Source organism: Lynx rufus, unplaced genomic scaffold (genome assembly GCF_022079265.1).
Source record: "Lynx rufus isolate CCGP_SWC_20201006 ecotype Redwood Valley unplaced genomic scaffold, mLynRuf1.p SCAF_17, whole genome shotgun sequence".
In the NCBI taxonomy this organism is placed as follows: domain Eukaryota; kingdom Metazoa; phylum Chordata; class Mammalia; order Carnivora; family Felidae; genus Lynx; species Lynx rufus.
Window position 1 is genome coordinate 47,928,980 of NW_025814831.1, and position 128,280 is coordinate 48,057,259.

Genomic DNA, 128,280 nt, shown 5'->3' on the forward strand with positions numbered 1-128,280 from the left:
TGCCTAGTAGTGCAATTGCTGGGTTGTAGGGCAGTTCTATTTTTAGTTTTTTGAGGAACCTCCATACTGTTTTCTAGAGTGGCTGCACCAGCTCACATTCCCACCTATCAAACATTTAAAGAAGAGTTAGCACCTACTCTCCTGAAGCTGTTCCAAAAAATAGAAATGGAAGGAAAACTTCCAAACTCTTTCTATGAAGCCAGCGATTCTAAAACCAGACAAAGACCACTGAAAAGGAGAACTATAGACCAATTTCCCTGATGAACGTGGATGCAAAAATCCGCAGCAAGATACTAGCCAACCAGGTCTAACAATACATTAAAAAAATTATTCACCCTGATCAAGTGAGATTTACACCTGGGATGCAGGGCTGGTTCAATATCCACAAAATAATCAATGTGATACATCACACCAATAAAAGAAAGGAAAAGAACCGCATGATCCTCTCAATAGATGCAGAGAAAGCATTGACAAAATATAGCACCCTTTCTTGATAAAAACCCTCAAGAAAGTAGGGATAAAGGGATCATACCACAAGATCATAAGAGCCATATATGAAAGATCCACCACTAATATCATCCTCAATGGAGAAAAACTGAGAGCTTTCCCCCTAAGGTCAGGAACAAGACAGGCATGTCCACCCTCGCCACTGTTATTCAACATAGTATTGGAAGACTTAGCCTCAGCAATCAGAAAACACAAAGAAATAAAAGGCATCCAAATCAGCCAGGAGGAGGTCAAAGTTTCACTCTTCACAGATGACATGATATTCTATATGCAAAACCCAAAAGACTCCACCAAAAAACTGCTAGAACTGATCCATGAATTCAGCAAAGTCACAGGATATGAATAAAATCAATGCACAGAAATCAGTTGCATTCCTATACACCAACAATAAAGAAAGAGAAAGAGAAATCAAGGAATGAATCCCATTTACAATTGCACCAAAAACCATAAAATACCTAGGAATAAATCTAACCAACAAGGCGAAAAATCTATACACTGGAAACTATAGAAAGCTTATGAAGGAAACTGAAGAAGTAACAAAAAATGGGAAAACATTCCATGCTCCTAGATAGGAAGAACAAATATTGTTAAAATGTCAATACTACCCAAAGTAATCTACATATTCAGTGAAATATCTATCAAAATAACACCAGCATTCTTCACAGAACTCAAACAAACAATCCTAACATTTGTATGGAACCAGAAAAGACCCCGAATAGCCAAAGCGATCTTGAAAAAGAAAACCAAAGCTGGAGGTATCACAATCCCGGACTTCAAGCTGTACTGCAAAGCTGTAATCATCATGACAGTATGGTACTGGCACAAAAACAGACACTCAGATCAATGGAACAGAATAGAGAACCCAGAAATGGACCCACAAACGTATGGCCAACTAATCTTTGACAAAGCAGGAAAGAATATCCAGTGGAATAAAGACCGTCTCTTCAGCAAATGGCGCTGGGAAAACTGGAGAGTGACATGCAGAAAAATGAACTTGGCCCACTTTCTTATGCCATACACAAAAATGAACTCAAAATGGATGAAAGACCCAATGTAAGACAGGAAGTCATCAAAATCCTCAAAGAGAAAGCAGGCAAAAACCTCTTTGAACTTGTCCGCAGCAACTTCTTACTCAACACGTCTCCAGAGGCAAGGAAACAAAAGCAAAAATGAACTACTGGGACCTCATCAAAATAAAAAGCTTCTGCACAGCGAAGGAAACAATCAGCAAAACTAAAAGGCAACCGACAGAATGGGAGAAGATATTTGCAAATGACATATCAGATGAAGGGTTAGTATCCAGAATCTATAAAGAACTTATCAAACTCAACACCCAAAAAACAAATAATCCAGTGAAGAAATGGGCAAAAGACATGAATAGACACTTCTCCCAGGAAGACATCCAGATGGCCAACCGACACATAAAAAATGCTCAACATCACTCATCATCAGGGAAATACAAATCAAGACCACAATGAGATACCACCTCACCCCTGTCAGAATGGCTGACATTAACAACTCAGGCAACAACAGATGTTGGCAAGGATGCTGAGAAAGAGGATCTCTTTTGCACTGCTGGTGGGAATGCAAGCTGGTGCAGCCACTCTGGAAAACAGTATGGATGTTCCTCAAAAAATTAAAAATAGAACTACCCTATGACCCAGCAATTGCACTACTAGGCATTTATCCACGGGATCCTGGGGCATATGTACCCTAATGTTTATAGCAGCACTATCAACAACAGCCAAAGTATGAAAAGAGCCCAAACGTCCACCGATGGATGAATGGATAAAGAAGATGTGGTATATATACACAATGGAGTATTACTCGGCAATCAAAAACAATGAAATCTTGCCATTTGCAACTACATGGATGGAACTGAAGGGTATTATGCTAAGCGAAATTAGAGAAAGACATACCATATGACCATTCTCATATGAGGACTTCAAGATACCAAACAGATGAACATTAAGGGAGGGAAGCAAAAATAATATAAAAACAGGGACAGGGACAAAACATAAGAGATTCTTAAATATAGAGAACAAACAGAGGGTTACTGGAGGGGTTGTGGGAGGGGAATGGGCTAAATGGGTAAGGGGAATTAAGGAATCCACTCCTGAAATGCACCATATGCTAACTAACTTGGATGTAAATTAAAAAATAAATACATTATTAATAAAAAAAGAAGTTTTATCATTTGCCCCTCTCATTCCAATCATCGATCTATTTGGAATTTATTCTAGTGCATGATAAGAGGTAGGGGTTTAATGTCATGCTTTTAAACTGTATTAACACTTTTTTTAAGTCCATTTTTTCTTTCACTGATCCACAAAAAAAAATCTGTCACAAATCAAGTTTCCATATAGGTGTGGTTCTGTTTGGGTACCCTGTTCTATTCTATTGGTCACTTTTTCTATCCTTAAACCAGTAACACTATCTTAAAATTACTATACGTTTTTTTTCTTTTTTTTTTTTTTTTGGTGTTTATTCATCTTAGAGAAGAGAGACAGAGCACAGGTCAGGGAGCAGCAGAGAGAGAGGGAGACACAGAATATTAAGCAGGCTCCAGGCTCTGAGCTGTCAGCACAGAGCCGGATGTGGGGCTCAAACCCACGAGCCTTGAGATCATGACCTGAGCCGAACAAAGTTGGATGCTTAGCCAACTGACCCACCCAGGCGTCCCTTTTTTTTTAAAACATTTTTTATTTGTCACCATTAAATATCTAAATTTTAAACAGGTTTTATAGAACTTTAGTACCAGTCTCATCCCCAGTAACTTTTCCAGAACCACTACCTTCACCATGAAGCTCCATGTGCTTTCCCAAATCAAACACAGGCTTCTTCAGCATTTTTACATTTTTAACAAAGACAGCATAGAGTGGATAATGAGATTGACAAGACTTTTCTATGTCTTTTCCAAAGCTGTCTGGAATCAATTTATTGACCACCTCTTTCAAGTCATTTATCTGCATCTCCCACATCATGATCTCCATCATCTTTTTCTGAATTTTGGTGGACCTGTTGGTGCTGAGCATAAGAGGTCTTCTAAATCTGATTGTTACATTTTTTAGTAAAACCAATACAGAATAGATGAAGCAAATAAACATCAGTAGTCTTGATATCAACATGGGCTTCAATCAGGGTCTGCCATTTTTGACCAAGGAGCACATTTTGTCACAGATAAGATCCATGCCATGGAACTTAGGCAGTTTTTGCCCTGAACATCCTCAAAAATTATCTTGAATTTCTGAATACAACTTTCTGCAGATCAACAAGGCTCACTTCAAAAACACGACCCTTGAGGCCATCAGATGTGATTTTGGTTCCTTGAGTTCTCGTGGACTAGTGTTTTTCCAATATTTCTTATACTGAACATAGCTGGTGCTTTCACATCATACCAATCCTTCTTAGAAAATGGATCAACCACTTTCTTCTTGGCTTCCTTTCTGCCACCTTTTGTAAGGTGCTTGTTCTTGCCAACGGCCATGACAAGGTTCAAGGAGCCAAAAGGCTCAGTTACTATAGCTTTTTAATAAGGTAACCTCTATGGCAAATCTCCCCATCTTATTCTTCTTCATATTTATGGCTCTTACATATAAATTATAGATATAGTTTAACAAGTTACACACACACACACACACACACACACACACACACACGTTTCATTTGGATTTTGATTGATATTGCATTGAATTTATAGATCATTTTGGGAAGACATTATTTTAAGAAAACAACATTGAGTTTTATAATCAATAAACATAATTCATTTACTTATATTGAGCCAGTGTTGCAGAGTTCCAGGGGTATCTTTCTCACCACAAGATCCACTTAGATCTTTTCTCCTTTATGCTACTTGTTCCTAAGCTTAAGGAGAATGCTTTCAATATATCAAATTAAGGGGGCGCCTGGGTGGCTCAGTCGGTTAAGCGGCTGACTTCGGCTCAGGTCATGATTTCACAGTCCTTGAGTTCGAGCCCCGCGTCGGGCTCTGTGCTGACAGCTCAGAGCCTGGAGCCTGTTTCAGATTCTGTGTCTCCCTCTCTCTGACCCTCCCCCGTTCATGCTCTGTCTCTCTCTGTCTCAAAAATAAATAAACGTTAAAAAAAAATTAAAAAAAAAAAAAGAATAACGTTAGCTCTTGTATTTGGAAGGTAACCTTTATCTGGTTAGAATGGTCTCTTTTATTCCTTTATTAAGAAGTTTTTTCAAAAAATCATAACTGCGTTGAATTTTATCAAGCATGTTTTGTTTTTAATAGTAAACTAATCCTGGATTTGTGAGATATAACCATCCTGGTAATGATGTATTATTTCCTTTACATACTGTCATATTCCATTTTCTTTTTTTTTTCTTTGTTTTTAAAGTTTGTATTTATTTATTGGAGAGAGACCTACACCACACATCAGAAAGTGCCCTCATTCAGAAAGGGAAGGCAAACATTAAGGTCACCTTACATGTTTCCCTTATTTTAAGGATCATTTCCCTGTGCTATCATCTACTGTCTGAAAACAGTTGCTTCACATATTTTGCTACTTTTAAAGTTATTGGTGACACAAGGTGAAGTCCAATACCAGTTACTCCATCATGTCTAGAAGCAGCAATCTCCATCATTTTTTAATATGCAATATTTTTATCTTTCAGTTTAAAGATCTTCAAATTTCTATTATTTTATCATTGATTCATTAATACATTTTAGTATCTAAACATAAGAACTTTAATATTTAAAAAAATTTTTTTAATGTTTATTTATTTTTGACAGAGAGAGAGACAGAGCATGAGCATGGGAGGGGCAGAGAGAGAGGGAAACACAGAATCTGAAGCAGGCTCCAGGCTCTGAGCTGTCAGCACAGAGCCTGACGCGGGGCTCAAACTCACGGACCGTAAGATCATGACCTGAGCCGAAGTCGGATGCTCAACCGACTGAGCCACCCTGGTGCCCCAGAACTTTAATATTTTTTTAATGTTTATTTTTGAGAGAGAGAGAGAGAGTGCGGGGGATGGGTAGAGAGAGGGGAGAATAGAGGATCCAAAGTGGGCTCCACGCTGACAGCAGAGAGCCAGATGCAGGGCTTGAATTCACCAACTGCGAGATCATGACCTGAGCCAAAGTTGGACACTTAACTGACTGAGCTACCCAGGCGCCCCAAAATATACGAACTTTTATAATTATTTTTTCAGTACAGATTTTTCATTTTATCCCACTGTGATCAAAGAATGCAATATGTATGACACCAGTCCTTTGAAATTTGTTCAGACTTCCTTTATAGCCCAATATATGGTTACAAATATTATCAAAAGTATTCCACTTGAAAGAACATGTATTCTGCAGTTTTTCTGTGGAGCATTCTGTATATGTCCATTGAATCAAGCATATTAATTTGTTTCGTTCAAGTTTTCAACAATCTTGCTAACTTTGCTTTTTTGTGTGCTTGATGTAACACTGAGAAATAGCTGTTGAAATCTCTCATTATAATTATGGAATTTGTCTCTAACTCCCTGTTGTTCCTGGTGATTTGATCCTTTTATCATCTCTAGTGATCCTCTTTAATTGCTTTTTGCTTTAAAATCTCACATTTTCTGATATTAATAGATTTATACTAGCTTTATTTCACTCAGTATTTACCTAATATATATTTTCTACTACTTTATTTTCAATTTTTCTATATTCTTATTTTTTAGCTGTATCTTTTGTGAAGACTGAAAAACATCTGTAGACATTCATCAAAACATCTGTTTCATTACTATGAAACAGGTGTTCCTCAGCAATATTTGGCAATAATGGCTTGTGATTAAAAATGCTTCTTCCTTCATGATAGTTTTGTTGTTGTTGTTGTTAAGTTTTGGAAATGGTACAACACAGGGAAGATTAGTAGCTGGAGGGAAGGAAGTTATTGAGTTATTATAACCCAATGGAGAAAAAAAAATATGTAAGAAATAAAGAAAATTCAAGCTGCGGGAATGATCTTCAGACGACATCAGATCCTACGTGAGAGATGTTAGGATAAAAGAAAAGAAGAAGTTATGGTTTTATAATCTATAAGAAAGAGGAGAAAAAGAAAAAGAAAAAAAAGAAAGAAAGAGGAGGCTTTAAATCATGCAATTTAAAGCTGGAACCAGTATAACACCCAAGACCTGGCCTAAAAGGATCTGAAATGCCCAAGAAAAGGACTGAAAAGGACCACTGAAAGGATATAAATATCATCCATAATTTAAAAAGACTTAAGGATCAAGTTATGAGTATGATTTTGATGAGAACCTGTATTTGCATATCTATGTATAATCTCTATCCTGAGATTTTTGTATTCTAAAGGGCTTATTGTGTATGCTATGTACTGGTCAACTATGATTCATGATTCTCCTTCCCAAACCTTCTCTTCCTCCAGTATTCCTTATTTAAATAATGACATCCACCCATTTCCTTAAGCCAGAAATCTGGAAGTCATCCTTGATTCATCTTTCCCTCACAATCAAATCCTATTGATTTTGTCTTTTAAATATCTTTTGAATCAGTCCACTTTTTCCTCTTCCTCTTTGCCAACTCCCTAATTCATTTCCTCCAATTGTCTTCTGTTTACCCACATGTATTATTTGTGGGCCATCCTTTCCTCCATTCTTCACATAGTGCCTAGAATGATCTTTTAAAAATGCAAGTGATTATGTTACTTCCCTGTTTAAACATATAAAACAGAAAACAAAAATCCTCAATGGCTTCCCATTACTCTCAGAATAAAGACCAAACAATAAAGACTCCAAGATCTGGATTTTGTCTCTCTACATTGTAGCATATTGGCTTTCCTTTCAGTACCTCAAAATCAGTGCTATTCCTTCTGCCTAAATCACTTTCCCCTATACTCTTTACTTAGCCAACTCCTCCTCAGTTTTCTTGTTTTAGCTTTGATGTCTCTAAAACCCAATCTGATCTAAAATAGGTTACCTAATCCCCTGCTGAAAACTCCCATAGCACCCCGTACTATTTTTGCATAAACTCAGTGCATTTGTAACTACTTATAGTGATGGTCTCCCTTCCTCTATTATCAGTTCCATGAGAATTGGAACTGTTTTATCCTTCTTTGTATCTCCAGTCCCTAGCTGACACACGGTAAGATCTTAATATTTGGTAAATGACGAACTCACTAAAAGAATGAATGAATAAATGATGATTGAGCACAGAATGCGTGCTAGGTAGGACAGAGCAGTGTAAAGTACCTCTAGTAATTAGGTAGAAATATAAGGAAATTCTCCTTTCAGAGGAGGATTAGCAATTAACATGGGCACATTGTTTCAAGGGCACCATGAATGGTTGTATTATTATTCTTTATTTTTCCCTTTGCTCAAGTTTCTGCTGAGAAGAACGAGGCTCATGAAATGGTATACTCAAAACATACCAATAAAATGGTGAAGGAGGGTAACCTGTGTCTCTATTTTTTCAGATGAGGGAATTGAGGTTCAGACATCAAAATTATTGGTTTATGGTCTAAAAGTAGTTTGGTAACCTGTGAATTATGATGACGCCATGGTTTCTGTGTTTGACAATGAGAAATGGCCACTTTTCGGAAACTGTTTTAATGATTAGATAAGGCCTATGATTAGACAGTCTGATACCGAAAAAAATAATCATTCTGAATCTTAAAAATATTTCTAATTTAATGTCAGCATAAGGTAGTAATCCTTCCTTCCTAAGGTAATGATATTCTCAAAACAGAGATTCTGCCTCATATAAAATAGATAACTAGAGTGAACTAAATTATGAAAACAAAACTTTTTATGCATATTTCCAAGTTATCTCTGTCATGGAAGTACAATTTGTAATCTCTTTTCTCTGGCCACAGCTTTTCCAACATAGCTTCCCAACAGTGTCATGCATTTTCTTCTAAACATTATGTTCTAACTGTGTGACTAACACTGACAAATTTGTCTGTAACAAACGTCTTCCTCGACCAGCCTGTCACCACTTCCCCTAAATACAGGGTGGTTCTAAATGAGTGATCCTTCAGATACACTCCTCATTGGTATCTGGGCGTTACCTCACAATCTGGCCAAATAACTTTTATAAAGTTCAGTAAACTCTTTGGGCTGAACAAGACTGATTTCATTTTTTGCTTCAACCATAATCATCTAATTGTTCAGACTCTCGGTCATCTTAAGGAAAAAGTGATAGAAGTTACTCAAAATGTTTGTGCAATGTAGCCTAGTTGTATGGCAACAGAAAGTAAATCACTGAAAAAACAAATTTTTTAATGAAAGAATCATGCTAAGTATGTGACTAAGAAATGTCTCTATTCAAACTGTATTTCACATCCAGCCAATTACTTGAAAAAAATACTTAAAGTATTTTATTTTTTAATGTCTATTTATTTTTGAGAGAGAGAGACAGAGCATGAGCAGGGAAGGGGCAGAGAGAGAGAGACACACACACACAGAATCTGAAGCAGGCTCCAGGCTCTGAGCTGTCCGCACAGAGCCTGATGCGGGCTCAAACCCATCAACTGCGAGATCATGACCTGAGCTAAAGTTGGAAGCTTAACCAGCTGAGCCACCCAGGTGCCCCAATACTCAAAGTATTTTTAAACCGGTTCTCTAATACTCCAAACTTTTAAATTGCTTGTGGATATATTTTGTGTGGCTTATTTATTAACTTTTCTCATTCTCGACACAGCAAAATGCTTTGAGAGTTATTAACAATTGAGATATTTTTAAAAAGTCATCACTAAGTTTTACTTCTCAATCTGTAACTTTTATAGGGAATTTACTATACGTCTAATCACTTTAAAGGGAATGATAGGAGGGATAAAAAGTAAGATACAGTTAAAAGTTTAACAAGTAATTGGAAACATAAGACTAACACACAACACAATTATGCAGTGAGAAACAGCAATAATCAAGTGCTGGATTGTATGGCAGTTAGTGAGGCTACATAGAAACAAGTTAAAGCTTTGTTTCTAAGGAGGTAAACTGGTAAACCTTTATTTTTTTTTAAGAAATTGACAATATTTATTATATTTTTTATCTGATTTTTCTTTTCCAAAATGTGGCTATAAAATCTGATTATCAGCTTTATAACGAGCTTTACTTTTCATTTTTAATTATTTTCATAATTTTAAACATATACAAAATTTTAAACATATACAAAAATAGGAAAATGCATCTTCATGTTCACATCACCAAGCCACATGTATAGTTTTATTTTCTTAGGATGTTCTCTCCATAAAGATATTCACAAGATATTTCTCACACCTTTCAGAATTTAACTCAAATCACCTCACAAAGACCTTCAGTGACCACTCTAATTAAAACTGTACCACCCAAACTCCCTCTGCCTCTTCCCTTTCTTTTTTCTTGCCGTAACATTTATCACCTTCTAACATATTATACTTAAAAAATATTTTATTTCTTATCTGTTTGCAATCCAATAAATTTCATGAAGATAGGGTTTATTAAATGTCTTCTTCATTCCCATTACCCAGAACAAGGCCTACTACAAAGAAGTGCTCAATAAATAGTCAACAAATTAATACATATTGACATGGGGAGATGTTCATGATATATATTAAAAAAAAAAAAAAAAAAAAAAGAACTGGGGAATCTACACCTTCCCAGCCAGTGGTAGCAACTGCAGAACTGCAGTAGACCATCTGTCTAGACAAGACAGTTGAGGAGAAGGGAGCAAGTGGAAGGGGGGCGGGGGGGGCTAGCTTGGCCTGCACTCCAGACCTCAGGAACGTTATTGTGCGTTGAACGGCTGATTTTGGAAGACTATTGCCCAGAAGAAAAGTTGTTTGGTTTTCACAAGCCAAAGATGTACCAAAGTATACACGGCTGCTGTATTTGCAGAGCTAAGTCCTCCAGTTCTCGATTCACTGACAGTAAACGCTATGAAAAGGACTTCCAGAGCTGTTTTGGGTTGCACGAGACTTGTTCAGGAGACATCTGTAATGCCTGTGTCCTGCTTGTGAAAAGACGGAAGAAATTGCCAGCAGGATTAAAAAAAAAAAAAAAAACTGGAATCATGTGGTAGATGCAAGGGCAGGACCCAGTCTGAAGACAACATTGAAACCAAAGAAAGTGAAAACTCTATCTGGAAACAGGATAAAAAGCAACCAGATCAGTAAACTACAGAAGGAATTTAAATGTCACAATTCTGATGCTCACAGTACCACCTCAAGTGCCTTTCCAGCTCAGTCTCCTTGTTACAGTAACAAGTCAGATGGTGGCTCAGATACAGAGATGGCTTCTGGCTCTAACAGAACGCCAGTTTTTTTCCTTTTTAGGTCTCACATACTGGAAAAGACAGAAAATACGTTGCAGGATTATCTATAAAGGCCGTTTTGGAGAAGTTCTCATTGACACACATCTATTCAAGCCTTGCTGCAGCAATAAGAAAGCAGCTGCTGAGAAGCCGGAGGAGCAGGGGCCAGAGCCTCTGCCCATCTCCACTCAGGAGTGGTGACTGAGATTTAGGTAGAAGGGGAACAAAAAAACAATTTAAATTTTGGAAAGAAAACAAAGCAACAAAACCCTCCTATTTTTAACTTGGATACCTGCTATTCTCCAAAAGACACTTTCTAGAATAGTTTTGAATGGGTTGTTATTTCTCCTCCAGTTCCACAAACTCTGAAGCCAGTGTCTAGCTTACTAAAAGAAAAAAAGTATACATAATATTTAAGATGTTGAGTATTTCATAGGAAAGCTGAATGATGCTGTAAAGTGCTCTTTAAGTCTTTTTTTTTTTTTAATCCCCTTTTAATGAATGAAACTAGGGGAATTTCAGAGGACAGAGACGGGATTTATTGTATGATAAACATATGTAGTTTTAGTCTTTCTATATTAGAAGCAGTGGTTGGGGCATTTTTAAGATGACTGGCTGTGCTTGTTTTCCTTCATGATAATAAATTTGTCATAACTCAGTAACACGGACTTGCCCCAAGAGGTAGTTGTTAATAATTTAAGGTCTTGCCAAGGTTCTGATGATTCAAACCTGTACTACTGAATATTAAGCAGGACAAAGCTCTCTGGTGCAAATACCTTGAAGGAGTAATTTCTAAACATACAGAGAGGTAACTTGAGTGTATATGTTGCATCCTCTGTCACCTCCCTCCGTATTGATTTTTGATAAAGATTTTAATCTATATTGAAACTTCTTTTTTTTTTTATTTAAAAAAAAATTTTTTTTTCAACGTTTATTTATTTTTGGGACAGAGAGAGACAGAGCATGAACGGGGGAGGGGCAGAGAGAGAGGGAGACACAGAACCGGAAACAGGCTCCAGGCTCCGAGCCATCAGCCCAGAGCCCGACGCGGGGCTGGAACTCACGGACCGCGAGATAGTGACCTGGCTGAAGTCGGACGCCTAACCGACTGCGCCACCCAGGCGGCCCTCTATATTGAAACTTCTAAAGCAGAATCAAAGCTCCTCTGGGGAAATGTCAAGTTTTAGGATGAGGAATCCTAAATAAAGAGTACCAAAGCATTACCGCACGGTAGAGATCACATTCTATTAAAAATGTTAAAGGGGCGCCTGGGTGGCGCAGTTGGTTAAGCGTCCGACTTCAGCCAGGTCACGATCTCGCGGTCCGTGAGTTCCAGCCCCGCGTCGGGCTCTGGGCTGATGGCTCGGAGCCTGGAGCCTGTTTCCGGTTCTGTGTCTCCCTCTCTCTCTGCCCCTCCCCCGTTCATGCTCTGTCTCTCTCTGTCCCAAAAATAAATAAACGTTGAAAAAAAAATGTTAAGTTATCTAAAAAAAAATGTGCAAATCGTCAGGATGGCACACACAAAAAACAAAGGTTAATGCTTCTTGGGGCACATTTCTTAGAGGGCTTGCCTAGTGTGTAAATAATTGCCTTTGTGTTACACGACTGGCGACTTCATTGAAAATCTGCACAATTCAGTTTTAGCTCTGGATTACTTCAGTTGACCTCTGTGAAGGTTTTGTCTGTGTAGAGTGGTTGTTTGATTTTAACCTGTTAGGGTTTGGGTTTTTTGTTTTGTTTTTTTTTTTCCACTCTATATTAAAGTAAAATTCTAAAAGAAAAGAGGTGTGTGTTAATGCTGAGTGGGCTGGTTTAGGTTTGACTTCTTTCAGTCAGGCTTTGTGAACATTGAGATGTCAGATGATGCATCCTGAAGATGGAGCTCTTCAATTCAAAAATCTTCATTTGAAGGCTTTTTACTTGAACCCAAACCAAAGTACTCTCAGTGCCTCTTTTCTAAACGTTCAGGAATAACCTATCACCGGTTCAGACTTTTCATAATCAGGGAGGATCATTTGCCTACCCTATAACAACATGACTCAGTGCTTATTTTTTTCTACACTTAATATATTTTTTATTTTTTTTAATTTTATTTTTTATTTTTTAAAATTTATATCCAAAGCAGTTAGCATATAGTGCAACAATGATTTCAGGGGTAGATTCCTTAGTGCCCTTTACCCATTTAGCCCACCCCCCCTCCCACAACCCCTCCAGAAACCCTCAGTTTGTTCTCTATATTTATGAGTCTCTTCTGTTTTGTCCCCCTCCCTGTTTTTATATTTGTTTCCCTTCCCATATGTTCATCTCTTTTGTCTCTTAAAGTCCTCAGATGAGTGAAGTCATATGATTTTTGTCTTTCTCTAATTTCACTTAGCATAATACCCTCTAGTTCCATCCACGTAGTTGCAAATGGCAAGATTTCATTCTCTTTGATTGCCAAGTAATACTCCGTTATATATATATACATATATATATACGTATATATATATATATACATATATATATATATACGTATATATATATGTGTATGTATATATATATATATATATATATATATATATATATATACACACACCACATCTTCTTTATCCATTCATCCATCGATGGAAATTTGGGCTCTTGCCATACTTTGGCTGTTGTTGATAGTGTTGCTATAAACATGGGGGTGCATGTGTCCCTTCGAAACAGCACACCTGTATCCCGTGGATAACTGCCTAGTAGGGCAATTGCTGGGTCATAGGGTAGTTCTATTTTTAATTTTTTGAGAAACCTCCATACTGTTTTCCAGATTGGCTGCACCAGCTTGCATTCCCACCAGAACTGAAAAAGAGATCCTCTTTCTCAGCATCCTTGCCAACATCCGTTGTTGCCTGAGTTGTTAATGTTAGCCGTTCTGACAGGGGTGAGGTGGTATCTCATTGTGGTCTTGATTTGTATTTCCCTGATGATGAGTGATGTTGAGCACTTTTTCATGTGTCGGTTGGCCATCTGGATATCTTCCTTGGAGAAGTGTCTTTTAATGTCTTTTGCCCATTTCTTCACTGGATTATTTGTTTTTTGGGTGTTGAGTTTGATAAGTTCTTTATAGATTGAGTTCTTTACGTATTGAGTAAGAAGTTGCTGTGGCCAAGATCAAAGAAGTTTTTGCCTGCTTTCTCCTTGAGGATTTTGATGGCTTCCTGTCTTACATTTAGGTCTTTCATCCATTTTGAGTTTACTTTTGTGTATGGTGTAAGAAAGTGGCCCAGGTTCATTCTTCTGCATGTCGCTGTCCAGTTTTCCCAGCACCACTTGAAGAGACGGTCTTTATTCCATTGGATATTCTTTCCTGCTTTGTCAAAGATTAGTTGGCCATACGTTTGTGGGTCCATTTCTGGGTTCTCTATTCTGTTCCATTGATCTGAGTGTCCGTTCTTGTGCCAGCAGTGCTTATTTTTAAAACTGGATTTTAAAAATTAGTATAAATAACAGTAAGGAGTGAGCCACTTTTTATGGGCACCCTATAGTTTTATAGTCCTTAATCCAAACTTAAAATTTTATATTTCTTCCTTATGGCAAAAACTACAAGCCACCATATGCACAGATTACACCGTGAGTTGGGTTGGCTCTCCCACAGCCTCTGAGGTAAATTATAAGAGTCCCAGCCATTATCATCTTCCTCCTCTTGTTTCAAAAAAATTTTTTTGTACATTTTGGCTACAGTATTGGTGTTAGAATATACCATAATATGGATCATCTCTACCTCTGTATTTATTTATCTATTACTAGACCTCAACCAAGGCCTTCTTTTTCCCCTTCCACCTCTTTGCCTGTAGGATGTACTGTATGTAGTCATGCACTTTGTATTAATATATTAGAAATCTACCAATCTGTTTTGTACTTTTTATACTGTTGGATAACTATAATCAAAACTTTTACTAGGGTATTGAATAAATTTAGTCTTACTATGAAATAAAAAAAAAACCTGCAACACAGTTTGGATAATATTATGCCATACTGGGGAGTAGGGGGAGGAATGTCCTTGCCACAGGTTGTAGCACTCACCAAAATATTCTGCACTCCCCTTTCACATGTCACACCTGACTTGCAGCAGGGCAGAGCCATGGTTACTAGTTATGACTAATAAATTGTAAATGGAAGTAGAGTATGTCAATTATGGGCTGAGGCAGTAAAAAATCCATGTGTGATTTTATAGTCTCTTTATGGTGAATTAAAGCACAATGTATTACAGAGTGTGGCCACAACATGGTCGAACCTCCATTAGCTGGGGCCCCTGACTGACTACATGGAGAAAACACCCTGCTAATCTGTGTAAGAAATGCAGCATTAGCAAGAAATTTTTGTTGTGTTAAGCCACTGAGATTTGGATGGATTGTTTGTTATTGCAATATAATCTAGCTTATCTTGACCAATACACATACACAAACTAGCATTTATCAAGCACTTACTATATGCTAGTAATTATGCTGAACACTTTTCATCTTATCTATTAAACCCTCACAAAACCTTGTAGGACAGTACTATTATGCTGAAATGAGGAAACTGAGGCAGTGTGAGGACAAATAACTTGTCCAAGGTGGCCAGCTAAATGGAAAAGCTGGAAATGGAACCCAGGCAGTCTGAATGAAGATCTACCAAACTATTAACATAATATTATTAACAGGAATATTAACATAATCCTTGAGAGCAGGATTATGGGGAATGGTCACTCTTTGTTCTGTGTTTCTGTAATGTTACAGATTTTAAAACAACCATTCATTACCTTTGCAGTAAGCAATAAACAAATAAATGGGTACACAAACTATATGTTAGATACTTAAAAGACTGAATTCAGAGATGGAAGTCAAGTGACACCGGAGAATGGTATAATCAAGGAATGCCTAAAAATGACTCTCTGCCACCCATAGCCATACCTAGTTTTATAGGTGAATTCCAGCAAGTAAGGTGAATCATAATATATTTCACAATAAAATTGGCTTAGTTTCTGCGCAGGGGCAGGAGGAGATACCCATATATATTTTAACTTTCAGCAAGGAAGGAGTTAATAAAATAGGCTGTGCCAACAGCAGGATGAATGTTGTGGTTCTAGGAATGTCTTCCAGTATTTAAGAGCACTCTTCAAAAGAAAAGTAATTATAATAAAACAATTCTTTATACCTAAAAGTGGCCTCATTAAATGCACATTTTAAATGTTCCACTCAATCATATTTAAACAAAATATATATGGCAAAATATATTATAATAAAGTGTACATGTGCTTATTCTGGCTGCCCTGGATCTGCTTTTGAAAATTCAACAATGTCTGACTCTGGACAGGAGGAAACTGAAAGACCAAAATACAGTTTCCCCAGACTCTGGGCAGCTGGCTGTTCTTGGCTGCCTAGCCTCACTTGGCCTCTATTGTTTTTTGAGCCTGGTTGGTTCTCCAGCCTTCCCATTGATTCTATAAACTAACAATCCTTCCACAGTTGGTTTCTATTGCTTGGAAGCAGGAAGCTGACTACCAAGCAGTAGATATAGGCAACTGTATAATGTGAAGACACAGCACCTACGAAAAAATGAGCCACTTTTGAAGGTCTGAACAAGACATATGTTGTTATCTATAACATGTTAATAAATACACTTCACAGTTCGATTAGATTTGAGATGTTTTACATACAACCACATTTCTCCTAGGTTTGATCCTTTGCTTCCCTTCCAGGAATTGCTGTCATATCCGAGTGTCCCTAACTCCACACATAAATAGCCCTGTGCTTTATCACCAGTCATGTTTCTTTTATAACATCACACTTTCAAAAAAGTGTCATTATGTAACATGATCTACTCAACAGTAAAAATGCTATAAAGTTTTGGTTTAACATTATAAAAAATAAATTACTGAACTATCTTATTAGGTTAAGTTTAAAAGTCTATAAAATATAACACAGCCTCACCTATAACAAAATGAAAACCACCTGAGTTTCATTTGTCTTATGGAAATAATAATGCCTGTCTTATCTCCCAGTATTAACATAAGGATCAAATAATTTATGAACATTAATATGTTTAAGGTATGTACCATATTTCATCAAATCTTAAGATACATCTACTGTAAGACCTATCATTAGTTTATATACCACAAAAAAAGAAACAATACGGCCAATTAAAAACTATAACACATACTTTCTTAACACTTAGAAATTCTATTTCAAAACCTAGCAAAAGAGACATTTATGTAAGTAGACATAGATTGTTATATATAATTCTTGTGCAAATATTACAAGAAAAATATGAATGAAATAAATGGGTTAAGGTATTCTTAACAGTTTTCATTGAACCCAACACTCCCAAATCATTTCTCAACTCAATCACTGATAGCATGTTTTTCCACATAATATCATGATCTTTGCCAGCAGAAACATTGATGATATAGCATTTCTTATAAGAATCCACAAACTGTTTTTCTGGTTCAAGACAATGACAAAAGAGAACCTTAAAGTCACCTCCTTTCACAGAAACACTGAATCTTCAGCTACATACAGAACAATCCCCTCTGAAAGAAATCTAGGAACTAGCTGAGTGACTCTTACACATCAGGCAAGTGAGAAAAAAACTCCCACTGAAATGAGTAGGAAAGCCTCAGACACAATCTTATCCCTGGAGCAGCAACACACAACTAGGAGGGAGCTCACAACTCCCAGCTTCTCTCTGAGGAGAGAAGGGCTTGGACACCAGAGCTGGCACCACAACTTTTAAGACTTCTACCTGAGAAATGGACTCACAAAACATCTAGCTCTGAAAGCCAACAGGGACTTACATCCACGAGATCCACAGTCTATAGTGAACTAATAGTTCTTACAGGATTTGTGTGGACTCACCATGGCTTGGCCCTCAGAGCCCAGCGCAGAGGGAGCAGACTGAATCATGCCCAGTTTCCCCACGAAAGAAGCTATTGCTTACCTTTAAAGCTTTGGCTTGAGGGGCAGGTTTCTAATTTAAAACACTTCTGGAGGCCAACTGCAATATTCTCCAGAAACCACAGAGACTGGTAGGGACATCTTCCTGTTCTCCCTCTGCCTCACTCCAGGTAGGTCATCAGTATATCCCAAAAAGGAGCTCGTCCACATGTCTGGTGCCCCAGTTTTTGCAGCTGCTCCCAGAGGAAGCCCTCTAATGGGGCTTATGTTTGCAGGTACCACAAGACTGTAAGAGAGAAACCATTCTTAAGGAGGTATCCATCCCTCACTGCACACTGCAGAGGCAGCAGATTGACACGCAACCTTTTTGTGAAAGAGGCCTATTAGTTTATCTCTCAATAGCTGTGACCTGTGGGGCAGGCTTCTATCATAACACACATCTAGAGGCCCATTGCCATCGTCTCCAGAAACCAGGAACGCCAGCAGGCACCATCTTTGTGCTCTCCCTTTGTCCCACTCCACGTTACCAACGCCTTTGAGAAAGGAGCTTATGCGTAACGGGTGCCACCCTGGCTTTTGTGGCTGCCCCCCAGAGGACACATCTCTTGATAACCTGGCACTGGTAGCCAGTGGGACTCGTGTTCATGGATTCAGTGGGTTGGTAGCAAACAAAGAAACAATTCTTAACTGTCTATCCCCCTCAGGGCTTGATGTGCAGAGGGAGCAGACAGAAACACACATCTCCCAGTCTGCCCCTGAAGGAGGTATATTTACATACTTAATTTAATTAATTTTTTTTTTTTGAGAGTGAGAGAGCATGAGCAGGGGAGGGGCAAAGAGAGAGGGAGAGAGAGAATCTTTTTTTTTTTAATGTTTATTTATTTATTTTCAGAGATGGGGGGAAGAGCAGAGAGAGGGAGAACAAGAATCTTGAGCAGGCCCTGCACTGTCAGTGTGGAGCCCAATGCAGGGTCGACCCACAGACCATGAGATCATGACCTGAGCCGAAATCAACAGTCTGACGCTTAAATGAATGAGCCACCCAGGTGCTCCAAGAGGTATATTTACATACTTTAAAAAGAAGTGGCTCAATGATGAAAATACCCAAATCTGAGTATCAGAGGCCTTCCAATCTACCTGATGCATGATCTTTGTAGTTCTGAGAAGCAAAAGTAATTTAAAACAATAAGGGCTTATGTCTAGAGTTAGGAATGCATGCGTGTGTGGATGTGTGTTCATAAAAGTGACAGTAAAATAGTGAGAACTTGTTGATGGATGAGTAAGATATCTGTGGGGGTCATTATGTATCTGTATGAAAGACTAATCAGCTCTAATCAATGATGAAAAGGTTTTAATACAGACCTTTATAACTACAAGGGTTTCTACACTTTCTCTGAGCTCAAAATGAAAAATTTTTGAAAGAAAGTTAAAAAGATGCTCCCTGAGTGTCTGCTTCTAATCTGTCTGCATTTAGTGCTGACTGAGATCTTCCCCTTTGGGACAATGAGAAATATTGGCACACCCTCAACTACTGGAAGCCACTAAGAACATAGAAGGCCATTTGGACAACCACAAAATTTTGAGAGAAAACCACAAGGAAGTCAGGATTGAATAATAAGGTTCATTGCCTAAATGAGACCACCTCTTCAAGACCGAGAAACGTGGTTGTTTTATCTAATGCACAGAAAATCAACAGAAAGAGTCAAGAAAAATGAATAGAGGAATATGTTCCAAACAAAACAACAAACTAAAACCTCAGAAAAATTCCTTAATGAAAGAGAGATAAGTGATGTACCTGACAAGAAGTTCAAAACAATGGTCATAAAGACCACTTGCTGAGGTCAGGAAAACAATGCATGAACAAAGTGAGAATTTCAACAGGAGATGAAAAATATAAGAAAGTACCAAACAGAAATCACATAGCTGAAGAATTTAATAATTGAACTGAAAAATTCAATAGAAGGTTTTTTTTTACATTTATTTATTTTTGAGAGACACAGAGAGACAGAGCACAAGTGGGGGAGGGACAGAGATAGAAGGAGACACAGAATCTGAGATGTCAGCTCTGAAATGTCAGTACAGAGCCCGATGCAGGGCTCGAACTCACAAACTGTGAGATCGTGACCTGAGCAAAAGTCCAATGCTTGACCGACTAAGCCACCCAGGTGCCCCTCAATAGAAAGTTTTAATAGCAGATGAAGTGAAAGAAAGAAAAAATCAGCACACTCTAAGATAGGGCAGTAGAATTCATCCAAAAAGAGGAGCAAAAAGAAAAATAAAATAGGTTAAGGGACTAATAGGACAACATCAAGAGGCCCAACATTATAGGGGTCCCAGAAGGAGAAGAGAAAGGGGCAGAAAAAAGTCTTTAAAGAAGTAATGGCTGAAAACTTCCCTAACCTGAGAAAGGAAACAGACATCCAGATCCAGGAAGTTCGAAAGAAGATGAATTCAAAGAGACCCACACCAAGACACAGTATAATTAAATTATCAAAAGTTAAAGACAAGGACAAAATATTAAAAACAGCAAGAGAAAGACAACTTGTTATGTATAAGGAAACACCCATAAGACTATCAACAAATGTTTTCAACAAATTCTTGCAAGTCAGAAAGGAGTGGCATGATATATTCGCTGAGCTGAAAGAAAAAATCTGCCAACCAAAAATACTCTACCTGGCAAAAAAAAAATCCTTCAAAATTGAAGGAAAGAAAAAGAGTTTTCCAGACAAGCAAAAGCTGGAGGAGTTCAGCACCATTACACCGAATCCACAAGAAATGTTAAAGGAATTTCTTTAAGCTGAAATGAAAGGGGGCTAATTAGTAACAGGAAAACATATGAGAGTATAAATTTCATTGGTAAAGGTAAATATATGGTTAAGTTCACAATAATTTAATGTAATGGTGGTAGGTTAATCATTTATAAAACTAGTATGAAGGTTAAAAGACAAAAGTAGTGAAAAATAACTATAATTACAATAATTTGTTAATGGATACACAGACAAAAAATATAAATTGTTAAATCAAAAACATAAAAGGGGGGCAGTAAAAATGTAGAGCTTTATAATTAAGTTGGACTTAAGAGTTGTTGTCAACTTGAGGCTCTTGGGTAGCTCACTCAATTAGGCATCCAACTTCAGGTCAGGTCATGATTTCACTGTTGGTTTGTGGGTTCAAGCCCTGCATTGGGCTCTGTGCTGACAGCTCAGAGCCTGGAGCCTGCTTTGAATTCTGGGTCTCTCTCTCTCTCTCTCTCTCTCTACTCTTCCCCGGCTTGTGTTCTCTTTCTGTCTCTCAAAAATAAATAAATATTTTTTAAAAAAATTTTAAGTTATTATCAACTTAAAATAGACAGTTATAAATATGTTTTATGTAAGCCATGCTGTAACCACAAAGCAAAACCTATACTAGATTCATAAAAGATAAAGGAAAAGGAATCTAAGCATACCAATACAGAAAATCATCCAATCACAAACGAAGAGAACACAAGAAAAAGGAACAAAGGAATTAGAAAACGATGAACACAATGGTAAGTCCATACCTATCAATAATTACTTTAAACGTAAATGGACTAAATTCTCCTATTAAAAGGCACAGAGTGGCTGAAGAGATTTTAAATATATAAATATCCCAACTATATGCTGCCTATAAGAGACTCATTTCAACTTTAAGAACACACACAGGGAAGGGAAGGTATGGGAAAAGACAGTGTATACAAATGGAAATCAAATGACAGCTAAAGTAGCTATACTTGTATGAGGAAAAAACAGACTTTAAGACAAACCTGTAATAAGAGACAAAGAAGTTAATTATATAGGGGCACCTGGGTGGCTCAATTGGTTAAGCATCTGACTTCAGCTCAGGTCATGATCTTGTGGTTCATGAGTTCGAGGCCTGCTTTGGGCTCTGTGCTGACAGCTCAGAGCCTGGAGCCTGCTTTGGATTCTGTGTCTCCCTCTCTCTCTCTGGCCCTCCCCTTCTATCTCTCTCGCAAAAATAAATAGACATTAAAAAAATTTTTTATGATTTTTATGATTAAAAATTTTCTAATGATAAAGGGGTCAATCCAGTAAGATGACGGAACATTTGTAAATTTACATACACCCAACATAGAGGCACCTAAATATATAAAGCAAATATTAACAGACCTAAAAGGAGAAATAAACAGCAATCCAATAATAGTAGGAGACTGCAATACCTCACTGTCATCATTGGATAGATCATCCAGACAGAAAATCAATAAAGAAACATAGGACTTAAACAACATGTTAGACCAGGTGGTCTTAACAGACATTTATAGAACATTCCATCCAAAAGCAGCAGAATAAACATTTTTCCCAAGCACACATGGGACATTCTCCAGGGTAGATCACAAAATAAATCTTAATAAATTTAAAAGACTGAAATAATATCAAGCATTTTTTCCCAAACACAATGGTATGAAACTAGAAAACAATTACAAGAAGAAAACTGGAAAACTGACAAGTTATGTGGAGATTAAACAACATGCTACCAAACAACCAATAGGTCAAAAAAGAAATAAAAATAGAAATCAAATTTTGAGACAAATGAAAATGAGAATATAACATACCAAAATTTATAGGATGCAGCAAAAGTAGTTTTAAGAGGGAAGTTCACAGTGATAAATACCTATATTAAGAAATAAGAAAGATCTCAAATAAACCACCCAACTTTATACCTTATGAAACTAAAAAAAGAATTAAGCCCTAAGTTAATAGAGGGAAGGAACTAACAAATATCAGAGCAGAAATAAATGAAGCAGAGACTAAAAAAATCAGTAGAAAAGATCAATGAAACCAAGAGCTGGTTTTTGAAAAGATAAACATTTAGCTAGACTCACCAAGGAAAAAACAGAGAGAAAACTCAAAATAAAATCAGATATTAAAGAGATGTCACAATTGACACAATGGAAATACAAATAAGAGAGTATTATGAACAACTTCATACCAACAAACTAGACAATGTAGAAGAAATGAATACATTCCTACAAACATACAACCTACAAAGACTGAATCATGAAAAAAGAGAAAATCTGAACAGACTAATTACTAGTAAGGAGATTGAATCAGTAATCAGAAACCGCCAACAAACAAAAGTCCAGATGGCTTCCCTGGTGAATTCTATCAAATGTTTAAAGAATTAATACAAATCCTTCTCAAACTCTTCCAAAAAATTGAAGAGGAGGGAACACTTCCAAACTTATTTTATGAGGCCAGCATTAAATATCAAAACCAGATAAAGGCACTAAAACAAAAGGAAAATACAGACTAATATCCCTGATGAACACAGATGTAAAAATCCTCAACAAAATATTAGCAAACTGAATTCAATAATACATTAAAAGGATGCAGCAAAAGCATTTGACAAAACACAACATCCATTCATGATAAAAACTCTCAACAGAGTACAGAGAGAAAATACCTAAACATACTAAAGACAATATACAATGAGCCCACAGCTAACAGCATACTCAATTGTGAAAAACTGAAAGCTTTTCTTATAAGATCAGGAACAAGACAAGGATGTCTACCCTCACCACTTTTATTTAAAATAGTACTGGGAGTCCTAGCTAGAGCAATGATGCAAGATAAAGTAATAAGCATCCAAATCAGAAAGTATACTGTCTCTACATGCAGATGACATGATACTATATATAGAAAACCCTAAAAACTTCACCAAAAAAAAACCTCATTAGAATAATAAGTTGTAGGATACAAAATCAATATACAAAAATGAGTTGAGTCTCTATACACTAATAACAAACTATCTAAAAGAGAAATTAAGAATACAGTTCCATTTACAATTGTTTCAAAAGAATAAAATGCCTACTCTAAGACATTGATGAAATAAATTGAAGTCACAAATGGAAAGATATTCCATGCTCATGGACTAGAAGAATTAATATTGTTAAAATGTCCATTCTACCCAAAGTAATCTACAGATTCAATGCAATCCTTATCAAAATTCCAATGGCATTTTTTCACAGAAATGGAAAAAACAATTCTAAAATTTGTAACAGAACCACAAAAGATCCCAAATAGCCAAAGCAACTCTGAGAAAGAGGAACAATTCTGCGGGCATCACACCTCCTGATTTCAAACTATATTACAAAGCTATAATAATGAAAACGGTATGGTATTGGCATAAACACAGCCACATAAATCAGTGAAATAGAACAGAGCCCAGAAATAAACCCATGCATATATGGTCAATTTATGACAAAGGAGCCAAGAATATACAATAAGTAAGGAATAACATAGCAGAGGAAAGGGCTCAATAAATGACATGTGAAACATGCTTGACAGTACTAACAGCAGGATGAAAGAGGCAAGAAGAACAAAATAGTGACCTAGAAAACAGAGTAATGGAAGCTAATCAAGCTGAACAAAAGAAAGAGAAAAGAATAATGCAAAATGAGAATAGACTTAGGGAACTCAGTGATTCCATCAAATTTAATAACATTCACATTAGAGGAGTACCAGAAGAAGAAGAGAGAGAAAAGGGGGGCAGAAAATTTATTTGAAGAAATAATAGCTGAAAACTGTCCTAACCTGGGAAAGGAAATACATATATAGATCCAGGAGGCACAAAGATATACCAGGAGGCACAGAGGACCCTCAACGAAATTAACAAAAGCAGATCCACACCAAATCATATTATAATTAAAGTGGCAAAATATACTGATAAAGAAAAAATTATTAAAGCAGAAAGACAAAAGGAGATAGTTACATACAAGGGAAACCCCATAGGCTATCAGAGGACTTTTCAGCAGACACCTTCCAAGCCACAAAAGAGTGGCATGTTTTATTCAACATGCTGGGGGAAAAAATCATCTGCAAGGCTATCATTCAGAAGAGAGACAGAGAGAGAAAGAGAGAGAGAGAGAGAGAGAGAGAGATTCCCAGACAAACAAAAATTAAAGGAGTTCGTGATGAGTAAAGCAGCCCGGCAAGAACTATTAAAGACACTCTTCAAGTAGAGACCAAAAGTGACAGTACAAAGGTAAGAAACACAAACACAGTAAAAATGAATATTTTTATAAAATATCAGCCAAGGTACTCACAAAATAAAAAGATGTAATATATGACACCATATACTTAAAACGTAGGGAGAAGAGGAGTAAGAATGGGTTCAAACTTAAATGACCATCAACTTAATGTAGACTGCTATATACAAAAGAGGTTATATACAAACCTAATGGTAATCATATGTCAAAAGCCACTAAAATATGCAAAGAATAAAGAGAAAGAAATCCAAATGTATCACAAACAAACAGTAAACCAGGAAAAAGAGAAAGACCAGAAAGGATCAGAGAAAATCTTCAGAAACAGCCATAAAACAAGAAATAAAATGGCAATAAATACATATCTATCAATAATTACTTCAAATGTAAATGGACTAAATGCTCCACTCAAAAGACATACAGTGACAGATGGATAAAAAAACAAAACCCATCCATATACTGCCTACAAGAGACTCATTTTAGTCCTAAAGACACCTGCAAATTCAAAGTGAGGGGATGGAGAAACATCTAACATGCAAACAGATGTCAAAAGAAAGCCAGTGTAGCAATACTTATATCAGACAAACTAGACTTTAAAACAAACACAATAACAAGAGACAAAGAAGGACACTATATAATAATAAAGGGGACAATCCTACAGGAAGATATGACAATTGTAAATATTTATGCACCCAACACAGAGGCACCCACATACATAAAACTGTTAATAACAAACATAAAGGAACTAATCTGATAATAACACAATAATGGTAGGGAACATTAACACGCTACTTACATCAATGGACAGATCATCTAAACAGAAAATCAATAAGGAAACAATGGCTTTGAATGACACACTGGAACAGAACATTCCATCCTAAAACTCCAGAATACACATTCTTTTCAAGTGCACATAGAACATTCTCCAGAACAGATCACACAATAGCCCACAAAACAAGCTTCAACGATTTCAAAAAGATTAAAATCATACCATGCATCTTTTCTGACCATAATGAATAGAAGTCAACCACAAGAAAATATCTGGAAGACCACAAATACATGGAGGTTAAATAACATGCTACTAAACAACGAATGCATCAACCAGAAATAAAAGCAGAAATTAAAAAGTACATGGATACTGGGGCCCCTGGGTGGCTCAGTCGGTTGAGCATCCAACTTTGGCTCAGGTCATGATTTCACGGCTCATGAGTTCAAGCCTCACATCAGGCTCTGTGCTGATAGCTCAGAGACTGGAGTCTGCTTTGGATTCTGTGTCCCTCTTTCACTGTGCCCCTCCCTTGCCCATGCTCCTTCTCTCTCTCTCTCTCTCTCTCTCTCTCTCTCTCTCTCTCTCTCTTTCTGTCTCTCTCTCAAGAATAAATAAAACATTAAAAAAAATTTAAAACAAGGTACATGGATACAAAAATGAATACACAATGGGTCATAATCCTTGGGATGCAGCAAAAGCAATTCTAAGAGGGAAGTTTACATGTCAACAAACTAGACATCTAGAAGAAATAAATAAATTCCTCAAAACCTCCCAATATGTAATGAGGAAGAAATAGAAAATTTGAACAGACCAGTTTCCATCAATGAAGTTAAATCAGTAATCAAAAAACTCCCAACAAAAAAAAGTTCAGGACCAGATGGCTTCAAATCCTACCAAATATTTATTTATTTATTTATTATCATATTTATTTTTTCCAACTGTCCCTGCAAGAGGTTTTATGTATTCTATTTTACAGAAGAGGAACCCGAGACTCAGAGAGGCAAGATAACTTTTCCAGGGTTGCTCAGGTTACAGTTAGAATTATAAGTCAGATCTAGATAACTAGGCAAAGCATCAGCTTTTTTTCTTTTATTATTATTTTTTTAAATATGAAATTTACTGTCAAATTCGTTTCCATACAACACCCAGTGCTCATCCCAACAGGTGCCTTTCTCAATACCCATCACCCACCCTCCCCCCCCTCCACCATCAACCCTGTTTGTTCTGTTTTGTTTTTTAATTTTTTTTAACGTTTATTTATTTTTGAGACAGAGAGAGACAGAGCATGAATGGAGGAGGGTCAGAGAGAGGGAGACACAGAATCGGAAACATGCTCCAGGCTCTGAGCTGTCAGCACAGAGCCGGACGCGGGGCTCGAACTCACGGACCGCGAGATCATGACCTGAGCCGAAGTCGGCCGCTTAACCGACTGAGCCACCCAGGCGCCCCTGTTCTCAGTTTTTAAGGGTCTCTTATGTTTTGGCTCCCTTCCTCTCTAACCTTTTCTTTTTTCCTTCCCCTCCCTCATGGTCTTCTGTTAAGTTTCTCAGGGTCCACATAAGAGTAAAAACATACGGTATCTTTCTCTGTATGACTTATTTCACTTAGCATAACACTCCAGCTCCATCCGCGTTGCTACAAAAGGCCACATTTCATTCTTTCTCATTGCCATGTAGTATTCCATTGTGTGTATAAACCACAATTTATTTATCCATTCATCAGTTGATGGACATTTAGGCTCTTTCCATAATTTGGCTATTGTTGAGAGTGCTGCTATAAACATTGGGGCACAAGTGCCCCTATGCATCAGTACTCCTGTATCCCTTGGGTAAATTCCTAGCAGTGCTACTGCTGGGTCATAGGGTAGGTCTATTTTTAATTTTCTGAGGAACCTCCACACTGTTTTCCAGAGCGGCTGCACCGTTTGCTTCCCACCAACAGTGCAAGAGGGTTCCCATTTCTCCACAACCTCACCAGCATCTGATTTGTTCATTTTAGCCACTCTGACTGGCGTGAGGTAGTATCTCAGTGTGGTTTTGATTTGTATTTCCCTGATGAGGAGCAACGTTGAGCACTTTTCATGTGCCTGTTGGCCATCTGGATGTCTTCTTTAGAGAAGTGTCTATTCATTTTTCTATTCATATTCAGTTTACTGCCCATTTCTTCATTGGATTATTTGTTTTTCAGGTGTGGAGTTTGGTGAGTTCTTTATAGATTTTGGATACTAGCCCTTTGTCCGATATGTCATTTGCAAATATCTTTTCTCATTCTGTTGGTTGCCTTTTAGTTTTGTTAATTGTTTCCTTTGCAGTGCAGAAGCCTTTTATCTTCATGAGGTCCCAATAGTTCATTTTTGCTTTTAATTCCCTTGCCTTTGGGGATGTGTCAAGTAAGAAATTGCTACGGCTGAGGTCAGAGAGGTTTTTTTCCTGCTTTCTCCTCTAGGGTTTTGATGATTTCCTGTCTCACATTCAGGTCCTTTATCCATTTTGAGTTTATTTTTGTGAATGGTGTAAGAAAGTGGTCTAGTTTCATGCTTCTGCATGTTGCTGTCCAGTTCTCCCAGCACCATTTGTTAAAGAGACTGTCTTTTTTCCATTGGATATTCTTCCTGCTTTGTCACAGATTAGTTGGCCATACTTTTGTGGGTCTAATTTTGGGTTTCTATTCTATTCCATTGGTCTATGTGTCTGTTTTCATGCCAATACCATGCTGTCTTGATGATTACAGCTTTGTAGTAGAGGCTAAAGTCTGGGATTGTGAAGCTTCCCGCTTTGGTCTTCTTCTTCAATATTTCTTTGGCTATTCGGGGCCTTTTATGGTTCCATACCAATTTTAGGATTGCTTGTTCTAGCTTCAAGAAGGCTGCTGGTGCCATTTTGACTGGGATTGCATTGAATGTGTAGATAGCTTTGGGTAGTATTGACATTTTAACAATATTTATTCTTCCAACTCATGAGCACAGAATGTTTTTCCATTTCTTTATATCTTCTTCAATTTCCTTCATAAGCTTTCTATAGTTTTCAGCATACAGATCTTTTACATCTTTGGTTAGGCTTATTCCTAGGTATTTTATGCTTCTTGGTGCAATTGTGAATGGGATCAGTTTCTTTATTTGTCTTTCTGTTGCTTCATTATTAGTGTATAAGAATGCAACTGATTTCTGTACATTGATTTTGTATCCTGAGATTTTGCTGAATTCATGTATCAGTTCCAGCAGACTTTTGGTGGAGTCTATAGGGTTTTCCATGTATGATATGTCATCTGCAAAAAGGGAAAGCTTGACTTCCTCTTTGCCAATTTTGATGCCTTTGATTTCCTTTTGTTGTCTGACTGCAGATGCTAGAACTTCCAACACTATATTAAACAACAGCGTTGGGAGTGGACATCCCTGTCGTGTTTCTGATCTCAGGGGGAAAGCTCTCAGTTTCTCCTCATTGAGGATGATGTTAGCTGTGGGCTTTTCATAAATGGCTTTTATGATGTTTAAGTATGTTCCTTCTATCCCAACTTTCTCGAGGGTTTTTATTAAGAAAGGATGCTGAGGGGCGCCTAGGTGGCGCAGTCAGTTAAGCGTCCGACTTCAGCCAGGTCAGGATCTCGCAGTCCGTGGGTTCGAGCCCCGCGTCGGGCTCTGGGCTGATGGCTCAGAGCCTGGAGCCTGTTTCCGATTCTGTGTCTCCCTCTCTCTCTGCCCCTCCCCCGTTCATGCTCTGTCTCGCTCTGTCCCAAAAATAAATAAAAAACGTTGAAAAAAATTTAAAAAAAAAAAAAAAAAGAAAGGATGCTGAATTTTGTCAAATGCTTTTTCTGCATCAATTGACAGGGTCATATGGTTCTTTTCTTTTATTAATGTGTTGTATCACATTGATTTGCAAATGTTGAACCAGCCCTGCAGCCCAGGAATGAATCCCACTTGATCATGGTGAATAATTCTTTTTATATGCTGTTGAATTCGATTTGCTAGTATCTTATTGAGAATTTTGGCATCCATATTCATCAGGGATATTTGTCTGTATTTCTCTTTTTTTACTGGGTCTGTGTCTGGTTTAGAAATCAAAGTAATACTGGCTTCATAGAATGAGTCTGGAAGTTTTCCTTCCCTTTCTATTTTTTGGAATAGCTTGAGAAGGATAGGTATTATCTCTGCTTTAAACGTCTGGTAGAACCCCGCTGGGAAGCCATCTGGTCTGGACTCTTATTTGTTGGGAGATTTTTGATAACCGATTCAATTTCCTCACTGGTTATGGGTCTGTTCAAGCTTTCTATTTCCTCCTGATTGAGTTTTGGAAGTGTGTGGGTATTTAGGAATTTGTCCATTTCTTCCAGGTTGTCCAGTTTGTTGGCATATAATTTTTCATAGTATTCCCTGATAATTGCTGTATTTCTGAGGGATTGGTTGTAATAATTCCATTTTAATTCATGATTTTATCTATTTGGGTCATCTCCCTTTTCTTTTTGAGAAGCCTGGCTAGAGGTTTATCAATTTTGTTTATTTTTTCAAAATCCCAACTCTTGGTTTCATTGATCTGCTCTACAGTTTTTTTTAGATTCTATATTGTTTATTTCTGCTCTGATCTTTATTATTTCTCTTCTTCTGCTGGGTTTGGGGTGTCTTTGCTTTTCTGCTTTTATTTCCTTTAGGTGTGCTGTTAGATTTTGTATTTGGGATTTTTCTTGTTTCTTGAGATAGGCCTGGATTGCAATGTATTTTCCTCTCAGGACTGCCTTTGCTGCACCCCAAAGCATTTGGATTGTTGTATTTTCATTTTCATTTGTTTCCATATATTGTTTAATTTCTTCTCTAATTGCCTGGTGGACCCATTCATTCTTTAGTAGGGTGTTCTTTAACCTCCATGCTTTTGGAGGTTTTCCAGACTTTTTCCTGTGGTTGATTTCAAGCTCCATGGCATTGTGGTCTGAAAGTATGCATGGTATGATCTCAATTCTTGTATACTTATGAAGGGCTGTTTTGTGACCCAGTATGTGATCTATCTTGGAGAATGTTCCATGTGCACTCGAGAAGAAAGTGGGATGCAGAGTTCTAAATACATCTGTCAAGTCCATCTGATACAATGTATTATTCAGGGCCCTTGTTTCTTTATTAACCCTGTGTCTAGATGATCTAGCCATTATTGTAAGTGGGGTATTAAAGTTCCCTGAAGTTACCATATTTTTATCAATAAGATTGCTTATGTTTGTGATTATTTTCTATATTTGGGTGCCTCCGAATTTGGTGGCTAGACATTTATAATTGTTAGCTTTTCCTGATGGATAGATTCTGTAATTATTATATAATGCCCTTCTTCATCTCTTGTTACAGCCTTTAATTTAAAGTCTAGTTTGTCTGATATAGTAAGGCTACTCCAGCTTTCTTTTGACTTCCAGTAGCATGATAGATAGTTCTCCATCCCCTCACTTTCAATCTGAAGGTGTCCTCAGGTCTAAAGTGAGTGTCTTGTAGACCGCAAATAGATGGGTGTTGTTTTTTTTATCCATTCTGATACCCTATGTCTTTTGGTTGGAGCATTTAGCCCATTTACATTTAGTGTTATTATTGAAAGATATGGGTTTAAAGTCATTGTGATGTCTGTAAGTTTCATGCTTGTAGTGATGTCTCTGGTACTCTGTGGTCCTTGCAACATTTCACTCACAGAATCTCCCTTAGGATCTCTTGTAGGGCTGGTTTAGTGGTGATGAATTCCTTCAGTTTTTGTTTGTTTGGGAACACCTTTATATCTCCTTCTCTTCTGAATGACAGACTTGCTGGATAAAGGATTCTCAGCTGCATATTTTTTCTGTTCATCACATTGAAGATTTCCTGCCATTCCTTTCTGGCCTGCCAAGTTTCAGTAGATAGGTCTGTCACTAGTCTTATCGGTCTCCCTTTATATAGAGTTAGAGTATGTTTATCCCTAGCTGCTTTCAGAATTTTCTCTTTATGCTTGTATTTTGCCAGTTTCACTATGATATGTCATGCAGAAGATCAATTCAAGTTACGTGTGAAGGGAGCTCTCTGTGCGTCTTGGATTTCAATGCCGTTTTCCTTCCCCAGATCAGGGAAGTTCTCAGCTATGATTTGTACAAGTACACCTTCAGCCCCTTTCTCTCTCTCTTCCTCTTCTGGAATTCCTATTACATGGATATTGTTGTGTTTGATTGCATCACTTAGTTCTCTAATTCTCCCCTCATACTCTTGGATTTTTTTTATCTCTCTTTTTCTCAGCTTCCTCTTTTTCCATAATTTTATCTTCTAATTCACCTATTCTCTCCTCTGCCTTTTCAATGCGAGCTGTGGTCACCTCCATTTTATTTTGCACCTCATTTATACCATTTTTTAGCTCCTCCTGTTTCTTTTCTTTCTTTTTATTTATTTATTTTTTTTTAGCTTACACAAAGGCAGTTTATTACCAGAAAACAATAATTTGAGGAATCCTGTTCACAGACGGCGACCACAGCGACCCCGCTTCCTGTGGGTGTTATCGGAGGGGATGGGGGTGACATCCTCAATCCACCCAATCTTCATTCCTGAGCGGGCAAGGGCTCTGAGGGCCGACTAGGCCCCAGGTCTGGGGGTCTTGGTTCTATTTCCTCCTGTGGCCCGGAGTTTGATGTGGACAGTGGTGATGCCCAGCTCCTTGCACCTGTGGGCTACATCCTGGGCGGCCAACATGGCAGCGTAGGGAGAGGACTCATCTCACTCAGCCTTCATCTTTATCCCACCAGTCACACGGCAGATGGTTTCTTTGCCAGAAAGATCGGTGACATGGACAAAAGTGTCACTGAAGGATGCAAAGATGTGGCACACGCCAAACACATTTTCTCCTTCAGCTACCTGAGGCCCAAGGCTCATGACCTGTTCTTCTTTCTTTTCTCTCCTCTTTCGAGGTGCCATTTCTGCACATCTTCCCTAGACTCCGCAACCAGAAAGCCTCCTGTTTCTTAGTCCCTTGATCTGTGTAGCAATAGATTCTTTGCTGTCCTCTATACTTTTTTCAAGTCCAGTGATTAATTTTATGACTATTATTTTAAATTCATGTTTTGTTATGTTGCTTAAATCGTTTTTGATCAATTCGTTAGCTGTCGCTACTTCCTGGAGTTTCTTTTGAGGAGAATTCTATCATTTTATCATTTCGGATAGTCCCTGGAGTGGCGCAGAACTGCAGGGCACTTCCCCTGGGCTGTCCGGAGTAACTTGGGTTGGTGGGCGGGGCCGCAGTCAGACCCCATGTCTGTTCCCAGCCCACGGCTGGGGCCACAGTCAGACTGGTGTGAACCTTATCTTCCCCTCTCCCAGGGGCAGGACTCACTGTGGAGTGGTGTGGCCCGTCTGGGCTACTTGCACACTGCCAGGCTTGTGGTGCTGCTTTGATGGGATCTGGCGTACTAACCAGGGTGGATCCGCAAGGTGCATGGGGGTGGGAGGGGCAGGCTTGGCTCGCTTTGCCATTGGTGGTCCCCTGTGGGAGGGGCCCTGTGGCACCAGGAGGGAGGCAGACCCATCGGAGGGATGGATCCACAGAAGCACAGCATTGGGTGTTTGCATGGTGCAAGCAAGTTCGGTGAGGTGAACTGGTTCCCTTTGGGGTTTCGGCTGGGGGATGGGAGAGGGAGATGGCGCTGGCCAGCGCCTTTGTTCCCCTGCTGAGCTGAGCTCTGTCGACCGGAGCTCAACACCTCTCCCTCCCAGTGTCCTCTTGCCCTCCTGCTCTCTGACTAGAGCTGTTGACTTATAACATTCCAGATGTTAAGTCCCGCTGGCTGTCAGAATTCACTCCTTCCGGCCCCTCTGCTTTTGCAAGCCAGACTCGGGGGCTCTGCCTTGCCTGGCGGGCTGCTCCTCCACTGCCCCAGCTCTCTCCCACCAGTCCAGGTAGCACACACCACCTCTCCGCCCTTCCTACCCTCTTCCGTGGGCCTCTCGTCTATACTTGGCTCCAGAGAGTCCGTTTTGTTAGTCTTCTGGTGGTTTTCTGGGTTGTTTAGGCAGATGTGGGTGGAATCTAAGTGATCAGCAGGACAAGGTGAGCAAGCGTCCTCCTATGCCACCATCTCAAGCTTCCTCTCCTATTTTTTAATTAATTAATTAATTTTGAGAGGAAGGGAGGGGCAGAGAGAGAGGGAGAAAGAGAATCCTAAGCAGGCTCCATGCCCAGTGTGAAGCCCAACACGAGGCTCAATCTCACAACCATGAGATCATGACCTGAGCTGGACACTTAACTGACTGAGCCACCCAGGCACCCCTCTATCAAACACTTAAAGAGGAGTTAATATCTCTTCTTCTCAGACTATTGCAAAAAATAGAAAAGGAAGGAAAATTTCCAAATTCGTTCTATGAGGCCAGTGTTACCCTGATACCAAAACCAGATAAAGACACCCCCCCCAAAAAAAGAACTATAGGCCAATATCTCTGATGAACATAGATGCAAAAATGTTCAACAAAATAACAGCAAACTGAATCCAAGAATACATTTAAAAAAATCTTTCACCACAATCAAGTGAGATTTATTCTTGGGAAAGAGTGGCTCAATATTTGCACATCAATCAATGTGATACATCACATAGGAGAAAGGACAAGAACCATATAATCATTTGAATAGATGCAGAAAAAGCATTTGACAAGTGCCACATCCATTCATGATAAAAACCCTCAACAAAGTAGATTTAGAGGGAACATATCTCAACATAATAAAGGCAATATATGAAAAACCCATAGATAACATTATACCCAAGGGTGAAAAACTGAGAGCTTTTCCCATAAGGTCAGGAAGAAGACAAGGATGTCCACTTTCACCACTTCTATTTAACACATTACTGGAAGTCCTAGCCATAGCAATCAGACAAGACAAAGGAATAAAAAGCATCCAAATTGGAAAGGAAGAAGTGAAACTTCCACTACTTGCAAATGACATGATACTACTATATATAGAAAACCCAAAAGACTCCACCAAAAACCTCCTAGAACTGATAAATAAATTCAGTAAAGTTACACGATGCAAAATCAACATACAGAAATTGGTTGCATTTCTATATACCAATAATGAGCCAGCAGAAAGTGATATTAAGAAAACAACCCATTTAGGGGTGCCTGGCTGGCTCTGGCAGCAAAGCATGTGACTCTTAACCTCAGAGTCATGAATTCAGGCCCCACATTGGGCATGGAGTCTACTTAATTAAAAAAAAAATTTTTTTAAGAGAAAACAGTCCCATTTACAATTGTACCAAAACTAATGAGATATCTAGGAATAAAACTAACCAAAGAGGTGAAAGACCTGTACTCTGAAAACTACAAAACACTGATGAAAGAAATGGAAGACAACACAAAGAAATGGAAAGACATTTCAAGCTTATGGATTAGAAGAACAAATACGGTTAAAATGTCCATACTACCCAAAGCAATCTACATATTTAATGCAATCCCTAGCAAAATCCTAACAGCATTTTTCACAGAACTAGAATAATCCTAAAATTTGTGTGGAACCACAAAAGACCCAGCCAGCCAAAGCAATCTTGAAAAGGAAAAGTAAAGCTGGAGACATCACAATTCTGGACTTCAAGTTATATTACAAAGATGGAGTACTCAAAACAGTATGGTACTGAGGCAAAAAGAGACACAAAGATCAGTGGAACAGAATAGAAAATCCAGAAGTAAACCCACAATCATATGGTCAATTAATCTTTGACAAAGCAGGGAAGAATATCCAATAGGAAAAAAGACAGTCTCTTCAACAAGTGGTGTTGGGAAAACTGGACAGCAACATGCCAAAGAAAGAATGTGCACCACTTTCTAATACTATATGCAAAAATCAATTCAAAATGGATTGACGGCCTAAATGTGAGATCTGAAACCATAAAAATCCTAGAATACAGGCAGTAGCCTCTTTGACATCATCTGTAGCAACTTTTTCCTAAACAGATCCCCTGAGGCAAGGGAAACAAAAGCAAAAATAAACTATTGGGACTACATCAAAATAAAAAGGTTCTGCACAGTGAAAGAAACAATCAATAAAACTAAAAGGCAACTTACTGAATGGGAGAAGATATTTACAAATGACATATCCAATAAAGGGCTAGTATTCAAATATATAAAGAACTTATACAACTCAACACCAAAAAACAAATAATCCATGTAAAACATGGGCAGAAGACATGAACAGACAGTTCTCCAAAGAAGACATCCAGATGGCTAATAGACACATGAAAAGATGCTCAACACCACTTACCATCAGGAAAATGCAAATCAAAACTACAAGAGATATCACCTCACATGTCAGAATGGTTAAAATCAACAACAGAAGAAACAACAGGTACAGGTAAGGATGTGGAGAAAAAGGAACTCTCTTGCACCATTGGTGGGAATGTAAACTGGTGCAGCCACTATGTAAAACAGTATGAAAGTTCCTCAAAAAGTTAAAAATAGAACTACTCCATAATACAGCCATTGCAGTCCTGGATATTTACCCAAAGAATACAAAAATACTAATTCAAAAAGATATAGCACCTCATGTTCATTGCAGCATTATTTACAAGAGCCAAGATATGATAGCAGTCCAAGCGTCCATCGATTAATAAATGGATAAAGAAGATGTGATGTATGTATACAACGGAATATTATTCAGCCATAAAAAGAATGAAATTTTGCCATTTACAACAATATGGATGGAGCTAGAGAGTATAACGTTAAGCAAAATAAGTCAGTCAAAGAAAGAAATACCATTTGATTTCCCTCATGTGTGGAATTTAAGAAACAAAACAAAGGAGCATGGGGGTGGAGGAAGAGAGAGAAAGAAACAAACCAAGAAACAGACTCTTAACTATAAAGCACTGATGGTTATCAGTTCCACTGCAACTATGTAACCACCATTGGTTAAACAGATTATGGGGATTAAGGATCGCACTTGCTGTGATGAGGACCAGGTGGTGAATGGAATTGTGGAATCACTATATTGTACACCTGAAACCAATATAACAATGTATGTTAACTAGAATGAAAAAACTTAAAAAAAAAACTGTTCTAAACAACACAAAACAAAAACAAAAACATGTTCCTCAAAAATATTTAAATAGAAATTACCATATGGCCCAGCAATTTCACTTCTGGATATTTATCCAAAGAAAATTAAACCACCAGCTAGAAAAGATATATACACCCACATGTTCATAGCAGCATTACTAACAATAGCCAAGACATGGGAAAAATTTAAGTGTCCATTGTTAGATGAATGTATAAAGAAGTTTGTTTATATATACATATATAGAAATACAAATAGTGGAATATTATTCCACAATAAAAAAGGGAATCCTGTCATTTACAACAACTCAGATGGAGCTTTAATACATTACGGTAAGTGAAACAAGTCAGAAAGAGAAAGACAAATACTCTATGATCTCACTTATATGTTCTATCTAACAAAACGAACAAATAAATTCACGGATATAGAGAAAAAATTAGTAGTTGCCAGAGGTAGGGTGTGGGGAGCAAAATGACTGAAAGGGTCAAAAGGCACAAACTTCCAGTTATAAGTTAAATTACACCTGGAGATACAACGTAGGCATGATGACTATAGCCAACAATATTGTATATTTGAAAGTTGCTAAGAGGGTAAATGTTAAAAGTTCTCATCATACACCAAAAAACAAACCCAAATTTGTAACTATGTATGGTGAGGAATGTTAATTGAACTTACTGAAGTAATCATTTTGCAATACACACATATATAAAATCCTTGTTATGTTATACATGAGTTATATCTCAATTGAAAAAACAAAATAGGGGCACCTGTGTGGCTTAGTCAGTTGAGCGTCCAATTCTTGATTTTTGTTCAGGTCATGATCCCAGGATCCTGGGATCAAGCCCCGCGTTGGACTCCATGCAGAGCAAGAAACCTGCTTGAGACTCACTCTCTCTCTCTCTCTCTCTCTCTCTCTCTCTCTCTCTCTCTCTCCCGCTGCCCCTGTCCCTCACTTGCTTGCTTGCTCACTCGCTCTCTCTCAAATACAATTTAAAAATAAAAAACAAATAAAAATCACTAGAGAACACACCAATGATTCCATTAAACTAGAAGTTGAGATTGTCACCTGGCTACCTCATTGCAAGTAAACCAACAGGCAAAGGAGGAGGCTAGAGTGTGCTGGCTAGAGTGACTATTAAGGAGAAATCGTATTCCTGTGGCACAAAAGGGATAAGGAGGAATATGTGTGAATGCGGGAGATCTTTTGGGGTACCTCTCAGAACTGTGTTCTGTGATAAATTGTGTAACTGATTGCTATACTTTTTGCTAAAGTGTAAAATTTACAGTATTTTGTTGCTCAGAAGAAATTCATCGAAAACATAGGGCCAAAAGTGTGATAAAGAAACAAGGATCTATGTTTAAGATTTGTGGTGTTTCTTTTTACGTCTTATACATTTTTCCTATGCAAAACGGTAAAAAGAAGGATGGATACAGAAATGTGGATGCCAACAGCCACACAGACGTTTGAAGGTGTGAGAATACATGAACCAGTAAAAGTGTTAACTTAAACTTAAATCTCACAAATAAGCAGAAAATATCATTTCTAGCAGACTATATACAGTGTTCTTCAAACAGTATTAAGAATAAAATACTTTGCAATTCCAGTAAGTTGAAATTTATGGTATAAGGCAAGGAAGGGGTGCAAGTAGCTATATGACTTTGGTAAATTACTTCTCTGAACCTCAGTTCCCTAACCCGTAAAATGAGGACATCTGTTTTGGAAATGGGAACTCAAAAGTCCTTTTTTTCTTTTCTAATCCAGGGTTTCTCCACCTCAGCATCTCCACTAACTCTCCAATGTTGTCGTGGGTCCCTGCTGTGTATTTTACGTTTAACAGCCTAGGTGGTCTCTACCCTCTGGCAGATAACAGTGACATCTCTCCCACAGACAGGCTGAAAAACTCCAGACATCGCCAACTGTCTCCTGGCAGGCGAAACCGCCACAGCTGAGAACCGGTGTCTTAACCCTGTGGTTCATCCAAAAAGGATCTGAAAGGACTGCAGTGGCCCCACTTCACGGAGGTGACTCAGAAAACGGGATGAGGAGCTTCCAGCTGCCACCCAGTCGCCCAAGTCCTAATTAAATGCACTATTAAGAGAAGGGGCAACAAGGGGCAACGGCAGAGGGCAAGAGGCCGAGCCTCCGGGTTCCGAGAATGCAAAAGGCCCACACTATCACCACTTACGGTGCTTCGCTGACTCCTAAGCAGAGTTATTTCCCGAGAAGCCGAGAGCTGGAGGCCGCGGGCATGACCGCACGGAGCGAGCCCGGGTGGGGCCCCCGCGCCGCCGGGAGGCGGAGTCCCCGCGGGGGCGGTCCTCGCCGCGCCCCACGTGCGAAAGCCCGCCGCACGCCCCGCCCCGGCCCGCCCCTCGCCCTCGGAGCACCTCCGCCCGCCTGCGCGAGGCCCTGCGTAAGCGGCCCGGGGTGGGGCGGAGGCGTTGGCGGCGTTGCCACGTCCCGGTGGCGGCTCGCGCAGGGGCGGCCGCGACGGCAACCGTGGCGCGGGAGGTGGAGGAGGAGGTGGGGCTGGCGCTGAAGCCGGATCCGGATCCGGTGCTGTGTGCCCGGGTGGGTGAGAGTCCAACGGGCCTGGAGAGGAGCGCCGACCGCGAGGCCTCCACGGGTGAGGGAGGCTGGGGGCCGGGGAGCGAGAGCCGGGCCGCGCCTGGTGTCCAGGGGGCCGTCGTGGGCCTGCCTTCACATTTATCAAACAGGTGTGACCGCTGTCCCCGGGCGAGGAGAGCTAGGCCCGGGTGGGAGGTGTTTGTTCCGGGAGCCGCGCATTTAGCCTCGCCAGGTGGGTGCACATGTGGTGGTGGAGTGCGGTTCGGAGCAAGTTGAGCGCGCCTGGGTCAGAGAGAGGTTAGGGATGAGGGCTAGTGGTCCAGCCATACAGTGGTGGACACAGGGTCTGGGGTCGAAACTAACTCTTCGCTCACCAGATTTTTAACGTGGGGGATCGAGACAGCTGCTCACAGCCCTTGCTGCCATCAATTTTGAAGGGGCACGAATGCCCCGACCCCCCTTTTCCCTGTTCCTTTCCGAGGTGCACCCCGCGGCGGTCGGGAGCCACTTGAGGACCTGATTCTGCCCGGAAGATCACCTCCTGCACTGACTAAACTGGGGCTTCAGCTGCGGAAGGGAAGGACATCCTTTGTGTCTTTTCCCGGGGCTTGTACCCCTAGACACACTGAGCACTATGATTTTCCTTATAGGAGGAACTGATGTTTATGTAAACCGAACTCAAAATTTCGTGCAAAATTGAAACGGGAGATTATGGAATTAGTTTTGTTAGGTTATGCACTCATGAATAAATCTTAGAATGGGTCTCAAGAAATCATTTAGATCAGCCTTTTAGGTAGAATTCGCTGATGTTTTTTAGAATTAAAGCTACCTGTCTGGTACGATGATGTGAAGATTGAAGTCTATGGAATATGGTGTTTTAGAGCTCAAGATGGGAAAACAAGATAGGATTCTAAGTTCCAGTTCACACATTTGCAGTGTTACCTTGAGGCTCCACATGCTCCAGTTTCCTAATCGGTAGCCTGGGAATAGTACCAGATTATAGGGATCAAATAAACGATCAGAAAATACTTTTTAAAATTCTCTGCTGAAGTATAATTTCATGGCTTAATAAATATGGCAAGGTCTGTTAAAAATCAGCGAATAAAGTGTTCTTTAGATTAAAAAATTAGTCAAATTAGTAATCGAAATTGTTACGAAGTGCATGTAGACAAACCCTAAAGTCTCAAAGAGCAAAACTTCCCCCTTCCCCCATTCACCATGTCATGAAGTAATGTAGCGATGACCCAGGAACTCTTGAGATATGTAAAGCAGTTTAGGTTTAGCCTTGGATTATGCTTTTTAAATTTTTGTATCAACTTTAAAAATCTTCATTCCCAGTGTCTACTACTTGTTGCTCTCAATTGCTTGCTTCTAGCAGCATCTCCTCCCTGTTTGTATTTTAGTCTGCTGTACAAGTTGGGAAACTAAATTGTTGAAATTGCCCAAAGAATAGTCAATTGAACGAGAACTTGATGATGCTAGTAAAAACGAATTTGGTGTATCGTTTTTGTGATATCATTTGTGGCAATTTGGGAAACTTTCTTCTTTTGGATTTTCTGAGTTGTGACCGAGTAAGTCTTATACCATTTGTTATTCATTCACTAGGCATTTATTGGGCTGTTAGGCTTATATGGGCCTTGTAAATGCATGCTAACTTCACAGTTAAATTGGAAAGGTTCTGGAGAAATATTTAGGGAGGGTTAAGGTTTAGTTTTTAAAATCAGTCACCCTAGTGTTGATGATGAGATTCAGCTTCAGACATCTGCAATTCTATTTACTGAAATTTCCTAGTTTTGCAATACTTCAGCGCACCTTAAGATCCTAAAATAATTTTTTGTAAACCAAATCTATTTCATTCCTTTCTAAAAATCTTTTGAAATTTGATAATCAAATCACATACTATTTTAACTTTCCCAACATATTAATTGGGCACCAGCAGAACTTTACTAAACGGGGATGGAGTGAGATAAAGGAAAGTAACTTTAAGTATGGCTTTATTTTGTAAAATAACTCATCAAGACATTTTGATGTTAATTTCTGATTGCCCAGTTAATGGATTCTTATTTCTATCCAGAATGCTTTGTTCAGTGTATTTTGTTGACATGTCGAATACTCTTATTTTCCAAATATAGTTTACAGGTGTTGCTTTTGACTAAATTTTTAACTTGTACAATGAAGTAGGGAATTCATCTTCACTAGTGCATCTTCATCACTAAGGGTACAGGATCTGGAGTCATGCAGGAATGGCTGCATAGTCTGTGGTAACCTGTGCAAAATGCAAATAGAGGGTTCTTTGTTTAAAAATTGTTAAGAGTTTCAACTCTGTGGCAGCAGAGAGTAGAACCAAGTGTGAGGCCCAGGGCAACTGCAATGGGGCCCAGTGCCTATGAAGCCGGCTGTTGCCTGGTTTTGAATCCTTACTCTGTTCCTTACTGGCCCTGTTATCTTGAGCAAGTTACTGTGCCTATTTCTTGGTCTGTAAAATGGGGATAATAATGAAAGATCTCTCATTGTATTTTTATGAGTTAACAGGTACAAAGCACTTCATAAATTTTAGCCAATACTATTTTTTTATGATCATTCAGGGAATAGGACCATCTGGTTAAATAAAAGCACAGGAAAATATTAGTATTTACTGTTTAAAATTCATTAGTTAAAGGCTTTGTAATCCTAATTCTCCTGTGTACCTCCTCTCCCCCTTCTCTCTTGGAAATTATTAACTGTATTTTGTGTGTTTTCTAGACTACATTTTATTGTAAACTCAGGCAACTTCATAGGAAAAAGTAATCTACTTTAAATTGTTCTAATGTTCATCGAAATTCCCTTTTGAGCTTTCTTTAAAGTTCATGATTACAACTCTATGTTAAATAAAATGAACATCAAACTGTTTAAATAGTGTCTTGCCCTGAGGAACTAAATTTTTAACACTTTCGGGCTTCTGTATTTAATGTATACATTTTACTCTATTGATAAATATTTAGCCTGTTTATCTGCCTACCTGAAAAAACGTTGTTACCCATGTTTGCGATGAGAGAATACCCAAAAGCCTCAGGGATCCAATTCCCAGGGACAAACACTAAAATGCATGCGTTAAAGTTAACCGATACAAAATCTGTTTCAAGTGGACTGTAAGCTTGTTAAATTTGATATGAATGTGTGGTTTTTTTTTTAAAAAATTTTTTTTTTTTTCAACGTTTATTTATTTTTGGGACAGAGAGAGACAGAGCATGAACGGGGGAGGGGCAGAGAGAGAGGGAGACACAGAATCGAAACAGGCTCCAGGCTCTGAGCCATCAGCCCAGAGCCCGACGCGGGGCTCGAACTCACGGACCGCGAGATCGTGACCTGGCTGAAGTCGGACGCCTAACCGACTGCGCCACCCAGGCGCCCCAGAATGTGTGGTTTTTTAAAACGTTTGTTTATTTCTGAGAGAGACAGAGCATGACTGGGGGAGGGGCAGAGAGAGAGAGGGAGAGAGAGAGGGAGGGAGGGAGGCTGGCTCAGAATCCGAAGCAGGCTCCAGGCTCTGAATCTGAGCTGTCAGCACAGAGCCCCACGTGGGGCTTGAACCCACAACCATGAGATCATTACTTGAACTGAAGTCTGACGCTCCAGGCGCCCCAGATTGTGTGTGCGTGTGTGTGTGTTTAATGTTTATTATTTTGAGAGAGAGAGAACATGTGGGGGAAGAGCAGAGAGAGAGAGGAGGGGGAGAGAATCCCTCTGTGCTGACAGCACAGAGCCTGATGTGGGGCTTATCCCACAAACTATGAGATCATGGCCTGAGCTGAGGTCAAGAGTCAGACACTTAACTGAGCCACCCAGGTGCCCCAATATGAATGACTGTTTTAATATTTTAATCATCACAATTTATTTCCTTTCCTTACTAGTCTTAGAACCAGATATAGTTGTTTTGTTTTTTACAGCTTAACATATTTAAGTCCTTTTTGAGGGGGAAAAAACCCCTTGGTGTTCTACATAATAAACTATGATTTTTTTTTCTATCCAAGAATGTTTCAGTTTAATATAAACATATAACCTGTCATCTTTTTTGTAGCCCCTGTCTGTACCCAGCACAGTGCCTGACTCATGAATTAATTTAAAGATGAAAAAAATAACAAAGATTTATAAACATGAATTTTAATTAGCTGCTAAATGAAGTATATCTTGTTGAGCACTTACAGTATGCCAGGCACTGTTAAGTGCTGTATATAGTAATTCATGTCCTTCTAATAATTTCATCTCCATTTTACAAATGAGTAAACGGATTGTTAGAGTTGAATACATTAGCTATAATCACATTTGACATTTGGACACCAGCTTGACTCCAAAGCTCATGCTCTTTTCCATCTTAAGTTTAAATCCTGACTCCACTAACTTTGTGATCTTGGGCAGGTTACTTCGTTTCCTAGTCTGTTTAAATGGAGATAATAATCATCCCTATCCTGTAGGATTGTTGAAGTAAATGAATTAGTAATGTGTGAGGTTCTTTGAATAATGTCTGACCTATTGTAAATGCTGAACAAATGTTAACTGCTGTTATTATACCACACTACCTTCCCAAAGCCTCTACTGTAAGTGCAGCATTACCTGTATGGTTGTCAGTTACACATGCAGAGGTTTAATCCACCTTTAAGGAAAAGTTCAGACTAATTTCCCTTAAGCATATCATGACTTAGGAAATAGGGAACATAATTGGAGTGAGGTTATTGGGAAAATTGTCATCAAATAGACTTTATTTTTTCCTGTTTGTTTCCTTTTGTTATGTTAATATTATGGATATATATCTTTAAAATCTTTGTTTCAAAGGAAAGCTAGAAGCAAGTATCAAATAGAATAGTTTTTTTAACTGGGTAAAGGAATAGAAATGAAAGTTAGGGGTTGCTTTACAGTCTCCTAATAATTGTTAACGAAGATTCTGTTCTTGCAACTCTGGGTTCCACAGACATGCCACTGCCCTCATTTTTATGTTTTATATAATTTTTTCATTCTGTCCTTGTATCTGTTGTTTAGGCTGTTTTATTAGACCACACCTAGTAAGAATCTACCAGTTTCTGAATGTTCAAAAAAGAGGATAATACTATAACTGATTATTTTTTAATAGTATGAAAAACACTGGCTCTTCTCACGCTTCCTAATTGCAGCTGAGAAAATTACCTTATAGGTTCTTAGAAAATCTGGTCTGAAAACAAAATCCAACAGATACCCTTTAATATGAATCTTTACTAGCTGAGACCAAATACTACAGTGAATGTGGAGTAAATAAGCCAGTTTATCAATTATCTTCTGTTTATGATTCATATAAAAACCTAGTAGTATGGCCAATAAGTCTTTCTTAGTGGTAAGACCAACAATCTCTTAGCCCAATAATAAAAAAAAGTAAAGCCCATGAAAAGTCAGCTAATCACAGTGCTATGCTAGCACCAGCCGATAGGAAAAATATTTTAGAAGAGTTGCTAGAAAACACGGTTTTAAAGTTTAAAACTTACAAATTTAGTCATTTGTTTACTATCTGATGTTAACCATAAGTCTTCTGTTCATCTGTGATGGTGGCATTTATGCTAGATTCGGGATAGAACATATATTGCATATATGTTAAAAGAATTTTCTAATTGCATTAACTTTTATTAAGAAATAGACTTTCTTACCAGCCATAATTCCCTATTAAATAAATGCCTTACCGTTTAAAATTTTATTTTAGACCTTACTACAAAGATGAAACCTGATGAAACTCCTATGTTTGACCCAAGTCTACTCAAAGAAGTGGACTGGAGCCAGAATACAGCAACATTTTCTCCAGCCATTTCCCCAACACATCCTGGAGAAGGTTTGGTTTTGAGGCCCCTTTGTACTGCTGACTTAAATAGAGGTAGGGACTTGGTTTACAAATCTTGGTTAGCATTATACAGTTGGCCCCTGAACAACATGGGGGGTTAGAGGCACTGACCCCTGTGCATTTGAAAATCTGTGTCTAAATTTTGGTTCACCAAACGTTTAACTTACTAGTAGCCTACTGTTGACCAGAAGCCTTGCCAATAACAGAAATAGTTGATTAATACATATTTTATGTTATGTGTTACATACTATATTCTCACAATAAAGTAAGATAGAGAAAAATGTTATTAAGAAAAATGTATTTATGGTACTGTAATGTACTTATTGAAAAAAATCTATGTACAAGTGGACCTGCACAGTTCAAACCTGTGTTGTTCAAGAGTCAACTGTAATTAGCATTCTGTTTTCTCCACAACATATGATGATGCTGAGAATATTAAAAAATAATATTTGATTTTTGGATTTTTTTTGTACTTAATTTCTAAAGTGACTGAGACACTCAATTCCAATATGTATATATAATGGCTAAGACCAGGTATCACTGTGAAATATTTCAAATGTCTTAAGTACAACACTACTCCTCCCTAATTAATCCTTTAAAAAGACTTTTCATAAAGGTAAAATTATCATCTATAATGACAATAAGGAAGAGTCTTCTCTAAGAAGCTGGATGGGAAATGAGGGTGGAGATAATTTACTTGGAAAGGTTGCAGAGGTTTTGTTTACATATATTTCTTTTTTTTTAATATAAATTCTCCAAAATGAGTTCCTTAAATTTTGGTAATAAGAAATAAACTTTTTAGTTTTCTTTTTAGTAGGAAATCTGAAGAAACTAATTTTGGTCAGACTAATTATTGAGTATGTAGAAGTTAAGATTCTCAAAGTTCTCAAATGTTCACATTAATTTAACATTAATGAAATTAATTAGTATTCCTTAAAACTTAGTCTCAACAATATTTATATTTTAATTCAAAAATAATATCCTATTTGACCATGACGATCTTGCACGTTTAAGTAAATAAAGCCAAAGCATGTATTTGGGAAAATTTGGCATTCCTTGCAGCAAATTTAATGCAAATTACATCGAAAAATATACCTGCTTGTTTTATAAATATTGAATTATTAAGGTCTGCATGACTCCAAAATCTTAAAAAATCCTTTTCCAGGCAAAATCCTTGGTAAAACCTATTATTCTTTGTTTCATGTAGTGATTATAGAAAGAGTAATGGGTTTCAGTTTAATATTTTTAAATAATAAAATGATTAATTTCAAAATGATTACAGAAAGTTCTGAAAACACAAGTGCCCATAATCCCACCACCTTCACACATTGCTTTTGATCTTTCATTTGGTCCTCTCATGACTTGAAATCTGTTTTTCAAAACTAGGTTTTTTTAAAGTACTAGGTCAGCTGACTGAAACCGGAGTTGTCAACCCTGAACAATTTATGAGTAAGTACTACAGCATCTTTTTCCTGAATGAAAATAAAGGGAAACAAGATTTTTCATTTAGAGCTATGTTCAGTGTCTACTTGTGTTTGTGTTCAAATAGCTGGAAATTATTCATAGGATAATTAGCTATTTTCTTATTTTTTAAAGTTTATTTATTTTGAGAGAGAGAGAGAGAGAGAGGCAGGGGGAGGGGACAAAGAGAGAATCCCAAGCAGGCTCTGTGCTATCATGCTATCACCTGGGGCTTGAACTCATGTACCATGAGATCATGACCTGAGCCGAAATCAAGAGTCAGATGCTTAACCAACTGAGCCAGATGCCCATTTTCTTATTTAAATGTTTAATGTGGTTACCTGTTCTAGAATCCAAATGTAGCAATTCTCGTGTTTTACAAAATACCTGACTTTTAGACAATTATCGTAGTATTAAATCTAGGTGACATCTTTAGAGATTGTTTTATATTGTATTTTTTTTTTTAATGTTTATTTTTGAGAGAGAGGCCAAGCATGAGCAGGGGAGAGGCAGAGAAAGAGGGAGACATAGAATCCTAAGCAGGCTTTAGGCTCTGAGCTGTCAGCACAGAATGTGACATGGAGCCCAAACTCACAGACCACAAGATCATGACCTGAACCAAAGTTGGCTGCCTAACTGACTGAGCCACCCAGGCGCCCCTTATAGTATTTTTCATGTGGTTAGGTTATTCATGGAAATCTCATCACCAAATAAAAAAGAGTGATTGAGACATTATGTTCTCAATTTATTTAGTTTGTTTATATTGAATTTTAAGGTCAACCAGTGTCATAAGCATTTATAATACATATGAGAGATGGGGGTGCCTGGGTGACTCAGTCAGTTGAGCGTCTGACTTCTGCTCAGGTCATGATCTCATTCTAGCCCTGCGTCGGGCTCTGTGCTGATGGCTCAGAGCCTGGAGCCTGCTTCGGATTCTGTGTCTCCCTCTCTCTTTGCCCCTCCCCTGCTCACAGCCTGTCTCTCTCTTAAAATAAATACACATTAAAAAAAAATTATAATGCATATGAGAGAATGGAAATCCAGAGAGGTCAAATGACATAAGATCACAGATAGTTACTGATAAAGAAAGGATTAGAACCTTCCTGATCCCATCCAGTGCTCTAACACTGTCGTTTCCTGTTTTCTACAATTTCTTCATTTCTGTCACCAGGTAATTTTGTTTTGTACTGTAGCTGATCCTCCCAAGATGAAGATCACTCTTTTCTGATTCTCACTGTTTTCCTTGAATTTATTTCTTCTTCCCACTCCAGAACCCTATCTAGAACAAGACTAGAAATAAACAGTATGTGAGAATATTAGGCTCAGTTTTTATTTCTGAATTCCTCTTTGCCTGTATGTCTGATTAGATGAGAAACCCAAGATAAGTACTAAAAATCAATTTGAGAGAAAAGTATTCCATCTTTGCTCCTATTTGCCATGTGACTTTGGGATGATTAGATATGGAAACATTTTTTAGTTACTTCACAAGGTGCTTTCAAAGCAAACAAAAACAATGATTCGGTTTTTTTAAATTTTTTAAATATTTATTTTTGAGACACACACACACACACACACACACAGTGAGCGGGGAATGGGCAGAGAGAGAGAGGGAGAGAGAGAATGTCAGGCAGGCTCCACACTGTAAGCATGGAGACGGATGTGGGACTCGAGAAACCAGGAGATGGGACCTGAGCCAAAACCAAGAGTTGTATGCTTAACCAACTGAGCCACCCAGGTGCACCAGATTCTTTTTCTAAAAAAGCAAGTCAGAGTCCTGAAACACCAGATCACTGTCAAAATATTTTGAAGCCAGAAGACTAAAAATTACAGAATGGAGCCATGTAAACATTTTAATTAAAATTTGCTCATGTAAATTGAGCACCTGTGTGGCTCAGTTGGTGGAGTGTCCGGCTTTGGCTCAGGTCATGATATCACAGTTTAGGGTTCAAACCCCATGTTGGGCTTTGGGATTCCCTGTCTTCCTCTTTGTACCTCCTCTGCTCATGCTCTCTCAAAAATAAATAAAACGTTAAAAATTTTTAAAAACAAATAAGAGATTTGCAGTTTTGTTTTCTTTTTAATATTGAGTGTAAAGGTTAAAGAAACTTATTTAAAGTAATAAAGATATTAGAGTTTTCATTCATTAGTCACAGAAGTGAAAGCATCTGTAATTTACTTGCATTGTGTTATTCACCTAAAATAGCTGTTAATAGTTGTACTTTACTAGCAGATTTTTTTTTAATGTATGGACTGTATTCTAATTGATAGTAATTGCTGATGTTTCAACCTCTTGGTCATTTTTAATATTTTCTTTGAAAACTTTTTTTTAAGTTTATTTATTTTAAGAGAGAGAGAGAGAGAGAGCAAGCATGGGAGGATCAGAGAGAGGGAGAGAGACAATCCCAAGCAGGCTCTGCACTGCCAGCACAGAGCCCAGCGCAGGGCACGAACCCTGAGATCATGACCTGAGCCGAAATCAAGTCAGATGCTTAACTGACTGAGCCACCCAGGCACCCCATAATAATTAATTTTTTCTTTAGAAAACAAAGTAAATTGCCATGGTGAAATCACTTTAAATATTCAATAATGAGTCAGCTAATCCTAATATTTTTATGGCACCTAATAAAGTTTAAAGTCTGCCACATAACACTTGTCCGATTTCCACAGAATCTTTTGAGCACATGAAGAAATCTGGGGACTATTATGTTACAGTTGTGGAAGATGTGACTTTAGGACAAATTGTGGCTACAGCAACTCTGATAATAGAACATAAATTCATCCATTCCTGTGCTAAGGTATGTGTTCACATTAATGCTTATGAATAACATGAACAAATGTTTTCTAGCAAAATCAACTTTGAGTTTCCATTAGACAGATCTATTTTCTGACTGCTTTTCAATGTAAAATGAGAGCTGTATTGCCCTGGAAAAAGTTTTACTTCTTAGACATCACTTAGTAACATTTTCGTCTTGTGTTCTCAGAGTTAGGAAGAAGATGTATTAACTATCTGAATTGTTTGCTAAACATTGTTTTGTAAGGTGTCAGATTTGGTATAGTCATAGGGAAACCAAGTCAGCATCATGAAATTTGGCAGTGATGTTTAGAATCCCTAATGCTATTTAAAAAAAAAACAACAAAATACTTTGTATATACAGTAACACAAATTCCCACATCCATTTCCAAGCACTAAAAGATTCAGAATATTATATAGTTGACCCTTGAACAAGATTGGAGTTAGGGATGCTGACACTCTGCAGTCAAAAATCTGCATGTAACTTTTGACTCCCAAAACTAATGTTGACTGGTTACCCTACAACATAAGCAGTTGATTATGTTATGTATATTATATATAGTATTTTTATTTATAAAGCAAGCTAGAGAAAAAAATGTTACTTTTTTTTTTTTAAGTTTATTTGAAAGCGAGAGAGAAAGAACGTGAGCAGAGGAGGGGCAGAAAGAGAGGGAGGGAGAAAATCCCAAGCAGGCTCCTCACTGTCAGCCCAGAGCCTGACACAGAGCTTGATTATGACCTGAGCTGAGATTGAGTCTGATGATTAACTGACTGAGCCACCCAGGCACCCCAGAGAAAAGAAAATGTTATTAAATCATGACAATACATTTACAGTATTGCATTTATTAGAAAAAATCTGCATAAGTGCACCTGTACAGTTCAAACAAACCACATTGTTCAACTGTATTCTGCTCTGTGACATTTCTAACTCCTGATTGCTCCTCATGACTCATGAGAACCTAGCTAATCCAGTGAAAATTAGAAACACTTCAAATGTATTCTGAGGTGCAAATTTTGGTGGGCTTTCTTTACTAGAAATTAGTAAATTATATTTGGATGTTTGAAAGAATTGCTCTTAAGCAAGGAGTAAGATGATGGAACATGACAAGATTACATTTTGGTTCTGTGGATTCTGAAATCTGCTTTAAAACAATGGAGTGGTAAGATTTTGGATATAGACAAAACAAGATTAGGCTACAAATTGGTTCATTATATTATTTCCTCTATAATAAGTAAAAAAGGGTTGCATTTTGGTTTCTGTGAACTTCCAAGTTTACAAAATATTGTTATCATTGAATTCTGTCACTTGTTGATGTAGCTAAAAACAAAACTACATGCTTAGTCCCTTAAACGCTGTAAATATTTTCAGAGAGGAAGAGTAGAAGATGTTGTTGTTAGCGATGAATGCCGAGGAAAGCAGCTTGGCAAACTGTAAGTAGGCAGAAACAAGGTAACCCTCATTAAATTAGATACTTTTTCTGTTTTAGTTAATAGTATCTTACCCAGATATTTGTTAAAAAATGTTTTCCTGTTTGAAGTTCTTTTTAGGTGTCCTTAATTAAGCTCACCCTGTAGTTTAAATTTAATGGAAGAAACAGTATTTTTATGTTTTATCATGAAGTTAGGAAATTGGGAGTGTACTGTCTTATAGACTAACATTTTTATTGACTTTTAATATTTTCATACTAATAGGAAACAAACTTTTGGCCGAGTCAAGTGATTCACCTATTTCCCAGTCTTATTTAAAAACAAAGGAAATGTCCTCAGCCTCTTAAGTTTTAGAAACATATACTAAAATAGCCTTTCCTGTATAATTCTCTATGCATTTATCTAAATCTTTTGTTTCTTTATTTAGAGAGACAAGAGACAGCGTGAGTGGGGGGGAGGGGCAGAGAAGAGAGAATCCCAAGCAGGCTCCACACTTCAGCGCAGAGCCTGATGTGGGGCTTGAACTCAGAGTGAGATCATGATCTGAGCTGAAATCAAGAGTCAGGCGCTTAACCGACTGAGAGCCACCCAGGCGTCCCTATCTAAATCTTTTAACTTGCTTAATACCATCTCTTCTGAATTTTAAGGAAGTTGCTCAATAAGTTAGGACCTGCTATGTGCCAGATATTATTTGAGATATTTGGGATACATCAGTGAACAAAACAGACCAATTTCTAATATTCTAATCCACTTAAATGTCATACCTTTTATAGTTTCCTAACTTCAGTCAAGATATTCTGTCTTCAAAATGATACAACTTTTCAGTCTGTGCGAACATGAGAAAACCCTTTGGGTAAATTTTTGTAGATCTAGTTTTTTTCCCCTAAGGCCATTAGAATCACATTCTTTTACTGGGGTTTGGATTCTTTAAGGATTTGAAAAATGTATACTTTTTTTGTTTTGTTTCTATTTCATATTATTTAGAGCAATCCAGAAGTAATCTGATATATACTTTCACAAATATTAGCTTTAAAAATGATACAGAACAAAGCTTTTACTCATTTTATGTGGAAATGTTGTCTGTTCCTAAGTAGTTTGAATAGATTTAGGAAAAAGATTCAAAATTTTGGCCATATTTTTTAAAAAAGTTGACAGTCTTTAGTGTTAACATGAATCCTTTTTTTAATTTTAATGTTTGTTTATTTTTGAGAGAGAGAGCAAGCAGGGGAGGGGCAGAAAAAGAGAGAGAGACACACAGAATCCGAAGCAGGTTCCAGGTGCAAGAGCTGTCAGCACAGAGCCCAATGCCGGTCTTGAACTCACGAGCCACGAGATCATGACCTGAGCTGAAGTTGGAGGCCTAACTGACTGAGCCACCCAGGTGCCCCAGTGTTAACATTAATTTTAGGTTGAATTTTAGTATTGTTCTATTAATGTGCTAGAGACAACTTAGATAAGTTATATTTGAAACAGTCAAATGCTTTGGGTGATTTAAAGCTTGTCCAGTTACAATTTGAATATTTAAATGAATATAGTGAGAAAGGTCATGACCTAAACCCATTTCTAATATAAATTCGAAATTTTATTTATATAATATTTATTCATTTATATTAAGTTACTCAAATGCATTTTCATTAACAAATGCTCTATGCTTTCCCCCTGCTTTTTGAATTGCAGGTTGTTATCAACCCTTACTTTGCTAAGCAAGAAACTGAACTGTTATAAGATTACCCTTGAATGTCTACCACAAAATGTTGGTTTCTATAAAAAGTTTGGATATACAGTATCTGAAGAAAACTACATGTGTCGGAGGTTTCTAAAGTAAAAATCTTTTAAGAAAGACATTTGTCAAAGGAGCTAATGCAACAAGGCAATACTCTTCTTAGAGTTAAAATATTTTGTTGCTGCAACCCAGTGACCTCCATAAATACTGGATTGAAAATAACATGGTAATTCAACAAGTATAATGACACTTAGAAGATTACTTTGGCCTGTGGGACATGCTGTGAGTTTAGATTACAAATGAGTCTTATAAAGGGGATGATTTTTAACCAAAGGAATATATTTTTAACTTGAATCTTTTCTTGCATTGTATTTTTCTAAAGTTTGGCTTCATTTCTTTGTAGTTAAGAGTATAGGTAGTATAGTTATGTGTCTGCAATCTGTACTGCTCATTAAAAAAATATACATATACCATAAATAAGGCTATATCACATTCACAAAATTAATACTTTTGTTTCAATCAGAGAAACACCAAAAATCACTTAGGAGTGTTATCATTTTTCCATATATTACGTGAAATTGGGTAAGATAACTAAATGTAGTGCAGACCAACATTTGTTGGTCCTAATACTGAATTGGCAAACAACCTGGTTAGCCTTTTCAGTAAGTAGAAATGAAAATTATAAAATGTGACAGGATTCAAAATAAAACAATTTAAGTGTACATCTGAAAGTTTATATAATTCTTATGCAGTTAAGGTACCACCTGTCTTATATGTGAAATATAATTAATCATTTGTTTAAAATACCTAAGAGCAAATATAAGGTACTTTTTAACAGTGAATGAGCAAATCTTGGCATATTGTGTATTTCTAACCTGATTTCTCATCTTTTCATTGATGTCTTCTAAGTAACATTTTTATGAAAGATTACAAAATTGAGTGGAATATTTTAAATAAGTATCATACTGCATTTGTTAAATCCTTGAAATGTTGATGGAAGCTTTTCTATTTACTGTGATTGTCATGGTACTATTATTCTGGTCACTATCTTGTTTTGATTTTATTTATTTTAATTATTTTTTTTAAGTTGGAAAATTGGATATTTTATTAATGGTTCTAATCTTTTGCATTCCATGTTACATTAAACCTGTTCATATGATGAAAAGTCTTTCATTAGAATCCTAATGTCTGTGTTTTTCTTGCATCTTTTGTTGAACTATTAGGTTATGTCCTGGTTCAGAAGATTTCAGTTTTGTGTACTCTTTGTAAAATTAATTGGGAAAGTAAAGACCCACCACTTGTCATCCCTCTCACTCACACGTACCTCAACTGGATTTAGGATTTCTGTCCTAGTAAGCTCAAGTTGGCTTTCTAAAACCATAGAAACCCTTCACCAATAGAGGGTGCACTACTTACCTGCTAATGACCTATGCTTATGAATTGATCTGTTTCTAGTAAAAGCAACAAACCTGCTTTTGCCCTTTCAGCTAGTTTTGCCTTTTCAGGAGTCCTACAACCTTGGCACGATGGTAGCTTTATTAAGTACATTATGGTACTTAAAACCCATGTTAAAAAAAATAAACCTAAAAGAAGGCAAAATTATATGCTTTACCATTCTTGTAAATAATTTGAAATAAAACTGTCTACAAGGTTGGTATTTCAGTAAATCCCTTTAAATAGTATTCTTAAGGTCTTTTAAACCCTCCCTATAAGAGTTATAAAGAATATAAAAATTGTCATTGATGAAAATGGTGATTTGTATTTAGCTTTATTTTTAAAGTTTTAACCTCAGTGTGCAAGCGGGGATGAGGGGCAGAGGAAGAGAATCTTAAGCAGCCTCCACACTCAGCCAGTGTGGAGCCCTACATGGGGTTCAAACCCATGACCCTGGGATCATGACCTGAGCCAAAAGAGTTAGATGCTCAACTGACTGAGCCACCCAGGCACCCCTGTATTTAGCTTTATTTTAAAAGCTGGTCAATTTGTAGCAATGTGGATGGAACTGGAGAGTGTTATGCTAAGTGAAATAAGTCAGGCAGAGAAAGACAGATACCATACGTTTTCACTCATATGTGGATCCTGAGAAACTTAACAGACCAGGGGGGATGGGAGGGGGGGGAAAAGTTACAGAGAGGGAAGGAGGCAAACCATAAGAGACTCTTAAATACTGAGAACAAACTGAGGTGGTGGGGGGGTTAGGAAAATGGGTGATGGGCATTGAAGAGGGCACCTGTTGGGATAAGCACTGGGTGTTGTATGGAAACCAATTTGACAATAAGTTATATAAGAAGAAAATAAATAAATAAATAAATAAATAAATAAATAAATAAATAAATAAATAAAAGCTGGCCATTGGGGTGCCTCGGTGGCTCAGTTGGTTAAGCCTATGACTTTGGCTCAGGTCATGATCTCACGGTTCATGGGTTCAAGCCCCAGGTTGGGCTCTGTACTGATAGCTCAGAGCCTGGAGCCTGCTTCAGATCTGTGTGTGTCTCCCTCTGCCCCTCCCCCGCTTGCACTCGGTCTCTCAAAAATAAAAAAATAAAAATTTTTTTTTAAAAGTTAGCCAGAGTATGTTTAAAATTTTCTAACTCATATTGTGAGTAAATTTGAGAAAATTGCATAAAATGTTTCATAATATATAAACTATATATTCACATTTTAAAGCATTATTTGCTTTGAAAAGATAGGGTGAAGTGACAGTTGTGATTTTTATCATGCCTCATATATTTTGTATTTTTATATTTCCTTGACTCTAAGATGCACATTTTTTATGCTAACATTTTGGAAATCAGGATGCGTTTTCTGATCAATGGCTTGCCACAGTTTATTCAACAATATTTTGCCTTTTAGTGGTATCTAAAAGAACAGTGTAGTGATAGCATCTTAGATTTGATGAAGAGTAAGTAGTATGTAGGCTGATGGGGAATATGGTACTGTGAACACAAGTAGTGTTGTTTTTAACAGGCTAGAAGCTGCTCTGTGGATGATTTATACTCTTTCCTTCAGACATGAATTTACTTCCAACTCCAAGTTTGTTCAACTAATACTTAAGAAATATTCTTGAGCTAAAATTCAGGCCTTGCCTAGATTTGTGTGTGTGTGACCATACAATGTTTTTGGAAGATACTCTTAAATGTTTAACATCCAATGTTTGTTCATCCTTATTAATCTGAGGTAGTAAAAGCAGGTTACTTTTACCTAGAAGACAACAATCTAAAGAAGTTCTGAGGCATAAGCAGTATAAATGAACGTTTCAATCTTTTTGAGGTATAATGGCACAACAGTTTTAATACAACCACCAATCTTCACAAAATAATTTTAATACTTTGTGCCTGGGCTAGCAGCATCTTGCACTGTGACATTCCTATACATACATAAGCATTTTATCCAAGTACAAATGTTAAAAGCAGAGTAACTTAAGCAATTCCCTATACAAAGGTAAATAGACACTGTAGGTTATTTTTCTTCTTGAATCATTTTTGCTGCATAGTAAATTGCAATTACATGTCAGTATAATGTTACTGATCTATAGAATACACTTTGAACTGTGAGGTATGGCAACTCCCTATGAGAGAGCTAACATGTAAACCTGAATATTTTGATTTTTTTTTTTTTTAGCTGCCATGGATGGGTAAGACAAAAAAATCCAGCATTCAAAGATCCTAGAAACTTATCTTTCTAAAAATAAAATAAAATCTTTTAGTAATCTTAGTTATTTCCTATCATTTCCATATTGGAGCATGTTTGGATGGACAAAGAAAGTAAATACTGAAGTGAAGCTAAGTTTGTTATGGAATTATGGATTAAACCAGTTATAAAAAAAAAAAATCCGCCAGGTAACTGCTCATTTACTTTACATCAAGTTGAGATCCTGATATATGTGTGTGTGTGTGTGTGTGTGTGTGTGTGTGTGTGTGTGTGTGTGTATGCATCCCAACTTTATAATTCAAGATTGCAGTTAAATACTTCTAATTCACTTGAATTACCATGGTAATTAGACAATTAGAAACCTTATATTTTCTTAAAAAGGACATGCTTAACATTTTCTGACATTACTTCTAAACTCATATGAAGCACAAAATCCCCCTCCCCCCAAAACAAATATTCTTCTGTAAAAGTTAAGTGGTTGAGAGTTGGTATCAGAAGCCAGAAGCTATCATGGTTTAACATTTCCACCATAGAGTAGATACAAATAAAGGTAACTGCTCTTTAAACACATAATAGATAAGAAATTAACATGAACTAATTAAAATTAGAAGGTAAGAATACTGCCATTCCAGTTTGAATATTTTCAATACTTGTTTCATACTTTTAACGTGGACAGTAAAGCAGTTTTCCTGCAATTTCAGTTTAAATCCTTGCCCAGATAACATATTTAATGTCTAAAATTAGGTGCTACATCACTCATACATGATTCAAATAGTCTAGAAAAAAAGTCATGATTGGTTAAATGTATTATAGGTAACTATCACAAAACATCTGTAGAAATAAAAGAATTAACAGAAATGGAACCAAACAGAAGAAAGACTAGAAGAGCTACCAGAACTAGTTGAATTTAGGTAAAACAAACGTGGGGTGTTCTTACATGAAAGAAAAATAAACTTCATGTTTTGTCCCCATTAGTACTGTACTCAAGAAGATGATAGTCCCTTTTCCTAGTGTTCAAGAGACAGTCTTTTAATATACAGTGCTGGGCAGGCACTTCAGTGACAACATAAAAATTACAGTGGTTAGAAAAAGTGGAAAATTACCAGCTTTAAATTAATAAATGACCAAATCTGTATTTTTGGCCAGACTAGAGAGGATATGTGTATTTAAGAAACTAATTTCAAAAATCTTAACTCCCTCATTTTAAAACCTAAATGTAGTATTACGAAGATTCTTTTAAGCAGAGTTTCTGCTGAATGAAGAAGCATCACAGATTATTAGGTTGCAAGAGAGGTTTTTGCTAACCTATATAGTGATCTATATACAGGAAAGCTGTGTTATCTGGCATTTTGCCAAGTGGAATTTCTGAACACAATGCAAATCTTGACTCTACTGGACTACCACACCATGACCTAATCACACAACAGAATACAAGACCACAGTGGGATTAATCATAGGCTCTTCTCAGGGTGGTAAAATAGGGGAAGAGAAAGGAATCAGAAGAATACCACCTCAGTCAATAGGAATTAACTCTTAGTTAATAAAACAATTTTAATTCATTTCCACTCTCCTGCTATGCTGGATAAAAAAAAGCTTTTTTACTGTATTATATTACATTGTAGGGAGGAAAGCAAAACAAGTAACTTGGTGTAATGGGTTACCTTGCATAGTACCTGATGGTACCAAGGGAATGTATGGAAATCATTCCCATCAGTAAAGCACCTCAAGAGAGGACTGAAAAATGAGATATAAAGGAGTTTTGTTTGTGCTACCCTAAATCAACTATAAAAAGTTAAAAACACTCCTCTCCTCCCTCATGGCGTACTTAAAATAGCAAAAATGTTTTTCTTAGAACAATCTTTATATGTATAAATAAAAATATGGAGAATTAAGGATCCATAAAGTGACTTTGTTAATGCAAATTATGGGGGAAATTTGGATTAACTCAATGTAAAGAATTAAAACACTAATTTTAAATACAATGAGGTTTCCCACAAACCACTTTCCCCAATAAATGCATCTTCAAGAAAAGCTGCTATCTGAGCCAGAACAACCTCACAGACTCATTAAGACAACATAAAATGAAGGAGTAAATATTTCACATTAATAACTTACTGAGGTTTCTTTAAGCCGCAGACTCTGTTTTAACTAATTTGTGATTAAAAAGAAAAATAAATTACAAAAGAACGTTAAAAACTTTTCACCGTTATACATACTAATTTAGAGGTCGTGAAGATTTATTTTTTTATTTTTAATTTTTTAATAATGCAAGGCACTTTTCTCTTTTGGGCTTCATTTAGAAAAAAAATAGTGCTACATTGGTTATTATATTCTATTTTGAACTATTTTGGACAGAGAAAAAATGGGGTAGGCAACTCTAAAAAGAACAAACACAACATTTGGCTGTTAAGGAAAAAAGGAAAGTCACTCAAAGTCTAAAACTCCTTGTTTTTTAGCATCTGGTATCACAAAGCAAAACATCTTCCTCTGTTCATTATACTTTTTTTCTTTAGAATAAACAAATTACGAAGATAATAGGAATAGAAGCAATACTTGGATCATGTTAAAGTAAGAAGAGTTGGCTAATGTCATGATTCAAAGATTATTAATAAGGGATAAAGAAGTTTAAAAAAATAAAAGGGTAATGAAGCTACTGAATTATACTAAAACAGGTATGTGGCAGATTTCTGCATTTGCTAATGTTTCCATAAGAGGTTCCATCATAAAAGTGAACTGTAAAATTATTTTTAAAATGTAATATATAGAACACAAAATGAATTTTTAGCAAACTTTAGGAAATTCTCGTTATAAATTACCCAGATTTTATAAACAAATCCCCCCTAACTTGCATTTTGTTTAAAGTAATAACTTTATATCATACAAATAAATTTCAAGTATGAAAAGTGCATTATTGCAATAATACCTCTTTGCAAGTCCAAAATTCTTGGTTTATAATAAAACTGTAAAGTGTAAAAAAAAAAAAAAAAAAGAAAGAAAGGAAAAAGAAAAGAAAAAAGGAGTAAAACCATCAGTGCCATCTATTGCAGAAGTCCAACATCTTCTTAAAATGTTGCTCAACAAGTTGCAGAGAAACACGTCTGGAAGCAACATATAATTGAAAAAAAAAAAAAAAACTACTTGTATTTTTACCATTTTACATTATTATTGTCTCTAGTATTTTCTCCTTCCCAAATAGAAATTCACATCCTCTGTAATCTTGCTCTCGAGTCAGCCATTTTGTGCAGTTGCCACTTGCATGTTTCCAAAATCATCTTCTTCTTCATGTGTTCTCTTCAAACTGCCTAAAAATTATTGCATGAATATAACATATAATGGGAACTTAAATAAGTCCAACTGCTACAATGTTAGATCCAGTAAAAATTTCATTTTCATAAATGTAGGGATATTCACTAGAATTCCATAACTGAATTTTTAGTGAATGTTAGTAAATTCTTCTGTTACCCAAACAATTTTATATCTTCATGACAGGATATATTTCCCCTCTTGAGAATTAACTATGTCTTAGATATTACAAATAACAATCATTAATACTTATTTATTTACTTACTTATTTTGGGGGGGGGGTGGCGGACAGAAGATCCGCACTGAGAGCAGAGAGCCCGATGTGGGGCTCGAACTCACAATCTCTTGTGTGAGATCATGACCTGAGTGGAAGGCAAAAGCTTAACCGACCGAGGCACCTAGGTGCCCCACAATCATTAATTTTTAAAATATCTTGAAAACAGAATTTTTAAAGAGATAATGGTACCTAAATGTTTGGTTGCCAAGTTTGTTTTTTAGGCACCATAAACCTGTGACTTCGAACATAAAATTTAAGAGATTAATTTTGTATTTTTGAGATATGATTATCTTTTTGCTTTCATAGACACTGCTGAAAATATTTTTCCAGTGAAGCTGTGGTTTGATTACCAAGAAGTCTAAAACTAAGAGAAAGGATGGGATGTCACAGAGCAGATTTTATTTTACCTACTCTTTACATCAAAGTCTGCTAGTACAGAAATTTTCCACATAGAATCAAAGTTCCCCCTATATGGCCAATAGTTATAGTCAAGAAATTTGAGTCTCCATGGAGGAAAACTTAGGGGAACAATTAAAATGGTAAAGGGTCTACTGTGTTATCTGCCTAACAATGGCACAAGCTTAAAGTTATGCCCAAAAGGTTGGGCTAAATCATGGTAATAATGTTGTATCAGAGGTTGGATTCTAACATGAAACTAATGTCTCACTATAAGATCAATAAAATAATGATAGAATATCAAGGCAATGGGATAAAGAAAATATGCTAGCCATAAAGCTAAATACAGCTGGTCTAGCTGAGTTTCAGATGAAGTGCTGAACTTGGATCTAAAAGAGGTAAGAAACATCAACAACTAATGCAAGCAGAAAGTGAGGAGGTACAAATAAAGCTCTAGAGTATAGGAATTCCAAATAACTAGGGATTGGAGGAAGATTAAGTTAATCATCCTTTCTCTTGAGTAACGTGTGAACTAAGTTTTTAAGGGTAGAGAGACAATGTGATGCACTCTAGGTGGAGAAAAGAAGACACAAATGAAACCATGAGTTCAGTTTTCTGGAATGCATATATAAAGAGGAACTCTGAGAGACACCAAGATCAGAAGTGCCTTTACTTACTATGACACTCTATGTTTTCTTCTGTAGGAATAAAACCAATGAAGGCTTTTGTACAGGAAAAATACATTAGAACTATCTTTTATGAACTATCTTCTATGAAAATAAATCTGGCAAGAATGTACAGAATAAACCAAGTTAGAGTTTGGATAGGAGGCCAATATGAATCTGAAATAGACTGAGATTGAGTAAAAAGGAAAGGATACAAACAAGGGTAACAAAGGTCTTGGAGAAGAAAGATAAAGTTAAAAGATTTTGACAGCATGCTTGGATCATTAACTTTGAAAATAATGGAGAGAATACTCTGAAAAAGGGAAGAAAGGGAGAAGGGACTGAAATATTGATGACAAGAGAAAAACTGGGGTGGCTCACATTAGTCATCCTATTTAACTTGAAACATGCTTTCACTTATTTAACCATCTTTTATTTTTAGTAAGATCATGGAGTGTACTTAAAGCCCCTTCTCCAGATCCCTCTTACTTTAATCTTCGCAGCAGGTACACCACTTAAAGACTTAAACTAAAACGAAGTAGAAATGTGATCTTCTAACTAGCCTATTCTATTAACCAAGTACAGTGGTGTTTACACAGTAGAAGCTCAAAATAATACACATGTATTCAGTATAAAATTAAAATTTACAATTATCTTGTTTTAATTCAATAGTCTACCCCAAGTTTTCTAAACAATTTAAATTGTTCAGTATAACCAATAAAGAGCAAAAGATGCTTTCTACCTTTCATACCATCATCTCTCTCCCCAACCTTCTCCAAAATGAAAAAACATCCTTACCTGTGGGTCCAGAATGAACGGATAATGACCTTTCTATCTGGAGTGGTGACATCATCTGTATGGTTAATTTTGCTAGGTAGATGGCTTCATATTCCTAAAAAAGATTTAATTAACTTGAATATACATTTAAATTCTTGGGTACCCAAAACAGTGGTTACCATGTTCATTACTGGTATTCTTATTGATACTGAAAAATCTGGTGCCATAATTGTTGTAAGAGAAATACAGGTTTAAAATTCTGACCTCATAATTTTGCATTTACTGATGAAACTATAAATCAAGTCAAGCTAATTGCTTGCACTAGGGTATCATACGTTGAACTGCTGGTGTATGTTCTCTGCCACTGGGGCATTAGCTATATGATCTCTGACTTCCTCTGTTAAAACACAAGCCTTTGCGGTGTTAATTACATGATGACTAAGCTCCTCTGTTAAAACACACACACACACACACACACACACACCACAAACCCAAACAAGCAATCTCATAAAATGACTAAGAATAAAATGAAATAAAGTTCAATAAAGATAAAATGTTTTTGTAGAATATTTTATTATTTTTTTAATGTAACTTATTACTCCTTTCTCCCCATTTCACCTTAATACTGTATTTTGGAGAAGTTATTTGTTTAATATTTATTTTTGAGAGAGTGTGTGCACATGCAGGAGGGGAAGAGGCAGAGAGAGAGAGAGAGGCAGAGGATCCCAAGTAGGCTCCACACTGATAGCAGAGAGCCCAACATGGGCTCTAACTCATGAACTGCGAGATTATGATGACTTCAGCTGAAGTCAGATGCTCAACTGACTTAGTCACCCAGGCACCCCTTTAAAAATGAGACTAATATAAGGCATTTAATGGATTCAAATATGTATTTGATTTTCTGATCCCTTAAAATGAATAGTCCTCTACCTCCAAACATGGAAGAATAAAGGCATTTCTATCCCTCTCCTCTGATAATAGAGAACACCTCATTTGATGAAACTAGGAAACAACCATAACCGTAAATATGAGAAGAATGAAAACTAAAGAAATAATTACCAAATAGGTCAGAATAGTGGTTACCTTTATAAAAGGAGAAAGAGTGTCTGTGATTGGGAAGGGGCATCACAGGGCTTTTGAGATCCTAGCATAGGTTCAGTTTCTTGACCTAATGGTGGTTACATGAATGTGTATTTACATTTTATGCATTTTCTATATGTGTATTATATTCCACAGTAAATTAAAAAAAAAAAAAATGGAACCAGACAAGCTAGAACACAAGATGCCTGACTGCAAAAATCAGGCAGAATGGGTACACTTCAGAGTTCTCCAAAGAAATATGGTGTGCCTAAGATAAAACTAATAAGCCTTTAAATAGTATGCTGATCAGGAAATGTGAGTGGGCTGTGGGATGAGGTAGGGCATATCAGGGAAAATGTGAATGCCCACACATGATATTTTTGCAAGAAACAGGCTATATGATAGTAAGGTGAAGTATGAAACCAAGTATCTGATCTTAGTTAAAAATAAAACCTTAACCAGTAATTCTCCAAGTCTGGCTATACCTAAAGATCACTGGAGAGGTTTCAAATACATATATAGGGGCATCTGGGTGCCTCAGTTGGGTAAGCATTCAACTTCAGCTCAGGTCATTATCTCAGGATTCATGAGTTCAAGTCCCGCATCAGGCTCTGTGTTGACACCTCGGAGCCAGGAGCCTGTTTCAGATTCAGTGTCTCCTTCTCTCTCTGCTCCTCCCCTGCTTGTGCTCTGTCTCTCTGTCTGTCTCTCTCTCAAAAATAAAAAAAAAACTTAAATATTAAGTCTCACCCCCAGTGATTCTCACTTAATTGGTTTAGCTTAGCTTCCTCTGGGTGATTCTAACATGCATGAGGTGTTCGTCAATCTAAATGAGAAAAACCTGTGACATGGGGTGGGGGGGCTCTGCTTCCTACTCCATTGAGTAGTCATACCACCAGAGAAAAATGTTCCCGCAACTTCACTGTTGGGCAAATAGCTGATCTAAGAAGAATACTTCTAATTCAAAGATGACCTATAATCAAAAAGGAACCATTGTAGGTTTTTTAACATAAAGATGTCACAAGGGGAAAAAAAGCAACATTATAAACCAAAAGTCATATGAAGAACACAGCATGAAAATCACTCCATGGGGGCACCTAGGTGGCTCAATCAGTTAAGTGTCTGGCTTTGGCTCAGGTCATGATCTCACTGTTTGTGGGTTTGAGTCCCATGTCGGGCTCTGTGCTAACAGCTCAGGGCCTGGAGATGGCTTCAGATTCTGTGTCTTCCTCTCTCTCTGCCCCTTCCCCACTCACACTCTGTCTCTCTCAAAAATAAATAAAACATTAAAAAAAAAACAAAACGAAAATCACTCCATGAAGCAAATGAACATGATTAATTCTCCATGAACTCAATGAGAATATGACATTTCTGAAATGAATACAAAGAAGAGATAAAAGGACTCAAGGAAGAAATGTAGTAATGAAAGAGATGACATATCAACTCTCAAGGTCAATGGGTTAATAATAAATATAATAAATTCAACAAAGAGAATAGACCATACTATCCATTTCTGGCATAATATCAATTTCCTCTGTTCTCCTGGAATTGCCCAGACAGCAAATATGCTAGACTTTAGAAAACAAACAAAATCCCCCCTAATAACCCTAATTTCCCCTCCAGCTGTCATTTCTGTTTTCCCCTTCAAAGCATAATTCCTGCAACTATCTATTCTTGCTGTTCACATTCCTCTCTTCCCATTTTTCCCTGAATGCTGAGCAATTAGGCTTATCCTTTGACTTCTGTTTGTCAAGGACACCAATAACCTCATGTTCCTAACCTAATGTTAATTCTCAGCCCTTATCTTATTTGACCTATTATCAGCCTTTGTAGGATCATTCCCTACTTCTTCAAACACTTTCTTCACTTGACTTCTCAAACAAGCCACCCTGATTTTTTTTCCTATCCCATTGGCCATTCTTTTCTATCTTTTCTGCTAATTCCTCATCTCCCCACCCTCTACATGTTGGAGTGCATCAGGGTTGTTTTGGAACTTCTTCTCTATCTACATTCCCGTAGTGATCTCACCCAGTCTCAGGGCTTTCATTGGCATCTATATAATACTAATTAGATATATGGTTCTTTCCCCTGAAGTCTGGACTTTGATGTGTATAACTGCCTACCGCCTAACAGCCCTCTCAACCTTAATGTAACCAAAACCGAACTTGATTTTATTCCCCTTAAATCTTCTCATGCAGTTTCTTTCATATCTTCCATAAAGGCTTAGATTCATCTTAATCTTCTCTCTTCACATCCAATCCATCAGCAAATCCTGTCAGCTATACTGTCAAATCCACAATGTGATCTCTTCTCACCTCTTCCCTTGCTACCACTTTTGTCCAAACTAATATTTCTTTTGAATGTAGGGATTTAGGAGGTAAGGGCAGAAGCAAGTATTCCTAATACCCATTAGAATGCTATTGCAATAATGCAGTCAAAGGAAAATTAAGGGAACAAGCCATGCAGATGTTTGGGGGAAAGCATTCTAGGTGGGGGGAATAAGGGCGAGTGCCTTGAGATGAGAACATGCATAGTATTTTCAAGGAATTGTGAGAAGGTCAATGTGACTGGAACATACATAGTAAGCAAATGAGATAGTAGGAGATTAGAACTGAAAGGTAAAGGACTGCAAGTGTAAGGCTATAAAAGTCATTGTAAATAAGGCCTGTGGCTTTTAAGTGGAGGGATAACCTGTAATAAGATTCTGGCTATTCTGCTGAGTAAACTGTGTTGAATATAGGATACTGTAAATTTCATAAGAAATACATATATTCTACAAAAAGAAAGATTAAAAAAATTTTTTTTTAAATGTTTATTTTTGAGAGACAGAGACTGAGTGGGAGCAGAGGAGGAGCAGAGAGAGAGGGAAACACAGAATCCAAAGCAGGCTCCAGGCTCGAAGCTGTCAGCACAGAGGCCGATGCAGGGCTCAAACTCACAAACAGCGAGATCATGACATGAGCTGAAGTCGGATGCTTAACCGACTGAACCACCCAGGTGCCCCCAAAAAGAAAACTTTGAAACACTGGAGGACATAAAAATTGATTTGAATAAATGGAATATATTCTTAGAGACAAAGACTAAAAATGTAAGGTATCAATTCTTTCTGAACTGTAAACATAGTTATAAAATAAAAAATATAGAGCTCTTTTCAGTAAAGTTCACACACACAATGTTAAAACCTTGCCAGGAAAATTCTAGAAAGAACATTAATGAGGGAATCTTGAGCTATACCATTAACTGACTTATATAATATCATAGTATTTAAAATTGTTTGATACAATTGCAGCAGTAAGCAGAGCAATGTAATAGAACACAAAGTCCAGAAATAGGCCCAAATATAGATAAGAGTTCAGTATATAATAAAAATAGCATTTCAACTCAGTTGGCTAAAAATAGGTTCCTTAATATATAAAGAGCTCTTATAAACCAATGAGAAAAATATCAATAATCTGATAGAAAGATGGGCAAACCACTGGAGTTGCCACTTTTACCACCATGATGACAATGATCAGAAAAATCTGATAAAATACTTTTGGCTATTGGTACTGAATGTGATATTGGAAAAAAGGTACTTCTAGTTTCCTGGTGGCTTACATTATTTAAGCCTTTTAAAAGACTACGTGATAACATCAAATTTCAAATGCCTCTGACCCAACAATTCCTCTCTCTACATATGTATATATCTTACAGGCATATTCACACATGTAAACAAAGATGTACCTACCAGGATACTTTTCCCAATATTGTTCATAATCATGAAAGACTAGAAACAATCTAAAGGTTTATGTATAAGGAATTAATAATATAAAGTTATGATGCATATATACATATATGTATATATACATATAAAAATGCTGGTACAGTTGTATATATATTGTTGAATTTTAACCATAAGTATATATAATACCATATATATATGTTGAATTTTAACCATAAGTATATATAAGTATATATTACTTTTTTAAATAAAAACATCAATTTAAAAAGACAACGTTTTTACACAACAGGGTTAAAAGGCAAAGAAACTTATTTACTCCTGCATAACTGGATGGAATGAGTAAGAAGACATCCTTTAATCCATAATTTTCCTTTTTGGAAAAAATTAAATAAACTAGTTTAATCAGATACCTCATAGGTTTATCTTACTGTCTTTTTAGTTCATCTTCTAGGCACCAACAAAATTTGAAACATGGAAAAAATAAGGCCTATAAAATAGAAAATAAAATATAAAAGCTTCTATACATAGTATACTTAGAATCAAAACTCTTGTCTGTGTACAATCAAAATAGAGGGAAAAAAATGAAATTTCTAACAATTATTTTATCTTACATTTAACAATGTGCCTTTAACCCTTTTTTCACAGTAATAGCAGCTTTTAAGAAAATACTTTTGAGTGGCGCCTGGGTGGCTCAGTTGGTTAAGCATCCGATTTGGCTCAGGTCATGGTCTCATGGTTTGTGAGTTTGAGCCCAGTATTGGGCTCTGCACTGACACTGTGGACTCTGCTTGGGATTTTCTCTTTCCCTCGCTCTCTCTTAAAATAAATGAATTAAAAAAAAAAAAAGAAAAGAAAAGAAAAAGAAAAAACTTTTAACTGGAAATGTAAACTTGAATAAAAAATCAAATTAGGGGGTGCCTGGTTGGGTCAGTTAGAGGAGCATGCAACTCTTGATCTCGGGGTCCTGAATTCAAGCCCCATGCTAGGTGTAGAGATTATATTTAAAATAAATTTAAAAAGTTAAAAAATAATAATAAAATTAAATAAATAATTAGATTATGGCAATTTTTAGGTATTTAAAGTAAATTCTACATTTAATCTACATGGACGTAAGAAAATGAATTATCCTATTTTCTGATACCTTAAAGAGGAAGAAGAGACAAGTTACCTGAAGTTGATGGACAAATCCAGCATTAGGATTAATACAAAATCTTCTTTCTTGAACATAAGCAAATGCATCTCTGAAAACAAAAAAAGAAAACTAAGGTGATGTTATTATTTCATGAATAATCTCACTTTTTTCATAATTTACCTAAAATAAGAACTTATCCCAAAACTTTACCCAAAATAGGAAATCATATACAGCTTTTACTACAGAGAGGTGGAGATGTAGAGGAAAAATCGACAGCATGGTCAGATGAAATATCACAATTCCGCTTATTTACCAGCTTGTGTTCTAAGGGAAGCTGCTCAACTTTCTAAACTTTATTTTTCTCATCTGTAAATTAGGGATTATAATAATTCCTATCTTGATAGGCTACTGTGAAGATGGAAGATATAAGTGTAAAGCACCTTTGTAGAGCATCTATCACACAGTACATGCTCAAAATATTACCATTGTTTAAACAAGGAGAACTATATCTACTCCCTTGTGTTGTTGTAAGGCTTAAATGAGATAAAAGAGCCTAGAATAGTACCTGCCACAGACCCAATGTATGGAAGCTATTTTCACCATTATTATTATTACTGACAAGACACCAAATAATAAAGAGAATATATAAAACATAACGTCTAGCCAGCATTTATCTTTTTCAATTAAATAAATGAAGGATTTGTGTTCAAATAATATTAAGAATTGACACTTTAGAGAGACAGAGTGAGAGTGTGCGAGCAGGTGGGGGGAGAGGCAGAGGAAGAGGAAAAGAGAGAATCTTAAGTAGGCTCCACGCCCAGTGCAGAGCCCAATGTGGGCTTCGAACTCACAACCCTGAGATCATGACTGAGCCAAAATCAAGAGTGGAACACTCGACCAACTGAGCCACCCAGGTATCCCTAGGAACTGACACTTTTAAGAAATTTAAACACAAAGGATACCAAACAAATTAAACAAGCATTTGAATGTCTAGTATGTATTAGTCATGTGGATCCAAGGCTGAATACAGCTCAAATGAAGAGACTAACAGAGAACATGATACAATGATGGATAAGTTGATACAGGCATATCACACAAAGTTTCACTGGCCATGTTAAAAATTATTAAGGATCAGAAACCTTTGAGAGCTTTTTGGGGGTACGGTGATTTTATGACCAGATTTATCTTTTGAAAAGTTCACTCCTACTGTAGTGCAGAAAAAAACGGACTGGAGAAACAAAAGGATACATAAAACCACTAAGAAGGCTACCATTGGAAGAGTCCAGGAAAGACATGATTGGAGCTTGAAGATTAAATGATGATGAAGAGAAAGATAAAGTGACAGATTCAAGGTATATTTTAGGACATAAAACAGGTTGGTAAAGGGTCAGTTTAGGAGGTAAGGAGTGAATGACAAGGAGGTGTCAATGATTACAAGATTTCTAACATGTACAAGACACACTAAGAACAGGAAACACTACACTGACCAGTTTTTTCTTTTGTTCCGGGGCACTCTCTCTCTTTTATCTAGGTAGTATGCTTGGAAAAGTTGATTCTGGATAAGAAAGACTACACTGAATTATGAACAGAAGATGAAACAGTGCCTAGGTAATTTTTCACCCAACTATTGTTAAAGGAAAACGTAATAAATTAGCCTTTTATAATTTCTTTTTTTTTTTTTTTTTTTTTTTTTTTTAATTTTTTTTTTTCAACGTTTTTTATTTATTTTTGGGACAGAGAGAGACAGAGCATGAACGGGGGAGGGGCAGAGAGAGAGGGAGACACAGCATCGGAAACAGGCTCTAGGCTCCGAACCATCAGCCCAGAGCCCGACGTGGGGCTCGAACTCACGGAGCGCGAGATCGTGACCTGGCTGAAGTCGGACGCCTAACCGACTGCGCCACCCAGGCGCCCCAGCCTTTTATAATTTTTTTAACGTTTATTTATTTTTGAGAGAGAGAGAGAGAGAGAAAGAGAAACAGAGTATGAGTGGGGGAGAGGCAGAGAGAGAGGGACACACAGAATCTAAAGCAGGCTACAGGCTCTGAGCTGTCAGCATAGAGCCCGACTCAGGGCTCAAACTCATGGACTGTGAGATCATGACCTGAGACGAAGTCGGACGCTTAACCAACTGAGCCACCCAGATGCCCCTAGATTAGCCTTTTAAACAAGGGAAGCAATAAACATCTGTGTGTACGAGTTTGTGTGTGTGTGTGTGTCTAAGTTTTTAAACTCAGACTGAACAATTCTCTAGTAGTAAATAATTACTTTTCCAAGGGTTATTTCCAACTGTAACTATCATGGCTTCTTAAAATAACATTTAGCACTAGTTCCCTAAAACCACAAAATATTAGCCTAAAGTATATCTACACAAGGTACAAAGGTTAAACGACTAAGCATGGAATATAAGAACCTGCCTAATCAAACATGACTAGATGACAAAATGAAGAGAATATCAACTTCAAACTCCCAAACTGTTTCCATTAAGCTTCATTTTAATGAGAATTTAAATTGGCTAGGTTTCAGAGTGCTTTCTTACCTGTACTTCATTCCAAATGTTTCCATAATGTATGCAATAACAAAGGCAGCACTGAAGAGGGGGAAAAAATTTTAGAAAAAAATAGAAAACACAACTCATTAATTAAATGCTAGAAAAAAAAAGATAATCTCTAACTTCATACCTCCTGGAGATCCCTGCATTTCCATGGACAAGAACTTTTCCTGAAAAACAAGAAATAATTACTCTGACAAAATCTATTGATCTATCTATCTAATTCAGCAACTAAAATATATTGAAACCATGTACTATACCATAGTAAGATAAATCCTTTCTTAAACGTTTTATGTTTTATACATACCATTTAGATACTTATTAACTTTCAAGTTTTACAATTTATATTACCTTGTAGACTTTGAAATTAAAGACATTTAAAGCTGACCCAGAATTCAAAAATGGTTGTATAGGGTTACTTAAGAAAGCCTATCCAAATGAAACAAGGAGTTGGGAAAAAACAAATTTGGGAATAGTCTATTACATACAATTCCAACTTCCATACCCTTCATTTAAGACAAATGGTAACTAAAAAATTAACTATAATACATAATCTCCTGAAAATAAACACTGGCTACATAAAGAAATTACTATTTACCTCCAGTCTGTAAGCTTCCATCAATAAATTCTTTAGTCTGAAGGCAAAAGACATGTGTTTTAATAAAACATCTGGAGTAATATAAGCATAAAATACACAGAATAAAAAATTATTGAAAAAAAATTCCAGCTAATTTATATGAATACAAATCACCTTAATTCAAGAATTTCCAAAATGCTACAAATGTGACTATTACAATTTTTTAAAATTATACAGGAGCTAAAATTTAATTTGAATTTAATAAATTCAAGGTGTGATTTCTCAGATATTTAGCGATCATAAAATGGTTTTAATAATAAATTTTCTTTAAATATAATCCCACAATTTTCAGTCATAACAAAGTAAAAGTAGCATGGGAAAGAATTAGTTTCATTATTATTAAGTTTTAGAACCATAATTAAGAGGTCAAATCACAAATTCTAAATATTAAAATATTTTATACCTACCATGGGAAAATAACGTATTATATTTTCAACTGGATTATCTGCAATATCCAAGACTAAATATCTGAAAATAGAATATTTTGTGATAAGCACACATTCAGATAAAATTCTATGTATAAAAAAATTTACAAAATTTCTTGGCAACCAAGAAAATAATGCAAAACAACTTTCAAAGTGTCATATGCCCAAGAACTGGGTCATAGATTTTATATTGCTTAAATACATACATAGTATTTTTAAATGCTTCAGCCTTAAATAACAAGTTAATATTTCTCTGATATTTTATAGTATAAAAAATCTATCTGGTTAAAACTGTAAAATCCCAAGAAGGAAGAAACTTTCCTCTATATCAGAGTGGACCTAGAATATAAAGACAAAAAGTGTCTATTCCTTATTGTTATTCTTCTATTTCTACTAACTTCCCCATGGACTAGAAGATTCTTCTCTGAGTGGCCCTGTGACCACTCCTCACAACCCTATATAGGACGATTCAGAGTAAGCCCAAAGTCTCAAAGAGAGGAAGGTAATCAAAATAGAAGTCTGATGGAGCCAGAATGATGGGAGTCAAATATCCATTGCTTGAACTAACCCTCAGTAGAGCAAAAAAAAAAAAAAAAAAATCAACCAGGAGACCACCTGTCCTACAATTTTACACTTTGGAAAACACTGAAAATAAGATATTACTCATATGCTAGGCTTATTTTATTTTGTGAAAAACTTCCATTTCTAACCTACCCAAGACTACTTGCTTATTAATACATCATAGTAATTAAGATACAAAATTAATTTTTAAAGTCAATATTGCCTTAAAAATTACAGTTCTTTAGCAATCATTTAGGTGGTTAACAACTTCAGTAAATTCAGGGTTTATCACAGAGAACCCAAAACTCAGTATCCAAGGATAATCCAATGTAAAAACCAAAAGAATTCTGACAATGGCTGTCTCCTCAAGTGATTTTGTAGACTGAACTGTTACATAAAACACAGCTTCATAGAAAAAAAAGTTAATTCAGCATCAATCTAACATGTTTTATTACACACCATTTTGAGTGTCAAAAACTATTAGCAGAACTATCAATCTATAAGCCAATATTCTAAATCTAAGGAGAAAGAATTCTTCCATTAGGATAAAATAGCTGCACACAGGACATTTTGGTACTAAAAACAAAAACACAAATTAGAAATGTATAGGATGGCATTTTAAAATATCACACTGTAATTTTCTTTAATATATGTAAGTCTATATGTGTGTATGAATAATACACATATGTATGATAGAGTAAGATTTACAAGGAACATGCCAAAATGTTAACTAAAGTGTTTTCTCTGGGTTGTGGAATTGTGGATGGTTTTATATTTTTCTTAGTGTCATTCTGTATTTTCCATAGTATCTATAAAGAAGAAGGATTTCTTTCACAATTAGAAAAAAAAAATTCAATCTATTTTATTTTAGAATAGAACATCTCTTTGTTAAAATAAGTTTTTAGGGGCACCTGAGTGGCTCAGTCAGCTAAGCATCTGACTGCGGCTTAGGTCATGATCTTGCTGCTCATGAGTTCAAGCCCGGCTTCGGGCTCTGTGCTGACAGCTTGGAGCCTGGAGCCTGCTTCAGAATCTGTGTCTCCCTCTCTTGCCCCTCCCCAACTCATGCTGTCTCTCTCTCTCTCTCTCTCTCTCTCACACACACACACACACACACACACACAAATGAACATTAAAATTTTTATAAATTTAAAAAATTTATAAAATTTTAAAAAGTTTTTATTAACTGAAAAATATGTACACATGGTAAAAAATTCTAACAATATAAAAATATTTGCAATAAAAAAGTAGGCCCTTCTACCAGACTCTAAATTTCTCTTCTCTGAAGCAACCACTGTCAAATTTCTGGTGTGTTAGTCTAGAAATTTTCCATGCATATACAAGAACCTATGTCTAATGTATGTATTTTTAAACACATTGAGAGTATATATACACTTGGTTGTACACCTTGCTTTTTTAATAAATCTTAATGATTATTCCGTATCAACACAGAAATATTTCATTCTTTTTCATGGTTATAGGATTCTATTGTACATTCACACTATATATATATATTTTTTTAATTTTTTAATTTTTTTTGAGAGAGCGTACACACAAGTGGGGGAGGGGCAGAGAGTGAGAGGGACCTAGAATATGAAGAAGGCTTCAGGCTCTGAGCTGTCAGCACAGAGCTGGATGTGGGGCTCAAACTCACAGAGTGCAAGATCATGACCTGAGCCAAAGCTGGACGCTCAACTGACTGAGCCACCCAGGCACCCCTACACAATATATTTCAGAATGTCCTGTACTGATGGAAAATCAGGTTGCTTTCATTTTTACAATCAATCAATCAGAGAATTACAACAATATGTTTTTATATAGATACACAGTATCTCTAGAATATTTGAGTTAATAGTAGCTGCCTCCCAAGAGAGAAGCTGGAGCTTGGGTTTAGAGGAGAAAAGAGACATACTTTATTTACACACCTTTTTTGCACCCTTTTTTATATCACTGTAATATATAGATTTATTTTTAAAATAAAGTTAAAATAAAACTAAAAACCATTAGATGCTCAACCACACTCATTAGAAGATAAACGAGAAAGGCAAATTAGAACTACGTGAGACATCATTTTTACTCTAGAAAATTGGGAAAAATTACAACTGTTTTACAATTTGTCTTAGAGATACCAAGGAAATAGTCTCTTCTCATTCACTTCATAGTGGGAATGTAAACTGATACAACTCATTGGGGGGCAATTTGCAACATCAATTAAAATTTTAAATGCTCATATTCTTTGATGCAATAATTCCACTTCTACACTTTATCCAACTGATATATTCACACATGAATTAAATGAAATGCATGGGAATACCTGCTATATTAGCAGACTGGAAACAATCTAAATACCCAACAACAGGAGACAGACTGAATAAATTTTAGTATAGCTATTCAATGGATTACTATGAAACTTTAAAAAATCAGTGCAGCTCTCTAAGTAATAATATGAAGCAATCTCTAAAAGTAAATTAAAAAAAAAATCTTTAAGCCAGTGTAAAAAATAAAAGTTTATCTGTAGGACTGTTTGTATATACAACATAATCCTGGAAGGATAATCAAAGAGTAACAGTGAATGCTTCTAGAGGGGAACTGGCTATCTAAGGCATAAGGATAGGGAAACTTTTCAGTATACTGTACATGCTTTTGAATCTTTAAAATTCTGCATTATATGATTTAGTTACTTATTTAAGAATTTAAAGAAGTTTATTTTTTAAATGATATACCTATATGAGCATCCTTATAAAACAGATATGTACAGAAGTCTGCTATAATAAAATTAACTTGAAATAAAAATACATGTTTGCTACCCATAACATTTTAATACATCATAACCATAATTCTTACCTAAATAATTGTTGAAAGTTTGGTTTAACAAAGTTTGCTTCAATATTTTGTCTTATGCATATTATATGGGTTATTCCATATTTCTGTAGAATAGGTAGCTATAAAAAGAGAGGGACAAGGGAGAGAAATAGTTTAAAATACAAAACATCACCTTGCTGTAACATAGGTGTTTGAAATACACAGGACTGAACATTAAAATTACATAGCCACATCTGAGCTTTAGGCACAGGGTATTAAAGCTAATTTTACAATAATTTACCTGAAGTGATAGGTAAAATATTTCAATGATTTAAGATTAATATATACTACATATGCTCAAAAGGCTAATAAGATTATTTTACATCCATAATTTTAGGGCTTGTTGAGACCTTAAAGATCACTTATTTGGTAAACAATACTATATAGTGGTTAAAGGCTTTGTAGTCATGAGAATCCCAACCTCTATCTTCCAGCTCTACTAATGACCTGAGCTCTGTGGTTCGGTACTAACCTTTCCACTGAGTGGTTAGATGAATTACATAAGATAATATATGTAAGGAATTTGGCACAGTGCCTGGGGCACATGGCAAGCGTTCAGTAAATGGTAATTACATATACTGACTACAAACTTTATTCTTTAGAAGGGACTGCTAAGACATAAACAATTATTGAACATCACTGACATAGTTAATTGGAATACCAGGGCCCAAATCTCCCTGCCTCTCTCAGTACACTTTTTCTGATACAAGCCAGAATTAACTTATACAGTTCACAGACTAAAGTTTCAGTTTAAAAATTTTTCTCAAGTTAACTGGCAACTCCAAATGATATTATATTCTGTGGTGTCTTTTGGCTATACATTTAAAGCAATTTAATGTGACATTTAAAGCAATTTAATATATTAAATATATTAACATTTAATATAAGATGTTATATACATATACTATATGTGACGTAATACATATATGTGTTATTTTAATAGAATGTAAATTCCAAGAGAACTATGATTTTGTTCACAGATTCATATTAAGTATGTATAACAGTGCCTTGAAAATATTAACTGTTCAACAACTATATGTTTGTTAAATATATTTAACAAATCATGCTGGCATGAGGAATCAGAATTCATAATTTTGAGTTTTCTATGAAACTTTTCAGCTTACGCTCATATATTTAATTCCCACTTTCTGCATTAAATAGTCCGGAACAATAATACTAATAATCCATCAGAGAAGTCAAAGAATAATTTATATTTGTTATGGACTGAATGTTTGTATCTCCCTAAAATCTGTATGTTGAAGTCCTAACTTCCAAGTTGGTATTAGGAGATAGGGCCTTTGGAAGGTAATCAGAGATTTAGATGAGGTCATGTGGGTAAAGCCCACATGATGGAATTAGTGCCCTGAAAAAAGGAACAGCCATCAGGACTTTGTCTCTCTGCCATGTAAAGATACAGCAAGAATGCAGCCATCTGCAAGCTAGGAAGAGGGCCCTTACCAAAACCTAACCATGTTGGCACCCTGATTTCAGATTTCCCAGCCACTTCAACCACAAGAAATAAATGTCTGATGTTTAAGCCATTGGTCTATAGTATTTTATTACAGCAGCCTGAGCTAAGAAAATATGGCTTTCAAAAGTTTAAAATGTTAATTTTTGCAGCAAATGTTCTGATGTCTGGCATATATTAGATAGAGTTTAATTATCTTTGTATTTCCTGAGTGTACCCTGAGTTAAAAGAAGGGAGGTAAACACTTGGTAGGATTAATATTTAATCAATGTTCCATATTCACATTTACTAAACTGTCAAAATGTATTCAATATCCATTCTTTATACTTGATCTGTGATATATAAAGATACTTTATTAATGTGAGAAATCACAGGAAGATATATATAACTATGGATAAAAATCTACTTTAACACAAATCTTGAAGGCACATTAAACTAAGTAAAAAAAAAAAAAAAAAAAAAAACTTAACAAAATAGGACCCAAATGTAATAGCATACAGAATACTTTTACTTTCCAATGGATTTTCATTTATATAAAGCAAATTATGACTTACTCATACCTACAAACTACAGAAAAAATTGTATAAAAAGAAACAGTTCACTACTGACAAAGAGCCTAAATTTGTCCCTTTTCAAAAAAAATTTTTTAACATTTATTTATTTTTGAAAGACAGAGACAGAGTATGAGCAGGAGAGGGGCAGAGAGAGAGGGAGACACAGAATTTGAAGCAGGCGCTAGGCTCCGAGCTGTCAGCACAGAACCTGATGCTCAGGGGCTCAAACTCACAAACCGTGAGATCATGACCTGAGCCGAAGTCAGACTTAACTGACTGAGCCACCCAGGAGCCCCAATTTGTCCCTTTTATTAAAACTGTATTTGAATGTAATAAAAGATAAGCTTAACTAAACGAGTATTAGAAAGGGAGTTTATTCCCTAAGATTTATCTCTGTTATTATTTGTTGTTGTTACATATTTTCATGGTATGAAAAGGAAGACAAGCTGTTCTATGGTGATTCAGAATGAGAAATAATCAAATTTCGCCATAGAAACTTTTCCTCAGTCTAATAATTAGACCATGGTGAAGGTGATGGTAAAGAAGTTTTGAGGAAATCTATAAACAAATAATTTAATGTGACAAATACTATAATAGATATATTTATAAAATGCTGTGGGAATACAAAAAGGAATCTAACAATTTTTGTGAATACTATTTTGTGAATACTACATTATTTGGCTTTTGTTTGTCTTAAGTAAATCAGTTAAGTCTATAGTTAACTACTCTATCCTTTCCTTAGTACTTTTTTTTTTTTAAGCAACACTGTGCCTTTCAAACCCAGCTGTAGACCATTAAAACTAGGTTTACTCTTATATATGCCTCAATAGTCAAAAAGCCTGCCAGTTTCAAAGAAATGACTCTAACTCTAAAAAAACTCCCAATCAAAGGGCAACTGGGTGGCTCAGTTGGTTAAGCGTCCAACTTCAGCTCAGGTCATGATCTCATGGTTTGTGGGTTCGACATCCTGCATTGTACTCTGTGCTGACAGCTGGAGCCTGGAGCCTGCTTCTGATTCTGTGTCTCCCTTTCTCTCTGCCCCTACCCTGCTCATCCTTTATCTCTATCAAAAATAAACTAACATTAAAAAACAAAACAAAAAAAACCTCCCAGCCACCCAAAATTCATAAATACATTAAATTAAATCATTAGATTTAAAAATTCTACAGTTTTGCGGGCGCCTGGGTGGCTAAGTCGGTTGAGCATCCTACTTTTGATTTCAGCTCAGGTCATGATCCTAAGGTCATGGGATTGAGCCCTGCATCGGGCTGTGCACTGAGCGTGGAGCCTGCTTGAGATTCTCTCTCTCTCCCCAACTCTCACACTCTCTCTCCAAAACGAAACAAAAAGAAAAAAGAAAAAAAAATTCTACAAATTTTTTTTTTACAAAACTTACCATAGGTAGAGTAGGTATCATATACAAGAATAGTGACTTCAAAATAAGGTATCAGGGAAAACATTTGTGATACACTGTTTCACATTATACCTCAAAGCAAATTAGTAGCACTGTCATAATTCCTAAGACTGAATCCCCTAGTAAGTGGCAAATTGCTACATATATTAAAATGAATCTAAAAAAATCAATAAATAAAAATTAAAAAAAAAAAGAAAGAATCTACCATGTTAAATGTGTAACTTAAGAAATCCATTTCAGTTTGACTACATAGGAGACAAGAGACATCTATGTGGTATAATACTTTACAACCTGGAGCATCCAGGTCTCTAAAGTTTGGAAAAACAGAAATAAGATTTTACCAATTAAAACACGTGCATACACATGCACATATACACACATTTACCCTTGATAAGGAAAGATTAACTAAAATGTTAAATACACTTATTTTGGGCTTTAATTCTATCTCACTGTTCAGAGATATGATTAGCAATGATAGATACCTAATCTTTTAAAGGGTAAATAAAGGTCAATTATCAATTGGTAAATCTTTCAAACACATGGATTCATGAAAAAACTGATTTATAAAAGCTCATTTGTGATTTATGATGAAACATTTGAGAATCACTGGTACAGTACAATTTGGAAACAGGCAGGTACTCCAGAGTGACATGCAATATTTGTGGACCTTCTCTCTTACAACTAAAAAAATTTATTCCAAAAAAGCTGGTTAATAAAGTCTCTTGACGAACTTAATCTAAAATTCATACCTTGCTTTTCATGGCAGAAGAATATGGGCCTAAAAACAATCCAGGTAAAATTTCCTAGAAAAAAAAAATTGAGATATTTACCATCAACAATTTAAATATACACAAACTATGTACCACATAAGTGGACTTGTGGAGTTTTCATAGTTGTTATAATAATTTATTAAAAAGCCTGCTATCTAGGGGCGCCTGGGTGGCTCAGTCGTTGAGCGTCCGACTTCGGCTCAGGTCATGATCTCACGGTCCGTGAGTTCGAGCCCTGCGTCGGGCTCTGTGCTGACAGCTCAGAGCCTGAAAACTGCTTGAGATTCTGTGTCTCCCTCTCTGTCTCCTCCTCCCCCCTCACACTCTGTCTCTGAAAAATGAATAAACCATAAAAAAAAAAAAATTAAAAAAAAAAAAAAAAAAAAGCTTGCTATCTAGGGAATATTCCCTAGCCACACTGAGCAAAGACCGGGAAGAGAAATGCAGATTTGCTTTATATATCAAACGAAACATTTAAAGTTTAAATACAGTTCTGAAAAGTCAGATATTTGAACTTCCACAGTGCTTTTTATAAGCAGTTTGGATAAAATTAGCATATTGTATGACTGGCTTTTAGATTAATTAAAACATCTCTTATTTTACTTATATTCTCTGCTCTAGTCTAGAAATAAAGTAGACATAAAGAAAAATTACCCCTTTGGAATTACACAAAACCTTATTCAGCCAAATCAAAAGTAGCACAAGATACAAGAAGATTAGAACTGTTTCCTTCAGTTAATAAAAGTATTCTTGCAAAGTTTAAAAAAGACCAGTATCAACTGCTTGCCTATTGACAGTTTCAGCAATTTAAATACTTTCCAAATGCTAGATTAAAATTTTTCTATGTGAATTCAATATAGAAAGGTTTTAGTTGACCTATACCATAGCCTAGATAATAATACAGTATAATTCTGTAGTTCTGTTCTATGAAACATCATAATTATTTTTGTATAGGTCTGATTTCTCCTATCAGCTTCTTGTGGGCACAAATTACATTTTACTCACCTTTGCATTTCCCATAGCACCAAGTAAATGCCTCATAGGTACTAAGATATTTTTTATTTTTTTTTTAATTTTTTTTTTTTCAATGTTTATTTATTTTTGGGACAGAGAGAGACAGAGCATGAACGGGGGAGGGGCAGAGAGAGAGGGAGACACAGAATCGGAAACAGGCTCCAGGCTCCGAGCCATCAGCCCAGAGCCTGACGCGGGGCTCGAACTCACGGACCGCGAGATCGTGACCTGGCTGAAGTCGGACGCTTAACCGACTGCGCCACCCAGGCGCCCCACTAAGATATTTTTTAAAAGAGAATTTTCACTAATAGAGAAAGGAAACATATTTTTAAAAGTCAAGGTATTTCTAGGAACAGGAGACACTGCTTGATTCTGGGGCTAGCAGAGTGACTGTAAGTAAGAAATGCAAAAGAAAAACAAACTGCTATGAAGGTTAGCTATCACTTTATTATTCCACATTTGGAGTATTCAAATCAGTCTTCTGGAGGACTTCATTATGGAAGTTGTGTCTGGAAATCAGACACAAAGAGGAACAATTACTCAAGAGTGATTTGCTTTATGGTCAAATCTTATAGACTTGTCTAAACTAGCCAAACACAGAAAGCAAACTGTTTTCAACAGAAATATAAATATTGTATCCAATTTTTCAGATTAGGAAAAACAGTGACTCAGCACATATATATACATATATGTATGTATGTATGTATATAGTAGAATCATGGTAATATATATATACACATATAATTATATATATATATATATATATATATATATATATAAAACACCATGATTCTACTATAAGGAAGAAAGGCAACAATTCATTTCCCATTTTTTAATGTTAACCTTTAAATATGTTGATTTTTTAAATACTCAATGAGGAACCTACAGATCATGAGCCAACAGGTCTTAAATCCTTTGTGAAATCAGTTATTTGATGATAATAATAATATGGACTGGCCTGAATAAACAAAAAGGTTATCTTACCTGCATCTCTCGTCTCATAGGGTAGGTCCATTCCTTAAAATAGAAAGAAAACCCAAGAATAAAAATAAATAACATTATGAAAAATGTTACCCAATTAAAAGTTTAAGATGTGACATACAAGTGTATGGATTAAAAAAAAAAATACATTATACTTAAAGCATATTCTATGAATAGATTCAATTGGCTTCACAAACACCTAAAAATTTAAGTGCAAGAAACAATGATTAAGGTATTCTTTAGGTAACTGGGCTTCCAAAATTATGATTATGTTACTTCATACAACGGATAGAATAGCTCATTACCTAAAAGAACGGATATTCCAGAAATTTCTCCCAAAAACTGATCCACCAAGTCAGAAATGTCAAATAGCTTTTTGTCATTCAGTTAACTCTAATCAACTGACAGTAGATAGCTAAAACACTGTGAGCAAAGACTCTGGAAGAAGAGTACTCTGATCAATGAGCAGTATCTGTAATGGACTCAAAGAGTGTTAAGTAATAGGTATTTGCCATCCCTGATCTAAACCTCTAGATGCTTATCAAACAGGCTTTCTCATACATTACTTCATCTTAAGATTCTTTCAGTTCAATTCCTTTTAAATATACATTTCATGGAAGTAAAGAATTCATCCTGTTTTTTGGAATGCAGATCAATATAAACAAGTTGGAAAATAATGCAAAATGCCAATGGCAAAAGACAGAAAACATTTTAAAAGTTGGGACAAGAAAAAAGCAATTCCAGTGAACTGATATGATAAAGAATCAAATCCTCATTTGTAAATGGACTGCATTCCAAGTTTCTAACCTGACTGCTTAAAACTCAAAATTATAAATAGAAATGAGCTTCCTAAAGTTAAAACTGGAAAAGCTTTAACAAAAAAACAAACAAACAAACAAACAAAAAACACAACTTTTATTTTCAGATGAAAGGGATCAAAAGGTATAAGCTTCCAGTTATAAAATAAGTTATGGAGTTGAAAAGTACAGCATAGGGAAGATAGTCAATAATTTGGAATAACTTTGTATGGTGACAGAATTTAACTACATGTATCAATGTAAGCACTGCATAATGTACAGAACTGTCCAGGGGTCCCTTGCTGGCTCAGTTGGTAGCGTATGAGACTCTTGATCAGGGGGCTGTAAATTTAAGCCCCACACTGAGTGTAGAGGTTACTTAAAAATATAGAAATGTCCAATCACAATGTAATACACCTGAAACTAATATAATGCTATGTCAAATATACTTCATTTAAACATTCATTTAAACAGATAAAACCTTTTTCATTTTTAAATAATTTTAGGACTACAGAAATGTTAAAAATAGTGCAAGGAATTCCCCTTACCCTTCGCCTAGATCTTCTAAATTAGAAAAGTATTTTTAACACATAAGGTAGAAATATTATATACCTGTAATGGAATTCCATCTTAGCTAGGATGCAATGGGGAATTACCCCTATCAGAGGGCTGGCAAGCTATCAGCAGATGGGAGGAGGGGGAAGAGGGAAAAGCAAGGAAAGCAGGAAAGAATGTGGTGTTTTGCAGAACAAGCAGCTATGGCTAGGTGTTCCACCAGAGTTACCTCCTTGCATGAGCCAGTTTGACCCAGTTTGGAGCTTTTGACCTATGTAGAAGTGCCCTGAGTTGCCCTTAGAGTTACCTTTAGCTCATTATAAGACTAAGATCTCCTATGGGCAAGGTTCTCCAACCATTTTTTGAACATACAATGTATGCACTAGTATGTTGACATACTTAAGCATGCAAAGTTGAACCCAAGAGCCTAGGTAACAAAATATATGTAAGTTCCTTAATGTATCAAGCGTCCTGGCTCTGTTTTCTAGCACACTGAACAAAAGCTTCATGCATGAACCCCAAGGGGAGACAGTGCTTTGAGAGCCATTTCCCTGTCTCCTCACCTGCGACAAGTAATAAAAACTCTTTGCTTTCAACACTTCCTTGGGTTGTGTTCAATTTAATGTACCCCAAGCAGCAAACTTCTTGAGTCTGGCTACAGAAAAGACAGAATAGTACTCCTGCAATGACAACCAGCATTTTTTTTTTTTTAATAAAGAAGAGAAACTAAGTATTTTTTGTTTTACATGTTGAAAATGGATCTTGGCAATGTAGCAGAAATAGACTATAAACCTGAGAAGCCATATCCTGAGAGGATCTACTGATCTTTCATGGCCTTATTATCTCCGTTCTTTTAAAATGGGAGTATAAAAGAACACAGAATGAAGTGTTAAAATGCCCAAATACGAACGTAGAGCTCAATGAATTTTTACAAGCAATATATCCATGTAATCACCATCCAGATCAAGATTTCTGTCATCCCAGGAAGTTCCCTCCTTTCTCTTCTCAGTCAAAACCCTCTCTTTCAGAGGTGACCACTGACTTCTATCAATATAGATTAGTTTTAGCTATTCTTGAACCAAATATAAATGGAATCACAACAGTACTATTTTATGTCTGGCTTCTTTCACTCAGCCTAATGCCTGTGAGATTTATCCATGTTGCATGTTAGTAGTTTGGTCCTTTTTATTGCTGTGCAGTATACTATTGTATGAATATTCCACAATTTACTCATTATCCTGTTGGTGGAGATTTAAGTAGCTTCAGGGTTTGGGCAAATAAGAATAAAGGTGCTATGAAAATTATTTTATGTTCCCATTGATACACACATGCATTTCTTTCTCTTGGATATAAAAGTAACAATGGAGGAGCACCTGGCTGGCTCAGTCAGAAGAGCATGTGACTCTTGATCTTGGGGTTGTGAGTTCAAGCTCCACATTGGGTGTATAGATTACTTTAAAAAATAAAATCTTAAAAAAAAAAAAAAAGTAGCAATGGAATTACTAGGTCACAGAGTAGGCCTACTTTTGGCTTTACTAGACACTATCAAAAGTTTTCCAAAACCAATTTACACTCTCACCAGCAACATATGGGAGTTCTATCTGTTGCACATCCTCACCATGGCCTTAATTTAAATGACACTGTACATGTGAGACATAAGACAAAGCCTAGGACCTGATCAAGAGGGAAATCAGATCAACACCAAAAAGCAACACTCTCAGTGGATAAACACTCTCAGTAAATGAGAAACACTCAAAAGGCAACACTCTCAGTGAATGATAAACTGGGGAGGTTGGCAGGGAGGGTGGGGGATGACTCACCTCATCCCCAGAAAATGAGTACCTTTGCCTTTCTGAGCTTTGGCTCTGAGTAGAATGTGGTAGTAGTGGTGGCCACAACCTGGCCTTTGCTCAACTTTGGCATTAGAATTCAATTATTTTTGTTAGGTCAAGTGAAAATTGAATGTCAAGTGGTCCTGGGTAGATCATGTCCATGGGTTCTTGGAAAAAACAAATGCATTTTCTCTCTGGAGAAGCATACCCTAAACCTAGATCAGAAATAATTCACAGAGATGAATTCCAATGAGCTCACAATTAAGAATCAAATTTTAAGAGGAGGAAAATACTGGTTTAAGCAGCAGACTTCGGCTCAGGTCATAGCTCAGGGTTTATGGATTTGAGCCCCACGTGGGGCTCTGTGCTAACAGCTCAGAGCCTGGAGCCTACTTTGGATTCTGTCTCCTCTCTGCCACTCCCCCACTCGTGCTCTGTCCCTCTCTCCCTCAAAAATAAAAATAAAACATTAAATAAATAAATAAATAAATAAAATCAGTGGATAGACTAAACAGTAGACAAAGAGAGAACTTGTGTACTGGAAAATAGAATTGAAAAAATGATCTAAATTCAGTGTTGGAAAATATGATCAGTTAATAGACTTATTAAGATTGAATTAAGAAGTCTAACTTCCATAAAATCTAAGTTCCAGAAGGGAGAGAAAATAAAGGAGAGATAATATTACACAAGATATTAATAAGAATTTTCCAAAACTGGTTAAAGACACCACACCCCAGAAATAAGTAGCTCAACAATTCCCAAGCAAGATAAAGGAAAGAAATACAAAGTTAAATAGAGCACACCACACATAAAGAGAAGAAATTCTTTTTCCACACTAAAAGCAAAGAGAGAAATGGAAAAGAACAGAGTCCAAAAGACCTTCATATATGCACTCAATTTTCCTGAAAGATAACAAGGCATTTCAATGTAGAAAAAAAAAATCTTTCAACAAATGGTGTTGGAACAATTAGACAAATATCTAGAAAATAAAATAAATCTTGATCTTGACCCCTCATCACCCCCCACTCTAAACCCTCCTCACATACAAACATCTTGTCTTCACTGTTGTATGTATTCCCAACATTTGATGACAGTGCCTGGCACACAGTAGGCACTCAATACATATTTGTTGAATAAATGGGGGAAAAAAAGGCATATGTGTATAAATATATATAAATGCAAAAATGATAAAACTTCTAGGAGAAAACAATATCTTTGCAACCTTGGGAAAAGCAAAGATGTCTTAAAGAGGGCACAAAAGGTACTAAGCATAAAGGAAAAAAATTTTGATAAATTCGCTTTCATGAAAATTAAAAACTTCTGCTCAATGAAATACACTGCTAACAGAACAAAAAAGCAAGCCACAAACTGAAAGAAAATATTTGTAATTTATATACCCAACAAAAGACGTATATCCAAAATACATAAATATGCATCAACAATAAAGTGACAACCCAATTTTTTAAACGGGAAAAGAACAGACATCCCACCATGGAAGGTATATAAATGGCCAACAGCACATGCAAAGGTGCTCAACATCACTGGTCATTAGGGAAATTCAAATTAAAAACACAAGATACCACTACATAACCACTAATGGCTAAAGTTAAAAACACAACACCAAATGTTAGTGATGATGTAGAGCAACTAGGAGTCTCAACATTGCTAACTGGAGTGTAAAATGAAATGATAAACATACAGCTACCCTATATAATCTAGCAATTCCACTCCTAGGATTTAACAGAGAAATAAAAACGTATGTCCACAAAAAGACTTACACAAGACTATTTAAAGCACCTTTATTCATCAACTCCAAAAAACCCAAATGTCTACTGTATATTCATACAATGAAATAATATTCAGCAATAAAAAATCTACTACTACCCATAAGTACAACATAGGTGAATTTCACACATATTATGTTAAATTAAAAAAGCCATAAACAAAAGAGTCCACTTTACATGATTCTATTTAAAGTTCAAGAACAGATAAAACTAAACTATGGTTACAGAAATCATATTATTCAATGCCTATTGTGGAGCAGGGTAGGGATTGCCTGGAAATGAACATGAAATAACTTTCTACACTAATAGAACTGGTATATATCTTGATAAGAGTAGGATTACACTGGTGTATATATTTAATAAAAATTACTGAATTGTGGACTTAATATTTGTGCATTACACTCAGTATAAATTTTTACTCCTACTTAAGAAAAGAGAGCATGCAACAAAACCAAGATATTAAATACAAAAGAAAGACAATTAGACTGTCCTTGACTTCTCAACTGCAAGAATAAGACTGAAGAATAATGCATTCAAAGTAGTGAAATAAATAATGGCGAACCTAGAATATATGCTCAGAAAATCATCTTTCAAGAACAAGAGTGAGATATAAGATTGATTCCATTCAAACAAAAACAGAAAGTTTACTACCAGTAGACTCCTATTAAAGGAACTTCCAAAACATATTTTTGAAATGGTATTGTTTTCTCTATCTTTCATTTCTACTTTAGGTACAGAGCCTAAGTAACTGAGTTAAAGCAGTCTGACTCCAGAAAAACTGACACCCAACAGCCTCTCAATGTAAGAAGGAACTACATAGCAAACAGTAATCAAATATTGACTACATAAAATGATTATATTATTAAAATGGGGATTAACAGAAATAAAGTATATAATTTCCAAGCCAAGAGAGGGGGAAATGTAATCAATTTGTACACTGAACACATGAATGTTCATGTGCTTCTTTAACTTACCAATACGTTATAACCTTTTATATTTAAAAGTTTTTAAAGAACTTAGGCCAAAGACTGTCATTTTCATCATGGTACCCCTAACACTGAGCATAGTGCCTGCCACAGAATAAGTACATGACAGGCATTTTGGAGATATATGGCACTAGATTCTATGGATCTTTCTTTTTTCCCCTTTCTTAAAAAAAAGAAAAAAGATTCTTGATTAGTCTGACAGCCTTATCTTCCTGAAGAAACCTGTCAGAGCTGCCAGAAAGAAAAGTGATTAAAGAAATGTGTACTTTTGAGTTTACCTCAAATGAAATCTCTAAAAATTATGCATGAAAAAAGAAAAACAGGAGAACATATTCCAGGGAATATCTGGCAATAAATATGTCAGAAGGCACTCAAAGACACAGGATAAATGTGCTTCCTTCTAGAATATATCAATTTTACCAAGAAATTTTTTTTTTTTTTGGAGAAAAAGTGTCTTCACTGGCCATTACTTTAAAATATTTTTATACTAAAACAAACATGACCATATGGGACAGAGTGCAAAATTTACCTGAAGTTTTAAGTGAATCAAGAGGCTTCAAAGAAATTTTGAACTTCCAAAAGGTTGTATACAATGGAACATGTATGCTATATTTATATAAGGAAGACATTACAGGAGTAAAAAACAAGTTGTATAGCAGGAGAGAATGAAAAATTATTCCTATACGCCTAACAAATAAGCACATAGCCTACTTTTGTGACCATCAGACTTGCTGTAATAGGTATGGATCCTTTGAAACCTAAAAGGCTTTCTCTCACAGAAAATGTCATTAACTATTCCTACTGTTAGCATTAGATTTTGATCTCAAGCGCCTATCGTCTTTGTTTACCTAGTCCTGATTATTACTCTGCAAAACAAATCTTAATCCTGCCTTGTCTACCAATTCTGCCTATGCCTCTAGCATACTAGACCAAGATTTTAAGTCATTCATGCTGTCTTGTTCTACCAGACATCCATCTGTCTGAACATGTTTCTAACAACCATATCTTATATTACAACCAAACCTATATTACACTCAATCTTAATCTCAGCCTGCCCACACTGCTGCTAAAATCCATCTTTTAGATATGGCAGTAGTAATAGGGCAAATTCCCAATGATCTATTATGAATTACTACTATAGTTAATTAGTAGAATTGGTTTCCCAAACACAGATGATTAGTCAAGCAGTCCAACTATATTTTTCAAACCAAAGCAACCCAGCTAAACCAAAATACCCCTAATTGTGATATATATCATGCTTCTGGTGAAAATTAATTCACAAGCGAAAATCCTTCAATCATCAATATGACCTAGAAGGTACGGCATATTAAAACATCTTTCAGGTTCTCTCCTTCCTTCTCATACAAATGCAGTTACATGAGCTATACAATTGCATTGATGGGACAGAAATTCAACTTTGGGAATAGGAAATGTTATAAAAATGTTCAAAGATAAATAAGTAAGTAAATAAACTCAGCAAAGGATACAGACTGTAACCATTAGATAAAATAAAAACTTAATTCTTATCAGCACATGTATCAGGCTGGCTAAAACCTAGAACATTTAGAAATACCAAACAAGGGCACCTGGGTGGCTCAGTCGGTTAAGCGTCCAACTTTGGCTCAGGTCACGATCTCACGGTTTGTGGGTTCGAGCCCTGCGTTGGGCTCTGTACTAACAACTCAGAGCCTGGAATCTGCTTTGGATTCTGTGTCTCCCTCTCTCTCTGCCCCTCCCCCACTCATGTTCTGTCTCTCTTTCTCTCTAAAATAAACATTTTAAAAAATCTTTAAAAATACCAAAATAGATTGGGGCGCCTGAGCGGCTCAGTCGGTTAAGCGTCGCAACTTCAGCTCAGGTCACGATCTCACAGTCTGTGAGTTTGAGCCCCGCCGTCAGGCTCTGTGCTGACAGCTCAGAGCCTGGAGCCTGCTTCAGATTCTGTGTCTCCTTCTCTCTCTGCCCCTCCCCTGCTCATGCTCGGTCTCTCTCTGTCTCAAAAATAAATAACATTAAAAAAAAATACCAAAATAGATTATAAATGCAGGTGCACTCATAAAGAAACAAACAAATAAATAAATATTGAAGGGATATAGAGAGGTAGAAGGGCATTCAAGTAAGATGATTTTAAGTAAACCTAGCTGCCATTAGAATTATCTGGTTCCATCTCAGATCAGTTAAATCAGAGAAGGTGATGATAGGGCCCAGGAATGGTTATTTTTTAAAAGCCCCTTGAGTAATTCTACTCTATAGTCAGGTTTAAACAGCAACATTCTAAATTTAAAGGATCTTCAGTCAGAAATATTAAGCAATTCCTATTTTTTATTCTGTACTATGGGAGTCAAAAGAGAAAACAGAAAGAGTAACATTTAAGTTGCCAAATTGCAACTGAAATAAATAACACTTTCTATCTGAAAAGAAAACAATTATTGAATTATAAAACCAACAGCCCTAACTATGCAACTAATTTATTTAAAAATTGGTAGTGTGGGGTGCCTGGGTGGCTCAGTCGGTTGAGCGTCCAACTTTGGCTCAGGTCACGATCTCATGGTTTGTGGGTTCGAGCCCCACGTCGGGCTCTGTGCTGACAGCTCAGAGCCTGGAGCCTGCTTCCAATTCTGTGTCTCCTTCTCTCTCTGCCCCTCCTCCACTTGTGCTCTATCTCTCAAAAATAAATAAATGTAAAAAAAAATTTTTTTTTAATTTAAAAATTGGTAGTGTAAGCTGCTCTCTTCTTCACATCTAAAAAAAAAACAAACTACTGTAATCTTGTCACAAGATTCTACTATCAAAACCAACCAAGATTCTTATATTAATTCAACATTTGTTAAGCTTATGGTATATACCAGACACTGTGATAAGTGCAAGAAACAGTGGGGACTAAGGCAAGAACATTTTGGTGAATAAACTCCCTTAGGAAACTTTCAGTCTATATGGAGAACAGACATTAAGGAAAACCATCAGTATGATATCTGTCACAAGGAAGGTATAAAAATACCAAGTGCTACAGAGAATTGTGTACCTGCAGGATTAAACTACTGGGGGGGGGGGCTGTGAACAGGAGGAGTTGGCAAAATCAGGGAACGTCTTTCTGAAAAAATGTTACCTAAATTGAGATCTAATCGAAGAGCAAATAGTTAATTAGGTGAGGGCAAGTATAGTGTTGGCAGCCAGAGCAGGGGATAATAGCAAATGTAAAGGTCCTGGAGTGGGGGTGGGGCCTAAAACATCCCAAGAACTGAGAGAAGATGAAGATGGCTAGGGCAAACAGAGAAGGGAACAAGAGAAGAGTAGCTCATTATAAGGTTAGAAAGGTAGGCAGGGGGCACTTGGATGGCTCAGCAGGTTAAGCTCTCAGCTCAGGTTGTGTTCTCACAGTTCTTGAGATTGAGCCCCACATAGGGCTCTGCACTGATAGCACAGAGCCTGCTTGAATTCTTTTTCTCCCTCGCTCTCTGGAGCCTGCTTGGGATTCTTTCTCTCTCCCTCGCTGCTCTCTGCCCTTCCCTCACTCTCAAAATAAATAAACAAACTCAAAAAAAAAAAGAAAAAAAAAGGGCAGATGCCAGATCATACACAACCTTGCAGATGTTCATTAAGGGTTGGGCACCTGGGTGGCTCAGTCAGTTAAGCCTCCGACTTCAGCTCAGGTCATGATCTCACAGTTCCTGAGTTCAAGCCCCACATTGGGCTCTCTACTGTCAGCGTGGAGCCCACTTTGGATCTTCTGCCCCCCCTCTTTCTCTGCCCCTTCCCTTCTGGTGCTCTCTCTAAAATAAATAAACATTAAAAAAAATTTTTTTTTAAGTTAAGGGTTTGAACTTCATCCTCAAAACAATGGGAAATCACAGCCAAGTTGTAAACAAAGGAGTGACAATCTGTTTCCAAATCAATCTGAACACAGCTAAATTTTTGCTAGAATTGTCCTAAAAGAATGCCCTAACCAGTGTTTCAAGAAACAAGGAAGTAATATTCTTACAGAGATGATAGGATCATCAAGCTGTCATGGCTTGATCACATCAATCATTAAGTGCATGCAAAAAAATCTCTCTACTTGAATTCCATGTTTACTAAAGCAACATTTGGTCTGTAATTCAGGTTTCAATGAAATGCTTCCTAGGTGGAGGAACACTCTTATTGGCTGGTCATCATAACTACATAAGACCATTTGATACTTTACATATTTCATGGCAAATTACAAAATTAACACTGCTTTATTAGTTTATCATGAGTAACTATATGCCCTATTTAATGGTTATTTCTAGTTCTGTCTGCCCAGAAAGCACCTTCCATCTCCTGTGGAAATGCCCCTATAATTTTGGTGGGAGGGCTACCAATGACAAACTTCACTCCCCTGGCCACAAGTGGGTATATTCTAGGTCATACACTGGGCTCCTCATTGTATTTTCTCCATTCTGGCTATAGGGACTAATCCAAAGGATGGGCACATGACCTAGGTTAGGCCAATCCTCTAGACTTCAAATACTGAAGCTTAGACATATTGTTGTTCTTCAATGTGTAAGCTCGGTAAGGGTATGACCTTGAACAGCTGACAGTCAAAGTCCGTATCTGCGGAGAAGCCAGAGTAAAGGCAGAAATGCTGAAAGTACAGACAAGCACTGATAAGGGGCCGAGGCAGTTCTGATGCATCATAATACTGTCTAGGAAGTCCCTGAGACCAGCTGCATCCCCACCTTTCTGGATTTAACTACGTTCCTTTTTGCTTCAGCTAGTCTGAGCTGGTTTTTGTCACTTGCAACCAAAAGGAAACAAACATCCAATGCTATGTAAAAAGGAATGAACTGGCTTTCAGTAAATAACATTTGCATCATTATCTACTGGGCTTTAAGCATTACTTCTGTCCTTACACAGGAAAGAAAGCTATATTCCCAGTAAGACTTTATCATTTTTACAGGGATAAGGCATATTATATACACAATAAAAGATTAAGTTCAAGTCTGCAAACATTTTAAATTAGAATTTTTAAGATTAGAGCAGGGAAAAATTGAGGTGTATTAAAAACAATGAATTAGGAACCAAGAGACCAAGGTTCTCAACTGTGTCTTATGCTACTGTTACCTTGGCATATCACTTATTCTCAGTAAACTACACTCTCTTCACCTGAAAAGAGAGAATGTTCTACATTATTTCTAAGGTTGCTTTCAGGATGAAATCACTGAATCATTTTTAAGGACAAAAAGCATATTCCTCATTCACATTATTCCATATTAAACAAATAAAAAAGTGTAAATTCATTTTTGACTAACTTAAATTCAACTTTTTTTTCCTATTTAAGAGTCTACTCTTAAAATATGAATTTCTGAAAGACTACTACCACAAGCAAAGGATCCCTCCAAATGTGAACTCCAAATGAAGATACTCAAAAAAAATGAATATTTGGTATAAACTGAATGGTTTCTTTTTTTTTTTTTTTTTTTTTTTTGGGACAGAGACAGAGCATGAACGGGGGAGGGGCAGAGAGAGAGGGAGACACAGAATCGGAAACAGGCTCCAGGCTCTGAGCCATCAGCCCAGAGCCTGACGCGGGGCTCGAACTCACGGACCGCGAGATCGTGACCTGGCTGAAGTCCGACGCTTAACCGACTGCGCCACCCAGGCGCCCCACTGAATGATTTCTTAAAAAGTTTTACTTTCCAATTATTTTTAAGATATTTAGACCTAGAAATTTTAATTTCTATCTTGATCCTTCTAGGGCATAACTGAGTATCCTTGTCTTTTTTGCTAATTTAGTCTTCAGAAAATTCTAATTTAGTAGTCTGCAACATCACAAAGTATTTTAAACTAGCAATAGATGGGGAAAAAACTCAATACAAACGTTGGTCAAAGAAGATATAAGATGGAGTAAAAAGAAGCCCAAATCAGAAATCAGGAGGACAGTTTAAAAACAATTTCATTCTCAGTAACAATTCCCCTCCAAAGGGCAAGTTTCATGATTGAAGTTTTTAGATTGAAATGAGCTAGCTTTGTGACATTTTATTCTGCGGGTCACGGCTTTCCCTCAAAAATACCAAAAAACAAAACAAAACAACTACTTTGGAAAACTTTTTGAAGACGCACTCCGAAAGCTCAGGCCCCAGATCTATCTCACATGTGGGACCATGTGTCCCACATGCGAATGACACCAAATATATCCCTCAAACTGAAATTTAAAACATTACCCTCGTACTGCCTTGGCAATAAAAAGGGGAACCTTACTCAAAGTCAGTCCTCAACGCCGAGCCTGGGGGAGAAAGGACTAATTTTGCCCTTCCCATTTAATTAAGCAGAATAGACCCAGCAGCCCATCCGCCGGGGTCTTAGGAGGGTCAAAGGAATTCAGTGAGTGACGCTTCTCCCCAAGGTCCCAGGACGTTCTCAGGAGGCAACAGGGCTCCGGTGGAGCTTGGGGACTTCGACGGTTGGGGCCTGGGGTCGCCCCGCGGCCGAAGAGCCGCACGGGAAGGCCTGTGCGTGGCAGTCACTGGACAAACTCACCTCGGCGTCTTCTTTGCACTGCGGGAGCGAGGGGAACTCCAGCTTCACGTCCTCCATGGTCCGGGCCCCGAGGCTTGTGGGCGGGGTGGGAGAGGGAGTTTTATCCGGCCCGCCCGACCCTCGGGCTGCCAGTGACAGAGATAGGGAGGAGGGCGGGTGGGCCAGAGGGCTGACGGGCGGGCAGCGGGCTTACAACTAACACACGCAGACTAAAGGGTCCCAGCGACTCCGGCGGCGACGGCGGCGACAGCGGGGAAGAGGAGGGTTGGGCGGCTCATACCCCGCCGCCATGCTGCTGCCGTCTCCCTCCCCCTGAGTCTCCGCGCCCCTCAGGCCGCACAGGCTCGGGCACTAGCAAGAGCCCTACAACCGTCTCCCCTCCTTTCCCCCCTCCCCACCCCTCGCTATCCCAGCCAATCCCAGCCCACGCTTGCCTTCGGCCCGCCCCCCGCGGCCGCCAGGTGTCAGCGCGCCGCTGCCCCGCCCCTTCGCCAGAGCGCAGACGCGGGGGGCGGGGCCTCGGAGGAGCAACGGCCGAAGCTCACCGCCCGAAGCTCACCGGGTGTGGAGGAGGTGGGGCTGCGGCAGGAGTGGGCCACGATTGAAGGTCCTGGGAAAGGCAGTGGGACCAACCGCACCAGCTCTAACCTTTCCCAGAGAGGACGCAAATCTGTAGTTTAAGAACCGGCAAACATCCTAGCCACCAGAGACTGGCATCCGAAAGGAAAACTGTATTTTCTCCCCTCAGAATCCTGCGCAATCTGTGGTGAGGTTATAACCGAAAGAGTAATAAATGAAGAGTTCATCTTAAAACTGTGTTATGCTACACAAAAAATGAAACACCCTTGGTATTTAAGCAAATTGAAATGGTGGACTTTCAAGAATACTTGGGAATATGACAAAATCTCAAGAAACAAAGGCATATAGAAAATCCTAAGGAATAGAAACAACCGATAGCTCACTCAGTAAATTACACATCATACTGAAGGTCTCTCCCTTTAATGCTAAGTTTATGTTGAAATATTATAATTATATATAATATAAATATATTAATAAAATACATGGCTTTCATCTTAAAAAGGAGTTTGAGTCTGTTAATACTATATTGTTAATAGAAGTGAGGTATATACTTTCTCTGGGCCTAGGGAGATACCGTTCTCCATTTAATTTAAACACGAGGAATATCAAACTTAGAAGCAGAAGAATCCATACTTAAACTTTCAAGATTTGTAAACCAAACTGATTCTTATAACCAAAAAATAAACCAAAGTAAAAAGGCGAGAAAGTCATTAAATTGCAAATTACAACGAGTAAGGTTAAAAGAATCACATATTTGACCTACACGCCCTTGACATACTATTATTTTTATATTGTCATATTTATGAAACACACTACCAACATATATAGAAATAGAACCATTCAATAACTTGAGTATTAGATGGCTAGTTTGAGTGCTCCATTTTCTCTATCACTATGTAAACTATTCTCTACCTTTTAAAGTTATAAAAAGACACACAATACTCTGCAAGTAACTTTTTAATTTGAAAAATGATTGTATAATTATCCAAGTCATATATCGCACATTCTTTAGTGTTTATGAAAAGTGAAGTCAAGTTGTTTTTGTTTAAACAGCACCTTTAATAAGATAATCTCAGGTGATGCCAACAATTTCCTATTTTAACCTGTTAAAGCTTTAAGTCCACATGATAGAAGAATTGTGTGTAGGTAACAGAACTTCAGCTTTGAACATTTCTGACATCAACATCCCCTACATCAAACACTCTTAGCTTAGTATCCATAGATACCTACGGAGCCAATGGGTGAGTTTGGGAAATAATAAATCTCCTTAAATTTTAGTGTATGCAAAATTGTGTGTATGTACATCTGATTTTTTCTGGGAAGAGGGTCCACACCTTAATATTCTGAAAAGGGAACTATCATCTCACATAAATCAAGAAAACCAAGTCACATTTGTTAGCAAATATTACTTTTAATCAATCTAAAAAGTGGTTATGGACATGCATGTACTATTTCAATTGCTATCATACAGTCTAATCATAGGTGAAGAGTGAATAAAGACCTTCCATTATCAATATAGATATACACATCTACGATTTATATAACAAGACGCTGTTAGGAACACTGAGTGTGTGTACGGTTTTAAAATTCAAAAGCCTGTAATCTAAATAGAATTCATTTTGATTATTAAATAATTTACTAAAAGGACCATCATAAATGTAATCTTTAAAAAGACAAAAATATATGTAGGAGAACTAAAACAGATTTTATTCAACTTTTTAGGATGAGGAAAACAAATGATATAAAATAAGTCATAAGAAATGCTCTCATACTACAATTTCAAACTACTTTCAATGTTTTACAAAATGGTCACACAGCAAATACGAAAAGCTTCAACATACTCATAACTTTTGCTGCAATAAATGCAATATTAACAAACATACAAATTTCTTCTGTACCAATCTTAAAAGTAGAATTACTCAATTACTAATTTTTACAGTGTTATCCATACATATTTTTATTCATATGCTTTTAATGAGATCATTGCCAATACATACATTATTTTCCTTAACTTTATTTTTACATTAAGCCAGGATCTGTCATGCAATCATCAAAAACCTTCCAGTAAATTACACAGGTTTGTAGTCCAATTTAGACTCTAGCTTCTTAGAATCAGCCACTTTTCTGACTGCTTTCATGAAGTCTTCCTGTACTACAAAATCATGATCAGCACGAATTGCAAACATACCTGTGGAGAACAGAACAACATGACTGCTATATATAACATGTAAATAATTTATTGTAAGAAAACTAAGAGGGAGTGGGCGAAATCGGTGAAGGTAGTCAAAAGGCACAAACTTCTAAGGATAAAATAAATCCTGAGGATGCAATATACAGCATGGTGACTATACTTAATAATACTGTAGTCTATATTTGAAATTGCTGAGAGTAGATCTTAAAAGTTCTCATCAAAGAAAAAAATACCTTGTTTACTATATGTGGTGATAGATATTAACTAGATTTATTGTAGTGATCATTTACAATGTATCAAATAATTATGTTGTACATCTGAAACTAATATTATTTGACAATTGTTATCTCAATAAAAAACAATAAAAAAATTTTTTTTAGGAAAATTAAGTAATTTAATTCTGTGGAGTAAATGTGAAGGAGCCTAGATTTATTTTGGAAGTAAACACTACCTCATTATGGGGTTGAACTCATGACCCCAAGATCGAGTCACACACTCCATTGACTGAGCCAGCCAGTTGCCCGTAGATTTACTACTTCTGAGCCAATAGTTCTAATTTATTAAAAACAACCATCATTGTTCAATTAATTTGCTTAGCTATATTGAGTATTATTTTCCAAACCAAAAGCGAGACAACAATGAGAAAACTATCTGGATATTTAAAATCTAACTCACACAGTCCCTGTATCTAATGACGTTCCGAAAAAGCAAAATAAAGCCCTACTATCAATAAAACATACACATCTTAAGCAGTGGTTTCTTAACTCTACAGACAACAATTGCCTGGAAGGAGGGAACACGTGTATAATGTGGGAAAACACAAAACACCTTCAGTAATTTTGATAGCCTTTCCTTCTTAATAATCAAAAGCTTAAAGAATAGGAATTAAACAAAGTCAACACTGGGCTTTATCAAAAATCAGTGACAATAATCACATAATTAAAATTTACCTTTTTTATGTACAAATTGATATTTTATATGAATTTCACACTCAAGTATCACAATTCAACTTTTTCAAGTTAATGATAAGTTACTTATCAAATACTACTTGACATGGATATGGGTCCAAGATTTTGAGACAATCCCAATTTCATGATAAGCTAAAGCTGGTTAAGTTATCACTATGTACTAATATTTTCATTGAAGATCTGCTTACATTTTCATTTATGTAAAATGAGTGCAATAGAAGATTTCAAGGGTTATTTTCTATCTTCCAAGATTTCTACCTACCTAGTCGTGGAAATAGCCATTCTATGTTGTACTCAGAAATCAGGTGAATGGAAATTTCTAGTTTTTAATATTGAAGTTTTTTAAAACCTGTTTTGGAGGTGCCTGGGTGGCTCAGTTGGCTAAGTGTCCGACTCTTGATTTTGGCTCAGGTTATGATCTCACGGTTCATGGGATTGACCCCTGCATTGGGCTTGGGCTCTGTGCTGACAGTGCGAAGGCTGTTTGGGATTCTCTCTCTCCCTCCCTTCCCCTCTCTCTGCCCTCCCCAGCTCTCTCTGTGTCTCTCAAAATAAATAAATAAACTTTAAAATGAAATAAAATAAAAATAAAATAAAATAAAAATAAACAAAACAAAATAAAATAAAATAAAATAATAAAATAAAACCTGTTTTGAAGTCTACTTATTTTTCCAAACTTTGTGCATATGACTGTTTCCAAACCATTATTTAGTGAATGGCTGAGCCTGAGTTACATTCCAATCCAAAAAGGCTAATCTCAGGATGTGAATGGAAAAGACAACTATAACTGAATCAAGTTTATTTTACATTGCAGAAAGATTATAACAAAAAAGGCTTAAAGTCTGATAATAAGAAAACCAAAGAATTTTAGTGTCTCCAAATATGAACACCCCAGGCCATTTAAAAAGCTAAGATTGTAATCTATACCAAAATTATAGCTCTTTACTGGAAATAGCTAAAATCATTTTTTTTGTTTTGTTTTAAGTAAGCTCTACGCCCAACATGGGGCTTGAACTTACTACCCTGAAGTCAACAATCACATGTTCTACCAACTCGGTCAGCCAGGCACCCCAGCCTAAAATGTTTTTACAATATGTGAAGTATACAAATTTCTAGTTGTAAGATAAGTAAGTACTAAGGATGTAATGTACAACATAAGGACTATAGCTAACATTGCTATATGATATATAAGAAAGTTAAGAGAGTAAATCCTAAGAGTTCTTATCACAGGAGAAAATATTTTTCCTTTTTTCTAACTGAATCTATATGAGAAGATAAATGTTAGCTGAACTTATTGTGGAAAGCATTGCATAATACATGTAAACCAAACCATCATGCTGTACAACCTAAACTTATGCAGTGATATATGTCAATTATTTGTTGATAAAACTGAAAAAAAAAAAAGCAAAAAACAAATATAATTTGATGGTGTGAACCTTTAGGATTATGACATTGCTTTTGTTTAGATTCCAATTTCATCAAAGCAATATTCTAATAATTTGGTCCAGTGTAGATTTTGGAAAGACACTGTCATAAATTATTCTAAGTAGTTCAAGCTACATCCAAGTTTACCACTTAATGTGTTTTGTTTATTAGGAGGTCTTTGTGAGCATGATTTACTCTGATCTGTACTGAGTTTCTAAACCTGCAGATTTCTGATCCAGGTACTGAGTCACCATATACCCATTAAGATACTGCTATGGAGAAGCCATATCTGAGCAGCCTCTTTAAACTGTTAAATTTATAAGAAATGCTAAAGGTGATATGAAAACAAGAGGAAATCACATATTGTAATCCTTAAAAAAAAAACAAAAAACAAAAAACTGTTCACCCGCAACCTAGGAAAGTCAGTAACTATAAAAACTAGGGTAAAAATTAATTTTTTTTAATTTTAAGATTCTGTGTGGAGGACAAAGACTAAATGGCTCTATGTATGGTTTTAATGCCACCTGGTACCAGAAATAAAATTTTTAAAAACAGGATCACACAATCCATAGAGAAATCTGTATTAAAAAAACTATTACATTTTACACAAGTTGCATGATCACAAAATTCATAAATCAATCTTACAACGTTTATTGCTAAGACTAGTATCGGAAAACAAGTTATCCACTTTGCAGCAAATACTTCTGGTGCTAGCACAGTCTAATTTCAGCCACAGTTGTGGCAGACACTTCTGTACAGTCTCAGACTTACTTCAGGGGGCCAGTATGCTATCACATGCAAGTCTTTCCACATTCTGGTCTAAGGCATCTAGAAGTATAAAGGAGTTAACATCCCCAAGGGTAAGTTATCATCCAGTGGGGGATGACAGCTGGTAAATAAATGCTTCAGTCTCCCATAGATCAGCCATTCTGTATGTTTGTCTGAGATGTCATCAAATCAAATCCCACCTGTCTATAGCAGCTACGTCAATGATGCACCCTTACAATAGCTTTCCCTCTTTCCATTGCACTTTCCTGTTCTCTCCTGCTTCCTGGAATCAGTTCCCCCTCCCTCACCCCCCGCAAAAAAACAAGTACCTAAATCCTCGCAAAGCCCAGGCTCTTCTTTTGGACAAATCCAAACACATTTTTAGCAAATTAAATAAATCAACATCAATAATAAAAACTGTACTTTAAACACATACCTGCTTCAGTACAAACATTTCTCAGGTCTGCTCCATTAAAGCCATCTGAAAGCTTCACAATTGCTTCATAATCTGTTTAGGAAAAAATGCTGGAAATTAGTTTTAAAAAAATTTAGCCTTTTTCTTGATTTATGCCTATATAGAAAATTTAACTGCAGACCTTGCTTTGAATTTGACCAGCTAGGCATCATCTCTGTTGACATTCCTCCAAAATATTTAGCAAGTCCTCCACAATATTAACTACCAAAACTTATACTTCTATGAAGTAAACCAGCACCAAGCAGAAATAAACATGCTTTTGACATTTTAAAACCAAGAAATAGCATCAAGATCTGAAAGCATCTTAACCTGTTTCTATGCAATGAAACAATTATGCACATGTGAACTTATAAGATATCTGTCAAGCCAGGAATCTTATAAAAACTGCAACCAGGGCACCTGGGTGGCTCAGTCAGTTCAGTCTCTGACTCTGACCCAGATCATGATCTCATGGTTCGTGAGTCAGAGCCCCACACTGGGCTCTGTGCTGACAGCTCAGAACTTGGAGCTTGCTTTGGATTCTGTGTCTCCCTCTCTCTCTGCCCCTCCCCTGCTTGCTCTATCTCTCTCTCTTTCTCAAAAAATAAATAATAAAAATTAACATAAAATTTAAAAAAAACTATAACCAAATCTTTAATTTGAATAAACCTAAGATATCAAAATCAACTGTAACCACAATGGAATTTAGTCACATTAATATAAAATATACCAAAAACAAATATCAGAAATAATTTTCACATTTTTATCATATTTAAAAAACATTTTTTAATGTTTATTTTTGAGAGAGAGAGAGAGAGAGCGAGCGAGCACAAGTAGGGGAGGGGCAGAGAGAGAAGGAGACACAGAATCCGAAGCAGGCTCCAGGCTCTCAGCTGTCAGCACAGAGCCTGACGTGGGGCTTGAACCCATAAACCACGAGATCACGACCTGAGCTGAAATCAGATGCCTAACCAAGTGAGCCACCCAGGCGCCCCTCATATATTTTTATATAACCATTTTAAATGGCTAGCTTTTCTGGTGTCTGTGCAAGCTCCAAGTGGTGAGGTATCAGATCTATGGTAATAGTAATGGTTAAGTGATCTTCTTAACCACACGACAGACTTGAAATGAAGAGCTGTTGGTTTGGAACAGCAGTTGTGGACTTGATATAGAATAAGGACAGAAATAAGAGACAGCATGAGCTACTACAATGTAATTCTGATGAGACACCCTTTGCCAGGCAATCTAGAGTAGGTCAGTCTCTTTTTGAGATTAGATAGATACTCATTAATTAATTTTCCCTCAGGTTCAAGTTCATATAACCTTCCTGAGAGCGGGGATTCCCAAGGTTAGCATAGTATCTGGCACCTAGCAAGAGCTCAGTATTGAAGAAACCTATAAATTGGCATCCCTAGTTAAGCTCAGTCTTTCTAGCTCAAAACTGTATTTACTTAAGCAATGAGAAAGTTGGTGAGAGGCAATAATCAACTATTTGTAACTATTTCTGGACCATTAACTTCTAAGGGCTATAAAGCTGCCTGGTTTATATAGATTATACTAGAATCCCCTAGTCCAGGGGTCAGCAAATTTTCTGTAATGGGCCAGAAAGTAAATATTTTAGGCTTTGCAGGCCATATGGTCTCTGTCAAAATTATGCATTTCTGCTAACGCAGTGGAAAACCAGTCATAGACAATATATAAACAATTGGGAGTGGTTGTGTTACAATAAAACTTTATTTACAAAAAGAGGCATCAGATAGAATTTGGCCCACATCAATGGTTTGCTGACCTCCATCCTAGAGTCCACTCTCTCACTATTGTAGCTAACTACTTTTTAACTTTTTCTCTGTCCTCAAATGTCTAGCAATACTTCCCCATCTTCACTCTGAACTTGCTTCCTATTTCACTGAGAAAATAAATGCATTCAGAAGAAAAATTTTATAAGTTTCTGCCATATTTCAGATACTGCCATCATCAGTATCTATTTATTCTGCCTTCCCTCCTATCCTCACAAATGACAAGTCTATGCTCACAGACAGGGCCAACCTCTCTTCAAGGAAAGTGCATTATCAATTTCCCTCTCTCTCTCCTAGATTATTTGCATTAAGCACTAAAAAAGTGTTGTAAATTCTTCCATCTTAAATAAACTCTCCCAAATTTTCATTCACCTCCATTTCCACTACAGCTACATTTCTTCTCTTCTCTCTTTGCTGCAGAATTCCTTGAAACAAATGTCTAAAAACAATGCCTCTCTGTAAAATCTCCTTGAAACTCATTTGAGGTAGGCTCTCTCTCTCTCACCACTCCAAACAAATTGCTTTGATAAGGTCACCAATTACCTTCACATAGTAAATCCAAAGATCCATTCTCAGAACTCTTTTTATCTGACTCACTGTCAGCATTTAACAGGGAATTACTCCCTCCTTGTATCAATTTCTTCATTTATCTTCCAAGACATCACCAGCTCCTGGTTTAACTTCCCTCTATGACTATACCTTCTCAGTCTCCTTTGATGGTCTTCATCTCAGTTTCTTAAAATTGGAATTAGCTCAGTTTTTGTTTTTTTTTTTTAATGTTTCTTTATTTTTGAGAGAGAGAGAGCATGAGCAGGGGAGGGGCAGAGAGAAGGGGATAGAGGATCCGAAGCAGGCTCTGTGCAGACAGCAGCCAACCTGATGTGGTGCTTGAACTCACAAACCGTGAGATCATGACCTGAGCAAAAGCCAAACACTCAACCAACTGAGCCACCCAGGCACCCCTCAGCTCAGTTTTTGAACATCTTCTCTATCTACATTTACTTCCTTAGAAATCTCATCTCATCTCAAGACTTCAAAAAAAATTTTATGCTGTTATTATCCACAATTATATCTCCAGAATAGACCATCCCAATAAACTATCCATGCATATAGAATTACCAAGCAACGTCTTTATTTCGATCTCTAATTGGTATCTCAGATTTAATATATTCAGAATCAAATTCTTTATTCTCCCTTTAAAACCTAATCTTTCCAGTCTCCCCCATTTTAAATGATGACAACTCCATCTTTCCAGTTGCATGAGTCAAAAACCTAAGTCTTCCTGGTTCTTCTCGTTACCTTACACCCCATAACTGATCCATTAGCAAGCCCTGTCACTTCTATTTACAAAATATGTCCAGAATCTCATTATTGTAAGACTTTGCTACCACCTGAGACCACACCACCATCTTGTGCCTGGATTATCCAAATATCCTAACTTATCCTCTTGTTTCTGTCTTTGCCCTTCTGTGTGCAACCAGAATGATCTTATTTAATCATAAGTCAATTATAAAATATTTACAGATGATATGATATAATGCCTGAGACTTGCTTTTTAAAAATCCAGAAGGAAGGTAAGAAGAGGTGGAAGAGATCACAGATGAAACAAGATTTGCCAAAAGTTATTAATTATTAAAGCTGGGTGGGTGATGAGTACCTAGGGTTACAAGTTCATTATACTCTTATCTCCACTTCTATGTATTTCTAATTTTCTACATTACAAAGTTAAAATAACAAACGTAAGATCATAGCATTCCTCTGCTCACAATCTTCCAATGACAAAAATAAAACAAAAGCCAAAGTTCCTACACAATGGCCTCAATAAGGCTCTATGCAATTTGATTCCCATTATTTCTATGATTTCATCTGCTACTACTATCCTGATTACACTGCCACAGACACCCTGGCCTCTTTGCTACTCCTGGAATGTTCCAGTCATATACCTGCCTCAAGTTCTTCCTCTTGCTGTTCCCTCTGCTTGATTTTCCCTTAAATATCTATACCTAGTTCCTTCACCTTTTTAGGTCATTGGTTGAAAATCACTTTCTTGGTTAGGCTTTCCTCTGCTTCCTCCTCTCCACCTCCATTTAAAAAGGTATATAGGGGCCCCTGGATGGCTCAGTCAGTTAAGCATCTGATTTCAGCTCAGGTCATGATCTCATAGTCTGTGGGTTCGACACCCGCATGGGGCTCTGTGCTGATAGCTCAGAGCCTGGAGCCTGCTTCAAATTCTGTGTCTCCCCCTCTCTCTGCCCTCCCCTGCTCACATTCTGTGTCTCTCTCTCAATAATAAATTTTTTAAAAAGTTATAAATAAATAAATGTATATAATCATGGGCGCATGGGTAGCTCAGTTGGTTAAGTGTCCGACTTTGGCTCAGGTCATGATCTCATAGTTCATGGGTTCAAGCCCCATATCAGGCTGTCTGCTGTCAGCGCAGAGCCCACTTCGGACCCTGTACCCACCCCCTACCCCCACTCTACCCCTTCCCCACTTGCACTCTCTCAAAAATAAATATACATTATGGGGTACCTGGGTGGCTCAGTCAGTTGAGTGCTCGACTTCAGTTCAGGTCACCATTTCACAGCTTGTGACTTTGAGCCCTGCATCAGGCTCTGTGCTGACAGCTCAGAGCCTGAAGCCTGCTTCAGATTCTTTCTCCCTCTCTCACTGCCCCTCCCCTGCTCATGCTGCTCTCGGTCTCTCTCTCAAATAAATAAACATTAAAAATAAATAAACATACATTTTAAAAAATGTAAATATTCATTCTGGCTCCTCACATTATCTATTTCCCTTTTCTTGCTTTATATTGATCCATAGCACATATCACCGTCTAATATACCAAATATTTTACTGACTTTGTCTTTCCTGACAAGACTGTCTACATGGCAGGAATTTGTCATGTTTTGTTCACTGTTACATCCCCAGCACTTAGAATAATTCCTAGCATAAAGTTGATGCTCAACAAATATTAGCTGTTTTTAAGGCATTTGCTGAATTTAAGACCAGATTTGGTAGATTATCAGCAATATCCAATAGCAGTTTGCTTCATTTACCAAATGTAAATATACATAAAATAGGTTATTTCCTTACCTATTTCACCATGCTTTGTAATGGGACCTGCATGGATTTTCAATATATCTAATCTTGCTTGCTCATTTGGTAAATCAATATCTGAAAATAAAAAATTAAAATAAATTCTTTTGCAGTCAGGTTTTTTAAAGTAGGGAATGAGAAAGAGATATGGAAAGAGAAATGGGCATAGACAAAGAGAACAGACAGCAGGTAAAGAATTTTAACTCACGTATTTTTCTATCTAATCTTCCTGGACGAAGCAAAGCAGGATCCAGTGTATCCGGTCTGTTTGTAGCCATGATCATTTTAACTCTATGTAGAGTATCAAATCCATCCATTTGATTCAGTAACTAATATATTTATAAACAAAAATCATTGACAGACTTTTATAAAACATCCCAACCATTAAAAACTAAACCATACACAACTTTTATGTGTCTAATACCATAAAATATATTGTCTACAGATAGTATGCAATCTTCAGAATGACCATTTGATGGAGTATCTTTTCTTTTTCTTATAAAAGCATGTTTTCTAGCCTCATAGTTCCAAGGCAGACTATTTAATTATGTACCTTGTTATAGCTATCAAAAAGGTTTAATAAATCTGAAGGCTTCCATCTAGTCAAGAGTTAAAAAACTAAACTATGTGGATCTAATTTCCAATATTCAAATTGTTTTCATAGTTCCTTTAAAAAATAAACACTATTAATAAAATCTAATGTATGTCTTAAGTTAGCCAAACATAAATTTACATTCAGATAAGCAGATACAATGACATTTCTGTAAGTCTGATAATAAATCTATTAAATAGCTTTTAAATAATTCTACTATATATAGAAATACTGAGACACTAAACATACTTCAATTCCTAAAAGGTTTTTTGAATAAATACTGAAACGCCTAACTGCATTCAACAAACTCTTTAAAATACAGCTAGCATGGGGGCACCTGGGTGGCTCAGTCGGTTAAACATCCAGCTTTGGCTCAGGTCATGATCTCATAGCTCATGAGTTCGAGCCCCGTGTTGGGCTCTGTGGTGAAAACTAAGAGCCTGGAGCCTGCTTCGGATTCTGTCTCCCTCTCTCTATCCCTCCTCCACTCACATTCTGTCCCTCTCTCTCTCTCAAAAATAAACATACATTTAAAAAAAATTTTTTTAAATAATAAAATACAGCTAGCATGAGGCATCTGGGTGGCTCAATTGGTTAAGCATCCGACTTCGGCTCAGGTCATGATCTCGTGGTTTGTGGGTTTGAGCCCCACATTGGGCTCTGTGCTGATAGCTCAGAGGCTGGAGCTTGCTTTGAATTCTGTGTCTCCCTCTCTCTACCCTTCTGCTCATGTTCTGTCTCAAAAATGAATAAACATTATGAAAAATTTTTTTAAATATAGCTAGCTTAACAATGTGTCTATTTCTTTTCCAAAATATCTGTTAGCTAACAACACATCAGTTACCTGAATAAGACTAGCATCTGTGTTGTCTTAAAATACCTCAATTTAGGGCACCTGGGTGGCTCAGTCGGTTAAGCGGCCGACTTCAGCTCAGGTCATGATCTCACGGTCCATGAGGACTGTGAGTTTGAGCCCCGCGTCGGGCTCTGTGCTGACAGCTCAGAGCCTGGAGCCTGTTTCAGATTCTGTGTCTCCCTCTCTCTGACCCTCCCCCGTTCATGCTCTGTCTCTCTTCGTCTCAAAAATAAATAAATGTTATAAAAAAAATTAAAAAAAAAAATACCTCAATTTAAGGTTTCTAAGAGAATCTATTACTAACTTGAAAATACTGTATATATTCTAAGCAGATCATTATAATTTACAAAAAGCAATTTTCAAATACTCCTACTGAGGTAGAATTTGGCACTGTACTACCTATGCTACCTAGCTTGTCTTTGCAGAAGTTGAAAAATGTGTTTGGGATCTTGCCATCGCTTTCACAGAATTTGGATTGGGGAAAGGCTATATGTACGTTCTAATATTCCATCATCCATCTTCTTCAATTATCAAAACTATTTTAGTTTCTTCTTATTCTCAGCAATAAAGCAAGAGAGGAAAGTATTAGTGATTTTTAGAGCAGCCTCATTCATAACTCATTTATTGCCACCAGTTTTAATACGTCCATTACTCATAAGACATCTTAACAAAACTAGCACAAGATCGTGTTCACAGAATGTGAATTATCAGAAGAACAATATACAATTTAAGTATCTGAATGGTTGGGGCACCTGGGTGGCTCAGCCGGTTAAGCGCCCGACTTCATGATCTCAGTTCATGAGTTCAAGCCCCACATTGGGCTCTGTGCTGACAGCTTAGAGCCTGGAGCCTGCTTCGAATTCTGTGTCTCCCTCTCTCTCTGCCCCTCCCCGGCTCGCACTCTGTCCTCTCTCTCAAAAGTAAATAAACATTAAAAAAAAATTTAAACATCTAAATGGTTGGTCTGTTCAAAATACATGGAATTATATAACTGTACATCAAATGGAATTTTGTAGATACCCCTATTATTTTCTGGTGGATATTTTCTTACTAGAGATTGTGGTAGAGAAATGTGTTTATTCCAGATCAAATTTTCAAATTTCATACTTAAGTGTGTTCTTCATTTAAACAATTGTACATATTTTGCCCTTCCAATACCCATGTTTTCATATATACATACAGGCTTCTTTTTAAACCGTTACCAAGTATTACCTCCATTAAAGTTCTCTGAATCTCTCTATCAGCTGAAGTACCCTCAGAAAACCGACGACCACCTAAAATAATAATATGGAAAATCATGCATTACTCTCTTCCTCTACAATCATCATTTAACAAAAGAATGATAATGTCTGGAGTTAAAAACATGAAGATTAAGAATTAAATAGTAAAAATCATACTGACAAAGTTAGAATTGATTTTGGTATGACATGTCTCATTTTGTCAATGTCAAAATTAAACTTTAAGAGAGTGCCTGGGTGGCTCAGTCGGTTAAGCATCCGACTTCGGCTCAAGTCATCATCTCATAGTTCGTGAGTTCGAGCCCCGCATTGGGCTCTGTGCTGACAGCTTAGAGCCTGAAGCCTGCTTCAAATTCTATGTCTCCCTCTCTCTCTGCTCCTCTCCCGCTCATGCTCTCTCTCTCTCTCCTTCAAAAATAAATAAAAACATTTAAAAAAAAAATTAAAAAAAAAAGAATTTAAAGTAAGAGTCAATTCATTTTGCTACTTCATACAAATTACAATTAGAGGTAAAGCTGGTGGGGGCAGGAAGAGGAGTTCCTTTAGATTTTTTAAAAATTTTCCAACACTTTCAAGAAAAGTTTAAAATAAATTTTAAAAAGTGTTATTCTTACCAATAGCATCTATTTCATCCATAAAAATGATGCATGGTTGATGATCCCTGGCATAATTAAACATTTCTCTGATCAAACGAGCACTTTCACCAATGTACTTGTCTACAATAGAACTAGATACAACCTGATTAAGGAAAAAACATTAAGGTAAACATAAAACAATTCAAATAAAATTTAATCTCAATAGCTACAAAAGGAATCTTTCCTTTACCTTTAAGAAATTGCAGTCCAGCTGGCTAGCAACAGCTCTTGCCAAAAGTGTTTTTCCTGTACCTAAAATGACAAAAGAAGTCCTAAATAGATGGAAAGCAAAACAAATTCTCAAAAGCCTTTTAAGAATGTTATCCTTCAGATAGTAAATTTTGCAAAATGAATGCTAAATCCTAAAGAGAATTTCCATTTAAAATTCTAAAGCACTTCTACTCTCAATATTAAAATTTTAAATTTTATTCAAAACATCTCTTGTAATTCTAAGCATACTGAATACCTATATTCAAAAATATCTCAACCTCTATTTACAGGCACTACAATAGAAGCCTTTTATGTTACCTGATAATCCATTGGTCTATCCTGCATAATGAATGGATCTTTTACCTATGCATATTTTAACATCAAATATTGCTTATTTGGAAACTATTGGTTCAGTGAGTTACGAAAATCTTCCACATGTTGGCATTTTTTAATATACAATTATTTAAAAATCACATTTGTGAATATCACCCATCTCATATCCTAAGTATTAGCATTAGAAAGTTGTCATATGTAAGTTTTCAAAAACTAATTTTGGTTGAAAGCTCAACTTTTTATCACTGGTTACAGACAGTGTTAGTTGTTTTAACATAACAGGCTAACTTAATTCATTTTTGAAAAAATGCTTGCCAGATAAGCAATAACCAGTCTGAATAACCAATAACCAGCCTGACAATGACAGAAATGTCTGTAAATCATGTTTGAAAGACAAAATGATATTCCATGAGGGGTGCCTGGGTGGCTCAGTCAGTTAAGCGGCCAACTTCGGCTTGGGTCATGATCTTGGTACGTGAGTTCAAATTCTGCATCAAGCTCTTTGTTGTCTGTGTAAAGTCTGCTTCATATCCTCTGTCCCCCTCTATCTCTGCCCTTCCCCTGCTCTCACTCTCTCCCTCTCTCACACAAAAATAAACATTAAAAAAAAATTATATTCCAGGGGCTCCTGGGTGGCTCAGTCAGTTAAGCGTCTGACTTTGGCTCAGGTCATGATCTCATGGTTCATGAGTTTGAGCCCTACATCGGGCTCTGTGCTGACAGCTCAGAGCCTGGAGACTGCTTCAGATTCTGTGTCTCCCTCCCTCTCTCCCCCATTTCTGCTTGTTCTGTCTCTCAAAAAAAAATGAACAGTAAAAAAAAAAATATTTTAATTATATTCCATTAGAAGCAGCTAATTCAGCTGGCAACTCACATAACTGCACAAGTGCTTTTCCTAGACATAACTACTCTATCCATTACGCAACAAATGTGCTTTGCACAGATTTTCCATTTCATCACATAGGATACAAAACATTATTCAAAGATCAGGATTTAATAAAAATAATTTTTACTGCTTCGATAAGGACATTTTAAAGTAAAACTCCTATTTTTGTTTTTTTCATACTACAAGTGTGAGCAGTCAATAACACAATGACTACTAGTACCACTTCATGCCACTGACTTAACTGATTCATGCTATGGCATAAGCGATTTTATCCACATTGTTTTTGCATCATCATCGCAGAAGTAAACACTGTGAAAATGGCAACTAATGTCTTAGTATTATCAAAGTAAGGTCTGACCTTGCAGACTCCTTGAAAGTGTCTCGGGAACAGCCAGAGGTCTGTGAACCACACAAGACCAATGCACTAGAATCATACAGCATGTTAAGATGCATATCCTATGAGGCACAAGAAGACTAAGCACACCTGAGAGAACAGCAGACACACATCTCCTATACCTTCCCCACTATGAATAGAGTGGAGGTTGTAATAGCCCACATTAAATTTTCACCTTACTTTTTTATTCCTTCATTCATTCATTTATTAGTAGGTCAGACATAATTCAACACTAACCTGGTGGTCCATATAACAAACAGCCTTTTGGAGGTATTATTCCCACACGCTGGAATAATTCTGGGTTTGTAAGAGGTAATTCTATCACCTAGAAAAGAAGTTGCAGGTTTCTTAAAAAGTCAGTAAAGATTCTGATGAACTTTAAAATACTTCAAGTAAAATATCAGCATAATTAGGTGTACATATTGTAATTCATAATAGATCTAGAATTCTATGCTATGTAAAGCTATTTTTTTAAGTTTATTTATTTATTTTGAGAGAGAGAGAACATGTGCATGTGTGGGAGGGGCAGAGAGAGAGAGGTAGAGAGAATTCCAAGCAGGCTCCACAGTGTCAGTGCAGAGCCTGATTTGAGACTTGATCTCACAAACTGAGATCATGATCTGAGCCAAAATCAAGAGTGAGATGCTTAATTAACTGAACCACCCAGGCACCCCTATAAAGATATTTGTATTAGAGATTCTTCTTCAGGTAGATTTAAGAAAAAATTTTTATGTAAAAATCAATTTAAAAGCCTTTAGTAGTTATTTTAACAAACTACACACTTAACTAAAGAGATGGTTACACAGACATAATTTGTCAAAACACATTAGAATTGTATACTTAAAAAGTATGTGCATTTTAGGGGCACATGGGTGGCTCGGTCAGTAAGCGTCCAACTCTTGATTTTGGGTCAGGTCATGTTCTCACAGTTCGTGAGTTCGATCCAGCTGTCTGCGCACAGCCTGCTTAGGCTTCTCTCTCTGCCCCTCCCCAACTCATGTGCGTGCGTACACATGCTCTGTCTCAAAATAAATAAATAAACTTTTAAAAACATCTGCAGGGGCACATGGGTGGCTCAGTCAGTTAAACGTCCGACTTTGGTTTCAGCTCAGGTCGTGATTTCACGGTTCGTGAGTTAGAGCCCTGCATCAAGCTCTGCAGCTGACAGCGCAGGGCCTGCCTGGGATTCTCTCCCTCCTTCCCTGTCCCTCTCTTGCTCACACATGCATGCTGCTGCTCTCTCTCAAAATAAATAAACTTCACAAAAAAATACTGTGCATTTTACTGAATGTAAATCACGCCTCAATGAAAAATCAAACTACAAAAAAAATGAGGTAAGCAAAAAAGACCTATATTATTTTGCATTTGGGAATGCAACACAAAATAATTACGAAATGAAGAAATTTAGTAAGTTAGAACGGCCATTAGGGGAAAAGGCATAAAAAATTTTCATATGTTGTCATTTTGTCATAGCAGCCTTAAAGGAACCATATATTAAGGCCGCCTAGCTGGCTCAGTTGGGACAGCACGTGACTCTTGATCTCAGGGTCATGAGTTCAATCTCCATGACAGGTATAGAGATTAGAAAAGTAAATAAATTAATTTTTTAAAAAAAGGACCATATAGTCTGCTCTCAATATCCTACTAAGACTGATTTAAGGAAAGAAAGCTGGAGAATAATTGAGGGTTTGATGCCCAGCTTAAACTCTTTATAGTACCAGTAACTTGAGACATAAGCTTCTACTGAATAGTTGTGCTCATGAGGTGTGACTAAGCAAAAAGTGTAAGAATCCATATTCTTAGTGTCTGCAGATGGAAAAGTACTACATGTGCGTGGATTATGTATGTGTATGTTTTTGTATGAGAGAGACAGAGAGAGAGACATTCTTTCTGCTCCTATGGCTGATGTAGCAAATCACTGTCAAAGTTCCATAGTTCCATGAAGCACTTGCTCTTCCTGTTGCCCTTTCATTAACCACAAAGTGAGAAGAATAGACTTTTATTTAGAATTAGGCTAGTGCTTCCTCAAGTATGGTCAAAAATAATTTGGATTCAGGGACCCTGGGTGGCTCAGTTGGTTGTGTCTGACTTCAGCTCAGGTCATGATCCTATGGTTCATGGGTTCAACTCCTGCATCGGGCTCTGTGGTAACAGCGCAGAGCCTGGAGCCTGCTTCAGATTCTCTCTTTCCCTCTCTCTGCCCCTCCCTTGCTCATGATCTGTCTCTCCCACTGTCTCAAAAATAAATAAACATTTTTTTAAAAATAAGGAAGAAGGAGGAGGAGGAGGAGGAGGAGGAGAATAATTTGCTTTCATAGTCACCTGGAATGCTTAAATGCTAATTCTTGAGTTCCACCCCCAATCTACTGCATCAATATCATGCAGAGGGCCTAGGAATCTGCATCTTTAATAAGAGTTCCAGAAAACTTAATATGCTGATATCTGAAAACTACTGGCTTAAGGCTTAAATCAGATGATGTAAGCTATACCAACTATCCTCATTCATTCCTACATATTGCCATCATAAATTAGGATGAAACCAACGGGACAATGTAATTTGCTTTTAAAGAGAATTGTTAAGGGGTGCCTGGGTGGCTCAGTCAGTTAAGCATCTGACTTCAGCTCAGGTCATGATCTCACAGTTCGTGGGTTCAAGCCCCCATCAGGCTCTGTGCTAACAGCTCAGAGCCTGGAGCCTGCTTCAGATTCTGTGTCTCCCTCTCTCTGCCCCTCTCCTATTCTCTGTCTCTCTCTCTCAAAAATAAATAAACATTAAAAAAAATTTTAAAGAGAATTGTTAAGAAGTTATCTATGGGGCACCTCAGTGACTCAGTCAGTTAAGTGTCCGACTCTTGATGCCTCAGGTCATGATCTCGAGGTCCATGAGATCGAGCTCTGCGTCAGGCTCTGTGCTGACAGAGCAGAGCCTGCTTGGGATTCTTCTCTTTCTCTGTCCCTCCCCTCTCAAAACAAACAAACAAACAAACAAACAAACAAACAAACAAAAAAGCCATCTGTGCCATGAAGCAAGGCAATCCTGATTTGATCCGAAGAGCTTAAAAGGGTTATGTCACCCTAAGGCCAACATTTTTCTTAAATGGCAGCAAACAGCTTTATCAAAATAACATGTTTAAGGTACAGGAAGCCTGGCTGGCTCAGTTTGTGGAGCATGATACTCTTTGTCTCGGGGTTTTGAATTCAAGCCCCACCTTGGGTATGGAGATTACTTTAAAAAAATTGTTTTGACATCTTAAAAAAATGTATTTAAGGTACAGGTAACTGACTTTAAGGATGGGAAGCTAATATTAGTAAGGTTACGGGAAAAACTGTATTACACACGTTATCTATATATGCTCTGATCCCAGCAACCTAGGATAATCAAAACCACAGATAGCATGGGCATTGGATTTATATCAATTAGCTTTTTTTTTTTTTTGGTCACAAAAAGAGCAGAGTTTTTCCAACACCAAATTATCTCCAAATCAACAATACCTATAATTTTTTTAATACCTATAATTTTCAGAGCTAGAAATTCAGTGCAATTTTTCTCTCAGCAAGAATATTAAATGTATAATATTCAGTAACCACTATTTGGACAAAGTAATCTTTCATTTTCTTTCTCCCTTTGGGTATCATAAAACCAGTACTATTTGTTAATAAGTTCAGAGAACAAAGCGTCCACTACCAACCTCTCTCAATTCCCGAATCTGTTCTGATAGTCCTCCAATCTCAGAATAAGAAACATTCCCAGGGTCCTCATGAGACATGTTGTAAACCAGTGGATCCACCTCTCTTGGCAAATATCTAAAATGATAAGGTGTGTATTTTTCTTTTACAAGATGTATTTTCTCTCAGCCTACAGAGTATAAATTACTTGCTTATGTAAACATCTATAGATGATCTTATAAAAATGTGTTTACATTAATTAGAAATTAGTAAAAGGGAAAAAGTGGCAAAATATTCAGTGATCTCAAGAAGCATATACTATGCATAAAAACTTCTCTCTGTGAAAGGAAAAGGTAGAATAAGAAACCTACCTCATGATAGTTAGTGTAGTCATATCCAAAGCAACTCTTGTTCCTGGCTTCAGCTTACTTTTGTCAAGCTAATTTTATAAAACAAAAAGTGTTACGTAAACACTTAAAAGGGGAAATACTACTCTAAAAAGAAAAAGCACAATATTTAGAAGCCACATAATCACTTTCAGTCTTCAGAGAGAACACTAATATTAGATTATAAACACCATGCCAACAGAAGGGCTTGTAAAAGTAATAATTCAAAGTTACTTCCTTTAAAAAAATAATGCCCTTTATGCAACCTCAGCGTGAAATCACTAATATACAAAGTTTGTGGTGGAAAATGCCTTGCTTTTAAAGAAAAAAATGGATATTTTTATTTTACTTCCAAAGGCTATTTTCGTAGTTTATTTTGATTCAGGCACTATAATATAGTGACTTTGGCAATTTGTACCAAAGCACTTATACAGAAATCTATAGGTACATTTGTACCAAAGCACTTATATAGAAATCTGTAGGTGAATATTTTGGGGTAAGGAAAGGGAAGCACTTTAAAGGTGTGCCCTTTATTTTTTTCTTTTAAAATCTATTTTATTTTTTATTAAATAAATTTGTCATATAACACTATATAAGTTTAAGGTATACGGTGTTACTCTGATATATTTATATATGGTAATATGCCCTTTAGATTTATCTTAAAAACTACAGCTTTGGGGAAGAACATGTTACTTGACTATAGGAGAAATATACTCATTTTGTACCCCTTTAGAGGTTTTTATTAAAATGCTAAAAACAAAAACAAAAAACCCCAGAACCATCATTCATGCTTTTGCCACATGCCAGATACCATGCTAAATAAATTATCCATTAGGCTGAATCATACTAAACAACTTACTGGCATACTTAGGCAGGGTAACTTATTTGGCTAGAATTAGATAGAGACTATGCAACAGATTCACCTCACACTCAGGGTGTTACCTTTCCAAAATTACTTTTTGATAGTTCAAAAAACAACTTGCCAATACAATTTCAGAATACAAATTACTACTTTTCACAGGATTTTGCAAAGAACTCTAAGTTCAGGATTTAGTGCCAATTAAAATGAAGTGGAGATAGGCAAAAATACTAGTTTTAATATAATGGATTGAACTTTAAAAAGTTGCTAGTGGGGCGCCTGGCTGGCTCAGTGGGTGGAGCATGCAACTCTTGCTCTCAGGGTTGTAAGTTGGAGCCCCACCTTGGGGGTGGAGATTACTTAAAAATAAAATCTTAAAAAAAAAAAAAAAAGTTGCTAATAAGTGAGGTGCTTAAAAAAAAGAGCCGAACAAAAATCAATGTAAATCTATTTCAACATTTATATCTACAGAGAATACAGACTCAGGCTTTTCTAAGATTTTCCAGTTTTCAAATACTCTTGCCCTCATACAACCATGAAATATCTTAGAAATACCAACTCTTGGAATCCAGAAGGCCCTGTAAGGGACATAAAATCTTTTGTCAGACTAGACATTTAATATTTTGATTTAGAAAATGTCTTCCCATTTATATGCTAGGCACAATGCTAGAATAAGATTTAGTCCCTGTGTTATATTCTACTCTACAGTCATGTTGTATCAATGTTTTCAAACATGAACCTGATATGACAAATACTCAGAAAAAGTTCTTTCAATGAATTTATAAGAATGTTTTAAGGATCCTTCCTGAAGAATAGGATAGCACATAAATTGGCCTCAGAGGCTACTAAATTATTTAAAGCCATTTGTTGGCATTTTTGAATGCCAACATGTATTCTAAAAATGAAATTGGCAGTTATTTCCATCTGCCTATTCTAATCTAAATGAAAGCATACCAAATCACCAAATCAACTCAGGCTACAGCAAAGTCTTTGAGTAACATTTCCGAATGTTTAAATATAAGACATAAGTAATTGATAAGGTCTAAGTCTCTTCAAAAAAGACATTAAAATAAAATGACCTGAGATATTTTCCAGTTCCAAAATTCTTAGATTTCTAAATATGTAGAGTTGACTGACACAATGTGATAAGTGTAGAAAGTAGAGAATACCAGGAGTCAATGCCCATAGTTTGAGATCAAGTTTTGTTAGTTATATCTGGATAAATCACCTTTAGGAGTTACAGGCGTAATGCCTGACCTGCTTACCTCAAGAATTAAATAACATATTTACAAAAGCACTTTTATCAATTATAAAGCACTATACAAATGTAAAATGTTACCTGTCGACGACAACCCACAACATATCGTGGTCCATTTGTGGCTTTAACAATGACTAGAGGAAGAGAATGAAAGGACAAATTGAAAAATAGAAAGTAAAAAATAAATATATCCACATTGATGGCAGGTTGAGTTTTATTCCTGTCCTCCAAGAAGGTAATAGTTGAAAGAAAATTTAAGTCTATGCAAGAATATCATCTCCCTTCATTACTGTCATTAAAATAATAAGCATTTCAAAAGTTCATGGTGGGAGAAAGGAGAGTCCACTCTTTTTTCTTTACTAATTAACAGTCCAATCCACTTACATTTTTCTTCAGTTAGTTGCTTAAGTACTTCACCTACAATCTGAGAAAGAAAAAAAAGCATTACTTTTTGCCAGTAACAAAAAAACAAATTACCATCACTCCCTACACCCCAAACTCCATTACCTACCTGCCCAACACTTTGTAGGGCCTTCAGATCATTTTCAGACTTTTCATACTGCTTGGTAAGTTCTTTTAATTGTTCCCTTACTGAAATAATATAATTTGAACATTTTTAATTAAACAATAATCTTAGTGAGTTTAAGTCACTAAGTATTACTTTATTTATTTAAGTTTGTTTCAGTCTATTTCACCTTACATATAATTTATATCCACTATCTGAAACCACAAAAGAAATAATTCCATTTGCAGAGGACATTTTTAAAAATGAAATCTTAGTTTTTTTTTAACTTTTATTCATTTTTGTGAGAAAGAGAGTGTGAGCGGGGGGGAGGGGCAGAGACAGAGGGAGAAACAGAATCCAAAGCAGGCTCCAGGCTCTGAGCTGTCAGCACAGAGGCCAACGCGGGGCTCGAACTCACGAGCTAGGAGATCATGACCTGAGACAAAGTTGGAGGCTTAACCTACTGAGCCAACCAGGCTCCCCGAAATGTTACAGTTTAAAAGCACCATATTTTTATTTTCTTGATTAGCAATACTTATTCAAGCACATTCGTAACATTGTTACATTGTTAACAGATATTGACACTGATACTTTTGGATTTGCGACTACAAATCCAAATGATAAAAGAGACCCTTCCTCATCTCTTCAGCCACCTACACGGATTAATACTCTATGGCTTTCCACCCTAAATAAGGTCAACAGGTGCAGTGACCCACAGAATTATATGGTTATGGTCTTTCTTCATTTAATCAAACTATCTGGCTTTTCAGTGAAAGTGCACTACGAAAATACGCAAGCGCCCTTTTAGTTCAGGAGGCAAGGGAAACTTGTGTACCTGATAGAGTACAACTCAAAATACGAGGAAAGACGAGGAGGGTTATTATGTCCCACCGATGGGCTCCGCTCCGGCTTTCCACCCCAATAACAAGCCATCACCTCGAGTCTCACTTCTTGCTTGAGCTTCCATGACTCAAGCCTCCGTTCTGGGTCCCAGGACTCATCTACACCCCCCTTCTTGCACCCCAACCTGGCAAACATCCCTGGCCCACTTCTTTCCCACTCCTTCTCTAGTCTTCTTCCACTTCCATCTCAGAAATAGGGATGTTCTCTCAGTCACCTGGACCAGAGTGGGCCATTTCTACTGCTCAAGAGGCTGTACTTCCCAACCTCAGGGCCGGATGACAAAGCGCCTTGTCCCTGGACCGAGGCCTTCCTACCCCCGGAGCTCGGTTGCCGGGCTCGGCGAAGGGCCTCTGCTTTGTGAGAGACACATGCAGGTCCAGGCATAGGACTGTATGGAAAGAAAGATGCACTCACACTCCTTGAGACGGCCGTCGATCTCCTTGTGCTCCAGCAGCTTCTTGCGGTAGTCCTGAAGCGCCTTATCTCTAGGGTCCGCCATGATGAGAAGCCGTCGCTCATAGGGGATGCCGGGAATGGCCATGGCCGCCCGGGCGGGGGAAGGGGCGGGGCGAGGGCGGAAAGCCTCCGGGAGGGGGGCGTATTCGTGGGAGACCACGCCCCTTCCGGTTGGCCCCGCCTCTCTACTCCACATCTCCTACTTCTGCGTCTCGGTTCACCTATGGCGCCGGCGTGCGCTGAAGGAGGCCTCCAGCGACACCGTCCCCTGCAGGTCGAGCTGGGTAAAGCAGGAAGGTGTTGTCTGTTCGTCCCCTGAGAGGCCTCGATATTGTGAGACCACTGCTCTCCTGGAACCACCAAAGACTATGTGATACACTGAGATAGCAGTGAAGTAGGCAATGTGCAATCTCTGTATCAGGATAGACTATCAGGATAACACAGATAGCCTATTGGTGGTAACACGGTTCCTCCAGGAACAGAAGGAGTAGGCTATTTTATTCATTCATTCAGTGAATGAGGTACTAAGGATAAGATCTGAAAAAATAATTTCAGAGTGTAATAAATACTATGATGGAAATAAAACATGGCGATGTTATGCAGTAAGGTGAGGAGAACTAATTTAGAAGAACATCTGAGATAAGGAGCCAGCCATGCAACAAACTGGAGAAGAAACTTTCAGAGAGAGGAAACAGCAAGTGCAAAGATCTTCAGGTAAAAAAAGAGCTTGGCTCATTTCTAGGAACAGAAAGGAGTCCAGTGAGACCGGAAGAGGGTGGGCTATAGAGAAACGGAGCACAAAGTGAAGACGCTGAAGCAGGCTGAGTCAGGAGCTTTTAAAGTCTGACAGAACTCAGATTTCTGTGCTTTCGGGAAAATTACTTAATCTTTAAAATTCTCTGTAAAATGAGCGTAATAACTGTACCTGTCTCGTAGGGATATCATGAGTATTAAATAAGATATGTGTCTATGAACACAATGTCTGGCACACAGTAAGCACTCAATAGTGTTTTAAATAGTGATTTTAAATTATTTACTTTAAGGGTAGTAATGACCTCAATTTTTGCAGAACAGGTCCCCATTGCTGCACCTCTTCTAGCATTGTTCCTGGGGAGACTTTATTGTTATATTCAATAGACTCAGTCAGAGTCCCCAGATATATGCCATTTGATCTCATCTAATACAGTGGTCCTGAATATTTGAGTTTAAATAGGTATGTTCTACATATACATATAAAGTGCAAATTTATGCAAATTAAATTACCAAAGTCACGTAAAAGATGTCTTCAAATTTCTCAGGAAAAAATCTTATGGGTATTGTATGAATATTATATTCTGTTTTTCTAAATATAATTGTAAATTGCAGTAGATAATAAACAAGGAAGACGGATTGAGCACGGGTAGTCCCTTCTCCTGCTCAGCTGCAAGTGTTCTGGTCACATTAGCCCGTGGATACCAAAAGATATCACCTCTGACAAGAAATAAAGAAGAGAGGATAAGACAGAGAAAAAAAAGACAGCTCAGTTTGGTTCAATCCAATAAATATTTATGAGCACATAACATACCAATATTTTAAACTCCCTGACCCTTCTTTTTCTGTCACCCATCTGGCGAAAGTCCAACTTCAGATGAACCTATCTATTTTCCACATGGCTGCTCAGAACAGCCCTGTTTCTTTTTTATATGCACCCATAAGACCATATCCCTCTTCATCAGAAAATGTACCTCAACTTGTAATTTTACATTCATAAGCATGCTTAAATGTTTAGTGTCTTTTCCACCCAGTAGATTATAAGCTCTAGGAAAACAAGGACTGTGACTATTTCTTGCTTATTATTGTATACCCAGAAGATGATTATATATATAAATTATTGAATGAATGGGTATGTGAATATATCAGATATTATAATAGAAGCAGATACAAAAAGACTAAGAAGAGTCATCAGTACTCTAGGACCTTAAAATATCATACAGTAGAGGGATGTCTGGGTGGTTCAGTCGGTTAAGCTTCTGACTTCAGCTCAAGTCATGATCTCATGATTTGAGAGTTTGAGCCCCTCATCAGGCTCTGTGCTGATAGCTTGGAGCCTGGAGCCCACCTCAGATTCTGTATCTCCCTCTCTCTCTGCCCTCCCCTGCTTGCACTCTCTCTCTCTCTCAAAAATAAATATTAAAAAATTTTTAATATAAAAAATAAAAATAAAAATACCATACAGTAGAGAAAAAGAGTTTTTAGAAAACTAGGCATATCTTAGTTTTCTTTGGGGGGGGTCACTTAAAATGATGTCATAACAAACAGTGATGAGATAGATTTAGATCTTCAAAAAAATATTACAGATAATCTCCTAATCTACTTACCTATGATGTGTCATTGATGGGTGCTGCGGTTTTAAAATACATACACAAATTCTTTAATATTGCCCACTTCAAGAAGTAAAGCCTAATTCCCCTTCCCTGGATCTAGCAACTTGCTCTAGAAGAGTCGAATAAAGTGGAAGTGACGTTATACAACTACTGAGACTAGGTCATAAAAGGTATTGGGGCTTCCTCCTTACTCTCCCTTGGATTACTCCCTCTGGGGGAAGCCAGCTGTCATGCCATGAGGACATCAACAGATCTATGGAAAGGCCCACATGCCAAGGAAGAGCCAGCAAGAAACTAAGGCTTCCTGCCAGCAGCAATATGAGTGAAGCTTCTTGGAAGCAGAGCCTCCAGTCCTAGGGAAGCCTTCAGATAACTGAAGCCCTAGTCTTGATTGCAGCATAGTGAGAGACTGAGTCACACAACCCAGTTCAACTACTCGTGAATTGCACAAAAGTCCACAAAAACTGTGAGGCGATAAATATTCATTTGTTTTAAGCTATTAAGTTTTGTGGTAATCTGTTACACAGTGACAGATAACTAATAGGACAGGAACTGATTATTCTAGAGAGAAATTGGGAAACAGTACCAGATAGGCAAGTAGCAACTACTTTTGCTTGCAAATCAGACACAACACTTGAGTTTTTGGAAAATTGTCATCCCAAATATCTCTCCCTAAATGCCCACGAGAATTCATGTAATTAAATGTATCTATGGCTAAGCAGTAAGATGTTGAAGTAGGAATAGAAGTTGGAATTCCTAGACTTCTGGGAAATACTCTTCTTTAATAAAGTAATACATAAAGACCTTTTTAAAAAAGTACTACAACACTTTGGGGCGCCTGGGTGGCACCCTGGTTGAGGGTCTGACTCTTGCTTTCTGCTCAGGTCATGATCCCATGGTCGTGGGATCCAGCCCCACCTCAGACTCTTTGCTGAGTGTGAAACCTGCTTAAGATTCTCTTTCTCTCTCCCTCTCTCTCTCTCCCTCTGCCCCTCCCCTGCTTGCTCAAGCACGCATACTCTCTCTCTCTCTTAAAATAAAAAAAAGAAAACTAAAAAAGTAAAAAGTACTACAACACTTAGATTGGGAAAGAGGAGTCCATTGTCCCACCTTATTCTACCCCTAGGTCCCATTCCCCAACTCTTCAACACGTTTCTTCCATGTTTTCTTTGTAAATAATATGCTTATGCTCTATTTCTTGATAGATCAATTTTAGGATTTATCTTTTCACTTGCTAATAAGGAAGATAAAGATTTAGCATCCTTATATCACTTCAGATCCCTACTTTCCCTACCTCTGTCCTCCAATACATATAATATACACAAGTTTGGTTAAATCACATCCCATATTTGTTTCATTGTGGGGCTGTATAAATCAAGCAATATACAATAGTTACATTTGTTTTATTGTAAAGGTATTTGAACTTCCAGGACTTAAAAGCTGCCTCATTTTTTTAAAGTTTATTTTTATTTATTTTGAGAGAGGCAAAGACAGTGAGTGGGGGAGGGGCAGAGAGAGAGAGAGAGAGAGAGAGAGAGAGAGACAGAATCCCGAGAGAGAGAGAGAGAGAGAGAGAGAGACAGAATCCCAAGCAAACTCCATGCTACCAGCACAGACCCTGACATGGTGCTCGAACTCATGAACCTGGAGGCTCATGACCTGAGCCAGTCAAGAGTTGGACACTTAACCCGCTGAGCCACCCAGGTGCCCTAAAAAGCTGCCTCATTTTTTAGATGCTCTTCTTTTTTTTTTTTTTAATCACTTTTCCCCAACTTTACAATATAATTATTAACTTCCTCTGAGTAGTGTTTTCCATAAAGTCAGTCACATCAGGTGTCCGTCCAAGTTTACATGGCGACACTCCTCCTGAGGCCTCCCTCCTTGCTCTAATCTGGGTTCTAGGGCTGTCTTCTCAGAAGTTCTCTTAAGTCCTGTCTTGGGTGCTATCTCCTCTTTCTGGATACCCATGTCTCCTCATTTCTGGTTTATTCCTTTGGTTGGATCATATCCTCCCATAATTTTCTGAGAAAGGATTTAAAGATATACATTATTCTTCATACATAACAATATCTTAATTCTATTCTCAGGCTTGATTAATAGCTTGGCTGGCTAAATAGCCTTGCTCCATTGTCCTGGAACTTCCAGTGCTTCTGATTCTGATCAGTGCCTTTCTGATTCTTAATTCTTTGTAGGATATTGGGTGTTTTGTTTTTCTGTCTGAAAATTTTATCTGTCAGGGGAATTTTTCATTCAGTGAACTGGGCACTCAGTGTCCCTATCAATCTAGATAGCCATCCTTCATTTTTGGCTATTTTCTTGAATAACCTCTAAGATGATTTCCTCTCCATTTTCATGTTCTCCCTTACTGGTACCCTTATTAATCAGACTCTGTTCTCCTTTAATTAGCCTTCTATTTTTTCCATCTCTTTTCATTTATTTCTACCTCTTTGTCTTTTTATATCACTATTTAGGAGATTTCTTCAACGTTTCTGTCGAAACCTTATTTTGGCTATCATATAGTTTCCAAGATCTGTTTTTTGCTCTGTAATTTTTCCTTTTTATAGACTCCTGTTCTTGCATGTTTGATGATATTGATTATAGCTTTTTGTTTTTTCTTCCTTCCCTTTTTTTCACTCAAAGTTCCTATTTTCTTATTTGTTTTGAGCTATGTCATGTTGGAGGCTTTCCTTAACAACATTGTGAGCCTTGGTTTTCTGATCATAGACTGAGGCATTAAATAAAAAGGAAGTTGAATTCTGAGTGTGTGAGTAGGGGGACTAACTGTTCTGTTGTTTCAGATGCTGTTGTTTATTCCTAGAAGAATTCTCCACTCTCCTTTTAGAATAGGAGAGGGAGGGGTCAGGCATGAGGCAATGAGTGGAAAGCAGGTATGCATAAGGTCTGCAAGTTTTGGAGCTGAGAGTTACATGTGATCTGCTGGAGGTAGGGGAGAAGTTTTAACATTCAGCAGGGAGGGCCTTCACTTACTCCACCCTTTTTTCACTTTGGAACTCTGTCTGGTCTACTTGGAATCATGCTGAGTCTAGAGTCCCTGAGTTTGGAGCCACACTTGTTTCTTGACTGGATAATCTTGATATTGAAATGTTTTCTATATGAATTTTAGATAAGTTTCTTTTGTTTTTTTCTAACCTATCAGGTGGTAGTTGAGCTCCTACTTTGTCACCAATTCTCCCTCATCCACACCTTTTGTGAATTTTCTCTTGTCAATTCCAATTCAATTGTGTCCTCTGTCCCATCCAGATTTACTTCTGTCCCAAATGATTGCTTTGCCTGTAAGCTAATAGTGTTTGTTTAAAACATAATCACACATTGCCCTGTGACATCTCATGCTGTTATCTTTTCAAGTTCATTAGTTAATTTATGTGTACATTCATTAATTCACTCAGAAGTCATCTTGTGAAGCACACACAAAATGCTAAGTGCTGGGCAACCCAAGACTACCGAGGCAAGTTCACTACCCCTCTGTTGAAAGGGGAAGAAATTCTACATAAATACCTATTTGATTCCATGTGCTAAGCACAACTATATGAACTTATGGAACCAAAGAGGAGAAACCTAATCCAGGCACAGAGGAGTTACAGAAGACTTCATGGAGGTAGCAGTTGCCTGAGCTGAATCTTAAAGGAGTTAGCCAGATGAAGTGAGAGCAGTTGGTGTGGGACAGGGCAGAAGACATTTCAGGAATGGAAATAGGGTGAATAAAGACATGGAGGGTGGAAAAAAGGTCTATGTGGGGAATTGTTAATAGTTGAATGACGGTAAGGCAGAGAGGTATTGGAGATCTAGCTAGAGAAAGAGGTGAGGCCAGATCATGATGACCTTGAATATCATGCTGAGAATTTTGAATTTGAGTCCTCAGATAGTTGGGAGCATTGAAGATTTTAAACAGAGGTGTGACATGGTCAGATTTCTATTTTTTAAATATTTAGTTAGTTATTTAGTTATTTATTTATTGAGAGAGAGACAGAGAGCAAGCTGGGGAGGGGAAGAGAGAGAGGGAGACACACAATCTGAAGCAGGATCCAGGCTCTGAGCTGTCAGCACAGAGCCTGACGCAGGGCTCGAACTCACGAACTGCGAGATCATGACCTGAGCCGAAGTCGGATGCTTAACTGACTGAGCCACCTAGGTGCTCCAGATTGCTATTTTTGAGAAACTAGGCTAGCATGGAGGCTGTTTGGAATAGGTGCAAGCCTAGAGGCTGGATGATCATTTAGGAAACTGTGACAATAAATCAGGTGAGTGACAATAAGGGCTGAAACTAAGTCCTTGGTCATAAAGATGAAGAGGAGGGACTAAATTGAAGAAAGAACTGGCAAACTTGGTTGATCAATAGATCAACCAATCTATTCATTGGTGAAAAAGTGGGAGAAACTGAGGGTGGCTTCCTACTTTCTAGGTGTCTAGATATGGATGGTGGTGTGACCAAACAGTTCTAAGAAAAGCAGATGGTTGTGTCCAATAGGCAGTTGGATTTTGAAGCTCAAGGGAGAGATCTGAAGTGGAAAAATAGATCTGAGAGTCATTGGCAGGGAGGAGGTATTTAAAATCATGAGACTGGTCAAGCTTCTCCAGGGGCGAGTATAGAAGAAGAGGACTGGACAGAGAATAGAATCCTGGGGAACACTCACATCTTAGAGGTGGGCTGGGGGAAAGCCCACGAAGGAGACAGTTAAATAATATTATAAAAGTATAAGGAGGGAAGGGTGCCTGGGTGGCTCAGTCGGTTAAGCATCTGACTTTTGATTTCAGCTCACGTCATGATCTCATGGTTCATGGGATCAAGCCCGTATTGGGCTCTGTGCTGACAGCATGGAGCCTGCTTGGGATTCTCTCTTTGTGCTCTCTCTCTCTCTCAAAATAAATAAACATGCTTTTAAAAAAGAAATGTGTAAGGAGAATCTGGAGTGTTTGGTACATAGAAAGTAGAATCGAAGGAAGGAGAAATCAGCATTGTCAAAATGCAGCAGAGATTTCACGATCTCATGAAAATGGTAATTAATTTGGCCATAACAAGGCCAGGTATAGAGGAGTAGGAAGGTAGAGTTGGAAATCAGGCCGCACAGTGGGGTAAGGTATAAATGGGAACTTATCAGTTTCTACTATATGTAGCTTGTTCTTCCAGGAATATGAGGGAGAGGAGGTGAAGATAGAGCTTAGGTGGTATTTCTCCCCCAGCTCAAATAATCTCAAGCATCTTGAGAGAAAATTCTAGCAATGTACCATGTGTACATTTATAGTCAATGAATATTAGATAAATAGATCTAATAAAACCTTTAGGTTTTTACTTAGCCTTTTTTCCTCTTGAGTGTCATAATACTCCTTTTCCTTGACCAAATTTTTCTCTTTAGATTAGTTCCTTCTAGCCTACTCAGTGCCAGAAAATGTTTAGGTACCGAGAAGCTCCCTACGTAAATCTCCATGCCCCATTTTGAGAAATTGGGCTCAAGCCATTTCCTGCTTTGGTCATTAAAAATAATAATAACAGCTGTTGTTTACATAGTAATCAGAATTCCATCAAGAAATGCTGTGTACACTAAATCTAAGTTATGTTGTTGTTATAATCACTAGTATTAGAATAACTAGATGGCCTTGTTCATCTGTAAAAAATTTAATGTTGTTTAGCTAAGGTATAATAAATTGGAGGCTGGACTTTTGGAAAGCAAAGGTTGAACTATGTACCCTGTGGGTGCTCCTTAATAGTTCCTGAGTGACTAATGAGTTATTGCCTAGGCCCTAACACAGGTGAGATGACTGCCAGAGAAGGCAGAGTGGAAAAACTGAACTCACACAAAGGACCAAATTGAAGGATTCTTAGGGAAGTGTCAGTGTAGTTACATCAGGTGCACAAAACTGGATTTTGCACATTCTAAAGTCCCTTACAAATCTGAGAGGAAAAATGATAATTATCAAGATAATAGGGGCGCCTGGGTGGCGCAGTCGGTTAAGCGTCCGACTTCAGCCAGGTCACGATCTCGTGCTCCGTGAGTTCGAGCCCCGCGTCAGTCTCTGGGCTGATGGCTCAGAGCCTGGAGCCTGCTTCCGATTCTGTGTCTCCCTCTCTCTCTGCCCCTCCCCCGTTCATGCTCTGTCTCTCTCTGTCCCAAAAATAAATAAACGTTGAAAAAAAAATTAAAAAAAAAAAAAAGATAATAAAGCAAAATCCAGCAATCCCACTTCTGGGTGTATATGAAACCATTATCTTGAAAAGGTGTCTGCACTCCCATGTTTGATGTCGCCTATTCCCAATTGCCAAAGTTTGGAAACAACCTAAGTGTCCAACAATGGCTACATGGATAAAGGGGGTGTGGTATACATATACAATGGGTTATTATTCAGCTATGAGAAAGAAGGAAACCCTGCTGTTTGCTACAACATGGATAGGCCTTGAGGGCATCATGCTAAGTGAAATAAACCAGACACAGAAAGACAAATGCATGGTTTCACTTATATGTGAAATTAAAAAAAGAAAAATAGGGAGACTTTGGTAAAAGGGTATAAAGCTTCTAATATAAGATGAATAAACTCTGAGGATCTAATGTATAATATGGTGCCTATCGTTGGAAACACTGTATTGTAAAATTGAAATTTGCTAAGGGAGTTGAACTTAAATGTTCTCACCAAGAAGGAAGAAAGGGTAAATATGTGAGATGATGGATGTGTTAATGGACTTGATGGGGGATCCCTTCACAATGTTATCTGTATACCAAATCATTATGACATATATTTAAAATTTTATTAGTCAATTATACCTCAAAGCTGAAAAAACAATAAAATAAAAAATAGTCTTATATGGTGATTGTTTCTGATTACAAGTTTGCTAAATTTGTTGTGGGCAAGAGTTCAAATCTTAAGAATGGAAGCTTTCATCCTGAGAACATTGACAGTTTTAAGCTCTCCCAAATTACAGGCTTATTGCATCAGGGTGAAATCCAGAGCTGATTCATGTTCAGATTGCTTCCTTCTGCAGTTTTAGGCTTTATTGTTTAGTTTTTCCATTTTCATATTATGTCTCTTATTTTTCATAGATATTTTGATATCTTCAGATATTAATACTGTTGCCAGTATTAATATATATTATATACATTAATATATATAATATATATATAATATAAAACATTCATTCATTGTACAAACACTTGCAAAGAGAAGCTTTGTTAAGGTATTGAGAGTCACAGGTATGTTTGTGACATAATCCCTGCTTAAGGAGTTTAAAGAGATTACGATTCAGTTGTAGAAACATGAAGTAGAAATGTCATCAAAGATCACCTGTTAAGTTACATGGGGTGTCTCTCCATGTGCAGGGATTGGGCCTTCTGTATCTTCATATCTGTAATGTCAAGCTCAGTCTGGCATAGAGTAAGTTTGTTGAATCAAAACTCATTTAGAGACTGGAAATGGGTGAAGAGGAAACCAAGAAGACCACATAGAAGAGGGAATGAGTGAGCTGGGTTGGGCCCTGGAGAGATAAATAGATACGTACACAGGTCTGATGAAAACGAACTTCCTAGGTAAAGAGGGAGATTGGATTAATAAGTGATGGACAGACCATAGGTTATGGGCATTGAAGTAAGAAATAATCTGAGTTTGAGTCTCATCTCTATCATACCATGTGACTTTGAGTAACATATATAAACTTTCTACGCTTATATTTCTCAGCTAGAAAACAGAAGTAAAACCTATTTGGGGCCTACCATATCCTAAGCTAGTTCATTAAATGGTGGCTTTTAAAAAATGACATACCAAAAAATTTTTAATTTGAAATTTTAATGTGTAAGGTGTTGGGAAGCTTTCCAGTTTCACCATGAAAATTTCTCCTGGGGGGGGGGGCGGCTTTTAGACTAGACCCATGGCTGGGAGTTATAGGACATGGCTCTCTCACTATCCAGCTCGCCCCTTGCTCTCACATCATCGCCTCACTCTGGGCCTGTTTCCTCCTATGAAATGAGAGGGTAGTTTCCACCTGTGCTGACGGATACAATAGCCACTCGCTACATTTGACTACGAAATGTGGCTAGTTTGCATAAAATGCACACCAGATTTCAAAAACAACACATAAAATATAGATAATTTAATATTGAGTGTATTTTGAAATGTTTTGCACATATTGGTTTGAATAAAATAGATTATTAAAATGAACTTCACCTGTTTCTTTTTGCTCTTTCGATGTGACGACTAGAAACTCTATAATGCAGCCCTGGTCTAGGTTATCACTCATAATCCCTTTCAGCTTTAAGACTGTCAGGGACACTGTGGATGCGTAATTGGTACGGTTTGACTTCCTGGTCTGGAGAGACCGAAGGATTGGCCGGGACTGCGCGGGGTGGGGCGGGCCCTGCGGGGAGACCCAGACCCCTCGGGTTTCTCGCTCGCTCGCGCGGTGGCGGCGGGAAGGACCCCCAACGCCCGCGCTGGGGTTGAGGCGGGCGAGCCGGGGCCAGGCTCCAGGCACCGGGCGTTGGGGGCCGGGGACGGGCGCGGTGCTCCGGGCGAGG

General features: G+C 37.0%; 3 protein-coding genes, 2 non-coding genes and 3 pseudogenes across 10 annotated transcripts; 4 read left to right on the plus strand and 4 right to left on the minus strand.

Moving 5' to 3' along the window:
* Nucleotides 1–3,248: 3,248 nt before the first annotated feature.
* On the minus strand, nucleotides 3,249–3,994 carry LOC124512274 (40S ribosomal protein S3a-like; annotated as a pseudogene).
* Nucleotides 3,995–6,465: 2,471 nt separating this feature from the next.
* On the plus strand, nucleotides 6,466–10,966 carry LOC124512275 (SIN3-HDAC complex-associated factor-like; annotated as a pseudogene).
* Nucleotides 10,967–18,735: 7,769 nt separating this feature from the next.
* Nucleotides 18,736–18,814, plus strand: LOC124512712 (small nucleolar RNA U2-19). The gene has a single exon (XR_006962227.1). It is a non-coding gene; the product is annotated as a small nucleolar RNA U2-19 (small nucleolar RNA).
* Nucleotides 18,815–18,981: 167 nt separating this feature from the next.
* On the plus strand, nucleotides 18,982–19,051 carry LOC124512711 (small nucleolar RNA U2-30). The gene has a single exon (XR_006962226.1). It is a non-coding gene; the product is annotated as a small nucleolar RNA U2-30 (small nucleolar RNA).
* A 12,804-nt stretch (nucleotides 19,052–31,855) lies between these two features.
* On the minus strand, nucleotides 31,856–32,340 carry LOC124512184 (40S ribosomal protein S14-like; annotated as a pseudogene).
* A 6,614-nt stretch (nucleotides 32,341–38,954) lies between these two features.
* Nucleotides 38,955–53,432, plus strand: GNPNAT1 (glucosamine-phosphate N-acetyltransferase 1). 3 transcript variants are annotated; one of them, XM_047079642.1, is made up of 6 exons: nucleotides 38,955–39,023; nucleotides 44,722–44,889; nucleotides 46,243–46,305; nucleotides 48,985–49,112; nucleotides 50,478–50,539; nucleotides 52,214–53,432. In XM_047079642.1, exons 2-6 carry the CDS (start codon nucleotides 44,736–44,738, stop codon nucleotides 52,359–52,361), a joined length of 555 nt encoding a protein of 184 aa, XP_046935598.1. In that variant the 5' UTR covers nucleotides 38,955–39,023; nucleotides 44,722–44,735; the 3' UTR covers nucleotides 52,362–53,432. The 3 variants fall into 3 exon arrangements, with proteins under 3 accessions (XP_046935598.1, XP_046935599.1, XP_046935597.1); XM_047079643.1 differs by having other exon boundaries at nucleotides 38,995–39,078; XM_047079641.1 differs by lacking the exon at nucleotides 38,955–39,023 and adding an exon at nucleotides 39,032–39,252.
* Nucleotides 53,433–55,521: 2,089 nt separating this feature from the next.
* Nucleotides 55,522–93,299, minus strand: STYX (serine/threonine/tyrosine interacting protein). Of its 3 annotated transcripts, XM_047079644.1 has the most exons (11): nucleotides 92,948–93,298; nucleotides 80,502–80,534; nucleotides 78,483–78,536; nucleotides 74,280–74,377; nucleotides 70,857–70,917; nucleotides 70,411–70,447; nucleotides 69,943–69,982; nucleotides 69,801–69,851; nucleotides 67,298–67,370; nucleotides 61,350–61,443; nucleotides 55,522–59,212 (listed from the first exon to the last, which is right to left on the minus strand). In XM_047079644.1, the coding sequence occupies exons 1-11, from the start codon at nucleotides 93,002–93,004 to the stop codon at nucleotides 59,139–59,141; spliced, it is 672 nt and encodes a 223-aa protein (XP_046935600.1). In that variant the 5' UTR covers nucleotides 93,005–93,298; the 3' UTR covers nucleotides 55,522–59,138. The 3 variants fall into 3 exon arrangements, with proteins under 3 accessions (XP_046935600.1, XP_046935602.1, XP_046935601.1); XM_047079646.1 differs by lacking the exon at nucleotides 78,483–78,536 and having other exon boundaries at nucleotides 92,948–93,299; XM_047079645.1 differs by lacking the exon at nucleotides 69,801–69,851.
* A 1,618-nt stretch (nucleotides 93,300–94,917) lies between these two features.
* On the minus strand, nucleotides 94,918–117,486 carry PSMC6 (proteasome 26S subunit, ATPase 6). 2 transcript variants are annotated; one of them, XM_047079648.1, is made up of 14 exons: nucleotides 117,360–117,486; nucleotides 116,049–116,128; nucleotides 115,922–115,961; nucleotides 115,619–115,671; nucleotides 113,406–113,473; nucleotides 113,058–113,172; nucleotides 109,606–109,693; nucleotides 107,736–107,797; nucleotides 107,525–107,648; nucleotides 106,885–106,946; nucleotides 104,433–104,553; nucleotides 104,222–104,302; nucleotides 99,315–99,386; nucleotides 94,918–95,714 (listed from the first exon to the last, which is right to left on the minus strand). In XM_047079648.1, exons 1-14 carry the CDS (start codon nucleotides 117,484–117,486, stop codon nucleotides 95,596–95,598), a joined length of 1,212 nt encoding a protein of 403 aa, XP_046935604.1. In that variant the 3' UTR covers nucleotides 94,918–95,595. The 2 variants fall into 2 exon arrangements, with proteins under 2 accessions (XP_046935604.1, XP_046935605.1); XM_047079649.1 differs by lacking the exon at nucleotides 116,049–116,128 and having other exon boundaries at nucleotides 117,360–117,479.
* Nucleotides 117,487–128,280: the final 10,794 nt, after the last annotated feature.

Excerpts from the sequence above, each read along its gene's own strand:
- GNPNAT1 (XM_047079642.1), top strand. The coding sequence starts at position 44,736 with ATGAAACCTGATGAAACTCCTATGTTTGACCCAAGTCTACTCAAAGAA. Across the intron at positions 44,890-46,242 it reads TACTGCTGACTTAAATAGAG|GTTTTTTTAAAGTACTAGGT; the intron begins GTAGGGACTTGG and ends TTTCAAAACTAG. Across the intron at positions 50,540-52,213 it reads GGAAAGCAGCTTGGCAAACT|GTTGTTATCAACCCTTACTT; the intron begins GTAAGTAGGCAG and ends TTTGAATTGCAG.
- PSMC6 (XM_047079648.1), bottom strand. The coding sequence starts at position 117,486 with ATGGCCATTCCCGGCATCCCCTATGAGCGACGGCTTCTCATCATGGCG. Across the intron at positions 115,672-115,921 it reads GCAACTAACTGAAGAAAAAT|TCATTGTTAAAGCCACAAAT; the intron begins GTAAGTGGATTG and ends CTCTTCCTCTAG. Across the intron at positions 107,649-107,735 it reads TGGACTGCAATTTCTTAAAG|GTTGTATCTAGTTCTATTGT; the intron begins GTAAAGGAAAGA and ends TTCCTTAATCAG.
- STYX (XM_047079644.1), bottom strand. The coding sequence starts at position 93,004 with ATGGAGGACGTGAAGCTGGAGTTCCCCTCGCTCCCGCAGTGCAAAGAA. Across the intron at positions 74,378-78,482 it reads CTTCTGCCATGAAAAGCAAG|CTACCTATTCTACAGAAATA; the intron begins GTATGAATTTTA and ends CTCTTTTTATAG. Across the intron at positions 69,852-69,942 it reads AATGCAGGGATCTCCAGGAG|TGCTGCCTTTGTTATTGCAT; the intron begins GTATGAAGTTAG and ends CCCCCTCTTCAG.